This window comes from Sarcophilus harrisii, chromosome 4, assembly GCF_902635505.1.
Source record: "Sarcophilus harrisii chromosome 4, mSarHar1.11, whole genome shotgun sequence".
In the NCBI taxonomy this organism is placed as follows: domain Eukaryota; kingdom Metazoa; phylum Chordata; class Mammalia; order Dasyuromorphia; family Dasyuridae; genus Sarcophilus; species Sarcophilus harrisii.
Window position 1 is genome coordinate 295,524,557 of NC_045429.1, and position 144,179 is coordinate 295,668,735.

At 35.8% G+C, this 144,179-nt stretch overlaps 3 protein-coding genes across 7 annotated transcripts in view; 2 read left to right on the top strand and 1 right to left on the bottom strand.

Moving 5' to 3' along the window:
- Positions 1 to 35,637: 35,637 nt before the first annotated feature.
- LOC100922483 (zinc finger protein 24) lies at positions 35,638 to 75,493 on the top strand. Of its 3 annotated transcripts, none has more exons than XM_031968462.1 (4): positions 35,638 to 35,814; positions 62,465 to 62,972; positions 63,243 to 63,378; positions 68,122 to 68,369. In XM_031968462.1, the coding sequence occupies exons 2-4, from the start codon at positions 62,550 to 62,552 to the stop codon at positions 68,202 to 68,204; spliced, it is 642 nt and encodes a 213-aa protein (XP_031824322.1). In that variant the 5' UTR covers positions 35,638 to 35,814; positions 62,465 to 62,549; the 3' UTR covers positions 68,205 to 68,369. The 3 variants fall into 3 exon arrangements, with proteins under 3 accessions (XP_031824322.1, XP_012405581.1, XP_031824321.1); XM_012550127.3 differs by lacking the exon at positions 68,122 to 68,369 and adding an exon at positions 71,508 to 75,493 and having other exon boundaries at positions 35,723 to 35,814; XM_031968461.1 differs by lacking the exon at positions 68,122 to 68,369 and adding an exon at positions 71,508 to 75,493 and having other exon boundaries at positions 35,731 to 36,194.
- Positions 75,494 to 86,209: 10,716 nt separating this feature from the next.
- LOC100934108 (zinc finger protein 24-like) lies at positions 86,210 to 96,096 on the top strand. Its single transcript, XM_031968456.1, is given in 5 exon segments — positions 86,210 to 86,468; positions 89,575 to 90,074; positions 91,608 to 91,755; positions 93,032 to 93,549; positions 93,551 to 96,096. Coding segments are annotated over 4 exon segments (1,122 nt in total). The 5' UTR covers positions 86,210 to 86,468; positions 89,575 to 89,657; the 3' UTR covers positions 93,590 to 96,096.
- A 26,941-nt stretch (positions 96,097 to 123,037) lies between these two features.
- LOC100933662 (zinc finger protein 271) overlaps positions 123,038 to 144,179 on the bottom strand; it is a 65,227-nt gene continuing 44,085 nt past the window's right edge. The window contains exons 1-3 of one of the 3 annotated variants that reach the window (XM_031968432.1): positions 141,388 to 141,563; positions 140,244 to 140,401; positions 123,038 to 125,828 (exon numbers count right to left, since the gene is read on the bottom strand). In XM_031968432.1, coding sequence (XP_031824292.1) covers positions 124,276 to 125,828; positions 140,244 to 140,343 — 1,653 coding nt within the window. In that variant the 5' untranslated portion in view covers positions 140,344 to 140,401; positions 141,388 to 141,563 and the 3' untranslated portion in view covers positions 123,038 to 124,275. Of the gene's footprint in view, positions 125,829 to 140,243; positions 140,402 to 141,098; positions 141,189 to 141,387; positions 141,564 to 144,179 lie in introns of those variants that run through there. The other 2 variants (XM_031968433.1, XM_031968434.1) reach the window with 2 other exon arrangements.

Here is a 144,179-nt window from a genome sequence, read left to right on the forward strand (position 1 = left end):
TCTTCTCCCCCTTCTGCCCACCAAAAGCTTGTAGGGAAAGAAGGAGTGTGTTTTGATCCCCTCCCCTTGTCCTTTGAAGTATCTTCTAATCCTCAATGCCATTTCTTCCCTTCTCCTTATGATAAGGTACAAATGATAAGGTTAGTGGTAGTTGTGATTAGGTGTGAGAATTAGGGTGGGAAATCCCCTCTGGTCAGCACAGGTCTTATGGGAAAGAATTCACAAACCCAAAATCTGTATGGCAAAAAGGGATTTATTGGCACTGAGAAGCCAGCTTGTTAGGAAGACAGACTTCTTTAGTGGGCAAAAGGTCCTGTTAGGAAGATAGCAAAAGTTAACACTGAGAAGAGAATATGTTCACCAATGGGCATGGTCTTTTAAGACATATGCAAAAGATATCTGGGCATGTAGCCCTAGATATATTGGGGCTTACTTTGATCTTTGGTCCAGAGACAGGGGCCAATTCCTGAGAGGCTGATTTTCAATTCAATTTAAAATTGAATGAGATTATTTAACTGGGAGTTTGAACCACTGGGAGCTGTTTTTGGCAATTCAATGGAGGGTGATTGACCAAGATCTCCAATTAAATGAAACCACTTAACTGGGAGTTTGCAGGTTTTTCCCAGGGTCTGGGAACTCCCCAAAGGGGATCCAGTCTCCCAAAAGATCTCAGTTTATATCACTTACCTCTAATTTCTGTATGACCAACAATGAGGGAGAAGCTGAGAAATACTTTTAGAAATTTGCACCAATCAGAATTGTCCTTCTCTTATTACAAAATTTGTGTATAAAAACATGTGTTTTGAATTTGGTGTTTATTTCTTAGTGTAAAATATAGGAGCATTAAAAATTTGTTCCTATGATGTCTCTGAGTCTGTAAGGAAGGCTAGAGCAAAGATTTTCTTTTAATAATTTGACAAGCTCACCCTGGGGGTGCACACTGGGGAATTCTATTTCTATTCCTGCAGCCTGGAAACTGAGCATTTGTCTCATTGTAGGCAGGAATAGATTCCCAGTGTCCATCAACTATGCCACTGCATAGGAAAATGTTAACTCCCTAAACTAAGGTAGGATAAGGAGAATTAGGTCCCAAATCCAAAGTAAAGCCCATATACAAAAGGCAGGATGAATAAAGTGCTTCCCAGCATGTGTTTGTCCCCTCATTTGCAAGGAAATAGTGGTATTCAAATTCATATATAGATCTGGAAAGGTTACCTTCCTCTTAATTCCTAGGTAGACAAGTTGCTACTTGTTATGGAAAGTTATGGGGACAAAAAAAGAAAAGAAAATTTATCCAGATGAAGGATAGAATGTTGGGCATTATAGTCAGTCAGATGTGCACAAACAAGACTTAAAAGATCTAGGCAAAATAGTTGAAGGGGATTTAAAAAACTGGAACTCCCAATAATGGGATGCAGCTTCTAGAAGAAATCAGTAATCCTGAAGCCCTCAGAACTTAAAAGTGCTATTGTTCTAACAATCTGTCAATGATCCTAAAGCTTCCTGGCCTTAAGAATACTATAGTATGATCCTACAAACATTGTTGACCTAACTTGTTAGTTAGTGATAATAGGATTTTTGAGACAAATGGTGAGGTACTTATCATACTACTCCTTAACTCTATCTCTAAATTATAAAATTCAATATTTTTAAAGGAATATTTTTAATACCTTTTTATTTACAAGTTATATGCACGGGTAATTTTACAGCATTGACGATTGCCAAACCTTTTGTTCCAATTTTTCCCCTCCTTCCCCCCATCCCTTCCCCACCAATGGCAGGTTGACCAATACATGTTAAATATGTTAAAGTATAAATTAAATACAATATAAATATATATGTCCAAACAGTCTGTCAAAAATAATCGGACTTTGAAATAGTGTACTATTAGCCTGTGAAAGAAATCAAAAATGCAGGCAGACAAAAATAGGGGGATTGGGAATTCTATGTAATGATTCATAGTCATCTCCCAGAGTTCTTTCGCTGGGTGTAGCTGGTTCAATTCATTACTGCTCTGTTGGAAATGATTTGGTTCATCTCATTGCTGGAGATGGCCATGTCCATCAGAATTGATCATCATATAGTATTGTTGTTGAAGTATATAATGATCTCCTGGTTCTGCTCATTTCCCTCAGTATAAGTTCATATAAGTCTCTCCAGCCCTTTCTGCAATCATCCTGCTGGTCATTTCTTACCGAACAATAATATTCCATAATATTCATATACCACAAGTTATTCTCCATTTGATGGGCATTCTCCATTTGATGGGCATCCACTCAATTTCCAGTTTCTGGCCACTACAAAGAGACCTGCCACAAACATTCGTGCACATACAGGTCTCTTTCCCTTCTTTAAGATTTCTTTGGGATGTAAGCCCAATAGTAACACTGCTGGATCAAAGGGTATGCAGAGTTTGATAACTTTTTGAGCATAGTTCCAAATTGCTCTCCAGAATGGCTGGATGTATTCACAATTCCACCAACAATGTATCAGTGTCCCTGTTTTCCCACATCCCCTCCAACATTCCACATTATCTTTCCCTGTCATTCTAGCCAATCTGACAGGTGTGTAGTGGTATCTCAGAATTATCTTAATTTGCATTTCTCTGATTAATAATGACTTGGAGCATCTTTTCATATGGCTAGAAATAGTTTCAATTTCTTCGTCTGAGAATTGTCTGTTCATATCCTTTGACCATTTATCAATTGGAGAATGGCTTGATTTCTTATAAACTAGAGTCAATTTTCTATATATTTTGGAAATGAGGCCTTTATCAGAACCTTTGACTGTAAAAATGTTTTCCCAGTTTATTGCTTCCCTTCTAATCTTGTCTGCATTGGTTTTGTTTGTATAAAACCTTTTCAATTTGATATAATCAAAATTTTCTATTTTGTGATCAATAATGATTTCTAGTTCTTTGGTCATAAATTTCTTCCTCTTCCACAGGTCTGAGAGGTAAACTATCCTATCCTCTTCCAATTTATTTATAATCTCATTCATTATGCCTAGGTCATGAACCCATTTTGACCTTATCTTGGTGTATGGTGTTAAGTGTGGGTCAATGCCTAGTTTCTGCCATACTAATTTCCAATTTTCCCAGCAATTTTTGTCAAATAGTGAATTCTTATCCCCAAAACTGGGGTCTTTGGGTTTGTCAAAGACTAGATTATTAAAGTTATTGGTTGTTTTGTCCTTTGAACCTAACCTATTCCATTGATCAACTGGTCTATTTCTTAGCCAATACCAAATGGTTTTGGTAACCGCTGCTTTATAATATAATTTTAGATCTGGTACAGCTAGGCCACCTTCATTTGATTTTTTTTTTCATTAATTCCCTTGAAATTCTTGACCTTTTGTTTTTCCATATGAACTTTGTTGTATTTTTTCTAGATCATTAAAATAGTTTTTTGGGAATCTGATTGGTATAGCGCTAAACAAATAGATTAGTTTAGGTAGTATTGTTATCTTTATTATATTTGCTCACCCTATCCAAGAGCATTTAATATTTTTCCAGTTGCTTAGATCAGACTTAATTTGTGTAGAAAATCTTTTGTAGTTTTTCTCATAAAGTTTCTGATTTTCCCTTGGCAGATAGATTCCTAAATAATTTAAACTATCAGTAGTTACTTTAAATGGAATTTCTCTTTGTAACTTTAACTATTGGATTTTGTTAGTGATATATAAGAATGCTGATGACTTATTTGGGTTTATTTTGTATCCTGCTATAAAATTCAATATTGAAGTGCATACCAGATCACTCCTCAGTTCTATCTCTAAGTCACAAAATTAGCATATCAGTGACATGAAGAATTGGATCTCTCAGTCTTTTCCTATAAATTTATCTTCTTGCTCCTGGTTCTTTGCTAAGTCTAGCAAAAAGACTACAGAAAATCATCTCCAAGATAATACACTATGATCAAGTAGGATTTATACCAGGAATGCAGGGCTGGTTCAATATTAGGAAAACTATCAATATAATTGGCCATGTTAATAACCAAATTAACAAAAACCATATGATCATCTCAATAGATGCAGAAAAAGCATTTGATAAAATCCAACATCCATTCCTATTAAAAACACTTGAGAGTATAGGAATAAATGGACTTTTCCTTAAAATAATCAGCAGCATCTATTTAAAACCATCAGTAAGCATCATATGTAATGGAGACAAACTGCAACCATTCCCAATAAGATCTGGAGTGAAACAAGGTTGCCCACTATCACCGTTACTATTTAATATTGTATTAGAAACGCTAGCTATAGCAATAAGAGCTGAGAAAGAGATTAAAGGAATAAGAATAGGCAATGAGGAAGCCAAATTATCACTCTTTGCCGATGACATGATGGTATACTTAGAGAACCCCAGAGATTCTGCTAAAAAGTTATTAGAAATAATCCACAACTTTAGCAAAGTTGCTGGTTATAAAATAAACCCACATAAGTCATCAGCATTCTTATATATCACTAACAAAATCCAACAGTCAGAGTTACAAAGAGAAATTCCATTTAAAGTAACTACTGATAATATAAAATATTTAGGAATCTATCTGCCAAGGGAAAATCAGAAACTTTATGAGCAAAATTACAGACCACTTTTCACACAAATTAAGTCTGATCTAACCAATTGGAAAAATATTAAATGCTCTTGGATAGGGCGAGCAAATATAATAAAGATGACAATATTACCTAAACTAATCTATTTATTTAGCGCTATACCAATCAGACTCCCAAAAAACTATTTTAATGACCTAGAAAAAATAACAACAAAGTTCATATGGAAAAACAAAAGGTCAAGAATTTCAAGGGAATTAATGAAAAAAAAATCAAATGATGGTGGCTTAGCTGTACCAGATCTAAAATTATATTATAGAGCAGCAGTTACCAAAACTATTTGGTATTGGCTAAGGAATAGATTAGTTGATCAGTGGAATAGATTAGGTTCAAGGGATAAAACAGTCAACAAATATAGCAACCTAGTCTTTGACAAACCCAAAGATCCCAGCTTTTGGGATAAGAACTTACTGTTTGATAAAAATTGCTGGGAAAATTGGAAACTAATATGGCAGAAACTAGGCATTGATCCATACTTAACGCCGTACACCAAGATAAGGTCAAAATGGGTTCATGACCTAGGCATAAAGAATGAAATTATTAATAAATTAGAGGAACATAGGATAGTTTACCTCTCAGACCTGTGGAAGGGGAAGGTCTTTATGACCAAAGCAGAACTAGAGATCATTACTGATCACAAAATAGAAAATTTCGATTATACCAAACTGAAAAGTTTTTGTACAAACAAAACTAATGCAGACAAGATTAGAAGGGAAGCAATAAACTGGGAAAATATTTTTACAGTCAAAGGTTCTGATAAAGGCCTCATTTCCAAAATATATAGAGAATTAACTCTAATTTATAAAAAATCAAGCCATTCTCCAATTGAAAAATGGTCAAAGGATATGAACAGACAATTCTCAGATGAAGAAATTGAAACTATTTCTAGTCATATGAAAAGATGCTCCAAGTCATTATTAATCAGAGAAATGCAAATTAAGACAACTCTAAGATACCACTACACACCTGTCAGATTGGCTAAGATGACAGGAAAAAATAATGATGATTGTTGGAGGGGATGTGGGAAAACTGGGACATTGATGCATTGTTGGTGGAGTTGTGAACGAATCCAACCATTTTGGAGAGTAGTTTGGAACTATGCTCAAAAAGTTATCAAACTGTGCATACCCTTTGATCCAGCAGTGTTACTACTGGGATTATATCCCAAAGAGATTATAAAGAAGGGAAAGGGACCTGTATGTGCACGAATGTTTGTGGCAGCCCTTTTTGTAGTGGCTAGAAACTGGAAACTGAATGGATGTCCATCAGTTGGAGAATGGCTGAATAAATTGTGGTATATGAATATTATGGAATATTACTGTTCTGTAAGAAATGACCAACAGGATGATTTCAGAAAGGCCTGGAGAGACTTACACGAACTGATGCTGAGTGAAATGAGCAGGACCAGGAGATCATTATATACTTCAACAACAATACTATATGATGACCAGTTCTGATGGACCAGGCCATCCTCAGCAACGAGATCAACCAAATCATTTCTAATGGAGCAGTAATGAACTGAACTAGCTATGCCCAGAAAAAGAACTCTGGGAGATGACTAAAAACCATTACATTGAATTCCCAATCCCTATATTTATGCCCACCTGCATTTTTGATTTCCTTCACAAGCTAATTGTACAATATTTCAGAGTCTGATTCTTTTTGTACAGCAAAATAACGTTTTGGTCATGTATACTTATTGTGTATCTAATTTATATTTTAATATATTTAACATCTACTGGTCATCCTGCCATCTAGGGGAGGGGGTGGGGGGGGTAAGAGGTGAAAAATTGGAACAAGAGGTTTGGCAATTGTTAATGCTGTAAAGTTACCCATGCATATATCCTGTAAATAAAAGGCTATTAAATAAAAAATAAATAAATAAATAAAAGGAACTTAGTCTGCTTCAATTGGTGTTACAATTACAATAAATTTTGTCCCTTGATTTGGAAATGGATTTGAAATGGACAAAAGATTGGCCCCCTCATCCCTGGATTAAGGGGCCTCAGCTTTTAGGAAAGTGTTGCTTAAACTAAATTAAGGGAAATGTTATGTTCAGACAGAATGCTTGCCTAACAATATCAGACATCCTATAAGCTCCCCAGCATCCCCCTTCTCCAGGGAGAAGTCGAGTCACTGTTGTAACCACAAGGCAGAACAAGAATTGTTTATAAACCTGTGTCTACTTGGGTTTGGGGCAGATCTCTACTGAGAGTCTGTCTGGCCAGCCGGTAAATAAACAATAAATGATTTCTAAATTACAAACACCTTGGCTCTCCTGAAATTTAGTGCCTGGGCTATTTCAGATTCAAGCCTGAAAATTCTTTTGAAACACCTTGCAATTACTAGTCTACAACCCCAATCTTTTGGGATCTCCTTTTGAACTTCAACACCCTCATTATCATACACCTAGGATTAAGGGGTAAAAGCTAGTTTTTCCAATAATGGGAAGGATCCTTGAAGAGATTTTACAGAAAAAACCAGCAGGATGAGGCCTCTGGGAGAAGGTGAATAGGTGAAGGATAGGTGAAGAAGCAGCTACCCCATGTAAAACCCTGTAAGGGATAGAAAATCCTATTCAAAAATGACTGTTCAGAGACCTCTTGAAGTAAAAAGCAGAAAAGTTGTTTATTTAATAAATTCTCATGAGAATGAGCAATTCCACCATGAGGAGGGAAAGAGAGAAAGCTCATGGTAGAAGGGCTAAAGAAGGGGATAAGGTATACAGTCTTTATAGGTTTTTAGATACAAAGGATCTTTAGATACAAAGGATCATTTAGATACAAAGGAACATCATGTGTTGGGGAACATTAAGAGATAGGTGCCCCCCCCCCTTAATTGGATGTTATTCGTGCCAAAAACAGCAGATTCCTAGTTCTGGGAGGAACTATACATCAGGCAACTAATTGTCTAAACATTAATAATTTGAACAGCAATAAATGCCTTCATTCTAGGTTGGATACATATATCTAAAATTTAAGTACATATTGGCTACTATTCAACATACTTATGTAGGTCATAGAGACCTTGAGAAACTAAAATATAGAAGAGGAATTTAAACGTCCTTGGAAGTTCTTCACTTATCTTTACTGCACACAGCTGCTGGAAGTCCTTCAATTACACACACACACACAATCCCCTTCCCAAAAGTGGATGCAAACATTCAGCTGTTGGTAATATTAAATAGGGATTTATTTTGAATGATTTTTTGGTCAGACTTTCAGTGGGAGACAAGGAAACTTGTGAAGTCCTTTCTTTCTGATTTTACAACTCTGGCCAAGTTGAAGACTACAGAGATAAAGAGAAAAAAGAAAAGAATTTTTTTTTCCCATTCTCTTTTTCTCTTGATTTGTAGAAACCAGTTTGAAATGACTCAGCAGAATCTAATCATTTAGGTAAATTCGTGGGCTTTACCAAATCCACTAGAGGAATAGTAAAAGGAAAGCTAAAGAAAGTTGATTCAATTTCATACTGACTACATGAATGGAGGTTTGAGTGTGAAAGGGTTTGCAGTTTGTAAAGAAGTTAGAAAAGTTCTTAATTCCATTGGAATAAGAAGAATTTGAGAAAACCTTTAAAGAAATACTTGTTAGGGGGCAGCTAGGTAGCATAATAGATAGTGCATCAGTCCTGAAGTCAGGAGGATCCAAGTTCAAATTTGACCTCCGACCCTTAACACTTCCTGATGAGGTGTGAGAATTGAGGATGAGAGATCCCCCAACAGCGATGGGATCCCCTTGGCTGGTTGTGTAATGCCAAAGAAACTGAGCAAGACAGAGATTAGAGACCAATTCAATAGTTTATTAAATGGAGAGAAATACTGGGATCCATGTTGATCCCAGGGCCAGATGAGACTATCATCTCAAAGAGTCTAGCCCTGAGTCTCTGGGCAGGGAGCCTTTTATGGAATAACAACAATGAAGGGACCTAGGTGGGGATAACCTCATAGAAGGAGGTTACTGATATTCTAATGACATTGAGGAATGTCTATAACACCTTTATCTCAACCATTAAGAGGGGATGGTCATAACCTTAAGGCAGAATTACAAAATAGGATAATTAGAGGAACTGGTCACCCCATTAAAAGTGAACTTTGCCATTCCCCCCTTTTTCTCTTGGAACTATTCAAATCTTTGAATTACCTCCCTCTAGAAGGCCTTAGCACTATAATTTGAACAACCCTATGTGAAGTAAGTAAAAATCAAAATAAAGCTATACTAATGCAAGGACTTATGGCAAGGTCAAGTCTCTCCCTGATAACCCCAGAATTAATCAGCAATACACAAAGTTCCTTATTTCAATTATTTCTGACAATCAATTGTCAGACCCTCTGCAGTTGAGGAGCATATGGACAGTTGTGGTCATTTGTGCATGACTCGGCCTCTGCTTACGGAGAGCAGCTGGCTCAAGGCAGTTGTGTTGCCCATCCAGAGGGCCGGCTCCAGGAGAGAAGGGTGAGGCTTGGAGTAGCCCCACCTGTCCCGCCCAGAGGGACAAACAGGGCTGCTACTAGAATGCAGATTATGCACAGTTAGACCAAAGGAGGCAAACCCCAAACTTTAGAGGCATCGATATCAACAAGGTCCATTTAAGTACGCTGAACTACTAATTAAGGATCTGGGGTACCAGGAGTGGAGCAACAGCTCAGAGAGAATGCCAGTTCCAAGACAGGTATCCAATTTCTGGTTGTTTCTAAAAAATAATCCCCGAAACTGAGTCTGCCAGGGCAATTCCAACAGAATAAGGGATTTCCAAGTTAAAGCACAACCAGCAAATCATAGTCTAGTAAATTTAAGCAAGGAGTAAAGGACTTCCAATTAAATCTGAACTAGCAAGATACCAGTTTTCCCAATTTCCAATTAAATCTGAACTAGCAAGATACCAGTTTTCCCAATTTCCTATTTCTTCTCCTCCCCCTTTTTTTTTTTTTTTTTGGAAAGGAATTATCAAATGGCCATCCCACATATAAATCATACACATATGCATATCCATAACAGATCAAACATAACAGCAATAGTTACACAAGTTTAACAATTTCCATCCCAAGTCTTAAACACAGCACAGTAATACAGTGAAAATTCTATCAAGTCAACCACTTTCCCACTTCCCCCCATCAGTCCGAATTACATCAGGAAAAGTGGGCGATGGCTGTCATTTGCTTCTTCAAGCTGAACAGGGCCGATGCTAGGGACGATGCTCAGTCCTCGAGGGGGATGGGTCTGTAGTGTGGCGAGCCGACAAATAAAGGTTTGATCTAGGTCCCAGAAGCAAGTCAATATATCTGCAATTTGACCAAATCTAGAAATAAAAACAAATCTAACAAAGAAAAGTTAGAACAGTCTGAGATAGAAAGACTGGTCCACAAGGACTGCTACAAGATGTGGTCTCTCATTAGTTAAAAACCTTAAAAAAAAACTTGAATATCCAGACACAATATCCGGTAACCAATAGATGACCAGACTAAATACTTATTTGCTCAAGTATTTAGGATATAGTGATTACACATAACCAGATTGTGAAACAGCAAGGTATGACATAATTGAATTAACAATTGCTTATTGACCATTATAGAAATCAGTTACAGGAGGGAAAAAATGTAGTGCATATTAACTATAAACCCAAGATATTTTACCTCTAGTAATAAATCCTAAACAGATATTTACCATAACCTTATCCTTTAAGATCTTACACTTTTTTTTTAATTTATTTATTTTTTTTTTATTTAATAGCCTTTTATTTACAGGATATATACATGGGTAACTTTACAGCATTAACAATTGCCAAACCTCTTGTTCCAATTTTTCACCTCTTACCCCCCCCACCCCCTCCCCTAAATGGCAGGATGACCAGTAGATGTTAAATATATTAAAATATAACTTAGATACACAATAAGTATACATGACCAAAACATTATTTTGCTGTACAAAAAGAATCAGACTCTGAATTATTGTACAATTAGCTTGTGAAGGAAATCAAAAATGCAGGTGTGCATAAATATAGGGATTGGGAATTCAATGTAATGGTTTTTAGTCATCTCCCAGAGTTCTTTTTCTGGGCATAGCTAGTTCAGTTCATTACTGCTCCATTAGAAATGATTTGGTTGATCTCGTTGCTGAGGATGGCCTGATCCATCAGAACTGGTCATCATCTAGTATTGTTGTTGAAGTATATAATGATCTCCTGGTCCTGCTCATTTCACTCAGCATCAGTTCGTGTAAGTCTCTCCAGGCCTTTCTGAAATCATCCTGTTGGTCATTTCTTACAGAACAGTAATATTCCATAATTTTCATATACCACAATTTATTCAGCCATTCTCCAACTGATGGACATCCATTCAGTTTCCAGTTTTTAGCCACTACAAAAAGGGCTGCCACAAACATTCGTGCACATACAGGTCCCTTTCCCTTCTTTATAATCTCTTTGGGATATAATCCCAGTAGTAACACTGCTGGATCAAAGGGTATGCACAGTTTGATAACTTTTTGAGCATAGTTCCAAACTACTCTCCAAAATGGTTGGATTCGTTCACAACTCCACCAACAATGAATCAATGTCCCAGTTTTCCCACATCCCCTCCAACAATCATCATTATTTTTTCCTGTCATAAGATCTTATACTTAAGGATAACCAATTTATTTCCCAAATTTAGAATCATCTTTTAAATTCCTAATCAAATGTTTCCACCAGCTGGAGTTCAGTATTGAAATAACCAATTCCCAAATTTGATCATTGTTCTTAAATTTAACAGAGCTCTTAAGTTACCAAAACAGACAAATTACAATTTCACAAAAATCACATAGAACACAGAGCACAACTAGACTAACAATAACATACAAGACATACAGAACACTGATCACACTTAGACTGCACAATTACAACATTCAGTAGGACACTAATATTAAAGCCAAACCAAATGATGTTTTTAAAACCTCCAGTCTTTGTAGATAGCCCCCTGAGCATGCAAAAGCGGGAGGAGCCGGCATTACTCTAACACAGGATGACCCAAACAGGGAAACTGAGTCCCATTTTCAAATGTATATACTTCCTACTCGATGGAAGAAGTGGGAGGACCTCTCTTAGAAATGCAAAGGATGGGCCTTTGTCTCTGGAAGAGTTGGACAGAAAGAGTTTCCTCAAGCAAAGCATCTGCTCCAGGAAAAGAGTTTTGAGGCGGCGGAGTGTCTGGATTGCAGAGAAGTAAAAACTTAGTTTTCCCAATCTTTGCAGCCTCCCTCGTATCTCTTTTTAGAGATAGAACCACAGCAATTCCTAAAGAATTGTGCCAGAGCTCCCAAGAGCTCCAAACAACCACTGCAGTCTTGATGCCTGCAGTGTGTACCACAAGATAAGGAAAGAAAAGTCTTTTGCCTTGTCCAAAATTCCGTATTTCACACTCCAGAGCGACCCCCCGCGTTCAGTAGGCCACTCATCAACCAAGCAAATGGCACCCCCCAAAAGGGCACCCCAAGTGACAACCGCGTCCAATTATTCACTAATCAACCAAACCAACCGGTACCCCAAGGGCACCCCAAAAGTGATAACCGTACAACCGTGCAACCGGTTATTCACTAATCAACCAAACCAAACAAATAAAACAAGTCTTAAAACATAACCAGATGGTACCCCAAAAGGTACCCAGACAAACTTACCCTCCTGTGTCCGAAATGCGGTTGTCTACTAGCAGGCTATTGTGCCTGTAAACTGCTCTCTTTCCTGGAGGCTCTGGAAAGAAATCCAGGAGGGCCCGACCTCTCCAGGCCAAGAATTCAGATTTGCAGCCACCCGCCCAAGGCAGAGACCCGAAAGTCTCATCTCTAATCCTGCTCATTTTCTAATTATCTCGCTGGGGCCTCCAAATGTAATGCCAAAGAAACTGAGCAAGACAGAGATTAGAGACCAATTCAATAATTTATTAAATGGAAAGAAATACTGGGATCCATGTTGATCCCAGGGCCAGATAAGACTATCATCTCAAAGAGTCTAGCCCAGAGTCTCTGGGCAGGGAGCCTTTTATGGAATAACAATGGAGGGACCTAGGTGGGGATAACCTCATAGAAGGAGGTTACTGATATTCTAATGACATTAAGGAATGTCTATAACACCTTTATCTCAACCATTAAGAGGGGACACTCATAACCTTAAGGCAGAATTATGAAATAGGATAATTGGAGGAACTGGTCACCCCATTAAAAGTGAACTTTGGCATTACAGTTGCAAAGGAATTTGCAAACCCCAATAAATACAAGTTTGTGGCAAAGAAGGGGTTTATTTACACTAAGAAGATAGTATGCTAAAAAGACAGCTTCCTTAGCCGGCAAGGTCCTGTAGGGCTATTGCAAAGATGGGTTTACACTGAGAAGAAAATATCTTCATCAGTGGGCTATGTCCAGAAGGGCAAATAGCAAAGATTGGGGTTTTAGAGTTGCCTTTTATTAGCCTTCTGAGGTCTGGGGCTTCTTGGATCTTTGACCCCCAGCCAGGGCCAAGCTCTGGAGAGACTGATTTCCAATTCAATTCAATTCAAATTCAAAATAAAATGAGATTACTTATCTTGAATGGGTGTGGGACCTCCCAGAGTTTGAGACTCCAAATCACTCTTCCCCCACAAATTAAAGGGGACACAGTTCACATCAGGGCCTTTCCAACTCTTCCCCCCCCAAAAAGATCTCAGCTTATATCATTCCTAGCTGTACCCTGAGCAAGTCACTTAACTCCAACTGCCTCAGAAAAAAAAGCAATACCTTTTAGCAATTTTAGATAGTATCCTACCAAGTTATGTTTACTAAATGAAAGTAATGTGCTCTAAAATTTGAGATGCAGGCAGCTTATAGTCTTTGGAGAAAAAATTGAAGGTTTAGATAATTACCATTTGAGTTATAAATCCAAATTTTATTTTGATGAAATCCTGATTGGCAGAGAAAGAATGAAGCACTGAGCACCAGCCCTGAAGTCAGGATGACCTGAGTTCAAATCTGTTCTCAAACATTTAACACTTCCTAGTTGTGTGACCCTGGGCAAGTCACTTAAACCCAATTGCCTCAGGGAAAAAAAAAAAAAAGAAGCAGCAGCACTGATGGAATGGCTCCCTCAGGAAGGACACTGATAGGAATCAGTTTAGTCTCATGGTCTTACTCTCTGTGAAGGAAAGTAACTTCCTTTTTTAATCTGGGTGCTGTTGGAATATGAACATTTGAAAATGTGATCACAATGTTTGAAAACTGTTATTTAATAGAGTATAATTGTTTATTTGCTTTTTTAAACTGGATAAAGTTTAAGACTTTTAGTTGGCCAGAGTCATAAGGCCTTGCTGTCAGGGCTTTCTAAAGATCTGTAGTTTGAGAAACTAAAACCATTACTAGCCATTCCCTCGCCCTTTCCCCCCCTCCCAAACTGTGGGTGACTCCCATCTTATTGTATCCCGACAAGAAATCCAAGTTATGTCAAATCTCTTAGGCCTACTTTCTATGGAGGTCATGGGCAGCCTCACCTTGCTATATCCTGGCAGAAATTCCAGTTATGTCCCTGAAGTTAAATCTTCCTTATAAATCTCTCCATGGCTCTGTTATGCCAAAGTTCCTTTTTAATGGGGTGACCAGTTCCTCCAATTGTCCTATTTCATAATTCTGCCTTAGGTTATAACCGTCCCCTCTTAATGTTTGAGATAAAGGTTTTATAGACATTCCTTAATGTTTGACAAGATAAAGGTTTATCCATTTCAGATGTCATTAGAATATCAGTAATGTCATTGTTCTTGTTATTCCATAAAAAGCTTGCTGCCCCAATACTCGGGGCTAGACTCTTTGAGATGATAGTCTCGTCTAGCCCTGGGATCAACATGGATCCATTGGTCCCAGTATTTCTCTCCATTTAATAAATTATTGAATTGGTCTCTAATCTCTGTCTTGCTCAGTTTCTTTGGCATTACAACTCATGCCATCTTTGCTCAATTCCTCTTAGATAACAAAGGCTGATGATGGCTTTCCCTTTACTCCTCTCCATGCCACATGGTGTCTCTCCTCTCATCCCCACCAATGCCTTATGGTATCTTTTTCCTTATAGTTAACTAACTCTTTCAGGGTGCTAAATCCCTCTTAGGAGTTACCTGCCATCTAAGGACATGCCCCAATCTTATGGGATATTGCTTTTCTCCTGGTAAATTATAAGTTCCATAAAGTTCCATTTGTCTTTTCCATCATTAATTGTTAAAATCCCATTCCTTTCTAACTATATGCTTTCCCAACTCTATTTAATGTTTGCCATTCCTGGTGTCTATTGTATCTCTTTATTTTGTCTGTAACCTTTTCTCCTAAATTAACCTACCTTTTGCCAAAGAGAATGGCCAATATGAATTCTTCATATGAATGAACCCTATCAGTTAATGCCTACATCAATCTCAGCATTTGGTACTCTTCTAAATTGCATCATTTGGTGTCTGCAACCACAGCATTTGGTGACTTCAACCACATCAGTTAGATTATGGTCTCATTGACAGTGAGATATGTTCTCTTACTAGGATAATTGTGGTAAATTAGAACTTAATGCCAAATACATTTGATATTTGGCAGCAAAGAGACATGCACAAACACTACACAGATCAGAAAACCTTTGTTAAAATCCGTTCTCAGAAATTAGTTGTGCTGATCTTCAGCAAGTCATTTTACCTCTTTGCCTCATATGTATAATTGAATAATGATGGCACCTAACTCCTGGGATTGTTGTGAGGATTAAATGTGTAATAATTGTGAAATGCTTAACACAGTGCCTCGCACAGGGTAAGTACTATATAAATGTTAAATATTATTTTTTACTTGAATGCAATTGCTCCATACTGTAGTACTTCATACTGGGTTTTAGATATGATTACTATAAAATCCAAAATTGATAAATAGTAAAATTATGTTAAAGGGTTTGGAAGTGAATTCATATGGATTGATATTTGACTAGAAAGGGTTTGTGTTATGATTAAAAATTCACAATATTGTTTCATTTACTGCTAGGCTTCTAATTTCTTATGTTGTAAATTTTGCGAAACCACTGTATAAGTAATGTTATCTTGATTGATATCTAGAAGAGTTTCATTTGTACTTTTGAGAAAATAACTTTCCTTTTTAATCTGAATGCTGTTAGATTGTGAATTGAACATTTGGAGATGTGATCACAATGTTTGAGAATTGTTAATTATTTAATGGAATATAATTGTTTGTTTGCTTTTTTTTAACTGGATAAAGTAAGACTTTTAGTTGGCCAGAGACATAAGACCTTATCAGTCTTGCTGTCAGAACTGTAAAGTTCTGTAGTTTGAGAAACTGCAACCATGACTGACCAAAGTGGGGGAACCTACAAGTTTGCTTATAGTAAAGAATAAATTTTATCTGAAATTTAGCTATGCCTTTTTAAAAATTATGAAACTTTATTAATAGGCAGTATATATCAAAGATAGATCTTAGATTCAAAGACTTTATTTTGTCTTAGTGATTAATAAGCAGTACAAAATTAGAGGCTTGATGTTCTCAACATTTTTCTGGGATTTAGAATTAATTATTGTATATTAATAGTATGTGTTTAAGTCCAGAATATAATTATTATTATATTTTATAGGGTAAATAAGATGTTCTTGAGAAAAATGATATCTTAGTCCTAAGCTATGATTAGCATAAATTTGCTACTTGAGGCAAACTCAAAATCAGATATGATTGTTTAAATTGCTATTAAGCCAACAGTCTACTGTTCAAGGGCAATGCTACATGCTGCCTAAAAGGAATGTGGTCTGAGAACTGCTCCAGGTAGATATGTCTGGAAAAGTTTTTAAACTAAGGTATTTGCAAGGTTGTGGCATTGGACAGCTGTAATTAAAAATCAAAATACTAAATTAAATAAAACATAAAAAAACAAAAAAAAAAGAGAAGAGTTGGAAAGCAAGTTGGAAGTGTTGAAAATTTCACTTAGCACTAGTAATTTTAAATTTTTTATTGTGGTTAGACAGAAAGTTAGACAATAAAACTATATATGAGCATTATTATCAAGTTCTTCAGCTGAAGAGTATCTCATTTTCTATTCCTTCTTATTAGATAGAGAAGAAAAAACGAGTTTAGAATTGGGACTAATAAGAACATTTCAGTGAAAAAGTAATATTTAAGATAATTTCTTTTGTTTCAGCCTCAACAGGCATCAATAAATGCTTGATCTCTAAAAGATACATAACATGTATACAAATAAAGTTACACTTCTATTTTGGCTTTTTTGTATTTTGAAAATGTTTTTTCTCTCCCATGTCTATCACTATGCATTCATGTAAATTATATATCCTTACTGTGTTTGCTTTCCTTGTAAATGATATGTATCATTGAGGAATAGAGATATATAGTTCAGTCTTAAAAAAATACTAAATTAAAATATGCTCATCCATCCAACACAACACTATTTTGAATTTAAACCTTGATTTTCTATAAAAAGGAAAATAATATATTGTATTTGCTTCAATATTCATCTTTTATACCAGTTAATTTTTTTCTTAACTTTTTAAAAGAAGTTTTTTATTTGCAATTTTTGCCTATCTCCCTACCAATGAGAAGGGAGGAAAAACAAAATTTATTACATTTACACATAGTTACACAAAACATACCTCTGTATTAGCCATGTTTAAAAAAGCAAAAAAGTTTTAATCTACCTCTGAGTCTATTAGTCTTTATCTGGAGGTAGAAAGTATATTTCATCACAAATCTTTTGGAATTGTGGAGAGTCATTGTGTTGATCACAGTTCCTAAGTCTTTTAAGGTTGTTTCACTTTACAATATTATTGTTACCATGTAAATTTTTCTCCTGGTTCAGCTCACTTCACATCATTTCATATAGATCTTCTCAATTTTTTTTCCCCAAAAACCATTGCCTTCATCATTACTTACAAATAGGTGGCACAATGAACAGAATGCTGGGCCTGGAGTCAGGAATACCTGAGAGTTCAAATACATAATATAGTAAATTTGACTTTAACTAGCTATGTCTCCCCTGGATATCAGTTTCCTCAGCAATAAAATAATAATAGTATCTATTTTCCAGGGTTCTTGTTGTGTGGAAAAGGTGAAGAACTTACAGATCAAGCACATATTGATCAAAGACTGTTAGCTAAAGCCTTAAAGGCCTCAGTTTAGGAAGTATGTGATTTTAGTTAAGTCCTGGACTATATTTCATTAGTCATTAGTCATCAAAGGATGCATGGTAAGAAAGCTATACATCACCTTATCTACTACATTCCACTGACCAAATAGGGGAATAGAGACTTATGTGACCAATGATACCATAAAGAGAGTAGGATTTTGGGGGTTCTTTGTCTGAAATGTATAAAAACTGTGAGCATTTTCAAGGGATTGGCTCTCTCCTGCTGTGAAATTTGGCTCACAGACCAGGATGGGGTCTGCTTCTTGAGATTCTAATAAATAATTCTGCTTTCTATGAGTGATCTCTGAGTAGCCAATTTGGGTAGGTGTCTTTGTCCCAAACATTGTCAAATAAGATTATAATTGCAAAACATTTAGCATAGTGCCTAGAACATAGTATAAATATTCACTATCATTTTTGTTGTTACAACCAATTCTTACTTAACCTGAGTGGACCCTGGACATAGCCCTTCTCTTAAAGGACTCTATAGGTGCTGTAGCCCTAGCAATTTTCCTGGCCTTGGAATCTGGAGTTCCAAGCTGGAGTGGTTTTGGTAGGACCCATGGCACAGTGCTTTACTGTGGCCACTGCCACATTCCAGGAGCAGCAACAAATTTGCATAATGTGATCTTATGTAAAGTGGAACTGTTGGTATTATTACAGGACAATAATATTATATCGTATTCATATACCAAAACTTCAATCATCTGGACATCACCTCAATTTCCAGTTCTTTGGCAACACAAAAATAGCTTCTATAAATGTTTTTTACATAAATAATCCTTTTATTCTTTGTTTTCTTTAGGATATAGCTCTAGTAGAGATATTTCTGGGTCAAAGTTTAAAAATATTTTGGACATAGTTTCAGATTGCTTTCCAGAATAGTGGGTCCAGTTCTCATTAAAGTATTTTCTCACATCCATTCTGACATTTGCCATTTTCTTTTTTTATCATTTTACCCAATTTGAAGGGTATGAGATTGTTTTAATGAGGATTTTTATATAGCTATTAATAACTTTGATTTCTATGAAAATTCCCTATTCATTGTCCTATAACCATTTATCAATCCGACTTGATTTCCTATACATCTTAAATATGAGACTTTTATCAGAGAAACTTGTAAAATCCCACTCACCCAACCTCTTCCCAGTTCCCTATTTTTCTTCTAACTTTGGCCGTATTGATTTTGTCCAAAAAAAATTTAATTTTATATAATAAAAATTACCATTTTATCTCTGTTTCTTATTTGGTCATGAACTCTTCCTTTATTTTACAGATCTAAAAGGTAATTTCTTCCTTACTCCACTAATTTGTTTATATTCTCCTTTATATCTAATCATACACCCATTTGCAGCTTGTCTTTGTATATTCCCTAGTATCTTTCAGACTACTTTCCAGTTTTGTCATTTATTGGCTTAGCCTAATAATGAGCAATTAATATGCTTCCAATTCTTCAAATCTGTATTTCTATGAAGAATTTTGTAATTGTATTCTAAAGTTCATATGCCTTTCTTTGCAGGCAAAACTTCAAGTATTTTATACCATCTGTAATTATGTTAAATGGAAATTGTTTCTTACTGACAAGTTTGGTTGATAATACACATAGAATTGCTGGTGATTTGTTTTTGCACTGAATTGGATACAACTGAAAAATGACTAAACAACAACTGATTTAGATGCCTCTATGATTCAATGTCCATCTTTTTTTTTCATTTATGGTTAGGTTTAGATTTACATTCACTCTGGGATTGCATCCTAAGCTTTACTTCTCTTCAAAAATCGCTGTGTTTCCTTCTGCATTTTCTGATGGGTACAAAAAAGGCTAATGTTATTTGAATTTTCTTTCCCTTGTATTTGAAAGTCTTTCTCCTGATTACTTTTGGAACTTGTTTTTCATGAAATAAATTTTTAGTTAAATTTAACACCGTGTCTTGGAATTTGCAGCCCTATATATATTTTTTTTTCCTAGAACCAATCTACAAATTTTTCCAAATGGTATCTCATTGACTATATTCAGAAATTCTGGCCAATTTCCTTCTATTATTTCTTCTATTATAGTGTTCGGATTTTTATCTTGTTCTTTTTATAATGATCTCTTGGTTCTGCTCATTTCACTCATCATCAGTTTATGCAACTCTTTCCAAGCCTCTCTGTATTCATCCTGCTGGTCATTTCTTACAGAACAATAATATTCCATAACATTCATATACCACAATTTAACCAACCATTCTCCAATTGATGGGCATCCATTCATTTTCCAGTTTCTAGCCACTAGAAACAGGGCTGCCACAAACATTTTGGCATGTACAGATCTCTTGTTTAGTATTTCTTTAGTATATAAGCCCAGTAGTAACACTGCTGGATCAAAAAGTATGCACAGTTTGATAACTTTTTGAGCATAATTCCAAATTGCTCTCCAGAATAGTTGGATCCATTCACAACTCTACCAACAATACATCAGTTTCCCAGTTTTTCTGCATTCCCTCCAACATTCATCATTATTTTTTCCTATCATCTTAGCCAATCTGACAGGTGCATAGTGGTATCCCAGAGATGTTTTGAGAAATTTGCATTTCTCTGATCAAAAGTGATTTGGCACACCCTTTCATATGAGTAGAAATAGTTTCAATTTCATCATCTGAAAATTGTTTGTTCATATCCTTTGACCATTTATCAACTGGAGAATGGCTTGATTTTTTATTCTCTATATATTTTGGAAATGAGGCTTTTATCAGTACCTTTAAGTGTAAAAATGTTTTCCCAGTTTATTTCTTCCCTTCTCATCTTGTTTGCATTAGTTTTGTTTATACAAAGGCTTTTTAATTTGATATAATCAAAATTTTCTATTTTGTCATCAATAATGATCTCTAGTTCTTCTTTGATCACAAATTCCTTCCTCCTCCACAAGTCTGAGAGGTAAACGATAGTTTATGTTCCTCTAATTTATTTATAATCTAATTTATTTATAATCTCGTTCTTTATGCCTAAATCATGGGTCCATTTTGATCTTATCTTGGTGTATGGGGTTAAGTGTGGGTCCATGCCTAATTTCTGCCATACTAATTTCCAGTTTTCCCAGCAGTTTTTGTCAAATAGTGAATTCTTATCCCCAAAGATGGGATCTTTGGGTTTGTCAAACACTAGATTGCTATAGTTATTAATTATTTTGTCCTGTGAACCTAACCTATTCCACTGATCAACTAATCTATTTCTTAGCCAATACCAAAAGGTTTTGGTGACCACTGCTTTATAATATAGTTTTAGAGCAGATAGAGCTAGGCCACCTTCATTTGATATTTTTTTTGTTCATTAATTCCCTTGAAATTCTTGAACTTTTGTTCTTCCATATGAATTTTGTTATTTTTTCTTGGTCATCAAAATAGTTTCTTGGGAGTATGATTGGTATAGCACAAAATATATTAGTTTAGGGCAGGGGTCCTCAAACTACGGCCCGCAGGCCAGATGCGGACCACTGAGGACATTTATGCAGCCCACTGGGTTATGACAAAATCAGACCAGAAGTGACATTGGACCTAAACTCACATTTGCAATCACACTTCCGGCACTGGGCTGAGGCGGCAGAGACAGAGTGTGAGGCGATACCAGGGTGAAGAGAGTTCCCAGGCCAGGCCCGCAGCCTTGTACAGTAACAGCAGCCACCACAATAGACAGGCGCAGGGGATGTACAGTGTATGTTACGCATGTCATGGCCGCTACAGGGGGAATTCACTGCAGCAGTGAAGGTCTGAAGTGGGAGCGTGAAGAGTGGGAGAGAGAGAGTGCAGGAAATGGAGGCATCACAGTGCAGACATAGCTTGGAGGAAGTTGGGCATTGCAGTGTGTATATCTCTGTGTGGGCAAAGTTATTGCTGGTATATATATATATATATATATATATATATATATATATATATATATATAATAACATTTTATTGATAGAACCCATGCCAGGGTAATTTTTTACAACATTATCCCTTGCACTCACTTCTATTCCGATTTTTCCCCTCTCTCCCTCCACCCCCTCCCCTAGATGGCAAGCAGTCCTATTTATGTTAAATATGTCACCGTATATCCTAGATACAATATATGTGTGCAGAACCAAACAGTTCTTTTGTTGCACAGGGAGGAATTGGATTCAGAAGGTAGAAATAACCCAGGAAGAAAAACAAAAATGCAAACAGTTTACATTCATTTCCCAATGTTCTTTCTTTGGGTGTAAGCTGCTTCTGTCCATCACTGATCAATTGAAACTGAGTTAGATCTCTTTGTCAAAGAAATCCACTTCCATCAGAATACATCTTCATACAGTATTGTTGTTGAAGTATATAATGATCTCCTGGTTCTGCTCATTTCACTTAGCATCAGTTCATGTAAATCTCTCCAAGCCTCTCTGTATTCATCCTGCTGGTCATTTCTTACAGAACAATAATATTGGTATATTATTTTTGTAGCACTGTATATATATATATATATATATATATATATATATATATATTGGAATTTTACTAATAGAAATTTGGAATCCTTAGGAAATAATGTCAAGGAAAAGAAAAATTGACTCGGATTGTAGGATATTCAAAGAACAGTGGATTTATGATTTCTTTTTCATGCAGTCCAAGGAAAAAGCTGTATGTCTGATATGCCAGACACTATGTTCTGTATTCAAAGAATATAATTTGTGTCAACACTATGAAACTCAATATAAAGATAAATATGATTGGTTGGTTGGAGAAGTGAGAAAATATAAAATATTAAAATACATGGACAACTCAGCAAAATACATTTGTGAAGCAGAAGCACCTCAATATTTCATCACTATGAGCAAGTTTTCAAGTTGCCAAGCTAATAGCATGCACTGGCAGACCATTTGTAGAGGGAGAATTTGTTAAAGAATACCTTCTTTCTGTTGCCAAAGAGATGTGTTCAGAGAAGGCTGATTTATTTAGTACAGTGAGTCTTTCAGGACCTATAATTACACAGAAGATTGAAGAAATGGGAGACAATCTGCATCAGCATTTGCAAAACTCCATAAAAAAATTTCATATTTTTCCTTGGCATTAGCCAAAAGCAATGATGTTCATGATTCTGCACAACTTCTAATTTTTATTCGTAGGATGAATGATTTTTCTGAAGTCATAGAAGAGCTTGCTGCACTACAGAGCATCAAAGGAACAACTACAGGAGAGGATGAAAAGGTTTGCCAAACTATGAATGGTTTGGAGCTGGACTGGGCTAAACTAGCCAGGTGACAACTGATGGTGCTCCTAGCATGGTGAGGTCTAAGAAAGGAGTAATTGCTCGCATTAACCAAGAGATGGACAAATATAATCATTCTCATCCAATAGTCACATACTGCCTCATCCATCAGCAAGCGCTGTGTAGTATTTTTAGTTGCAAGCCCCAATTCATTGACCTTCTCTTTCTCTATTTTATGCAAGTAGGCCTCTAGAGAAATGAAATTTCCCCTTATTACTGATTTGGCTGCATCCCACACATTTTGGTATGATGTCTCATTATTGTCATTTTCTTGGGTGAAGTTATTAATTATGTCTATGATTTGTTGTTTCACCCAATCATTCTTTAGTATGAGATTATTTAGTTTCCAATTATTTTTTGGTCTACTTTCCCCAGGCTTTTTGTTGAATGGAATTTTCATTGCATTGTAGTCTGAAAAGGATGAATTTACTATTTCTGCCTTACTGCATTTGAGTTTGAGGTTTTTATGTCCTAATATACGATCAATTTTTGTATAGGTTCCAAGAACTGCTGAAAAGAAAGTGTACTCCTTTCTGTCTCCATTTCGTTTTCTCCAGAGATCTATCATATCTAACTTTTCTAGTATTGTATTTATCTCTTTGACTTCTTTCTTATTTATTTTGTGATTTGATTTATCTAATTCTGAGAGTGCATGGTTGAGATCTCCCACTATTATAGTTTTGCTGTCTATTTCTTCTTGCAGCTCTCTTAATTTCTCTTTTAAGAATTTAGATGCTATACCACTTGGTGCATATATGTTTAATACTGATATTGCTTCATTATCTATGCTACCCTTTAGCAAGATATATTGCCCTTCCTTATCTCTTTTAATTAGATCAATTTTTGCTTTTGCTTGATCTGAGATCAGAATGGCTACCCCTGCTTTTTCGACTTCACCTGAAGCATAGCAGATTCTGCTCCAACCTTCGACCTTTATTCTGTATGTATCACCCTGCTTCAAGTGTGTTTCCTGTAAACAACATATTGTAGGATTCTGGCTTTTAATCCAGTTTACTAACTTCTTCCTCTTTATGGGGGAGTTTACCCCATTCACATTTATGGTTAAAATGATCAATTCTGTATTACTTGCTATCTTGTTAACCCCTGCTTATGCTTTTCTCCTTTCTTTCCCAGTATTAAACTTGTGAGCACCACTTGCCTCTCATAGTCCTCCCTTTTTCGTGTCCCGCCCCTACCTTAGACTTCCTCCCCCATCTTATCCATTTTCCTCACAATTTCTGTATTCCCTTCCACTTAGCTTACTCCTTCCCTTTTCACTTTTCTCCTCCTACTTTTCAATGAGGTGGAAGAAGTTTCACCATAAATTGACAATGTCGGACTTCCGGCCAAAATGGCGGCGAGGAGGCACACAGCTGTGTAAGCTCCGCATTTTCTCTCAGAATCCATCTCATTACAAGCCTCTGAATTAATGCCTGACTGAAAAAAAACCCACAAACAGTTACCAAGAGAAGACGCCAGGAAAGGTCTGTTTTTGCTGAAGGGCGGGACGGTTTTAAATCGGGCACAGGCTGAAGGCAGGCAGCAGCAGTGAGAGCTCAGCAGGCAGCTCACAGCCGAGCAGACCGGAGGGGGTTGGGGTGTGATCTCAGCCGTCTCTGCGGGTAAAGCTTCACTATAGGATTGGATACTTTGCCCTGGCAGCAAGTCAGTAGCCCAGCAGAGAAGCTAAAAACACTGGGGGTGAAGAATACAACCCCAAACAGCTGGAGTTCCTTGAGACCGGCCACCCCTCCCCCACAGTGCCTCAGCATACTCTCAGAGTCTCAGAGCACAGGCACAGCACAGTCCTGCTAGTGCCTCGCTGCTGCCCCTGTAGTCTGTAAAGGAAGCTCAGTAACGCCACCCAGCCCCTCCCCCAAAAAAGCAGATTCCATTTGGGGTTTTCTTCCTTTTTTTCTTTGCTAGTTTGTCGCTGATTCTTCTCTGACAATGAGCAAAAAGTTAAAAAGGACTTTAACGATTGACAGCTTTTATATAGACAGAGAACAGACTCCAAACCCTGAGGAGACTAAAAACAGATTATCTTCAAGTGAATCCCCACAGGAGGAGATCATCTGTTCCTCAGCACAGATGAATCTCATAGAAGAAATTAAAAAGGCTCTCACAACAGAGCTAGAAGAAAAATGGGAAAAGGAGAGGGAGGCTGGGCAAGAGAGTCTGGAGAAGTCATTCCACTCATTTAAAGACAGAGTGGATAAAGAAAACAAATCCTTGAAAAATAGGATTAGTGAACTGGAAACAGAAAATGGCTCTCTAAAGAATAAATTTGGTAAAATGGAAAAACATTCCATAGAACAAATTGGACAATTAGAAAAAGATATAAAAAAAGTGAGTGAAGAAAACACTTCATTGAAAATAAGAATAGAACAATGCCCAGAAAAAGAACTCTGGGAGATGACTAAAAACCATTACATTGAATTCCCAATCCCTATATTTATGCACACCTGCATTTTTGATTTCCTTCACAAGCTAATTGTACAATATTTCAGAGTCTGATTCTTTTGTACAGCAAAATAACGTTTTGGTCATGTATACTTATTGTGTATCTAATTTATATTTTAATATATTTTAACATCTACTGGTCATCCTGCCATCTAGGGGAGGGGTGGGGGGTAAGAGGTGAAAATTGGAACAAGAGGTTTGGCAATCGTTAATGCTGTAAAGTTACCCATGTATATATCCTGTAAATAAAAGGCTATTAAATTAAAAAAAAAAAAGAAAATAAGAATAGAACAAATGGAATTGAATGACTCGAGGAGACAAGAAGAATCAGTCAAGCAAGACCAAAAAAACCAAACAATGGAGAAAAATGTGAAATTCCTTCTGGGGAAAACAACAGATCTGGAAAACAGGTCTAGGAGAGACAATCTGAGAATCACTGGACTCCCAGAAAAATACAATGAAAAAAAGAGCCTGGACACTATTTTCCAGGAAATTATCAAAGAGAACTGCCCAGAAGTCATAGAAACAGAGGGTAAAATAGACATTGAAAGGATTCATCGATCACCCACTGAAAGGATCCTAAAATCAAAACACCAAGAAATATAGTGGCCAAATGCCAGAACCCTCAAACAAAGGAAAAAAATACTCCAAGCGGCTAGAAAAACCCAATTCAAATATAGAGGAGCCACAATAAGGATCACCCAAGATCTAGCAGCATCCACATTAAAGATCGAAGGGCCTGAATATGATATTCCAAAGGCTAAGAACTCGTATGCAACCAAAATAACTTACTAGCCAGAATGAGCATCTTTTCCAGGAAGAAATGATCATTCAACGAAATAAGTGAATTTCACCTGTTTTTGGTGAAAAAAACAGAACTTAACAAGAAGTTTGATCTACAAATATAGAAATCAAGAAAAACCTAGAAAGGTAAAAAGTAATCTTGGGAACTGTATTTCTGCTATAAAGATGCATAAAAAAATACATGTATACCTTGTTCTAGAAATTAGAGGTGGAAAGGACATTGTACCAGAAAAAGGGTAAAGTGGGGGTACTATATCTCCAAAGAGGCAAAGGAAACCATTATATCTGAGAGAAAAGAATGGAGGGATGAATATAGTGGTATTTTACTGCTATAAAATTGACCTTTAAGAGAAAAATTTTAGACATATTCAATATGGTGAAACTCTCCCATCTCATTGAAAGTGAGAAGGAAAAGTGAAAAAGGAAGAAAAGCTAAGCAGAAGGAATACAGAAATTGAGAGGAAAAGGAGTAAGATAGGAGGAGGAACTCTAAATGGGGAGGAGGATACTAAAAGGAGGACTGTGAGAAGCAAGTGGTACTCACAAGTTTAATACTGGAAGGTTGGGTAAGGGAAAGAAGGAGAAAACCATAAATAGGGGTTAACAAGATGGCAAGTAATACAGAATGGGTAATTTTAACCATAAATGTGAACAGGTAAACTCCCCATAAAGAGGAAGATTAGCAGAATGGATTAAAAGCAGAATCCCTACAATATATTGTTTACAGGAAACACACCTGAAGCAGAGATACATGCAGAATAAAGGTAAAGGATGGAGCAAAATCTACTATGCTTCAGGTGAATCAAACACAGGGAGCCATCTGATCTCAGATCAAGCAAAACAAAATTGATCTAATTAAAAGAGATAAGGAAGGCACTATATCTTTAAAAGGGTAGCATAAATAATGAAGTAATATCAAATTAAACATATATGCACCAATGGTGTAGCATCTAAATTTTAAAGAGAAATTAAGAGAGCTGCAAGAAGAAATAGACAAAAAACTATAATAGTGGGAGATCTCAACCTTGCACTCTCAGAATTAGATAATCAAAACCACAAAATAAATAGAAAGAAGTCAAAGAGGTAAATAGAATACTAGAAAAGTTAGATATGATAGACCTCTGGAGAAAACGAAATGGAGACAGAAAGAGTACACTTTCTTTTCAGCAGTTCATGAACCATACAAAATAGACCATATATTAGGACATAAAAACCTCAAACTCAAATGCAGTAAGGCAGAAATAGTGAATGCATCCTTTCAGACCACGATGCAATAAATACACTCAACAAAAAGCAGGAAATTAGACCAAAAATAATTGAAACTAAATAATCTCATACTAAAGAATGATTGGTGAAAACAAATCATAGACATAATTAATACCTTTACCCAAAAAGCACAAAAATGAGACATCATATCAAAATGTTGGATGCACAAAGCGTAATAAGGAAATTTCATATCTCTAGAAACTTACTTGCATAAAGAAGAAAAGAAGGTCAATGAATTGCTTGCAACTAAAAATGCTAGAAAGGAACAAATTAAAAGCCCAATCAAACACTAAACTTGAAATTCTAAAAATAAAAGGAGAGATCAATAAAATTGAAAAGTAAAAAACTATTTAATTAATAAAACTAAGAGTTGGTTCTATGAAAACCAACAAAATAGACAAACTCTTAGTAAATCTGATTAAAAAGAAAAGGGAAAAATCAAATTGTTAGTCTTAAAATGAAAAGGAGAACTTGCCACTAATAAGGAAATTAGAGCAATAATTAGGAATTATTTTGCCCAATCTTATGGCAATAAATACAACAAATGAAAGAAAAACCTTCAAAAATATAGCTTGCCCAGAATTAACAGAGGAAGAAGTAAATATCTAAATAGTCCCATCTTAGAAAAGAAATAGAACAAGCTATTAACCAACTCCCTAGAAAAACCCCAGGACCAGATGGATTTACATGAATTCTACCAAACATTTAAAGAACAATTAACCCCAATGCTATATAAACTATTTGAAAAAATAGAGACTGAAGAAGTCTACCAAACTCCTTTTATGCACACACAACCTGTACGATACCTAAACCAGTAGGTGAAAACAAGAAAGAAAATTATAGACCAATCTCCTCTAATGAATATCGATGCTAAAATCTTAAATAAATATTAGCAAAAGATTACAGAAAATCATCCCAGGAATAATACACTATGATCAAGTAGGATTTATACCAGGAATGCAGGGCTGAGTCAATATTAGAAAACATTAGCATAATTGACTATATCAATAAGCAAACTAACAAAACCATATGATCATTTCAATAGATGCAGAAAAGCATTTGAAAAATCCAACATCCATTTCTAATAAAAACCTGAGATAAAGAATAAATGGATTTTTTCTTAAAAAGTCAAGATATATTAAAACCATCAGTAAGCATCATATGCAATGGGAAAACTGAATCTTTCCCATGTAAGATCTGAAAGTGAAACAAGGTTGCCCACTGTCACCATAATGAATAGATTAGAAACACAGCCTGGCAATAAGAGTCGAGAAAGGATTAAAGGAATAGAATAGAGCAGTGAGAAACCAAACTATCACTCTTTGCAATGAATATGTGGCATACTTAGAAACCTAAATCTCGAAAAAGCTATTAGAAATAATCCAAATCCTTAGAAAGTTCAGGTTATAAAATAAATCCCACAACTCAGCATTTTTATACATACCAACAAAACCAAACAGCAAGAGATACAAAAGAAAATTCCATTCAGAATAACTGTTCGACAAGCATAAAAATTTTGGGAATCTATCTACCAAAGGAAAGTCAGGAATTATAGAAAGCTAAATTCAAAAACTTTCTACACATAAAAGTCAACTAAAAATTGGAAAAATATCAAGTCTAAGATAGTTAGCAATATAATAAAAGATGAAATACCCTAAACTAATCTATTTATTTAAAAGCATACAATTAGACTCAAGAAAATATTTTAATGATCTAGAAAAATACAACAACAAAAATTCATATGGAAATAATAAAAGGTCAAGAATCTCAAAAGAAATTAATGAAAAAAAATCAAATGAAGGTGGCTCTAGTTGAAAATTCCGATCTAAAACTATATTATAAAGCAGCAGTCACTAAAACCATTTGGTATTGACAGAAAAGATTAGTTGATCAGTGAGAACAGTTAGGTACACAAGCAGAAATCCAACTATAAGCAATTATTTTTACAAACCCAAAAAGATCCTCAAATTTATGATAAGAACATTATTCGACAAAACTGTTGATAACTGGAAATTAGTATGGCAAAATTAGGCATGGACCACATTTAACATCCTGCATACCAAGATAAGATCAAAATGGTACCATGATTTAAACATAAAGAACGAGATTATAAATAAATTGAGATCATAAGATAGTTTATCTCTCAGCTTCTGAAGAGGAAGAAATTTGGAACTAAAGACAACTAGAGACCATTATTGATCACAAACTAGAAAATTATTACATCAAATTAAAAGCTTCTGTACAAAAACAAACTAATGTAAACAAGATTAGAAGGAAGAACAAACTGAAAACATCTTCACAGAAAGGTTCTGATAAGTCCTCATTTCCAAAATATAAGAAATTGACTCCTAATTTATAAGAAACCAAGCCATTCTCCAATTGATAAATGGTCAAAGGATATAAACAGACCAATTTCAGATGATGAAATTGAAATCATTACCCACTCATAGAAAGAGTGTCCAATCATTATTAATCAGAGTAATGCAAATTAAGACAACCTGAGATACCATACACACCTGCGATTCTAAGATGACGAAAATAATGATGATTGTTGGAGGGATGTGGAAAACTGGGACATGATACAGGTGGAGCTGTGAACGAATCCAACCATTCTGGAGCAATCTGACATATGCCAAAGTTATCAAACGCATACCTCGATCCAGCAGTGTTCACTATTATAACTCAAGGAGATACTAAAAAGGGAAAGGACTCGTATGTACAAATCTTTGTGCAGCCCTGTTTAAATGCCAGCTGAAACTGAGTGGATCCATCAATGAGAATGTTGAAATGTGTATATGAATGTTATGAATAACCAAATTCCTTCATACATGTTTTACTGATACCTAAACCAGGTGGTTGAAAACAGAGAAAGAAATTATAGACCAATCTCCCTAATGAATATTGATGCAAATCTTAAATAAGATATTACAAAGACTACGAAAATTATCCCCAGGATAATACATCATGATTAAATAGATATACCAAGAATGCAGGAAATTTCATATAGAAAACTATCTAGTATAACACCAATCAATACCAAATTAACAAAAACCATATGTCATCTCAATAGATGTAGAAAATAGATGTAAAAAAAGCATTTGATAAAATCCAACATCCATTCCTAATAAAAACACTTATAGGAATAAATGGACTTTTCCTCAAAATAATCAGTAGCATCTATTCAAAACATCAGTAAGCATCATATGTATGGGACAACTGCAACCATTCCCAATAAGATCAGAAGTGAAACAAGGTTGCCACTATCACCGTTACTATTCAATATTGTATTAGAAATGCTAGCTTTGGCGATGAGAAAGAGATTAAAGGAATTAGAGCAGGTAATGAGGAAACCAAATTATCACTCTTTGCTGATAATATGATGGTATACTTAGAGAACCCCAGAGATTCTACTAAAAAGCTATTAGAAATAATCCACATCTTTAGCAAGTTTCAGGATACAAAATAAACCCACATCAGTCATCAGCATTCTTATATATCACTAACAAAATACAACAATTAGAGTTACAAAGAGAAATTCCATTTAAAGTAACTACCAATAGTATAAAATATTTAGGAATCTGCCAAGGGAAAATCAGAAACTATATGAGCAAAACTACAAAACACTTTCCACAGAAATAAAGTCAGATCTAAACAATTGGAAAAATATTAAATGCTCTTGGATAGGGCGAGCAAATATAATAAAGATGACAATACTACCTAAACTAATCTATTTATTTAGTGCTATACCAGACTCCCAAAAAACTATTTTAATGACCTAGAGAGGCCTGGGGAGACTTACATGGACTGATACTGAGTGAAATAAGCAGGACCAGGAGATCATTATATATTTCAACAACAATACTACATGATGATCAATTCTGATGAACCAAATCAGTTCCAATAGAGAAGTAATGAACTGAACCAGCTACACCCAGTGAAAGAACTCTGAGAGATGACTATGAAGCCCTACATAGAATTCCCAATCCCTCTACTTTTGTCCACCTGCATTTTTTATTTCCTTCACAGGTTAATTGTACACTATTTCAAGATCCAATTCTTTCTGTACAGCAAAATGACTGTTTGGACATGTATACATACATTGTATTTAACTTATACTTTAACATATTTAACATGTATTGGTCAACCTGCCATGTCGGGGAAAGAGGGAGGGAAGGAAGGGAAAAGTTGGAAGAAAAGGTAAATAAAAAGCTATAATAAAAATAATAATAATAATAAAATTGAGTTCAGTATCAAGTTCATGTCCAAAGACAGTACTGCTGTTGGATTTCAGTTTTCTCTGGCATGGTTTGAGAAGGTTGCTTCTTGAAGCACTAATGATGTTTTAGCTCCAATACTTAACCTAGGTTTCTATTCCCAAATTCCTATGATTTCCACTCCCAATCCAAGTTTTAAAACTTGACAGTTCTTGATTGGCAGAGCCAAGAAGGCTGAATAGAGGGAGAATTTCAGGCAAATTTCCCCAATATAACTCTCCAAACAACTTTAAAATAATACATTGAATCAAATTCTGGAGTAGTGTACCCCACAAAAGATCAGGGTGAGAGATTTTTTCAGCCTACGACAATTTAGGAAGATGTAAAGGAGAGCTGTGACAGTGGCCAGGAACTCAGCATAGGCAACACAACTTGTGGACCTTGGAGGTAGCAGAAACAGCAGCAGAAATAATCTGAGGGGCTCTCATCAAACTGGAATGGGAAGGGTATTGAACAAGTGGTCAAAAGGAGATTATAGGGAACCAGAGCAGACAATTTTCCTTGCATTTACAAGGGATAAAGGGCTCTATTCTATTTCCAAAGTGTAGAGGATTGCTTATGGTTGCAAGGGATCAGGGTCCCTACTTAGGGACAAGAGTAAAACCAGGAGAGTAGTGACCATACCTCTCCTTGGATCACATCACCTTGGAAGCACCAAAAACTTACAGACCCTGATTAGCAGGGTGGAAAAAGCCTGAAACTTGGGATGGTGATGCCAACCTCCCCAAGGTGAACAGAATCTAATTCTAACATTCAAAATAATGGTTCAAAAAAATTAGCTGAAAAAATAATCAAACAACAAAAAAATATCATGACCATAAAAAGCTATACTAGTGACAGAGAAGCTCAAGACACAAAACAGCAATGTAATGTTCAGGTTGGTTTTCTGAAGGTCTCTGAACCAGACTTTGTTTCAGCAGAGTAATCACCATGAGAATAGGCAGAGATAAAGTCCTAATTCTTTATTATCTCCTTCTCAGTCTGTCTTCTTCAATTGGAACCTGGCTAGCTTTCTGAAGGGCCTTCAGATGGGACTTGGTCTCAATATAGGAAATGCAGGAGGATAGGACAGCCACCATGATGGTGTGAGATGGAATGAATGTCTCTGGCTGAGTTCGTCCCAGCTTATATACTCTATTATAATTACATCATCGTAGATGTGAATCTTGTAGAATAGATGTCAATCTTATAGAACTATATTAAGTACTAAGTACATATACTGAACTAAAGAACTATTAATCAGCATGCTAAACTAGATAACCATTGTCTTATCAATTCCACTGAGTTAACACCTTGTAAGAATCCTTGTTTCAGGTACAGAGTTCTGACTCATTACAAGCAACAAAAAAAACATCTACAAGCAAAACCTCAAAAAAACGCAGATGGGATACAAACTTAAGGTTAGGAATTCTATTTCCTTCACCAAATGCCATGAGGGAAAGAATCACAGAGATCCCCTAGAAGTAACTGAGACAAAGAGACAGATGAAAATGAAAGACCTTTCTGAATGCTTCTGCAGATAATCATATAGTTAGACAACTGGAACCAATCATAGATTGTTTGCATATGGTCCATACTCTGTCTCTTTAAAGCCTTTTCTTTAGACATCATAATTCTTCTAGAAGCAGGTTTCCCAGGTTCTCATGTGGAAAGATGCTACTGTCCCAAATGGTCTGGACATGTAAGGATAATTATTTGTGCTTCATTAACTCTATGTAACATGACTTCTGCCCCAAAACTCTACTGAAACACTCTAAAGTCCTCTTGAATTCTGATAGTACTCCTACACATGACATCAAATATATATACAACCCTCCAATCCCTTCCATGAGCTCTTTTCCAAGTGTCAATTAGACTCTACCTAGATATCCCACTAGCTTATTAAATTCAACACTTACAAACTGTGAAGCCAAGTCAGTAAGTACTTCCTATGTGTCAAGCACTCCATTAAGCAAGCATCAGTGATGCAAAAATAAAACAAAATCAGTACCTTCTCTCAGGAAGCTCAAAGTCTAATGGGAGATACAATTTGTAAATAACAATATACAAAAAAGCCATACCATATGTATAAATTGTAGTTAATCATGCAAGAAAGGCATTAAAGGTGGTTGGGAAAAACTTCTTGAGAAAGGTGAAATTTTAACTAGAACTAAAAAAAGCACAGGGAACCTGGAAGACAAGAGTTGAGGAGGAAGAGAATTCATATATAGAAGTGTCAGTAAAAATGAATTGTACACTAAGGAGGCGAGTGTCACAGGATCAGCAAAGTAGAAGAGATTAAGTTGTTAGAGGAATAAAAGGAGGAGAAAGGGGGAGGAAAAGTTTAATGAACAACCAAATAAGATTTTATATTTGATCCTGGAGGTAATAGTAAACCATGCAGTTAATCCTGAATATGGGGATACTATAGCTAGCCTTCACTTTTAGAAGGAACAATTTGACAATTGACTGGAGGATGGATTGGAATGGGAAGAGACTTGAGGCAGGGAGATCAAGCAGAAATCTATTGCAAGCATGAAGCAGCATTAGAATAGTGACAGTGTCAGAGAAGGGGTCATATATGAAAGATGTTACAAATGTATACATGATAACAGATTAGATATGGGGAGTGAAGGAGAAACATTGAGTATGACCACTATATTTCCAACTTAGATGACTGAGGGGATTGTGGTGGCCTTGATAGTGAAAGTTAGGAATAGGGGAGAGTTTGAAGGCAAAGCAGTTTTGATGAAACATCCAGTTAAAGATAAAAGAGCCAGTTGGGAAAAGGAAACAAGGTCAGAAGAGAAGTTGGGGTTGGATAAGTTGATTAGAGAATTATCAGCATAGAGATGATAATTAAATCCATGAGAACTTACGAGATCATCAAGTGAAAAAGTAGAGAAGAAAAAGAGAAGAGGGCCAGGACAGAACCTTGGGGAGTACAAGTTTAGTGAGTATGATGTGGGTAAAGCTCCAGCAAGGAGACTGAAAAAAACAAAAAATCAGTTAGACAGGCAAGAGAACTAAAAGAGAGCAGTGTCATAAAAACTTAAACGAGAAGAGGAAGACTGACAGCATTAAAAGGTTGCACAATATAATCTCTAAAGGCCCTCCATTTTCAAAAATGAAGGAAGATCCATTAGATTTGGAACCTTTAGAGAGGGTGTTTTCAGTTGAATTATGTATTGTAGAGATGCACTGCAGAGTTGAGAGAGTAAGAGGAACTGGGTACCCCCACAAACGAGCTTCTCTTCTAAACTTCCCAAATTTTCTTCATGGATTCTCTATTTCTCCCTCTTCCCCAAGCCTTCATGTTTATCTCCACAGATACCTTTGCCATTTTACTCCCTCAGCCCTTATATATTTTTGCCAGTTCCCATCAATATTACTTTCACAAACTCCCACATCCATTAAAAAAAAAAAAAATCAGTTTGCATCACCTCTACCGTAATTGACCCTCCCGGTCTCCTCACGTTCACTCTCTTCCCCTTTCCCACTCTCAATCCCCTGTATCCACTCCTCTGTCCAGGCAAGCTGTTGGCCCATACTTATTCAAAACTCGAAGCGCACTTTCACAGGTCTCCCTAAGCTTTTTCTTGGAAGTTTTCCCAGAGCCTACCCCCAACACAAAACGCTCTCTCCCTTTGCAGCTTTTCCTACAACATTTTTGATCGACCTTTTTACACTCCCTTTCCTTGCACTTATTCGCACACATATATCAATTCCAATTTGAACTATAATCTCCTTTAAGTGCAGTGTTTGTGCTCATCTTTTTTTTTTTTTTTTTTTCATTTTTGCATCCCCAGCTGCAGTTTTTCACAGTGGAAGAACTAAAATATTTACATTGAATTCCCCGCCCTCATCTCTACGACAACCATCGGAACCCACCCTAGTCCAAATTGACCTGGAAACGGAAGTAAATAGTCACTGCTACTTCTGGGAGAACGTTTTCTAGAGGTCTTTCTACGTAGAAAAGCCGAGCTGCCTTCTTCATAGGCCAAAGGTAAGAGGGAAGAGTGGGTGTGGATGGTCTGTGGTGGGGCCGAGCCAAGGAAACATGGTTCTTATTTTCGTTAGGTAGAAGGAAAGATTCCTCTTAGCATAATGTCAAAGAATCTCAAAGAAGGCTGAAGAAGGAAGCGAGAAAAGACTAAATCTGTGCCTCTCTATGGCAGTCCAGACACACCTCCCCTCTCTTTTTTCTCTTTAGAAACTATCGGTCTCGTTGAGAACCTGGGCTTGTCGCTGAGGATTCTGGGTGTTGTTCGGGGGAGGGATCGGGATGTAAGTGGGGATCTGCGCGGGGATTTCTGGGACTTGTAGTCCCGGTAGGACGAGTGCATCCTAGGGCTGCCGCTTGAAAGAGTCTTCTTGGCATCAGAGGTGAGTACTGGCCTAGGGACCCCCAAATCATTGGGACTCCCTCACGTGTTATATCCCAGTAGCACTGAAGAGATTAATCCATCTTTTGTTGCATCATTAAGGTTAGAAATCTCTGTTAGTATAAGAAACGTTACTTTGACATCCCAGCTCCTGCCTCCTTTTCACCTTCAGTTTCTTTGGCTCTGTATTATTTACATATTTACAGGGGAGACAAGATTAGGAAGAATCCTAGAATCCAAATTTTAGGGCTCAAATGGATTAAAAGATCATCTAGCCCTGGATACTCATTAACATCTCAGAGGAAAGAAAAGCAAGGAAAAGGGGAAGCATTTCCTGAGAAGAAAAAGGAAAAAACCCTTTAGAACAGGAGCACACCCTCTCTAAAAGCCTTGGAACCTGATAGGTTTAGATCTCATAATTAGGAATGGGGAATATGGTTTCTAAAGCTTCTGCTGGCAAGGGTTCATTCTAGGCTCTTGAGAGTTTGTTCCCATTCCTTATTGGAGCTTGAGGAAGTTTTAGAAATTCATAATAACGAAGGATCATGTCAGCCAATTAGTCAATCAATAAGAATTCATTAATCTATTAATATGTATTTTACTAAGCTCTGTGGATAAAGACACAAAAAATGAAACCGTTCCTGCTCTCAGGTTCTTACACCCTAATGGAGATGGTATCATACAGAATACATACAAATTAATACAAGATAATTTTGTGAGGGAGTGCACTAGCAATTGCGCTTTATGTAAAAAGCTGAATTGAATCTTGAAAGAGGTCAGGGATTCCAGGAGACCAAGAATGCTTTGCAGCCATGGGAGATAGCCAATTTAAAAGAACTGGGGTCTGGAAATGGAATGAAGTGTGATCATCAATAAATTATATCATGGCATATGTGAAAAGGAATAAAATCTAAGAAACTTGGGAAGGTAGGGAAAGTTCTGGTTGTGAAGTGCTTTAACTGCCAAAAAAAAAAATAAAAAGATTTTATAGAGGCAATTTACATTGGAGTAAATTGAAAGAATTGTCAGGTAACATTTGATTTGCACAGTAATTTTGGCAACTGTATGGAGGGTGACTTAGAATAGGAAAATACTTGAGTCAAGGAGACTCAAGTAAATGGTAGGCTATTCAAAAATCATAATGAGAAATGAGGACCTGAATTAGGGAGATGACTGTGTGATTAGAGTGTATTGATGAAAAAAGAAAATAGAGCATCTGATGACCAGTTTCATATAGGGGGTGAGGAAGAGAAAGGATTCAAGAATATTACCAAAGTGGGAAACATGGTTGTTTGGAAGGATAGTAATGCTCTTGACACTAATAGGGAAATTGGAAGAGGAGGAGGGACAGGAGTTAATAGGTTCTATATTAAACAAGTTGAGTTTTAGATGATTTATGAGACATCCAGGTAGAAATGTCCAATAGGCAGCTAGTGATGTGTAATTGGAGCTTAAGTTTGAATATATGAATATGAGAATCATCTGCATAGTCATTAAACCCATGAACACTAATGAGATTAACAAAATCATTTCCCACCCAGTTATTTCCTGGACTCCCATCATCTCTCCAGAAACTCATCATTCTGTAATATAAAGTCAATTTAGAAGCTCATACCTCCTCAGATAATTTCCCACGCCAGTTGCATGACTTAGAATCTTACGTTCTAATATAGTATTACATAAAATATATACAGAAGGTGTACAAAATTATTACAAGATAATTTTGTGAGGGAGTATACTTGTAATTGGGCTTTATGTAAAAGGTTGAGAGAAATCTTGAAGAGGAGCAGAGATTCCAAGAGGCATAGGTGTAGAGTATATTACCTTCATGGAAGACAGTCAATTTAATGGCTCTCTAGAAATAGAGTGAAGTTATGTTTCCTTTTTTTTTTTTTTTAAACTAACTGTTGTGTGTCCAAGAAAGTATAAAGAAAAGAGAGCCTAGCCCTTGGAGTATACCCATAGTCAATGGGCATGACAGAGATGATAAATTAGCAAAAGAGGCTGAAGAGAGATCAGAAAAGTAAAAGGAGAATTAAGAAATGCCATGAGAATAGAGAGTATTTATGAGATATTAGTTGGTGGTATCAAATATTACAGGGATCAAGGAGGGTGAAAATTTAAGAAAAGACCATTAGATTTGACAATTAGAAGACTGTTCATTCTAACTTTGGAGAATTTGAAAGCCTGATTACAAAGGATTAAGAATAAAGGAAGAAGTGGAGACACTAGATGGATAGATGGTCCTGAATAGACCGAAATATACTTTAAATCCTTTTCATGGGATTTCTCAGATTTTATGGTTTAAAATTCAAAGTAGAAAAGTCAACTCTACAGCATACAAAAAGTAACATTTAAGTACAGCAATAATTAAAACACTGGTCATTAAAACACTGGTCTTTTGAATTCAAACATTACTGCCCATTGCACTATGAAATTATTTTCTAATGATAACAATATTAATATGCATATTAATATTATATGAAACATAATGATCTTTACAATATTATCCTCAATGCCTTATAACCAAACCTCAGCCAACACTTACCCTTCTACTTAGGTTTTTGAACCCATACCTTCCCATCTCCTCCATGAACTTATTCCTTCAATCTTCCCTTTTCCCTCCCTAATTTTCAACCTCTTCTTGTTATCCATTCTTTGACTTTAGGATGGAGAATCTTGTTCATTCATCGTTTGTCAAAGAAGACTGATGATATCATGGGTGAGGTCTTGGCTTGCACATGAGTTGGATTTAAATGAGGCAGAGTTGCACAAAGATGTTTCCCTCACTTTCTCTTCTTGAATCATTGAAGTCCAGTGTCAGGACAAAAGTCAATATGACTGGAAATGGCCCAAGATGCAGTGGATAGCTGTGGTGTCTTTGATGTCTGACTGAGCTTTAAATGCTAAAAGGCTCCAATATGCCTGTTTCTCCATTCTTCAGGGCCATTGGAACAAATTGTTCTTATCCTCACATTCTGCTGGGGGGAGTTTTCATATGCTTGAGGTAGAGATTCCCCCTAACAGACTAACAAGTTTGAGGCCTATTGGTTACCCTCAATCTTGGTTAGCCTGTCTGCTAGACAGTTTTCTGGGGTATGACTGCTGCACATGTTATAACTTCTTGGAGCCACAGCTGATGGTTCAGTGCACCAAAAGTGGATGAACAGTTCTGAAAGTTTGATGAGAACCCTTTCCTTACCCACTGCTATGGCCTACAAATATGCACTGGTTTCCTAGTTTTTCTTCATTTCAAAGTTAAACTCATAAAAAAAGCTCCAGGTTTTCATATCGTACTCATTGTGAGAGAAGTGTCAGGTGACATCTGATCTGCACAGTAATTTTAGCAACTGTATGGAGGGTGACTTAGAATAAGAAATTTAATTTTTGTTCCTACAACTCCTCTTAATCTTTTCTACAAGGTCATTAATGATTTTTTTTATTAATTCAGTGACCTTTTCTACAAGTCATCAAACACTTAAATACACCATGTATCCTCTGTGCCAGGCATTTCTCATTCTTTTTGGCCTCTGCAACTTTTGACACTGTTGACCCTCTTCCCTACTCTTTTTTTTTTTTATTTAATTTATTATAACTTTTTATTTACAAAACATATACACGGGTAGTTTTTCAACATTTACCCTTTGCAAAACCTTCTGTTCCAAAATTTCCCCTCCTTCCCCCAACTTCCTCCCCTAGATCTCCCCACTCTTTTTATGGCTTTTTTCTTTCTGAGTTTTTGTGATACTACTCTCTTCTGTTTTTTTCCTCTTTGGTCAAACTTTCTCAGTCTGCAGGAGCACCCTCCATGTCCTGATCCTTATGTGAGTCTTGATTTGTCTGAGGTTCTCTTTCTATTGCTTGATATTCTTATGAATCCATTCTGCCACCTAATTTCCCCATTTCTGGGAAAGCACCATTGGTTTTCTAGCTACCCAGATTTACTACCTTTGAGTCATCTTCAATTCTTCTTTCTCATTCACCAGCCCTCCTCTGTATCAAATTAGTTGTCAGGTCTTATCTGTCTACTTCAATACCTTTCCCATTTATACTTTTCTCTACACTGACATCCCAATTACCCTACTTCAGACATTTATCATCTCTTCTTTAAATCATTGCAATAGTCTCCTAATTTGTTTTCATCCAACCTTTCCCCCTTTCCATACATTTTCCACAGAGTCAATAAATTGATATTCCTAAAGTACAGATCCAATGATGTTACTCATCTATAAGAAGCTTCAGTAAATCCCTATTTGCCTGATAAAGCGCAATTTCTAATGACATTTAAATCTATCCATAGGCAGGCTAGAGCTTAACTCCACCTAATGCTTTCTGTGCTCCAGTCAGTCTGGTCTACTTAATGCCAATCCATACATGAGATTCTATTTTTCACCTCCATGCTTATGCAAAGACTGTCCTGCATGCTGCACCGCCTACCTGCCCCAAAATTCCTTTTGTTTTTTGTTTGTTTTTATTTTGAGTTTCAAATTCTCAGCCTCCCTTCCTCCCCTTCTCTTCTTTGAGAGGACAAGCAATTTTATTTAGATTATACATGTGCAGTCACACAAAACGTTTCATTATTAGCCAAGTTACAAAAGAAAAGCAGTCCCCAAATCCCTGGTAACAATAAAGTTTAAAAAGTAGACTTCAATATGCATTCAGCTTCTATCATTTTGTATAGCATTTTTCATCCTAAATCCTTTGGAATTGTCTTGGATCATTGTATTACTGAAACTAGCTAAGCCATATAATATTGCTGTTACTGTGTCTTCTCCTGGTTCTGCTAATTTCACTTTGCTCACATATTTGGATTCAAAATCCAGAGAGAGAACCATGAGCTGAATATGGATCGAAACAGTATTTTCACCTTTTATTATTTGCTTGCTTGTTTTTTTTTTTCTTGTGGTTTTTTTTTCCCTTTTGGTCTGATTTTTCTTGCACAATATGACAAATATGGAAATATGTTTGTACATGTTTAACCTATATTAGATTGCTTGCTGTCATGGGAAAGGGAGAGGTAAGGAAGGGAGGGACAATTTGGAACACAAAGTCTTAATAAAATGAATAAATACATTTATAATTTGAAAAAATAAAATGCACTTGAGATTTTAAAAAGGAACTTAAGCTATATAATTCCTCCATCTCTCTTTAGGTTATATTTCTCTCCATCTCTTTTAGGGTTCTCTCCCCAAGTTATGATTTCCTCCCCTTTTCTGCTGTTATCACAGTATTATGTTCTTTCAGTTACTTTAATATAGTTTTTCAAGTGGTCTTGTTCCCACAGGCTCTCTTCTTTTTATCCTTGATGTTTCTTTTTATGTGTTTCCTTTTAGGGTTTTGTTCTCTCCTGCTTTTATCTGTTATATATTTCCATCTATTCTTTTTTCCTCTTAGTTAGATTTTCCTTCTCTTCCCCTTTAGCTAATTCTGTTCATTAGGGTTTGTTTGCTTTTTTAGTTTAATTTTTTTGTGTTCCTTTTGCAAAAGAATTTTTCACTCTTCATTATCCATGTTCTCTTTCTGTTTGGGGACTTTTTTTCTGCCAAGGGTCATTTGGGTATTTATAACATCACTCACAGGCCATACAAAATTATCAATTTATAGAACTCAAGCAGTGGGAGGTTGTTGTACCTATACTTAGCTTTCAGCTAAGTTGCCTTAGCAAATGATTTTGTAGGCCTGATTTGACCATTCCCTATCCCAGCTAAAGACTCTAATTCTTTTATTTATGACCCCTATTATCATATGGTCTTTCAGTTTTCTCTGTATTCTTCAATTTTCTAAGGGTTTCTTTCTAAGCTCTGCCCTCTTGGTACTTCCATTCTTTTATGGGGCTTACTCTTTTTCCATTGTGCTTCTCTCAAAACAATGGTAATTAATGCTGGTTATCAGAGAACATTCTGCCCCATGGGATGGTACCTTCCTACCTATCCTGATCTATACCTTATTTTTGTTTTTTTCCTATATTTATGTGGGAATCTCATTCTTGGGTCCATTTGGGCCACTCCTATAGGTGCCGGTTGTTCTCTGAAGTTCCAACTCCCTACTTTCTAAACAAATAAACTTTTCAGGCATCCAAACCCTTAGACCTTATCCAGTGTAAAGTCTTCATTTCCCTTCACCTATATAAGTCAGAATATTCCTTGTTCTCCAGTGCCACTTCCAGACTCACCCTCTCCTATCTCTTGCAAATGTGTATCATTGTTTTTTATGTTTGCAACATCTTTCCTATAGGCCTTTTCTCTCTCTGATGATATTGCCGTCATCCTAGTGCATTCCCTCTTAAACTCATGCTTGAGCTATTGCAATAGCTTTTATTTCACCCTGCCCCACCAATGTCACGTTGATCCTTCTAAAACACAATTCTGACCGTTGTCACTTCCATAATCAATAAACTCCTTTGCCTTCCTATTATAATGCTGGAGAAACTGAGCAAGATAGAGATTTGAGAATAATTTATTTAATGGAGAGATTTACTGGTACCAAATGGATCCATGGTTGGTCCCAGGGCTCAATGAGATTATAGTCTCAAAGAATCCTGCAGTCAATGTCAGATACAAGATTCTTTTATAGGGTAACAAGACATAATGGGGGAGGTACCTGGATGGGGATGACCTAATGGGGGGAGGCACCTAGGATGACATAATGGGAGGTACTGGAGAGGCTCCTGATAATCTAATGATGCCTAAAATGAATAAAGACCTTTATCTCATCAAACATTATGAGGGAATGATTATAGTCTAAGATCTAAGATATAAGACCTTTATCCTAACTTTAAGAGGGAATGGTTATAACCTGAGGCAAAGTAACTGAATAGAACTATTACAGAAACTGGGTCAGGACATTAAAAGACAACTGTGGCACAACACTATAACTTTCAAAATCAAATATAAAAGTGTCTATATGACTTTTAAAGTCTTTCATAACCTAATCCTTCCAATCTTTTCACAATCCATTCTCAACCCAATACATGACTATCACCTAACCCTGGAATTCTTTCCTTCTTTTTCCTAATTTTCCTCAGGACTCAGCTGAAAACATAATTTCTGCAGATTATTTTTCCTGTCCCTTAAATTGTTAGTAACTTCCCTCTGAGATTACCTTCCCTTTATTTTATATATATATTGTATGTACATAATTGTATACATGTTGTCTTTTGCATTATAATGTGAGCTCTACCATTCCCCATTTGGTAAATAGTCAGAAGATATGTATAAACAATTTTCCAAGGAAAAAATCCAAACTATCAGTAGCCACATGAAAAAAATGTACTAAACCACTGGGAATTACAAATGTAAATTAAAATAACTCTGAAGTTACACCTCATATGCATAAGACTGCAAAGATAAAAAAGGAAAATAACAAGATGCTAAAGGAGCATTGGGAACACAGGTACATTAATATATTAATGGAATTGTGAACTTGCCCAGTCTTACTAGAAAACAGTTTGTAACCAAAAGCAATTAAACTATGCAAATCCTTTTATTCAGTAATATCCCAAAGAGATCAGAAAAAAGAGAAGAGGAACCCAAATGTACAAAAAAATATTCATAGCAGTTTTTTTTGTTTATTTGTTTTTTTGTGCTGGTAAAGAATTTGAAACTGAGAAGATGTTTTTTATTCAGGTAATGGCCGAACAAGTTCTGATAAATAAATGTGTTTGAAGTAATAAAATAGGCACCAGCAGTGGTAAATAGAAATAGATTTGGGCGAGCAATAGATTATAAAAGAATATTAGATAAAAATAGTATAATAGAGTTTTGGTTCACGACATGGAATAACCATGACAAGCTATCTATCACAGGTTATAAAGATTTGCTATTTAGTTAACATGAATAGCTTCATGGTCTCGAGCAGATACAAAAGAGAAGACAGTCACACTCAATGAGCAATTCTTTTAAAGATACTAACTAAACTTTCTCAGAGATTGGAAAACCAAATGGGCTGATTTTTAAGAGTTTTGCCTCATGCCACTGAGAAAATAGAGACTGAGTGAGAAGAGTCTTGACCTCTCATTATTTTAAACAGGGCAATCTGGGAATTGTTTTAACAATTCCTGGGAATAAGCTTGTTGAGGATTCACATCATCATGTAATATTATTATGCTATGATTAAAGAGATGATTTCAGAAAAACTTGGGAAGATATATATGAACTGATGCAAAGTGAAATGAGTAGGTCTAATAATAATCTATACAATAAAAACAATTTATGCAGTAACCATGCTATAAAGACAACTTTGAAAGACTTTGAACCGTGATCAATACAGTGACCAATCACAATTTCAGAAGACTCATAATATAGCATGATATTTGTTTTAACATAGTGGGAAGGTAGACTCTGATTAGAAGGAATAGGAGTGGACATATCAATGTAAGTTTGTAGATCACTTTTTTCTTGTTTTCTCATTGAAGGGGTTTGAAAGTGAGAGGTGGGGATAAGATAGGAGGAAGACAATTTGCACCTGAAAATAAAATAAACTTTAATTTTTATAAAAGGAATGTAAACTTCTTTAAAGGAGAAATCATGTTATTTTTCATTTAGTACAATGCCTGGAACATAGTAAGTACTTAATAAACATTTGTTGATTTATCTCAAAAATTTGATGCAAAGATTTTCTTCCATTCAACCATTTTTCTTATCCTATGTGAATTAATTTTGTTTATACAGAAATTTTTCAGTTTCATATAATCACATATTTTATGTGTTGTAATAGCTCTTGCTAGGTTAAGAATATGTTTTCTACTAGTAGCTTTCTTTCTAATTTTAATTAATAGTCTTTAATAGTGAACCTATCCATTCTGAATTTGTTATAGAAAGTAGTGTAAGACAGGGGTATTGAGGAGGCCCTGGATAGCCAAGTGGTTGTTAGCAGATAAATCCTGAATCTGGAACAATCTAGAAGCCTAACTACACCCTGAAGCAAGTTAGGGAGGGGGAACACTGAGAGGATCATTTAGTTCTTATGTGGATCTTTTGTTTTTAAATAGAATTTTTATTCTACTGGACTTTTGATTACAGTCCCAACCCAAGTGGAAGTCTCTGATAAACCTATCTTAAATGCATCAAATAAAAAAACCAGGTTATTTTTTCCCTATAAAAGATCTACTTATAATGTAGGTCCTAGTTAACTCCTTTTGGGGATTAGTCCATTTGCTAAGTGTCACAGTAGCTAACTTCACTATGTATTTAGTTTATCATTCAATGGTTATAGTGAACTAACTCCTTTATAGAGTTTGTCAGCTAACTTCTTTTGGAATTTAGCTCGAACTTAGCAGCATAATAAAATCTTTATCCCTTGATTTGGGAGTTTATGCCGACAAATTCTTTTGAGACATCTCACAACATTGACCCATAACCCCAACATACTTTGGGAGTCCAGTACTCCCAGATCTCAACAGTGTCAAACACTAGAATTAGATTAAAATTTAATTGGCAAGTATATAAAAATATAATTCAAGAGAGATGTTAATTTGTATTTTCTAAACAATGTTACCCTCAGCAAGGATCCTATTTGAGTTTGATCTCCTGGTATAAAATATTGGTCTAAATCTTATTTCTGTCAGACTGTTTTCCTAACTGCTTATCAATAGTTTTTTCCTATGTAATTTATATATTTTTAGTTTATTTCACACTGGATTATTGAGTTATAGTGCTTAAAACATTTTTTTTAAGGATTGCAGATTGCATATTTTTGTAGGTAGGAGGAGGGAGAGAGGAAACAGTGTAAGACTGTAAATTAAAGCATGTGAAAGAGAGAGAGAGAGAGAGAGAGAGAGAGAGAGAGAGAGAGAGAGAGAAAGAGAGAGAGAGAGAGATATGAAAACTAGAGATAATCTGGAGAATATGGGAAGGAATAAGGTCATGGTAGAGGGCTTGGCCTTGGAGGAAGGTAACCTCTTCCTCAGTAACTACAGTGAAGGACAGTGTTTGATATGAAGAGAAAAAGGAATTTGATAACTTCAATTTTTTGATGAAAGACAAGTCAAAAATCCTCAGCTAAGAGGATAATCAGGAGGAAGTATTTTATAGACAAAGAAGAGGTGGTTTGGAATTGCTGAGTCGAGTGCTTTAAAAAATTGAGCAGGAAAGGGTAGAATTGTGGATTTCTATACAAAAGTGAAGAGCCAATTGAAATTAAATAACAGATTTTAATATACCCAGTCAACATTGTTTCATGACCTCCTTTAGTTCCATTAGGTAGCATTTGAATAGATGAAGAAGAATATAGAATTAAGTTTTGGCAAGGCATAAAGCTGCCATTGAACAAGGGGAAAATGGATTCAAAAGTAGAAGATAGAATTTGTTTACCAAGGGATCAAAATTGGGAAAGGAAAAAAGGGTAACCAGAATGTGATTACCCCCCTTCCTAAGAAAGAAGTGATGAAGGATGGAGAGATTAGAGGTCATGGTAAGGAAAACCAATAGAGTTAGAGATAGTAAGGTAAGGGAAAGACAAAACAGTAAAAAGTTATGGGCTGAGAAAAAGAATCCCAGAGTTTTTAAGATAGTAAGGTAAGGGAAAGACAAAACAGTAAAAAGTTATGGGCAGAGAAAAAGAATCCCAGAGTTTTTAAACATGGAAGTAAAACATTTGAGAGTGATAGCAAGTTCAAGGGTATGACCACAACTAAGATGAAATAGTAGTTATGGGATTTGTGTAGTTTGAGAAACTGGGATATTAGGATATTTGAGACAACATCAGCACATACATTGAAGTTCCCTAGTATGATGATAAGAGTTGAGAAACAAAGACTACATAAACCAAGTACTAAACTCATTGAGATCTTTGAGGCAGCTGAGAGAATATCCTGGTAGCTATTAGATATTAGCCATCATGATTTTGATTGGGATAGAATGAACTCAAAAGAAAGAGCTTCTTGATTTATTATAACAGAAATATATTGGTATAGAGGTATTATCTGGAAGTGGCCTTGAAAAAAAAGGAGTATTTTTTTCTGAGAGCATCTTGCTTATCATTTTCCATTGAACAATAATATTCCATCACAAATACATACCACAGTTGAAGGTCATGAACTTGAGTAACTGAGAAAGATGGTAGTGTAGTAAAAGGAAATAGGAAAAGCAGCTAGGTGGCACAGTAGATCAAGCACTAGTCCTGAAGTCAGGAGGACCTGAGTTCAAATCTGGCCTCAAACACTTAACACTTCTTAGACGTGTGACACCCTGGGCAAGTCACTTAACCCCCAAAAGTAAATAATCAGTTTAGAAAAAAAAGAAAGAAAGAAAAGAAATAGGAAAGTTGAGAGAAATGGATAATTTTGAAGTAAAGGATGAATTCTAAGTAAGAATGGCCATCAGGTAGTTTGACTTCCATTCTCATAATTCCAGGAAATCATTGTAGTTAGATTAACTCCAGAGCAAGGGATCTGATCAACCCTTCCTTTGGGGAAGGAGGAAAGCTCCATTTCATCATCTTTCCAGGAAGTACAAAAACATTCAGTCAGTTCATCTACCAGAGAGAGAAGTCATTCTATTGTGCTCCCTCTGCCAGTCTCCTCCACTAGCCTGCTTTCCTGGGAAGGAGAAAAATACCATTCCATCAAAACCTCTCCATAGACAATCTGCATATACCTGTCTTCCAGAGAAGGAAAGAAGTATCATTTCATTGAACTCCCTCTTCAGAATCTGCCACCCAAGTGGCACCCCCCTTTCCAGCTATACTGCAGTGCCTAAAGTCTTGAGAGGACTATACGCAGAGGCCAAACCTCTAGGGATGTTGATAAGTTACTTGAACTCTTTCTTCAATTATGTTAACAAATTCCCACCTACCCTACCTTGCCGGCTCCAGTGATTTTGGATCCCGGAGCTGCCATTCAAGCTCCCTTTCATTCCATCCCATTTCTAGCAGATCATCCCCTTTACAATCTCTACCCTTTATCTTGAGTCTCTCACTGTCTTTTTGCTGTTTCTGCACAGCTTCCAAACTGGGTATATTTTCCTTGTGCTCAGAAGACCTTTACTTGATCTGCCCATCTCTACTAGTTATTAATGTCTCTTCTCCCTTTAGTAACTAAAATCCTTGAGAAAGCCATCTATAATAATGCCTCTATTTCTTGTTTTAGCTATTAAAAACTGTTCTTTCCAGAGTTAACAGTTATTTTGCCAGAAAATGGCCCTTTCTCAGTCCTCATCCTCCTTGACCTCTTTTCAACTTTTGACATTATTGATTACCTTTTTCTCCTTGTTACTCTCTTTTTCTCCAGGTTTTTGTGTCAGTGCTGTCTCAGTTTTTCTCCTAGCTATTTAACTGCTCCTTTTTTTTTTTTTTTTTTTTTTTTTTTTTTTTTTTTTTTTTTTGTCTCCTTTGCTGCATCTTCATACAAATTACTTCTGTATTCCCAGGTCTGTCTCCTTTTCTCATCTCCCTTTATGCAATTTTGCTTGGTGATCTCATCAACTCTCACAGATACTATGATCATGTTTGTACAGATGATTCTCAGTTCTTTTCTTGCCACAGCCTTTCTCCTGACCTCCACACTAGCACATCTAGATGACTGTTTAACTTCTCAAACTGCATATATCCTTAGACAACTCAAACTCAGCATATCTAAAACAACTCTTTATCTTTCCCCCAACTCCCTCCCCCACTTCCTGACTTTTTGTCAGGTGTACCAGTGAAAGAAGGCAGCTAATGTATCATATTGATATTCAATATCAGAAGTAGATCCAGGACAGAAATAAAAGTCAAATCCTCTTTCCAAAATGAAAGTGCCAATGTTCACCCAGTTCTATTCTGGGTAATTTTCTCCTGTATGATTTCTTCTGCTGATCTCATCATGATCTCATGATCTCATCTGATCATCCCCCATGGATCTGAATCATGCAGATGATTCTCACAACTATTTATCCAGCTGAGGCCTCTTTCCTGATTTCCAAAATAATATCTCTAAATGCCTATTGGGCATCTTAAACTTAATTTGGACTTCTTTACATGTCCTGGGTACAATTAAAACTCAACATGTTTAAAACTGAAATCAAATACTTTTCCTTTAAGCCTTTTTCCCTTATTAACTTCTCTGTTACTAGTGAGGGTGCTATCATAATCTAGGTGCCATCCTCAATTCTTCACTCTGATTTTGGTGGGGGGAGGCTTCTGTTTTAACAAGTAAATAAATCCTAAATCTTCTGGCTTTAGAATCTGCCTTAGGAAACTCCCACACCTGTAATGTCCGCGCTAGCATCGGACATCCAGAATCAGCTCGAGTCAGGATAAGCAAAAGTCCTTAATTCTTGGTTTTAGACGCAAGATTGAACAGGATGCAAGCAGATTCTCTGCAACCGCCTTCTCCCTCTCGTCTACCGAGGAGAGTGTGTACCTGGCTAGCTTTACTCCACTCCCTAGTCCCTCCTACAGTCCTCTATACACCAATCATTGAGCCAGTACGGATAGTGGAAAGCATATGCCCATAGAGTATTGTCCAATCAGTAGTTAGCCTCAAGCACTGGGCAGTCCTGACCTCAGTGCATTGAATTCAATAGTTTCAGCCCTCTACACACACCCAATCTAAGAGTCTGGTTCTTAATAGACCACTCCTCAATCAGATAGCTTCTGGCCTCAGGATAGTCTCATGGATCAAACTCTTGGGACAGTAGTGAATAGACCATTCTTTAGTTCATTGCTAACTGTCAGATAACTTTGGTCAGTGAGAACCAAATTCTGGAGACCACTCCTTATAGAATTAGCATATCAATGATAGGATATCAATAATATCCAGATTTTAAAGCTGGATAAAGGTGTCTCTTTGCTTCTGTTTCCTTGCTAATTTCTTTTGGAACTTAGCCCACTTGTAATGGCATTACAATTACAATAAACTTTGCCCCTTGACTTGGAGATGGATTCAAGCCTGCAAATCATCCACATTCAGACCTCCCAACACTGGTCTGTGACTCCAAACTTTCCCTTACCCAACCTCAACAACTCTATTTCTCACTCCCCCCAATCACCCACAAAATCTTTTGACAAGTCCTATCAATTTTACCTTTGTAACATCTCTTACATGTACCCTCTCTTCTCTTACACTAGCACTAGCACTAGCACTCATCACCTTATGTCTAGACTACCATAGTAACCTTCTAGTTGGTCTCCTTGCCTCAAAGTTTCTTCCTTCCCCCAAAGTCCATTTTCCACTCAACCATCAAAGTGATTTTTCCCAAAGTACAGATTTGATTGTTTCTCCTCTATTCAGCAAACTCCAGTGGGACTTCTTAAGTATCTCTAGCATTAAATATGAACTCCTCTATTATTCAAAGTTCTTCTTAAACTGTTTTCTTCCTATCTTTCCAGTCTTATATTTTATTTTCCCCATTTGCCCAGTACTCTGCAGTTCTATGACACTGGTCTTCCTTTTGTTCCTTGAATTCCATCTTCCAACTCCATGTATTTTCACTGACTTTCTCTATGTTTAGAATTTTCTCCGCCTTCATCTTTACTTCCTGGTTTCCCTGCCTTTTTTTTTTCCTGCCTTCTTTGTAAAACTACTTTGTAAGAAAGCTTTTTTTTGTCTCTCTTAATTTTAGTTCTTTCTCTTTCTATTGCTTATTTCTATTCAATCACATAGTTGTTTGAATGTTGCATCTCCTTTTAAACTGTGATTCTTTAAGAACTTTGCTTCTCTTTGTATTCTTATTACTAAGGTAGTACTTGGCACACAGTAAGTGATTATTGACCTTACTTTATTGTAGGGAGTTTAGGAGAATCATCTTCATTGAAATGATAAATGAAGTCATGGGAATTGAAAAGAAAAGTGACCCGAAAGGGAGAAATTTAAAGGACATCGACATGAAGATAAATTCAAGGCCAACATTGAGAATAATTGAGAAACAGTAGTAAGACAGCAATGAGGGGAACTAAGAGACAAAAAATATCACAGAAGCCAAGAGGTAGAAGATATCAAGAAACAAGTGATATTCAATATGTTGAATTGCAGAAAAGAAAAATGGAAACCCATAACAATTTATTCTCTATTTTTTCCTCAGTTTTATTTTTCCAATTGTGTCTAAAGATAGTTTTAAGATTCATTTTTATAAAGCTTTTAATTTTCAAAACATATGCATAGATAATTTTCAACATTCACCCTTGCAAAACCTTGTGTTCCAATATTTTTTTCTCCTCCCCTTCCCCCCACCCTCTCCCCTAGGGTGGCAAGTAATTCAAATATTAACATTCATTTTTGTAAGATTTTGAGTTCCAAATTTTCTCACCCTCCCTTATCTCCTCCTTATAGGCAGCAAACAGTCTGATACAGGTTATGCATATACAACAATTTTAAACATATTTCCATATTTGTCATATTGGGAAAGAGAAATCAGAACAAAAGGAAAAAAGATATGAGAAAGAAAAAGGAAACAACAAAAAAAGTGAAAATATGCCTTAATCCACATTTAGTCATTCCCCAACTGAGAGGCATTTACTCAGTTTCCAGTTCCTTCCCACTACAAAAAGGGCTGCTACAAATATTTTTGCACATGTCGATCCTTTTCTTTCTTTTATGGGATATAGACCTAGTAGAGACACTGCTGGATCAAAGGGTATGCACAGTTTGATATCTCTTTCGGCATAGTGCTAAATTGTTTTCCAGAATGGCTGGATTAGCTCACAACTCCACCAACAATGCATTAATGTCCCAGTTTTCTCACCTGTCTTCCAACATTTATTATTATCTTTTTCTGTCATCTTAGCCAATCTGATAGATGTGAGGTGGTTACTTCAGTTGTCTTAATTTTCATATCTTTAATCAATAATGATATAGAGCATTTTTTCATGTGACTATAGATGGCTTTAATTTCTTCAACTAAAATTGTTCATATCTCTTTTTTCCTTCTTTCTTTCTTTCTTTCTTTCTTTCTTTTTTTTTTTTTTTTTTTTTTGCTGAAACAATTGGGGTTAAGTGACTTGCCCAGGGTCACACAGCTAGGAAGTGTTAAATGTCTGAAGTCAGATTTGAACTCATGTCCTCCTGACTTCAGGGCTGGTGCTCTATCCACTTCATATCTCTTGACCATTATCATTTGGGGAGTGATTCATATTCTAATAAATTTGACTCAGTTCTCTCTATTTTTTTTTCCTCTCTATATTTTAGAAATGAGACCTTTATCAGAAACACTGACTGTACAAATTGTTCCTCAGCTTTCTGCTTCTCTTCTAATTCTGGCTGCATTGGTTTTGTTAATGCAAAAACTTTTTCATATAGTATAATCAAAATTATATATTTGCATTTTATAATGTTCTCTAACTCAAGTTGGTCATAAATTCCTCCCTTCTCCAAAGATCTGACAGGTATACTATCCCTTGCTCTCCTAATTTGCTTATAGTATCATCCATTATATCTAAATCTTGAATGCATTTCAACCTTTTCTTGATATAGAGTGTGAGATTGTTGGTCTACGCCTAATTTCTGCCATGCTATTTTCCAATTTTCCCAACAATTTTTGTCAAATAGTAAATCCTTTTTTTTTTCCCGTGAGGCAATTAGGATTAAGTGACTTGCTCATAGTCACACAGCTAGGAAGTGTTAAGTGTCAGAGATCAGATTTGAACTCAGGCTGACTTCAGGGCTGGTGCTCTACCTACTACACCAACTGGCTGCCAGCCAAATAGTGAATTCTTAACCCCAAAAAGAGTCTTTGGGTTTATCAAACACAAGATTACTATACTCATTGACTATTTTGTCTTGTGTACCTGACCTGCTGATCCACTATTTCTTAGCCAGTGCCAAATGGTTGTGCTGACTACCACTTTACAGTATAGTTTTAGGTTTGATATGGGTAGGTCACCTTCCTTTGCAATTTTTCATGAAATCCATTGATATTCTTGACATTTTGTTCTTCCAGATGAATTTTGTTATTCTTTTTTCTAACTTTATTGTTGGAATCTTTACAAGCTGTTAAGCCATTAGAGTTGATAGAGACAATAATTATCTAATTTAGCATGGTTCATTATGATTGATTTGAGCTTAGAAGGAGATATTTTGGGCCAGAACTTGAAACAAGGCACTAAGTATAAGTGATAGAAACTATGCTTGTGTTCACACCTTTAGAGAGCTCATAGAAGCAAGAAATATTTAAGTACTCATTGGAGTTCACATGTTTGGGAGATTTCAGGGTTTAGAAAGAGATATCGGAATTCATACCTCCCGTAATCCCTGCCTCCAGAAGGCGGAGTCAGCCTTTTACACTCAGCATAAATACAATTCCAGTGAGCCACTCCAGAGAGTTACTTGGGAACATTCCCAGGGGTCGGAGAGGAGCACTCTGGAAGGAAGCCCACAAGCCTTCTCTCGAAGGCAAGAGAGATTCATTGCATCTTCCACCTTGGTGCTGGCTGGAGTCTGAAGGACAAACCTTTGGATTTGGAGACGTTCGGAGGGAGCTCTTAGAACTAAGCAGAGAGATAGGCCTCTGAACTAACCGGGCTATATTGAAGGACACAATAAAAGATCTGAACTTTTATCACCTGGCTGTGATTTTGGGTGATTATTTACTTGTAACTGAAACAAACTAAAGCTCCCTCCAGAAAACCTCCCCAAGAAACCTCTCTCCCAGAAAGAACCTTTATTATTTTAAAGAAGAGAAACTACCAACACTTTATAAAGTAATTTTTGGCAGTTCAGTACGGCACTGAATAAGCTAATTAATTTAGGGAGAATTGTCATTTTTATTACATTAGTTCAGCCTACCCATGAGCAATTGATATTTTATTTGTGTGAAAAGTGTTCTGTGATTTTTTAAATAATAGCTTTTTATTTTCAAAATATATGCAAAGATAGTTTTCTACATTCATCCTTGAAAAACCTTACGTTCCAAATTTTTCACCCTCTTTCTTCCCCACTCCCCTCCCCTAGAGAGTAAGTAATCCACAATAGTTAAACATGTGCAATTCTTCTAAACATGTTTCCACATTTATCATGGTGCACAAGAAAATTCAAATCCAAAAGACTGTACTCTAGTGTTGTTTTTAATAGAAATGGGTGTGGATATTTTATCAAATGCTTTTTCTGTATCTATTGAGATAATGGCTTCTCAATAGATCTATATGTAATAGATCTCAACGTATCTAATGAGATAATGGTTTCTGTTAGTTTTGTTATTGATATAGTCCATTATGCTGATAACTTTCCTTATATGAAGCAACCCTGCATTCCTGGTACAAATCCCACTTGGTCATAGTATTTTATCCTTGTGGTAAATTGCTGTAATTTCTTCTTTAATATTTTACTTAAGATTTTTTCATCAATATTCATTAGGGAAATTGGTCTTTGATTTTCTTTCTGTGTTTTGGCTTTTCCTGATCTGGGTATTAAGCATCATATTTATGTCATTAATGGAATTTGGTATACTTCTTCTTTGCCTTTTTTTTCCAAATAGTTTATAGAATTAGAATTAATTATTCTTTAAATGTTTGCTAGAATTCACTTATAAATTCATCTAGCTCTGAAGATTTTTTTCCTAGTGAGTACATTGATGGTATGTTAAATTTTTTTTTCTCAATTGGAGTTTAAGTATTTTATTTACTCTTCTGTTAATCTTTATTTTGGTAATTTATTGCTTCAGTAAATTTTCATTCATTTCAATTATATTATCAGATTTATTGGCATACATTTGGGTAAAATAGTTCTTAATTTTTCTTTAATTTCTTCCATGTTTGTGGTAAGTTCACCCATTCTATTTTTGATACTGATAAATTTGGCTTTCCTCTTTGTTTTTTCTAATCAAATTAACCAAAAGTTAATCTGTTTTTTTTTTTTTTGAGCTTTTCCCTAAAACCAATTCTTTTTTTTTTTAGTCTAGTAATTTTTTTCCTTTCAATTTTATTAATCCCTCCTTTGATTTTCAGAATTATTAATTTGGTATTTAATTGGCTTTTAAAAATTTGTTAACTTTGTAGTTGTTTTAGTTGCATGCCCAATTCATTGATCCCCTTGTTTTCTATTTTATTCATATAACTATCTAGAGATATAAAATTTCCTCTAAGTACTTTGCCTATATCCCATTGGTTTTAGGATGTCTCATTATTGTCATTCTTTTGAATGACATTAATTGACTTTTTCTATGATTTGTTGTTTGATCTACTCATTCTATATGTATCTGTGCTTCAAATATGTTTCTTGTAAACAACATGCTATATAGGGTTTTGGTTTTTAATGTACTCTGCTGTTCGCTTCTGTTTCATGAGAGAGTTCATCCCATTCAGATTCACATTTGTGATTACTAACTCTGTACTTTCCTCTATCCTATTTTTCCCAGATTATAGTTTTCTCTCTCCTTTCACCTTTTCCCTCCCACCAGTGTTTTGGTACTTCCTCAATCTTCTCTTCCTTCTATCAGCCCCATTCTCCTTTTCTTATTCTTTTTTATATCTATTTGTGCCCTCCCTTCTATCAGTCTTCCCTCTTCCTTTTTTTTCCCCCTTCTCCTTCTATTTCTCTGTATAATAAGATAAATTTCTATATCCAACGAGGTGTGTATGTTATTTCCTCTGAGTCAAATCAGATGAGATTAAGGTTTGAACAATGCTTATTCCCCTGTCTTTTCTTTCCCTCTAAGGTCTTTTGTGTCTCTTCGTGTGACATAATTTACCCTATTTTACCTCTTCTTTCCTTTTCTCCCAATACAATCTCCTTTCCTTAATTGTTTTTTTTATATCTTCTCATCAAAGTCAACTTATACCCACAACTTCTGTGAATGTGTACCCTTTCTAACTGCCTTAACAAAGATACAATTCAAGAACTATAACTATCATTTTCCTATGTTAGGATGTTTAACGTTTTAAGTTTAACTTTCAAACATCATGTTGTTGTTGTTTTTTTCTTTCCTGTTTATCTTTTAATGTTTCTCTTGAATCTTATATTTAAAGATCAAGTTTTCTGTTCAGCTCTGGTCTTTTCATTTGAAATGATTGAAAACTCCCTATTTCATTACATTTCCATCTTTTCCTCTAAAAGATAATGCTCATTTTTGCTGGGTAGTTGATTTTTGGTTGTAGTACAAGCTCCTTTGCAAACTTCTGGAGTAGTTAGTAGTAGTAGTAATGTGAAAGCTGCCAGATCCTGGGTAATACTGACTGTGGCTCCTCAATATTTGAGTTGTTTCTTTCTGGTTGCTTGTAGTATCCTCTTCTTGAAATGATGATGCTAGAAATTAACTACAGTATTCCTTGGAGTTTTCATTTTGGTGTTTTTCATTTTGGTGTCTCCTTCAGGGGATTGGTAGATTCTTTCAATGACTGTCTTACTCTCTGGTTCTTGGATATTAGGGAAATTTTCCTGGACTTCTTGAAAGATATTGTCCAAGCTCTTTTTTTTTTTTTTTTTTGATCATGCTTTCAGGTAGTCCAACAATTTTTAACTTCTCTCTCCTGGATCTATTTTCTATGTTGGTTGTTTTTCCAGTGAGTTAGTTTACATTTTTTCCCCCTATCTTTTGATTAAAAATTTTTTTCTTTGACAGATTCTTGATGTTAAAACATTTAGTCATTCACTTTGTTTTAACTTTTAGTGAATTATTTTCTTCAATTAGCTTTTTTGCCTCCTTTTTCATTTGGCCAACTTTACTTTTAAAGGAGTTGTTTTGTTCACTGGATTTTTTTCTTCCAATTTGCCAATTCCATTTTTTAAGGAGTTGTTTTCTTCAGTACATATACATTTGTATTTTTTCCCCCATTTCACCAAATTTTATAAGAGGTTGTTGAATGAAGAAAGTCAATTTTTGTTTCCTTTTCCAAGCTGTTGACTTTTTTTTCATAATTCTCTTGCATAGCTCTCATTTCTTTTCCCAACTTTTCTTTTACCTCTCTTATTTGATTTTTAAAATCCTTTTTGAATTCTTCCAAGAGAACCTTTTGAGCTTGAGACCAACTCATATTCTCCTTTGAGGCTTCACATGTAGGCATTTTTCCAATGCTATCCTCTTCTAGGTTTGCCTGTTGCCATATCAACTTTCTAAGATCAGGGTTCATTTTGTTTTGTTACTCATTTTTAAGATTGAGTTGTGCTCCTAATGTACTGGGGAGATGGCGCCAAGCTTCTTTTGCTGGGGGACCAAGGCCTTTCACTAGCTTTCTATGATAGGGCCAGATGTGCTTCTGGCTTTCCCACTGCCCTGAGTTGTCCTAATCTAATTGTTCCTTTTGTGCCGGTGTTTAAACTTGCAATTTGCCTTCTACACTTGAATTGGAGGAGCTTCCTTTACTAATCTGTGTTTTGACTGCATTCTCAGCATGGTGCCTACGGAGTTGCCCTATGTCCAAGTGAGGTCCTTCCTTTGAAGTCTTTCCAAGATATCTTAAACTGGAAAAAAGTATTTCACTCCAAATTTTTGTGAGTTCTGTCCCTCTGGAATCCATTTAGAGGTTTGTTTTAGCTTTATTTCTGAGGGAAACAGGAGAGATCTCAGGCAACTTCCTGGTTTCTCTCCACAATCTTGGCTCTTCCCAGATTTGTTTTTTTTAAGATTACAGTTTTAAATCAAATGCTAGGCATGGAAGTCAGATTTCTAGGGTTTAAGGATTGAGTTGGTGAGAAGAAAGTAGAAACAATAAATATAAACTATTCTTTTTGGAAATTAGCAATGAAAAGTTGAGATAGAGGTCAATAACTTAAGATGGCAGATTTAAGGAATTTTTTTAAAGATTAGGGGAGATCTGAACATGTTAGTAGAGCAAGGAAATAAAAGCAAGATAATGACAGAAAGATAATAGCTAATGGAGAGATGAGAGCAGAGATGAGAGAGAGAAATGAGAGCAAATGCATATTTGGAAGGTTTAGCTTGGCTAAGAAGATAATATAGCCATTTATCATCTAAGTAAAGGAAAGGATGGATGAGTATATAAGATTGTTGAGCTATTTTTTTTTTTCCAGTAGAGATGTTGCTTCCAGAAAATAGCATCAGATTTTTTGTAAAAAAAAAAAAAAAAAAAAAAAAAAAGAAGAAGAAGAGGTTTCACTAGTGAGATTCTCTCTTTGAAGGAAGTATTTAACTTTTTTCTTTTTGTGTTTTTATTACGTAGCATAGTGCTTGGAACATAGTAAAGTGCTTAAGTGATGTTTGTTGAGATACCTTCATGGATCTAGAGTACTGGATCTGGAATCAGGAAAACTCAATTTTAAATGGAGTCACAGTTACTAGCTGTGGGAACTTGGACAAGTCATTTAGCCACTGCCTCAATTTCCTCTTCTATAAAATGGGAATATTTGCAAACCTTGAAGTGCCACATATGCCATTCTAGTAGTATAATTATTAGTTGGTTTACTGAAAGAGGAGAAATATGGGCTAATATTGCACATGTGGCAAAGAGAATGCTAGTAGTACCTGATGTGAGAATATAATGGAGCTGGCTGGATATAAGTAAGAGTATTGCCATGAAATGATGAGGATCCATTTGAGGTTGGATAGCATGAATTTATGGTGAACCCAGTCAACATTATTTTGAAATTACCTCTAGCAGTAGTTGGCACCTTGGAAATAGAATAAAGAAAAAAGGCAAATTATCAGGCTAAATAAAGGTTGGAGATTGATGGCAAGAATAAGAGACTCAAAGATGGATAAAATAACTAAGTTAAAATTATAAAGTGAGAAAATTGAAACTAGGAGAGAGGTGATTGAATAGGCAAATAAAATGGAGTTGAGAGCCTGCAGTTTTGGAAAATCAGGCATTGGGAAAGCTAAAAGATAGATGACTATGATCAGAGAGGGGAATTTCAGAATCCACTAATCATGGAAGGGTAATAATTTTGAGTGGTCATAAATATATATATATGTGTGTGTGTATATATATGTATATATATATATATACACTTATGTAGGACAACCAAGCAATACAGTAGATAGAGCATTGGACCTAAAGTCAGGAAGACTTGAGTTCAAATTTGGCATTAGATATTTACTAGTTCTGTGATCCTGGGCAAGTCACTTAATCCTGTTTGCCTCAGTTTCCTCATCTTTTAAATGAGCTAGAGAAGGAAATGGCAAATCAGTCCAGTATTTTTGCCAAGAAAACCCCAAAAGCAGTCATAGTTTCACATGCCTGAAAAGTATTAAAATACATGCATATGACTACATGTATGGAAATTTCACTTTATTCTACTTCAATGATGAAAAGGAAGCTTTTAAGACAGATACAGAAGTAATTGAGGAAGCTAGAAAAGTGCTTTTTTACATCAGTAGGTAATAAGAACTTGATCAAATAGTATAATTGAATGGTGTGAAGTTCAGAGAAAGAGAAGTTATGATTTAGTGAAAGAGTCAGAAAGAGGATCTAGAAATAGCAATGAGAAGCAAAGAATGTGTTGACTACCCCTGACTATGTGAATTAAGGGGGATAAGAAGAGTCGTCAATAAGATTATCACAAAATGTTCTTTCTAACAGGAAAAAAATGAAACAAAACCAGATTTTAATTAGTATTTATCTGTAACTTTATTGAATTGATGTTTATAGATGCTATATATAAATTTTTTTTAAAATTAAATTTGTCTTAAAATAAGCTATGATCAATTTTATAAACATTTTATGTATGCTTGGGGGGAAATATATATATTTCTTAGCTTTTCATTAAGATCTATCCATTTTATTTATGTTCATGTTCTATATATTTTTCTCTTTGATTTATCTTTCTAATAGGAGGCTCTTAAATCTACTATTAATTTTCTATTTCTTCTGGAAGAGCTTTCCTTATCTACAATTTGCTATATTATTTGGTATACCTATATTCTTAATTGGTATTCCTTTATTATGATACCTGTTAATGTTTATCTTTCGGTGGTATATAATTAGAACTTAATTTTGTTAAGTATTATCCTTTCAACGCCAGATTTACTTAAGTTATCCTTAGCAGATCTTCATTTTATTTTTTTGTACACTTTTTCTTAAAGATTAAAATATCTGAGTTGATGTTTTGAAATTTCATTAATCCTTTTCATATTTTTTCTTTTTTATGAGAGAATTCAGATCTCTTTTGGTGAAGTCTCCCTAGATTTCAACCATCTCTAAAAATCGAGTGGACATTGTTGATATTATACTACCATAGTTAAGACATATATTCTTCCTTTTAAAAATTAGTAAGTTTCAAAAGTGGACATAGACATTTACTGTCAATTGAAATTAAACTATTAGGCAGTTTTGCTGTTTTCAGAGATTGAACTTTGATGAAGTGCTTGGGGAGGTATCTGTTGTGTCAAAATATTTTTAAAAATGCATACAATGGCTACTAAATTTCTTGAGAGATGATGATAAGCTGCAACCCAGTGATGCTATAATTTTATAGCTAGGTCTTGAAAGGATCAGTTAAAAATCCTGGGAAATTTTAGCTAAAAGAATTAAAAAAATAGGGGAAACTTAATTTTAAGAGCTTTGTGGTTCCACAAGTTAAAACTAAGCATAGTGAATGGGAGAAAAAATTCAGCTCAGCTATAAGGAAAAGTTTACTGATAATTAAAATTGTGTAGGGTCACAGTTATCCAATCTGCAAGAAAAAACATTTTGACAGAGCTCCAAGCCATTAACCATTTACTAAAGGATATGGACCCCTTCAGTAAATGGAACCTCACATCTTTCTCATGATCTTAGATACTTCCTTTCTCCAGGGCTTTAGTTGTAGAGAGTCTGTTATCCAAACCCTCTGAAGAGGCAAAGTTAAATATAAAACTTCATTGGATGATAGGCCTTTCTTTTGATCCCCCAGAAGAGCCAGAAATGATACATGAGCATGGGTGGTTACAAAATAAGGATTATCTCCATTAAGAAGTTATAAAATGGGACCCTCCTAATGTTGAGCAAAAGAGAGTAGTCTGAAAAATAAATTGGGAAATCCTCTATATCACATCAAGACATCCCACCCATACTGGATTTAGTTATCATACAAAAAAGATAGAGGTTCTCTATTAGAGTCAACTTTCTTGTTTTTAGAAAGGGGAATTAGTGAACAGTGAACTTAGAACTTGTAGTTTAAAGTTTAGGGTCTCTTAAAAGAAAGAATCTTTCTAACTGTTGGATGTTTTTCTTCTTTAAAATAATAATAATAGTTCTCTCTGGGAGACCAGGTTTCTCGGGGAGGTTTTCTTGAGGCAGCCTTAGTCTCAGTTGAAATAAATAATTACTCCAAAATCGCAGCCAGCTGGTAAAAGTTCAGATCTTTTATTGTGTCCTTCAATATAGCCTGATTAGCCCAGAGGCCTGTCTCTCCACTTGGTTCTAAGAGCTCCGCCTGAATGTCTCCAAATCCAAAGGTTTGTCCTTCCGACTCCAGCCAGCACCAAGGTAGAAGATACAGTGAATCTCTCTTGCCTCAAAGATAGGGCTTGTGGGCTTCCTTCCAGAGTGCTCCTCTCCGACCCCTGAGAATGTTTCCCAAATAACTCTCTCTAGTGGCTCACTAGAGCTGTATTTATGGTACTTCTCCGAGAGTGGGATTGTGGGATATCTCCCAGTATGCTCTCTGGCCTTAAGAACTTCAAGGGTAGTGTGAATTCCGATATCTCTTTCTAAACCCTGAAATCTCCCAAACACGTGAACTCCAATGAGTACTTAAATATTTCTTGCTTCTATGAGCTCTCTAAAGGTGTGAACACAAGCATCGTTTCTATCACTTGTATTTAGTACCTTGTTTCAAGTTCTGGCCCAAAATATCTCCTTCTAAGCTCAAATCAATCATATTGAACCATGCTAAATTAGATAATTATTGTCTTTATCAACTCTAATGGCTTAACACTTTGTAAAGATTCCAACATCTAACCTTATCTAATTATTACTGTATCTAAGATATGTATATATGTAATTCCTGTATTCATGTTAGTTGACTAGAATGACTAAATGTTTATTACTGGGTGAGTTTATCACTAATCATTGCTAATAATCACTATCCCTATGAAGTCCCACTAAGGTGATTAATACTGACTAGAGCAAAATAGGATCTAATTAAAATCATCTCTGTCAGCTGTCTGAAAGTGAGCTCCCTTGTGAAGTAGTAAATTTCCATCACTAAAGACTGAATGGCATATGCCTGAATTGCATAGACTGGGTGACAAGTTGTTGGAAATATGTAGATGGGATTCAATTTAGCTAAGATTATAATAATCTCCATGGTTCCTTCTAACTCTTAAAATTCTATGATTCTGTAAGAATTCTTTTTCTCTGAGAAAACCGTAGACTATAGAATTTTAACTCTGTTGAGACTAGAAGCAATATTCATTACATAGTTTGGTGGTTTTTGTTCTGTTTTTAGTTCTCAGAATTTGTTGCATTTTCAATTTTTTACAGTACCTGAGGTCTATCTACAAAGAGAAATTAATTTCTGTGAAGATTAAATCCTAGCAAATTTTGGCATCAGCTCTTCTAAATCAGAATGTCTACAAAAGTAAGGGAGGCTTCAATGCTGGTTTCACAAACACCAGATGAACAAGATAGAATTTTTATAGTGAAGATGGAAGAAGAGGAAATTCACAACTGCGAACAGGAACCCAGCTTCCACTGGAACAACTGCTATAGCCCAGAAACATTTCGGCAGCGTTTCAGGCAGTTTGGCTACCAGGATTCACCTGGGCCCCGTGAGGCCCTGAGTCAGCTTCGGGAATTTTGCCATCTGTGGCTAAGGCCTGAAATGCACACAAAAGAGCAGATCTTGGAGCTGCTGGTTCTAGAGCAGTTCCTGGCAATTCTGCCAAAGGAGCTCCAGACCTTAGTACAAAAGCATCATCCAGAGAATGGAGAGGAGGCAGTAACTGTGCTGGAAGATTTGGAAAGAGAGATTGATGGACCAGGAGAACAGGTTCATATGACAAGGGGTCATCTAGTAATGGGGGGAAATTTTATGAATTTTTATCTCCACTTTACTTGGTTGGAAAGTTCTTTATGTTTTGTCTGTTTTCTCTTCTTGTCTTCCATATTTGCCCTTTGTTCTAGGAAAAGGAATGAAATTCTAATTCCTCCATCCTTTGTCCCCGAGATATTTTTCCATATATTCTTTTCTTTATGTGATTTATGTTCTTATGACTACCATGATTGGTTCACAACCCCAACCAAATGTAAATATTTCCAGGTCTCATTCTGTCAACAAAATCAGGAAGAGATGATACTTCAGGGAGCAGATCAGGAGTCACTAAGTCTTCAAGTCCAGCCTATGGTTAACCAGCTCAAATGGGCATCTTGGGAGCTCCATGCCCTAAGACGAAGTGGTAAGGAAATAATCTTGATGTAGGGTGGAGAATGAAAGTTGGTATCCCTTACACCTCAGATATATATGTGTGTGTGTGTGTGTGTGTGTGTGTGTGTGTGTGTGTGTGTATAGGTGCTTTTATTCCTGAAACATTTCCTTACCTGTCCACTTCTCACTGTTGGAGGCATCACCATTATTTGTTTCCCTAAGCATAAGGCCTTAATATAGAAGAGATATTTTTTCATATCGTAAGTGAAATTAGACTTTATTTATAGACATCATCCATACCAGTCATTTCTTCTGTTATTAATTTTTCATTAGTTATTCTGATAATTCTATTAAAATAATTTTCCTCATTTGTCTCCTTGTCTTTATTTTATTCTTCTTTTCCTACCTTGACTTCTATTAACTTTTATATCTTTTCTGGTTTCTTTCCTCACTGCCAGACCTTTTGCTTCAGATCAACTTACTAACATTGGTAAATCAGTTCCTCTTCTATCCATTGTAGATTGTATGCCTAGCTTTCACATGAGAAAAACGTCTTTCCATAGAGGATATAAAGACAAAAACAGTCTCTGCTCTGAAGGACCTCATATTCTAATCAGAAAGATAACATACAAAAAACTATAAAGATATATACAGAGTAAATTGGAGGTAATCTAAGTGGGAAGGTACTAGCATTTAAGGAAAACGGGAAAGTCTTCTTTATAAATTTTTGTTGGTTTTTTTGCAAGGCTTTTGGGGTTAAGTGTCTTGTCCAGGGTCACACATATAAGAAGTGTTAAATGTCTAAGGTCGGATTTGAACTCAGGTTCTCCTAACTCCAGGGCCGATGCTTTATCCATTGTACCATCTAGCTGTCCCCATGGGCTTCTTTTAGAATATGAAGTTTTTAGCTGAGACTTGATGGAAGTAGGAGGTCAAAATGTAGAGTCAGAAAATGCAATATTGTGTACAAGAAAAGAAAAGGGGGCCAGTATCTCTGATGTAGAGTTTGAGGAAGGAAGTAAAGACTAAAAAGACTGGAAGTTAGGAAGGGCTTTTGAAGCAAAACTGAGACTTTCTTATTTGATGATGGAGATCTAGGAAAGACCCAAAGAAGCTAGGGCTTATAGGTGAAATAACTATGGATAATGATCTCTTTCTTTTTGCAGTTTTCCTTTACAAGGGCCTTCTTTCATTTTTACAGAAATAGAACTTTCATGCTATAAATCCATAAATAGTTATGTTTTTAATGCAGAAAGTTTTCATGATTGTTGTTGTCAAAACAAATTATTTTTCATATGTGCTTAAAATTAAAATTCCCAATACTTGGATAGTCATAAGCCATAAATATTGATTTAAAAACTGGAGTTTATTGAATAAAGGAGGAAAGATTTGTGCTTCAGTAAAATCAGTTTGTTAGCTGAATAGAAAATGAAGGAGAGGAGAAAAAGTCTTGAAGCAAGGAGACCAATTAGAAGATTATTACAGTAGGCCAGACATGGGGTGATGAGTACCTGTAACAGGGTAGTGAGAGTGTTAGAGGAGAGAAGAAGATATGTGCAAGAGATGTTCCAAAGGTAAAACTTAAAGGAGTTGTCATCAGACTTGATGGATGATGGGGGGAGTAAAAAAGAGTGAAAAATTGAGAGTGACTTCTAGATTGTGAGTCTTGGAAACTGGAAAATGGTGGCAGTAATAGAGAAGTTAAGAAAAAAGGAAAGACTTGGAGAAAAAGTAAATGAGTTCAGTTTTAGGTGCATTGAATTTTAGTTGTCTGCAAAACATCCAATTTATGATGTCCATTAGGCAGTTAGAGATATCAGTCTAGAAGTTAGGAGATTAAGGCTGGATAAATAGGTTTGGAAATCATCTGCAGGATGATAATGAATCCATAGGAACTGATAGGATCAGCAGAGGAAATCATATAGAGAGAGAAAAGAAAAAGGAGATAGAACTTTGGTGAACAATGGTACTTCCATTTTGGAGAGAGGACTGGACTTTTGTTCATTCCTGTCCAGGCTTGCCTTCTGACTCTGGAGTTGTGGACATTTTGCCTCAGCTTCCTTCTCACCCTGGATCATCCTCCTCACATTTATGATTTTCTCTCATGGCCTCCATTTTCAGGAAAAGTCGGGTTAATTTTCCTTCCTTCCTCTCCACCTCTGCTTCTCTCATGTCCCAAAGGGATTTCTTTCCTCCCTTCCTCCCCCCCGCCCCCGCCCCACTCTGCTTTTCAGTGCCCTTTCATATTAGACTTATAACCTTCCTAAGGGCAATGTCTCTTTCTTTTTGCTTGTATATATATTCCTAGTGTTTAACATGGTATAGTATCTGGCACTTACTAAATGCGATGACTTGAAATACCCAAAATTATTGAATGTGACCTGGATATTCCAGCAAAAGAAATTGAAAAGTAGCAGTCTCCTCGTAGGAAGAAAATCAGAAAAGTCTAGAGAAGAGAATATTAAGAAGAGGCTGATTGACAGTGTCAGAGACCCACAGAGGTCAAGAAGGATGAAGATTGAGAAAAGGCCATTAAATTTGGCATTTAAGATCACTGCTAACTTTGAACAGAGTAGTTTTAACTGAATTAGCAGAAAGCAGATTGTAGAGATTTTAGAAGAAAGGAGAGAGGAAAAGAAGGACAAGTATAAGAAGTTTAGTCACAAAGACAAGAGAGATATAGGGACATGACTGTTTGTTAGACTGATTTTTTTTTTTAATAGTGTAACATTTTTCCAATATCCTTTTTTTAAATAGCTTTTTATTGACAAAACATATACATGGGCAATTTTTTAACACTGACCCTTGCAATCACTTCTGTTCCAACTTTTCCCTTCCTTCCCTCTACCCCCTCCCCTAGATGGCAGGCAGTCTCATACATGTTAAATATGTTAAAATATATCTTAAATATAATATATATGTACATATTTATACATTACTGATCAATTGTAACTGAATTGGATCCTTTCATTGCTAAAGATTGCCACTTCCATCAGAATTGATCCTCATATAGTATTGTTGTTGAAGTGTATAATGATCTCCTGGTTCTGCTCATTTCACTTAGCATCAGTTCATGTGAGTCTCTCTAAGCCTTGCTGTATTCATCCTGCTGGTCATTTCTTATAGAACAATAGTATTCCATAACATTCATGTACCACAATTTACCCAGCCATTCTCCAATTAATGGGCATTCATTCAATTTCCAGTTTCTAGCCACTACAAAAAGGGCTTCTACAAACATTTTTGCACATACAGGTCCATTTCCCTTCCTTAATATATATCTCTCTTTGGGATATAAGCCCAGTAGCAACACTGCTGGATCAAAGGGTATGCAAAGTTTGATAACTTTTTGAGCATAATTCCAAATTGCTCTCCAGAATGGTTGGATCCCTTCATAGCTCTACCAACAATGCATCAGTGTCCCAGTTTTTCTGCATCCCCTCCAACATTCGTCACTATCTTTTCCTGTCATTTTAGCAATCTGATAGGTAAGTAGTGGTATCTCAGAGTTGTCTTAATTTGCATTTCTCTGATCAATAGTGATTTGGAACAGCCTTTCATATTGACTAGAAATAGTTTCAATTTCAGCATCTGAAAATTGTCTGTTCATATCCTTTGACCATTTATCAACTGGAGAATGGCTTGATTTCTTATAAATTGTTATAAATTGGAGGCAATTCTCTTATATATTTTGGAAATGAGGACTTTATCAGAACCTTTAACTGTAAAAATGTTTTCCCAGTTTATTGCTTCCCTTCTAATCTTGTCTGCATTAGCTTTGTTTGTACAAAAGCTCTTAAACTTAATATAATCAAAATTTTCTATTTTGTGATCAATAATGATCTTTAGTTCTTCTTTGGTCACAAATTCCTCCACAGGTCTGAGAGATAAACTATCCTTTGTTCTTCTAATTTTTTATAATCTCATTCTTTATGCCTAAATCATGAACCCATTTTGATCTTATCTTGGTGTACAGTGTTACGTACGGGTCCATGTCTAGTTTATGCCATACTAATTTCCAATTTTCCCGGAAGTTTTTATCAAATAATGAATTCTTATCCCAAAAGTTGGGGTCTTTGGGTTTGTCAAACACTAGATTGACTATTATATATTATATTATTATTATATATTATAACTAATAGTTATTAACTTTTTTGTCCTGTCTATTTCTTAGCCAATACCAAATGGTTTTAGTGACTGGTGCTTTATAATATAGTTTTAGTGTTAGGTTGATTTTAAAGTGAATTTTTATTTAGATATTATGTTAGTCTACAATGATGTGGTCCCTTTTGTCTTGGAAATTTTTGTGATTCCATGAAGCTCAGAAAAGTTTTCATTGGCCATAGATCATACAGAATTGTGAGTCAAACCCAGATGCTCAGATTTTAAAATTCTCTTTATATTATATCATTTTCACTTTCAGAAACTTTCATTTTCCTATTCATATCAAACAGGTACTATCTCTTCTTTAATCTTCCTCTTACTCCAGAAGAGCAAAACACCTACCCACAAAATCTTTTCTCTACCATTTGGTATTTGTTGAAAACTTTGTTTCAGAAGATAGAACCTTGCCACTCTTTATATTTGTTTTTATTTATCTTTTCTCATGTATATTTCTTGTACTTATGTCAAATGTAGTCTAAGTTGTTATTGTTAAATCAGCTTGTTACTGTCTTTCTTTTTTTCTTCCTTATTAGAATCAATTGTGACCTCACTAGAATCTGTATTTTAAGTGCTTCACATTTCTTACGATGTAATTTCTCTTGTATCTCAGGCTACGGGATCCTGAATCCAAGCCTAGTTTTCCACTACTTACCTGTTACAAAGTCTAAGCTGGCTGTTATCTCTCTAACATAATGACTTCTAAAACTTTTACATTAAAGCTTAATACAGATCTAAATTAATTGTGTTTTGTGGATTTTGTGAATATTTAAATACCTCTTGAGGTAGTTTGTGGGGAATACAAATCAAGGTTCAAGAATCACCACTTTGGATAAGAAGCCAATTACTTTATAAGGACCAAAACTAAACATTTTTTTAAATTTTTATATTTTTTCCAATTATATTTAAAAAACAAATTTTAACATTAATTTTTTTAAAAATATTGAATATGCTTCACAACATAGCATTCTCACTCTTGTTGTTTGCTTGCATTTTATTTTCGTCATCTTTTTTTTATTTGATTTGATTTTTCTTGTACAGCAAGATAATTGTATAACTATGTATGCATATATTGGATTTAGTATATATTTCTACCATGTTTAATATATTGGACTACTTGCCATCTAGGGGAGGAAGGTGGAAGAAGCAGGGAAAACTGGAACATGAGCTTTTGCAAGGGTTAATGTTATAGAATTATCCATGCATATGTTTTAAAAAATAAAAAGCTTTAATTTAAAAAAAAACTCAAAAAATAAATTTTACTGGGAAAAAAATAAAATAAAATATTGAGTTCCAAATCCTCTCATTCCCATTTTCCTGGCTGTCCTCCTTGAGAAAACAAACAATATGATGTAGTTTATACAAGTATAGTCACTGCAAAATATATCAGCTTTGTTAAAAAGAAAACATAGTTAAAAGAAAATGTCAAAAGATTAAGAAAATTTTTTAAAATATGCTTCTATCTTGGTTCTTTCTCTGGAAGTAAATAACATTTTTCATCATAAGTACTTTGGATTTGTCTTGTATCATTGTATTTCTAAGAATAGCAAAGTTATTCACAATTGATCACCATGTAATAGTGCTATTATTGTGTACAGTGATCTCCTAGTTCTGCTCACTTCACTTTGTATCAAATTATATGTGTTTCCAGGTTTTTCTGAAACTTTCCTTCTTGTCATTTCTTATAACACAGTAGTTAGTATTCCATCACAATCATATGCCACAACTTGTTCAGCCCTTCCCCAGTTGATGGACATCCCCTCTTCTATACTTAATTTCTGCCAAACTATTTTACAGTTTTTCCAAATTGTGAGTTCTTATGTCCAAAAGTTGGATCTTTGGATTTAGCAAACACTGGATTATTATGGTCATTTATGGTCATGGACAAATACATTTATTATGTATAATATACCTAATCTGTCTCACTAATGCACTACTTTATTTCTTAGCCAGTACCAGATTGTTTTGATGATAACCACTTGGAAGATGTGGTACTTGTAGGCCACCTTCTTTTTCTCTTTTTTTTTTTTCATTAATTCTCTTGATGCTGTTGACCTTTTGTTCTTCGAGATGAAGTTAATTATTATTTTTCGTCATATTATTATTAATTTGTTGATAGTTTGATTGGCATGGTACTGAATAAGTAAATTAATTTATGTAGAATTGTCATTTTTATTATATTGGCTCAGCTTAGATACTTTCCCACTTGTCTGACATTATTATTTGTGTGAAGTGTTTTGTAATTGTAAGTTCATATGGTTTCTGGATGTGTCATGGCAGGCAGACTCCCAAGTACTTTACATTGCTTCCAGCTATTTTAGATGGAATTTCTCTTTCTATCTCTTGCAGCTGGATCTTAATAATATATAGAAATGCTGGTGATTTATGTGATTTAATTTTATATTCTATAACTTTGCTGAAGTTACTGATTTCAATTAATTTTTAATTGACTCTCTAGGATTCTCTAAGGGTATCACCATATCATCTACAAATATTGTTTCATTCCCTCAATGCCTATTCTAATTCCTTCAATTTCTTTTTCTTCTCTTATTGCTATAGCTAGTTTTTCAAGTACAGTATTTAATAATCTTGATGATGATAATGGGTATCCTTATTTTATCCCTCACCTTATTGAGAAGTCTTCTAGTTTATCTGCATTACAGAAATAATACCATTGGTTTTAAATAATGCTACTAATTATTTTAAGGAAAGCTCCATTTATTTCTGAGTTCTCTAATATTTTTAATAGAAATGAATGGGTTTTATATTTTGTTAAAAGCTTCTTTTGCATCTATTGAGATAATCACATGATTTCTGTTAGTATTGTGATTGACATGGTCAGTTATGCTGATGGTTTTCCTAATAATGAACGCACTCCTATATACATAGTATATAATCTGTGTGATATATTGCTATAATCTCTTTGCTAGTGTTTTATTTAAATTTTTGCATCAATATTCATTAAAGAAATTAGTCTGTAGTATCAGCACGATATTTGAGTCATAAAAGAAATTTGGAAGAACTCCTTCTTTGCCTATTTTTCCAAGTAGTTTACAAAGTACTGAAATTAGTTGTTTTTTAAATATTTGGTAGAATTCATTTATGAATCCATCTGTACCTGGGAATTTTTTCATACATATCTCATTTGCAACTTGTTCAATTTCTTTTTGTAGTATAAGAATTTAAGCATTCTACTTCCCTTTCTTTGAATCTGGATAATTTATATTTTTGTAAATATCTAGCTATGTTGCTTAGATTTGTTAGGTGTTTTTGTTTTTATTTTTTGACATAGCTTAGTAAAATAGCTCCTAAAAATAGGTTTAATTTCATTTCTATTGATGGTGAATTTGACCCTTTTCATTTTTGATACTAATAATTTGGTTTTCTTTCTTTTTTAAAAATCAAATTAACCAATTTGTCTATTTTATTGTTTTTTTTCCTTTTAATAAAATCAGCTTTAGTCTTATTTCAATGGTTACATGGTTTTTAAATTTCTCACCTCTCCCATTCATCTTTTGCTATCCTGTATTCAAGTTGCTAGTCATTTTTTCAGTCATGTCTGACTCCATTTGAGGTTTTCTTGAAAAGATAGTAAAATAGTTTGCCATTTCCTTCTCCAATTCATTTTATAAATAAAGAAACTGATGACAATGGGGCTAAATGACTTGGCCAGGGTTGCATAGCTAGTAAGTGTCTGAGGACATATATGAATACAAGTCTTCCTGATCTCAGACCCTGACACTCTTATCTTGCTATCCTTTTTATCAGCCACTTACTACTCTACTTATTCCCATGTTCATGCCATTGTCTGCTATTTTTCCCTCCCCAAAGTCTGCTGCCTTACTTTCCCTGTCTCTCATACTGTGGCACCATTTTGCAGGTTGTTTTTTTTTTTTTTTTTTACAAGCCATTTATTTCTAGAATATTTGTATTTTATTTAGATTATCTGGCAGCACAGAGAACAGATGATAAAATTGCGGTTTTTTGTTGTTGTTTCAGGTGATGACACCACAGTGGAAAATGTAGAACTGGCTCCAAAACAACTTTCTTCTGATGTAGAGTCACATGGTAGCATTCCTGGAACCCTCAATATGAATGTTCCTCAGATTTTAAAATTTAGAGAAACCTGTGAAAGTGACGGCAGATTCAAAAGAAGGCAGGGAAATCCCTCTCGTAAAAAACAATATAAATGTGATGAATGTGGTAAAAATTTCAGTCAAAGCTCAGCCCTTATTCTTCATCAGAGAATCCATAGTGGAGAGAAACCCTATGAATGTGATGAGTGTGCAAAAGCTTTCAGCAGAAGCTCAATTCTTATTCAGCATCGGAGAATTCACACTGGGGAAAAACCTTATATATGTCATGAATGTGGAAAAGCATTCAGTCAAAGTTCCAATCTTTTTAGACATAAGAGAAGGCACAATAAAGAAAAAATCCTAACAGTGTCATGAGTGTCTAAAAGCAATCAAAACCTTTTCATCAGAAGAGAAGACTCAGTATGCAAAGATCCTTTTGATGAAATCAGTATAGTTTTAGTGGGCATAAATTCTCTATTGAAGATCAGAAAAGCCACTGTGGAGAATGTGAAACATTAATCACCATTTCTTCTATATATGATAGTACAGTGCCATCCCCAACAGACATTTGAGAATCCTAGATTTACTTCAAGCAATCATCCTTTAAATCCCACTTGTTGGGAATAATCTGTTAATTTATTTTATTTGCATTGCCATGTCAACTAGATGACTGTTTGCCCTCTCTTCTAAAATTGTCCTTCTTAGATAATTCCCCCTGTTTAAGAATGAAGGTAAGAGTTCTACAATGTAATTCATTGAAAAGATGGGCTCTTTTCAACAAGTTTGAAGACATATTTTTCAGCTCTTCTATTAGACCTATTGATTTTGTCCAGAATCTATGGTTTCATTGGCATAGAGAACATTTTCCACTGCACATTCACAATTCAAACTATGGTCATGACATTTGCAAATGTGAGAGATAGGACTTGAACTCAGATTCATCAGATTTCAAAGTCAACACTCTTATTTACAATACCAAGCAGACTCTCTTATTATCACACTTTGATATTAAAATTCAGGCTTCTAGGAAGAGTAGTCAGAGAGTACCAAGAATAGATGGTCACCATTATCTAGGATGACAAATAATTGAGTCAAGAAATGGACAAGACTTCCAGGTTAGAAAATAGACATACTATGATTGAAGCTATTAAGAATGTAAATAGTATGTAGTTTAGAGACCGCTCATTGACAAGAATAAGATGCTTTCTGGTGTTAGTAGGAATCCTCTAAGTTTAAAAAAAAAATTATGTGTAAATTAAGCTACCAAATCAGATTATCACATGATATGAAAGTAAATTTTAGCAAACTGATCTTATGCTAAGTGGTCATAGCATCATCATCATCATCATCATCATCTAGGAAAGGGAAGGTTGTAGAGTAAGACTTTTTCACTGTATCTGCAGCATTGTCTTAAGAGAATCCTTTTATTAGCTGACTTTTGTATCTATATTATACTGGCAAGAATATCTTCACAAAGAAGTATGATTGATTGGGCTATTGCATCTTATTGTCATTTAAGTGTCATTTAAAATTATGATAAGGAGAATTTCAGATAATTTTGTCACAGAATTTCAGAAGTCTCAGTACCTGAGAGACCTACCTAGTCTAAACCATAACTGACAATGAATCCATAACTTAATAGTATTCACCATATAGCTCAATATCAGAAAAAGGTAACGAACACAACTATGTAATTGTGCTTAATAGATATTTTTCCCAACATAAATTGAAAATTTAAAACTTAAAAATATTAAAAATAAAAGTGAAATTAAAATTATTTGCTAATACAAATAAATTCTGGGATTTGGGGTAGCATGTCAAACTTGGGTAAGTTTAGCTGCTATTTCCAAATAGAATTGAGATCTGAGTCTGGACTCATGATGATATCATGAAAATTTAGAAATTGGTACTACCTGATTTAAAGAACTTGACAAAATCTTTTGTAAACATTCTTCAAAATTAAAGTTAAAAAGCATCTCTACTATAGTTTATAACTTTTAAAGATTTTATATTTTTCAGCAGCTCATCTATATATATTGGGCAAATATAGTAGCACTGAAATTATAACTACATGTTTAATGGAAACAAGTGTTCTATTTGAAAATAAAATAACTGGTTTATTTATTTAAATGACTTGGACAGAAACTAATAAACTAATTTTCCCTTTTGAGGGATTCATTATGCGTATTATAATAATACAAATTTTGTTAGTGATAATGCTTATGTAACGTACTCCATTAACTGTATTCTCCTTTTATGCTTCAATTACACCACTGGGTAGAAAAGCATCAGATATAAAAATGAGACATGGGAAGGAAGAAGGAAAAGAAGATATCTGTAATTGGTCCTTTGGTCTCTCTATAACTGTTACAAAATATAATCATTTCACACTTCTCCCAAGATTATATATCTAGTGCTTTGGATGATTCCAAAAGTTTGGAATTAGTGTGGGCCAGTTAACAATACATGTGAAAAATACATAGTAAAAAATCATCAAAAAAAAAAAAAAAATACCAGTGTGGAGAAGTAAATGCAAAATGGAGCTTCTGTATAAATATGCTGATAGTGATTATGTCATGTGGATTGTAGAGTTAAGTATGTATGTATGACTATGTATGACTATGTACTGATATAATGTATTATTTTATATTATAGAAAATGTAAGGGGACTCATTCTCCTTGTGGCTGAAGGGAACAAACCAATGACCAATAAAGCAATGAACTCCCCATAAATGGACATTGTTGTGTGTTATTTCCCAGTAAGAGAATGATAATCATTGCATTAAAACTTAGATACTTTCAGATGACTGAACAGTCTGAATCAGATAAACTGAGAAGTACAACTACCCTTTTTTGGTTAAGCACGATAGATTTTTTAAGAACTAAGAGGTTCATTCATTGAGCATTTATTAAGTGCTTAAAACATACCAGGCTCTGGGAATACAAAACAAAGACATCTCAAACCCGTATGTTCTACTGGAGGAAACAATGATTATATTGCAAGTAAATACAAAAAAATACTCATAGTAATTTGGGGCAGGAGAAATGTTCTGAACAATTGGAAGAACCAAGAAGGGTTTTGTGTAGAAGATGACACTTGTTTTAAGCCTGCTTAGAAAATAGAAATTCTAAAAAAGGTGAAGAGGAAGTATATTCTAGGTATAGGAGATGACTTGCAAAAAAGGCTCAAAGATGGAAGATGAAGTGTCATTTACAGCAAGTTCAACTAGTTTGGTTACAGTATGTATAAAGGACACAACATGATAAGCCTCAAGAGATAGGCCATACCCCAATTATGAAGAACTATAAACATCCAATAAAGGAGTTTGTATTCTAGTAATTCAGTATGACATAATCAAAACTTGCTCTAGGGAGCATAAGTAAGAAATTTGGTCACAGTATTCTTCCCTTTTAACAGTTGAATAGTCACTTTTAAGTAAGTTTCAGAAAACATGGAGGTCTCTAAATGGCAAATATAAATAATTTCCAGGCACGGCAAGCTAGATATTTAGGTATTTAGTACTTGCTATTAAGTAAAGGAAATAATCTCCAAACATAAGAGGAGATTTAAGGAGGTTGTGATAGTTATCTTCAAATATTTTAAGTTTCATCATGGAAGATATATTAGACTTGTTCTGCTTAGACCCAGAGGATAGACCTAGGAGCATTGGGATATATTTTGCAGAAAAACAAACTTGTGCTTCAAATGAAAATTTTTTACAACTGTCTAAAAAATTAGAATGGGCTGTTTCAGAGCAATAGACATTAATCAACTATGATGTGAAAGACACTGAACCTGATGAGAGCTGGAACTGCCAAAACCTTAAAAAGTTTCTTCTTTCAAAGAACATATACTCTGTGCCAAAATGTTTGTGACAGCCCTGTTTGTAGTGGCTAGAAGCTGGAAAATGAATGGATGCCCATCAATTGGACAATGGTTGAGTAAATTGTGGTATATGAATGTTATGGAATATTATTGTTCTGTAAGAAACGGCCAGCAGGATGAATACAGAGAGGATTGGCAAGACTTACATGAACTGATGCTGAGTGAAATGAGCAGAACCAGGAGATCATTTTATACCTCAATAACGATACTGTATGAGGATGTATTCTGATGGAAGTGGATTTCTTCGACAAAGAAGATCTAACTCAGTTTCAATTGATCAAGGATGGACAGAAGCAGCTACACCCAAAGAAAGAACACTAGGAAATGAATGTAAACTGCTTGCATTTTTGTTGTTCTTCCCGGGTTATTTATACCTTCTAAATCCAATTCTCCCCAAGCAACAAGAGAACTGTTAGGTTCTGCACACATATATTGTATCCAAGATCTGCTGTAACCTCTTTAACATGTATAGGACTGCTTGCCATCTGGGGGAGGGCGTGGAGGGAGGGAGGGGAAAAATCGGAACAGAAGTGAGTGCAAGGGATAATGTTGTAAAAAATTACCCTGGCATGGGTTCTGTCAATAAAAAGTTATTTTAAAAAAATAAAAATAAAAACTTTCAAAATATATTTAAAAAAAGAACATATACTTTACTGTAGAAAGATAGTGGGTTTCCCCTAACTGGAGGTCATTAAGCAGAAACTGGAGTCATATAAAAGTAAATTCCTCTTCAGGTGGGAATTGAACTAAAAGACCTCAGGTCCAGATCCAGATTCTGTGGGTTTATAAATCTTTTATATTTTAGATAGCAACTAACTAAGGATTCAAATTAGTTGAAGTAGAAAATTTTCTATCAATATGCCTTACTGACTTATGAAAAATTTGCCCAGTGAGTTGTCTTTTCTGACTTGGCTGAAGCTTTTTGTTAGAACTATAATAATGCAGAGATCAAAATTTTAGAACACTCAAAACAGGAACCCAACTCTCCATTTCCCCAATCATTTAATCAAAAGAAATTTGACTCTCTTTTCTTTTCGAGCATCTATGATATTCCACTTCTTCTGACCCTGTTTTCCTTTCTCCTTCCTTCTAAGAAGAAATTATTGTAATCAATATATATATATATATATATATATATAGTTCTGATTTTTATTTCTTTTCCTTGTATATTTCATAATTTACATTATTTATGGCATCATACTATTCCATGATATTGATATGCCATAATTATGCATTCTTCATATAAACAAGTATTTATTAAGTGCCTACCATGTACCAAAGCTTTGTGGTAGGTGATAAAATACTCCCTACCCTTAAAGAACTTAAATTTGGAGGGATGTGGGGGTTTGGGAGAGGGGCTGAAAGACCCTAGGAAAGGCTTTTTATGTAGAAGATGATGTTTGTGTTATATATTAAATTATATGAATGGTTTTCAACTTTTTGTTTTTCCAAATCTCCCTCCTTCCATACCACATAGGTATGTGTATGTATGCACATATGTGTTTATGCTGTGTGTCTGTAGTGTGTATATGTGTGCTATTTGCATTAGTCTGATATTTTAAATGACTATCATTTTAAAATGTTTGCCATCCTAGCAGATACAAGGTAGCATCCTGATATTACCTAACTTTCTAATGAATATATTACTGGAAAGATATCAGATAAATTGTTTCAGACATCTGGTTTAACAATCGTTATTTATGGAAAGGGAGGTTATCTTCAAATTGTAAAGGATTTTAAAAGCTAAAATTGTTTTTAAGTTCTGCAAGTCTTAGTGCAGGTTTAGATTTCACTGTCAAAACTGCACTGACTTTTACAATACCTTGTATTTTATCCAAAGAGTCATTAAGAAGCCAGTGGAGTTTATGGGACAAGGAGATCACATGGTCACTCCTATAATTTAAGAAAATCATCCTCTCAGCTGTATACAGAATTGAAGAAAGGAGGAGACATCTTCTGTGATGACCATTCTAGCACCCAGGTTACCTTAGAATTAGCGGGAGTCAGGATAAGCAAAAGTCCTTAGTCTTTATTCTTGGTCTTTAGGGGTAGAAGTGAATCCAATGATCCCCACAAGTTTTTGAAGTCCCACAACAGTCTTTTTATGTGTTAGGGAATCCAATGATTCCAGCAGATTTTGAAGTCCTGCAACAGTCTTATCATGTCTCAGAGAATCCAGTGATTCCTGAGGGTTTTGAAGTCCTACAACAATCTTATCATGTCTCAGAGAATCCAATGATTCCTGAGGGTTTTGAAGTCCTACAAGAATCTTATCATGTCTCAGAGAATCCAATGATTCCTGAGGGTTTTGAAGTCCTACAATTTTTGATGTCCATGAGTCAAATGCCATAACTGCCATGCTCATTCAGTGGTGGGCACAGTCAGCAATGGAACCACCCGATGTTTCTTGGATCTTCTCCTTCGTTTCAAGGGTCTGCTCCATCTCTCTCCAATCCTCTCCGTAAGGCAAATATGGCTTGTTGGCACCCATCTTATTCCTTCTCCATCTGTGGAGATATAAGCAAACCCTCTCCCCCAAGCAGTTAACCTATCTGGTCCCTTCCATTCACCATTTTCTGGGTCTTGCCATATCACCTGGTGGTTAAAGATAGTGGAGCTGCTCACACTGGACACTTCCCTTCTGGTGGATTATAAAACCTGTCTGCTAGAAACAGTGCATATTTGTCAAAAATCAAGAAATTAATAGTATAAAGAGCTAGATTTAGAAGTTCTCTAGGGTTACCTGTGACTCCCCCTTTCTTTTGTTTTTGGAGGAGCATCTTAATGTCTCTGTTTCTCCTTTCTACTATTGCCTGTCCTTGAGGATTAAAGGGTATGCCAGTGATATGTAAAATCTTATGCTCTGCACAAAAGTGTGCAAAATATTTAGAAGTATATCCAGGTCCATTGTCTGGTTTTATGGCTTGTAGCACACCCATAATTGCAAATGCTTGTATAAGGAATTCAGTGATCACTCAGGCTGTTTCTTTTGCTGCTGGTATTGCAAAAGTGAATCCTGAAAAAGTGTCTACCAAAAACGTGGATAAAAGACAGATGACCAAAAGACTTATAATGTGTCACATCCATTTGCCAAATTTCACTGGGTCTCAAACCACGAGGGTTCTTCCCTGGAGGCAGTGTAGGAGCATGGAAAGAAAGGCAAGCTGTACAGGCTTTTACTATGCTCCTTGCTTCCTGTCTTGTTATTCCAAATTGCAAACGTAAAGCTCGAGCAGCCTGATGATATTTAAAATGAGATTCTTGGGCTTCTTGAAATAAAGAAGTATTGGCCAGCATAATTAGAAGGCTATCTGCCTTTGAATTTCCATCAAAAATAGGACCTAGAAGTCCACTATGAGAGTGGACATGCAAAATATAAATCTTACCTGGATGCTTTCTCACTTGCTCTTGAAGTTCCTTAAAGATCTGTTATTAGAGGCTACACATTTTATTTGGGCTGTGGCAATTCTTTGTACCACACCTACTGAATAGGCCAAATCAGATATTATATCCTGGATAATAAGTAAGAGCTAGAATGATTATATACAATTCATTCTGCTGAGTGGACTGAAAGAGACTGAGAGTTCTTTATAGTTAAGTCACGAGAGTATACAGCACAAATATTATGTTTGGATGCATCTGTAAAGATGGTCCTTTAAGAGGAACTTTAGAAACCTTCTCTTCAAGACTACATTGCCAATTATGTAATAGTTTGGTTATTTTTAATGGAGACCCATGTGTAAAATTTGGAGCCATGGCTAATAAAATTAGCCACTCTGGGATGTTTTTACAGCATCCATTAATTTGTGCATTAGTATAAAAGGTGTATATCTTGTCAGGTCTCATCCCAGATAATTTCACTGCTTGCTTAATGGGCTTTAATAAAATTCTAGCCACAAGCACTGGGTAAGGCTTTGTTCTAGTTGTGCTGGGAGGTTCACTCACTCAATCACACTGTCTTCTTGGTGAAGGACTGCTGTGGGTGTCTCTTGTGTAGCAAAAACTGATATTTCCAAGGATTTTTGAGTGACTCTTTCAACTACATTGGATAAAGCCAGTTCAACCTCTCTCAAAGCCTCTTCAGCTTCTTTTGTAAGGTGGTGTACTGAGTTTAAAGCACTGTCTTCCCTTAAAATGTCATATAATGGTTGTAATTGCTAGGTAGTCAAGCCTAACACTGGACGTATCCATTGGATATCTCCTATCAATTTCTGAAAGTCATTTAAGGTGTTTAGCTTCTCTGTTCTTAAGGAAAGTTTTTGAACTGAGAGCTCCCTAGGATATACTTCATATCCTAAATATTGAAAAGGAGCATGTCTTTGACTTTTTTCTGGAGCTATGTGCAATTTGTAGTACCTTAGTGTTTCCATGGTCTTTTGTAGACATGCTTCTAACATTTGTTCCTCAGGTGCACATCCCAATATATTATCCATGTAATGTAATAACATTACTTTTGGAAATGCTTTTCATACTGGAGTAAGAGCAGCAGCAACATACATTTGACACATAGTAGAGCTGTTTTTCATCCCCTGTGGCAAAACTGTCCATTCATATCTTTTATTAGGCTCAGCTCAGCTAACGCTGGGAACTGAAAAGGCAAATCTTTTCATATCCTCCTTATCTAGAGGGATAAAATACAAACAGTTTTTGTCTATAACCATTCTCTAGGTAACTGAGTAAGAGTTGGAAACCCAGACTTAAGAGTTCCCATAGTTTCCATCTGTTCATTTACCTTTCTTAAATCAGTCAACATCCTCCATTTTCCAGATTTCTTTCTTAAAACAAATACTGGGGAATTCCAAGGACTTAGAGAAGGTTGTAAGTATTCTTGGTCAAGTTGCTCCTGTACTGTATCTAATAATTAGGCCTGAATTTTATTGCTACCCAAGGGCCACTGTTCTATCCACGCTGGTGTGTCAGTTTTCCATTGGATAGGATCAGGTGAAAGTGTAGGCAGGCCTTCAACAGCAGCCCTGCCTAATGTACTTCAGTACATTAAAACTGAAGTACTCATTTTTAATCCTAATTGTTGTAAAATGTGTCTTCCCCACAGATTGATGGGGACTTTTCAACTATAAAAGGAGTAAAATCTCCTGTTTCACCTTCAAAAGTCCATCTCAAAGGGGTAGCACTAACTTCAGATGCTATTTATCCCCCTACGCCAGATATGTAGGTGTCCGCCTTAATCTTTGACCAGTGACTAGGCCAGCTGGCACCTCTACTGACTGTACGATCTGCACCTGTGTCTACCAATCCTTCTAATGGTATGCCATTTATATAAGTAGTGATTATAGGTCGGTCAGCTGTCACAGCTGCTGTCCAGTATATTCCTGGATTTTGTTGCTTGGAGTCAGAATCTGGGCGACTATCACCAAATTGCTTACTAGGAGTCTGTATCAGTAAACTTGATGCTACTACTTCTGGGTGATAAGTCACACATTGTCTACCTGTATTAGTGACTAGGATATTATCTACACACTCCCCACTTTCCCACATTAGTGTATGGATGGACACTGTTTTGTAAGTACACTCAGGAGGTAAAATGGTCAAGTTTCCTGTGCCTGGAGGCAAGGGATCCATAGGCTGGAGAGGAACAGATTTTACCTCTCCAGAGGGTATCTCAATTGTCCCAGCTCCATACAACTCTATTCTCCCCAATTGTAATCCCTTTCTCCCATCAGGTTGCTTCCTGACTGGTTGATTGTGTAATCCCCTTCTCCCATCATATGGCTTCCTGGCTGATTGGTCATGTCTGGGTACTGGACTTCTAGGCACTCTCTGGGCGTAGCATCGGCTGCCATCATGCCCCAAGTATTTTTTGTCTTGGGCCCTGGGGCTGGACCCCTCATCCCGTTTCCCTGAATCAGTCTACATTTTGATGCCCAATGGAGGCCTCTGTTGCATTTTGGATATGAGGTTTTGGGTCTTGTTCTCCCACCCTGTTTTCTCACTTTGTCTCTATGCCAACATTGAACTTTCACATGCCCTACTTTACCACAATGAACACATCGACGAGTCTCTCTGGAAGTCCCTTCCCAAAAGGGACCCTATCTTCCCATGTTTGGATCTTGGGACGTCTGCATCATAGCCTGGCTATAAAAGGCATTCATGACCAGTGAGGCACAGCATCTTATGATCTCCGCTAAAGGAGCATCCTTGCACAGTCCTATTATAATTCTTCTACAAACCTCATTAGCATTTTCTTTAGCAAGTTGTCTTATCATAATGTCTGTTACTGCATTTTCGCCATTAGTTCGTACAATGGTTATCTGCAGATGTCCCACAAAATCAGTAAATGGTTCATTTGGCCCTTGTGTTATTTTTGTGAAGGCTTCACCCTTATCGTTTTTAGTGGGGAGAGAAATCCATGCTTTGATAGCAGTAGCAGCAATTTGCTCATATGCTGCTAAGGGGTAATTAATCTTTACTGAAATTTCTGCATAAAAACCTACACCTGTTGGTTGGTCACAGGTGATTGGAGGATTAACTCCACTATGACTATTTTGTTGAGCTTGTATCCTACAGAGCTCACTATATTCAGAAAGCCAGAACAAGTTTTTTCTAGGTTATAATCATGTCCTTGCTATATAGATTTCCAGTCCCTAGGGATTAAGACTTCATAAGCCAAATCTGTAATAACATTTTAACATAAGCTGATGTAGCCCCATAAAGAATGCAAGCCTTTTTCAGGTCTTGAAGGATTTCTATATCAAAAGGAGTATATCTTCTACTTTCTTGACCTGAAGAGTTAAACTGTTGAATAACAGGATACATTTCCAGTTGCAAATCATCTAATTTTGACCTGTCTTTGGTAGCTTTAAAAACTGCCTTTTGCAATCTAGTCATAGGAGGGGCTGATTGGGGGGGGGGGGGGTGCTGGTGGTGTCACTGCCCCTCCCACTACTCCTGCCCCCTCCATCCCAGAAGGTGAAATTGATGGGGGCATGTCAAGAACCAGTTCAGGTTTAGGGGGTTGAAGTTGCTTTGTGAGAGTGAGAATCACCACGCCCTTCATCCTCACTTAACTTTCCATGCCTTCCAGTGATATCGCTTTTAATCCCCGCTTTGTCTTCCTCATTTTCCTCATACTTCCTCATCTGGCCATTCTGAAAACTTTTCTTTTTTCTATAACTTGCAGAATTTTTTAAGGCCAATTGTATTATGTTGTATATATGTAATATATATATATATACATATATATATGTAATATATATATATATATATATATATATATATATATATAGTGTTTCTTTGGAAATTGATTCAGAACCATTATCATTATAATATTCACATAGTTGATCTACAAATTTCCAATTATTTAGGCTTATCTCTTCTTCTCCTAAGAACCAAGGGGATGTGCATTCTAATGTATCCAGGAATCCATCAATCTGCTCCCAAGTCATAAATAAGCCCTGTCTATCAGTCTGAGTATGCTTCCTGCAGATCTCCTTTGGGATGGTGTTGGGGCTGGGGCTGGGGCTGGGGGAGAATCTTTTCCCAATATCTGCCCCATTGCAGCTAGAAAAAGTTACTAGTTTAGCCCTTAACAAAGTAAGTTCCCTGTTTGTTTATTAAAATACTCACCCTATTTTCTGATCACCAGAGACTTCTTCAAGTGAAGTTAGGGTCCTCGGGCCCCATGCTTGGGTGCCAAATGTGATGACTGTGCTAGCACTAAGGATACCTTAGAATCAGTGGGAGTCAGGATAAGCAAAAGTCCTTAGTCTTTATTTTTGGTCTTTAGGAGTAGAAGTGAAGGGGATGGAAGCAGGATCTCTGTAACCTCCTTCTTCCTAGTCTACTGCCAAAATGATCCTGGCTAGTCTTACTCTACTCCTAGTCCCTCCTACCATTCTCTGTATACACCAATCATCAAGCCAGCACAGGATAGTGGGAAGGGCCATTTTGCAAGCATATGCTCATAGAGTATTGTCCAGTCAGTAGTTAGCCTCAAGCGCTTGGCTGTCCTGACCTCAGTGTATCGCCTCAAGAGTTTCAGCCTTCTACAATCTACATTTTTTTTTCTGGTTATACATATATATTAATTTTTTAAAATACACATCTCTTTATGAATCATGTTGGGAGAGAAAAATCAAAAGGGAAAAACTAAGAGAAAAACAAAAAACAAAAAAATGCACATAGCATATGTTGATTTACATTCAATCTCCATAGTTCTCTCTCTGGATGCAGATAGTGTTTTCTATCCAAAGTTTACTGGAATTTCCTTGGATCACTGACCTGCTGAGAAGAACCAAGTCTTTCATAGTCGATCACTGCACAATCTTGCTTTTACTGTGTTCAATATGTTTCTGATTCTGCTTGTTTCACTCAGCATTTCATGTAAATCTTTCCAGGTCTTTCGAAAATTGGCTTGTTCATCATTTTTTGTAGAACAATAATATTCCATTACTTTGATATATAATATCAAATAATAACTTTTGAGTTATTCAGTGATTCCCCAATTAATGGATATCTCATTTTCCAATTCTTTGCTATCACAAAAAGAGCTGCTACAACCATTTTTGCACATGTGGGTCCTTTCCCCTCCTTTATGATTTCCTTGGGATACAGACCCAGTGACATCACTCCTGGATCAAAGGGTTTGTACAATTTGATAGCCCCTTAGGCATAGTTTCAAATTGCTTTCCAGAATGGTAGTATCATTTCACAACTCCACCAATAATGCATTAGTGTTCCAGTTTTTCCACATCCTTTCCAACATTTATCATCTTTTCCTGTCATTTTAGCCAATCTGATAGGTGTGAGGTGGTACCTCGGAATTGTTTTAATTTGCATTTCTCTAATCAATAGTGATTTAGAGCATTTTCAAATGACTATAAATGGCTAATTTCATCATCTGAAAACTATATCCCTTGATTATTTATCAGTTGGGGAATGACTTGTATTCTTATAAATTTGACATACGTATATTTTAGAATGAGACCTTTATCAGAAACACTGGGTGTAAAAGTTTTTTTCCCCTCAGCTCCATACTTCCCTTTTTAATTTTGTTTATGTTGATTTTGTTTGTTTAAAACCTTTTTAATTTAATGTAATCAAAGTTGTCTATTTTGCATTTCATAATGTTCTCTAATTCTTGTTTGATCAAATTCCAATCTTCTCCAAAGATCTATTAGGTAAATTATCCTTTGCTCTCCTAATTTGTTTATGGTATTGCCCTTTACACCCAAATAATGTACCCATTTTGACCTTATTTTGATATGTGGTGTGAGATGTAGGTCTATGTCAAATTTCTGACATTATTTTCCAGTTTTCCCAGCAATTTTTATGAAAAAATGAATTCTTATTCCTAGAAGCTGGAGTTTGAGGGTTTATCAAATATTAGGTTACTATAGTCATTGATCATTGTATCATGTATAGCTAACCTATTCCACTGATCCACTACTCCATTTCTTAGCCAGTACCAAATGGTTTTGATGACTGCTGCTTTGTAATAGAATTTTAGTTCTGATACTGCTAGGCTACCATCTTTTATAATTTTTTTTCCATTAATTCCCTTGATATTCTTGCCCTTTTTTTCTTCCAGATGAATTTTGTTAATTTTTTTTTACCTCTATAAAATAATTTTTTGGCAGTTTGATAATGGCACTGAACAAATAGACCAGTCAGGTAGAATTGTCATTATATTATAATTAGCTTAGCCTACCCATGAGCAATTTATATTTTTCCAGTTGTTTAGATATGACTTTATTTGTGTGAAAAGTATATTGTAATTGTGTTCATATAGTTCCTAGATTTGTCTTGGAAGGCAGACACCCTTTTGTCTACAGTTATTTTAAATGGAATTTATTTTTCTATTTCTTGCTACTGGGCTTTGTCAATAATATCTAGAAATGCTGATGATTTGTGTGGATTTATTTTATATCCTATAACTTTGCTAAAGCTGTGAATTGTTTCCAGTAGGTTTGTGGAGGATTTTCTAGGATTCTCTAAGTATGTCATCATATCATCTGCAAAGAGTGATAGTTTTATCTCTTCAATGCCTATTCTAATGCCTTTTATTCTTTTTTTTTTTTAATTTTCTTATTGCTAACGCCAACATTTCTAGTATAATATTGAATAATAGTGGCGATAATGGACATCTATCTTTGTTTCACCTCTGATCTTACTGGGCATGCATCCAGCTTCTCTCCATTACAAATAATACTTGCTGAGATAGATACTGCTTACTATTTTAAGGAAAACTCCCTTTATTGAGAAAGGAAAAGACTTGGGACAGGGAGACTATGGGAAAAGTTCAGGCAAGAGTTAATGAGGAATTGGACTAGAGTGGTGACCTTAGAGGCTTTCTGCGTAGTGAAAAGGTGTCAGATGCTAGAGAGGCTGTGAAGGTAGAAAAGCAGCATTTGACAACTGATTGCAGAAGGATGGTGAGACACTGCCTATTGCCCTTTTCAATTCTAAATCTATGGCCACATACTTCTAAGATTCCCCACTCCCTCATCTCTATGGCAACTGCTTGAGTCATTCATTTCCCTCCTAGTCCGAGCAGGATCCGAGAACCGGAAGCAGCTCCGACAGGAGGCTTCTGGGAGAACGTTTTTCTAACATCCTTTTACGACATCCACGAAGAGGCGAGCAACCGCCTTCCAAGACTGGAGGTGAGAACAAGGAGTTTTGTGGGGAAGCTGGGAGTCAAGCAACTCAAAGTAGAGTTACGGAGACGAGGGGCCGGGAAGCTTCCGCCCTGTGTCCAGAGGGTGGCCGGGGGAGAAACTGCTGCACCCACAGCCAGAGATTTGCGAGAAAGGGCCGGGGAGGGGAGAGAGGAGTGAGCAAGAACTTGTCTTTCTCCATGGCAACTCTATGCTGACGTTTTACTCCCGTCTTCTCTCCCGGCCGTGGAGCCATTGAGAGTTGAGTGTTCTGAGGGAGGTTCCTGTCTGTAGAAAGTAGGGGACTTGTGCGGGGGCTTCTGGGAAGAGTAGTCCGGGCTGGGTGTGTGCGGAAGTCTGTGAAGGGTCTTCTTGGAAGTAGGTGAGTGCTGGGTTGCGGGAGTGAAAAAGCTCCAGAGTCCCCCGCCCGTCGCTCGGCGGCTCTGTTGCACGGGCCTGGGGTTGCTCTGAGGCTCTGGACCCCGCAGCCCAAACAGAAAAGTTGTGGCTAGAGCATAGGCCTGCTCAGTCCGTGTCCTGTACTTCTCACTGTCCTCACTCCCTACTTAGGGAAGCGGAGGCGGAAAATTTCTCAGCAGATGAGCAAAAAAGAAGGGGGGGGAGGGAGGAAAGAGAAGGGGGGGGAGGGAGAGACAGAGACTGAGACAGAGAGGAGAGAGAGACAGAGAGAGAGAGGAAGTTAATTAAGGATATACAAAATTAAGAGAAGGTAATTTTGAAGAGAGTGCTAGCATCTCAGGAGAAGTTCTGTGCAGAAAGTGTTACTTGAGTTGCTTTCAAGGAAACGAGGAGATTTAGAGACAGATGAAGAGGGAGTGCATTCCAGGCATAGGATGCAGCCAGTGCAAAGTCAAGAAGAAGATGGGGAGTTGGAGTGGCCTATGTGAAGACCAGCAAGGCCAGTCTGGCTGGATTGCAAGAATGTGAGGGAAAATGAATTTGGAAAGGCTAAACCCTTTTGTAGATGATATTTGTTTGAATTTAATCCTAACTTTTTAAAGAACCAGTAGTTTGTTGAGTAAGAGAGTTAGTTAGTCACACTTGTGCTTTAAAAAAACAAAAACAAAAAATAGCTTTGGGGTGAATCGATTAGAGTGGAGAGGATTAAGACCAGCAGAGAAAGTGAGAGATTATTTCAATAGTTAATGCTGTAGGTGATGTGGTCATGTGTGAGTACAAGATGGGGGTGACAGGTTGAGATGTTAGGTAGAAAAATAAATACTTGGCAACTGAATAAATATGTGGAGTAAGGAAGAGAAGTTTCTAAAACCAAAAACCTTGGGCCCACTCAAGATCAGGAATGAAAGACTACTAGATTTTTTTTGCTAATAAGGGCTTATCTCTGACTACTATGGTTGATTGGAGTTTCTTTCTCCTGTTTAGTGCATTATGAGCTTTTTGAAAAGGAATAATGAAATCTTGATGATAGTTAATGAGTAGACTTGAGTCATGTTCAGTTTATTTATAAATGCAGAAGGTATAAGCTAAAGATAGAAAGAAAATAAAGTTAGTAAAATTTTTCCGTCACTGGAGGAAAAAAAATTACTGTGCTGACTACCCACAACCAAAAAACCTAATAAAGATCCATATAAGTTTTAAGCAGATGCTGCCACAGCATTACAGATTTTATTCTACCATCTATTTCATCATGCTTAATGATTTTAGACTATATATATATATTGAAAATTATTTGAAGACAGAATTAGGGGAACTGCTTTAGATTCTTAAAAACTGCTTTCTGGAGATCAATGAATACATTATCCACAATTTAGATCATATATAGCTATTTCCCATATCTGATCCATACACTGGAGATTTCCTTCATATTTTTGTTTCATACTTTTTCATATTAGCTGATATTTTACTTGCTGTTTTTACAGTCATTTCCATGACTATGAATTTGTGGTAATTTCTCATATTGCGTTGTTGCTCTTTATAAGTTACAGAGACTCTTTATAATTTTAGAGGCAGTGGCACAGTGGATAGAGCACTGGGCCTGGAATTAGTAAGACCTGAGTTCAAATGCAGCCTCAGACACTTATTAACTTTGTGACCCTGGACAACTCTTTTCTTTTTTTTTAATAGCTTTTTATTTACAAGATATATGCATGGGTAATTTTTCAGCATTGACAATTGCAAAACCTTTTGTTCCAATTTTTCCCCTCTTTCCTCCCACTCCCTTCCCCAGATGGCAGGTAGACTAATAACATGTTAAATATGTTAAAGTATATATGTTAAATGCAATATATGTATACATATCCATACAGTTATTTTGCTGCACAAGAAGAATCGGACTTTGAGATAATGTACAATTAACCTGTGAAAGAAATCGAAAATGTAAGCAGACAAAAACACGGATTGGAAATGCTATGTAGTGGTTCACACTCATTTCCCAGGGCTGGGTGTAGCTGGTTCTATTCAGTATTGAAAAAATGGAACTGATTTGGTTCATCTCATTGTTGAAGAGAACCACATCCATCAGAATAGATCATCATATAGTATTGTTGTTGAAATATATAATGATCTCCTGGTCCTGCTTATTTCATTCAGCATCAGTTCATGTAAGTCTCTCCAGGCCTTTCTGAAATCTTCTTGTTGGTCATTTCTTACAAAATAATAATATTCCATAACATACATATACCACAATTTATTCAGCCATTCTCCAATTGATGGGAATCCACTCATTTTCCAGTTTCTGGCCACTACAAAGAGGGCTGCCACATACAGGTCCCTTTGCCTTCTTTAAGATCTCTTTGGGATATAAGCCCAGTAGTAACACTGTTGGATCAAAGGGTATGCACAGTTTGATAACTTTTTGAGGATAGTTCCAAATCGCTCTCCAGAATGGCTGGATGTGTTCACAATTCCATCAACAATGTACCAGTGTCCCAGTTTTCCCACATCCCCTCCAACATTCAGCATTATCTTTTCCTGTCATCCTAGCCAATCTGAGAAGTGTGTAGTGGTGTCTCAAAAGTTGCCTGGACAACTCTTTTAAACTCTCTCATTCTAAGTTTCTTCAACTGTAAAAATAAAAATAACCAAATAAATCAGTTAAAATTGTAAGAAACCACGCATTGTGCCAGGTACATAGTTACCATAGGAATGCTCATTCCATTTTAATTTGTCACAACACATCTGTGAGGAAATAAGTACAAATACCTTTTCCCTTTTCTGTTACAGATGAAGAAACTGAAGCAATTTAATGGCTTAAAGTTACTAAGCCCCTATATACTTAAAAAAAAAAAAAATCAAAACCAAAAACTTATTTTAGAATGTTTTGGTGGTTTTTATAAAGAATAAATACCAATATTACTTTGTTCAATCTTATTTTTCCATCTCATAGAAAAGCAGATATCCTTGCTGAATGACTAAGTTCTGACTAGCCTTTATCATATGCATGTCTAAGCTTTTAGGGTTAGTCATTTGTTATTGTTGATTTTTTTTTTTTTGGTCCAATACTCCAGGAGTGGCTTTGAAGAAAAGCTAAAGGTAACTAAGATTGGACTCATAGCTGAAGTAAATTTCCTTCAAGATATTCTAATTCAGAATGTCTGCAGAATTGAGTGAAGATTCCATATTGATTTCTCCCACTCTAACTGAAAAAGAGAGTATTTTGAGAGTGAAGATAGAAGAGGACCGCATCTATGGACAAGGATCAGGTGTCCACTGGAACAGCTGCCATGGTCTAGAAATCTTTCGCCAGCAATTCAGGCAATTTGGGTACCAGGATTCACCAGGGCCCCGTGAAGCCCTGAGCCAGCTCCGTCAGCTTTGTCGTCTCTGGCTTAGACCAGAGAGGCACACAAAGGAGCAGATCCTGGAGCTACTGGTCCTGGAGCAGTTCTTGACCATCTTGCCCAAGGAACTCCAGACCTGGGTTCGAGAGCATCATCCAGAAAATGGAGAAGAGGCAGTGACCATTCTAGAAGATTTGGAGAGAGAGCTTGATGAGCCAGGACATCAGGTAGGAAGGGGAGAGGTTAATACTCTTTTCTTTCTGAGTTTTCAGAACACCATTCTTTCCTGGTTTTCCGTTTACCCAACTATTCTTTCTTTTCCCTTGTTTGCCAGATCTTCTTCCAGATCACACCCTCCAACCATAGTTGTCCCTCAGAGTTCTATCCTTGGCCCTCTTCTCTTCTATATTGCTTTACTTGGTAATCTCATCAATTTTCACGGGTTCAATTATCTCTGTTGATGGTTTTAAAATCTACTTATCCTAACCTAATTTCTCTGCATTTCCAGCTGCCCTAAAGACATCTTTAATTGCATGTACGGTAGAAATCTCAAACTTAATATATCCAAAATAGAAGTCATAGTAGTCATCACCCTGGCCCCTGGCCTCTTGCCCCCCCCACCTTCTTCATTACTGTGCAGGACAACATCATCTTCCTGTCCCTAAGGCTCACAGCCTGGGAGTCATCTTGGATTCTTCCCTATCTCTTACCATGTCCAATTTGTTGCCGAGGCCTGTTGATTTCACCTTTGCAACATTTCTTCTATATGCCCCCTTTTCTCCTCTTACATTGTCATCATCCCAGTGCAAGCTTTCATTGTCTCATGCCTAGATTATTTTTACATATTGCTTCAAGTATCTATCTCCCCACTCCAATACATTCTCCTTTTAATCCCTAAAGTGATTTTTTTGAAATACTTGAAGTGCTGTCATGTCATACCCCAAAACACCCCCCTACTCAGTAAATTGCAGGGGCTTTCTTTCTATTGATTTCAGGAGCAAATGCAAAAATACTATTTGGTATTCAGACCTTTATAATCTAGTACTGGCTCACCTCCCCCCAATATTTCCATTTTTCTTTTATCTTACTCCCCTACATATAGTTTTCAGTCCAAGTAACACTGGCCTCCTGGCTATTCCACACAAGACAGTATGTCTGGGCATTTTCTCTGATTGTCCCCCATTCCTGGAATGCTATCTGTTCACCTCTATGGCTACAGACCTCCCTGGACTTTTTAACATCTTAATTAAAATCCTACCTTCTAACTTCCCTAACCCTTCTTAATGCCTCCCCCCTGTTAATTATTTCCTGTTTATTCTATATAAATAGAAATATTTGTTCACATGCTGTCTTTCCCATTAAATTGTAAGGTCCTTGAGGACAGGAATGGTCTTTTAGCTCTTTTTGTCTCCCCAGTATTTAGCACAGTCCCTGGAATATAATAAGCTACTATTAGCTTATTAAATGTTTATTGATTGAGAGTATGGGTGTAAATCTTTGGACTTGTTTGGGGGCATATATGAAATTGTTATATAAGATAACTGAGTTTCAGTCTCCATTTAACCAGTTTGTAATTAGAGGTCCCAATGTGTATCAGTTTTTTCCCTATTATCTGAACCATTTCTAGGTGATAGAATAAGACTCTTTGCCCTGTTGATTTTTCCTGGTATGTATGTTCTTTTTTTTCTGCTTTATTTCCAATTCCACCTGTGATTCTCTTTCACCTCACTTTCTTCCCCCAAAAACTACATTGATTCTAGGTCTCATTCAGTGGCCGAGCACAGGAAGACCTTATAGAGGAGATGGAACCTCACGAAACGGCTGAGGAATCATCAAATGTACAGCCCCTGCCTGTGGAGAATGAACTTAAGTGGGAAGCCTGGGAATTCCACTCTCTAAGACACAGTGGTAAGGAATTGGCTTCTACCTGGTTTAGAATATATAGCACAAAATATTGGTATCTTTGTCACTAGTGTCCTAAAAACTTTTCTTGCTTGTTTACCTTTCATTAGAAAATGCCTCTTTTTAGGCAAGAAAACTGTCTCCAGGGATATATGGTGTGCCTCCTGGTATAAACTTTTAGGATAACTTCTTGTTATCAGATTATGATGAGCTTCTAGGAATTTTTATTCCTCCATGTAAAGTGCATTGATTATTTTTTCCCTTGTAATCTCTTCCTTGATAATTTGTTTATCCAGGAAGAGCAATTTTTCAAATTACCAAGATCTATTCCAAGTGTTGAAGTAATTAATTTGATTTATTTTTAACGTATATCACAAGTTTGTCTCTTTATGGTTGTCATTATTATGCTATTTTCCTGTGTACTGCCCTTCACTCTAATATTCAGTCACATTCTGTATTTTATTTTAAATCTTAGTGATAGTTTTGTTTACATGCGATTACTATGTCCCTCTTCCCTTTACCTGCCTCCCTGCCTTGTAACTCCTTAGCCTATACATTTCAGAAATAAGCTCTAATTGATCACCATTCATCTCATGCTTGAATTCTTACTCCCTTAAAATGAAGGAATATTATAACAACTCAGAATTATCAAAACAGTATAAGAAAAGGCCTCCGAAGACACATTTCATCCAAATAACCTAAAACATGATTTCATGTTTAAACACGTCAAGTAACATTGAACTCTCACTATATTTTTACTTTCTTAAATAGGCTAGTTACATTTTTATTTTCCTCTCCAGCAGTTACTTTCAATTTCTGACAACTAGTGTAGATCAGAATTCAAATAAAAAATGAAAATTTCATTATTCCTGGATTGTTACTTCTTTAACCATATTCTTTTATCCATATTTCCCAAAGTCTTTCATCCCCCTTGATCTTCTCACCCTCTCTTTACTGATTGTTTTTTCCTAACTTGATCTCTTCATTTAATAAGGCCCTTGACTGCTTTTCTAGTCACTATGACAAACTTTTTTTTTTTTTTTACTGCCCATCAAGTTGCTTTTTTGATTACCTCATTATTCTCTTAATATTTTCTCACTTCTGATTAATGGCAATTTTGTTTTACCTCTTCTTTCACACTCTTATCATTATAACATTTTACAGGACTATATGAATCTTAACATTAACATGTTTTTATTTTATTTTATACTCTTCTGTTTCCAATAGGTTCCTTTCTTGAAACACAGGGAATAAGTAACATTTGTATTTTTTGTTGTTTCAGATGGTGATACTCAGACTGAGAATGGGGAGTCCCTTCCAGATCAGGAGATTTCTTCAGGTATAGAACCACAGGATGATATTTCTGGCACACTTAATATAGACGTTGCTCAGATTTTCAAATATGGAGAAATCTGTCAGCGTGAAGGCAGATTTGAAAGAAAGCAGGGAAATCCCTCTCGTAAAAAACAGCATAAATGTGATGAATGTGGTAAACTCTTTAGCCAGAGCTCAGCACTTATTCTACACCAGAGAATCCACAGTGGGGAGAAACCCTATGAATGTGATGAGTGTGGGAAAGCCTTCAGCCGGAGTTCAATCCTTATTCAACATCAGAGAATCCACACTGGAGAAAAACCATATAAATGTCATGAATGTGGGAAAGCTTTCAGTCAGAATTCTGGGCTTATTAATCATCAGAGAATCCATACTGGGGAAAAACCTTATGAATGTAGTGAGTGTGGGAAAGCTTATAGTCAAAGCTCAAATCTTTTTAGGCATCAGCGAAGACATAGTGAAGAAAAAATCCTATCAATGTCATGAATGTAAAAGTTTTCTTTGAGAGCTTGGATCTTTTTCATCAGAAAAGATAGTGTAATGGGGGGAGGGAGGAAATCAGTTTAGTTTTAGTAGACTAAATAGTTCCCTTTTAACATCAGAATAGCCCCTGTGGAAAAAGAGGGAGATCTTTAGTCACTGTTTGTACTTTACCTATCTCTATGTTGTCACACCTTTCTATAGACTTTCAGAATCTTAACCTTATTTTTGATATTTATTCCTCAATTTCCTGTTTGTAAACATATCTCCATTGCCTGTCCCATTTCAAAGCTTCCATGTTAGACAAGTAAATTGCTTATGTATTGAGAATATGGATACCTTCAAAGACAGATTTTGTGTCCTAGCAAAAATGCAACACCAAAACTGTAAAGACCAAATCCCAAACGTACCATTTCTGACTCTTAAATTATGTCTTCTTTTATTAAAATCTCATTTGCAATCAGACTCTAGGAATTTGATGGGTAGCTTAAAAGAAAGAGAAAGACCTTAAAATCTGGAACAAAAAAAGTTAATATGAAGTGCTATGTACTAGGCACTTTGCTAAAGACTGGGTATAGAAAAAGAATCAAAAGACTATATCTGCTGTCAAGGAGTTCATAATCTAATGAGGGAGACAACAAGCAAACAGTTATGTATATAACTTAAATAGATAAGTTATATACAGGGTAAAAGAAATAATTAAAAGGTGGGAGGCACTTGTATTTGGAAGGATTGAGAAAGGTTTCCTGGACAAAATGGACTTTTAGTGGTACTTAAAGGAAGCCAGTAAAAAAAGATGAGGGAGAAAGCATTCCAGGCATGGGGGACAAGTCCAGTGTCACAGGATTGACAAGGCTCTAGCAGTGAATAAGGTGTAGGAAGAATGAAAATGTGAGGGAAATGAGGGTGGGTTGCCCTTTGATGTGCCAAACATAGGATTATATATTTGATCCTGGAGGTAATAAAGAGCCACTAGAATTTACTGAGTAGGAACATGATGTGGATCAGAGTCAAACATTGAAAAGCAGATATGGCACTTAAGTCAAGAAAGGAATAAACTCTTGTACTGAATAAGGATTGAATGATGGTAAATAAAACTCCATGTATCCATGGATACAATTATCTAACTTAAAAAAAAAAATCCAAAGCTGTCTAATTTATAGACAGTTTACAGATGTCTGGAAATAGTCAAAATATATGTGTAAAATGGGAAATTTTAGAATATTATGACAATATGTTATAAGAGCACATGCAAACAGGATGATGGTATCACCCATGTCATCTTGGAATCTAGAAAAAAGATAGTTGGAGAAGTAGACTTATTGGCATGTCTCTAGCACTGTCTAGTTGATAATTATTAACTACCTACTATGTGCCTAGCCTTGTGCTAATCACTGGGTATACAGATAACTAATTCCTACTTTCAAGAAGTTTATGTTCTAATGTGGAAGCCAAGAAGTTCACTGAACAGTTCCAGCTGTCAATATATCCAATATATCACAATGGATGAGAACCACTGAAACTAAAAAAGAAGTAGTGAATAATAATTATGTATAAAGCACTGTGCAAATTCCTCTTTGTTATCATATCTTGGTACCAACACTATGAATTATAAAGGTTTTTTTGTTTTGTTTTGTTTTGTTTTTACTGTAAATCAGTGTCTTGAGAAAGTAGGGGAGTTATTCACTATTTTTTCCCCAGAATGTAATTATTACTGAGTAAGCTGATCCCTTAGAGCTAATGTCACCACCAAAAGTCTAGGGATTTTGGTTAAAGAGCTTGACAGCATTCCTTATTATAGCATTCTTCCTTTCCAAGTTGAAGGTGCTCTCCATTGCAAGTTTTAACATTTTCCAAAGATATTGTTTTAATACCTACTGTTCAAATAACAGGTACACTTAAAAGTTACACCTTTATGTTTAATTGATCACATGTTCTGTTTTGAAATAAAATGCCTCATTTGTTCATGTCCAAAATATTTGTGAAATTTTACAAAACTAATTTTCAGTGTTTTCAGGTTTCTTAACATGTCTATAGGGTCATTGTAATATATACATGTTGTTAATCAGTGGACTGTACTTCATGGCTCTGTATCCCAGATTCATTGCTTGGTGTAAAACCTCATAGCAAAATAAGGCTGTGAGAAAAAGAAGAGGAAAAAGACATGTTTATAGTGACCCTTTAATATTGACCTTATGATTTTTAATCATTTAGTCTAAAAATAATTTCTATATATAATGTTTGGAGTGCCTTCAAAGAAAAATGGGATTGTCATAGGCCAGTTTAAAACAATGGTAAATAAAGGCCAGCAGGTGAAGAAGTGGATGCAAAAAAGGAGCTTGTTAATGATAGATATACTGGTAGTGATTAATTCTAAGAAATGTACTTTATAGATTTAACTGTACAAATATGTATTGATACTATGTATTTGAAGCTATAAAGGGGTCTTTTGCTTGGGACTCATTCTTATAGTTGCTGAAAGAGACCAAGTGATGTCTAATAAAGCAATGAACTCTCCCTGAAATAAATAAATCTTGCATTTTTCCTTACTATTGGCATGAAAGAACAGGGTTGGAACTAGTAGGTAAGATTGCAGATTTAAGAAAGATTGTAAAGGAAATGAACTGTCACCCACACCTTAAATTGCAACGTGTATAAGGACTTGCAGAGATTTTCTATTTAAGAAAATAGTCCCATTTAGGGACCATGCTTTCAGAGAAACCCAGGCAAGCAATTAAATCTAAGTATCTAAGCACAAATCAGTCCTGAATGTCTGAAAGGAATTAATTAATCCTCCCTTAACTTAGAATACAAAGACTCCTTCCTGGATTCATAATCCTTTGGTATTGCTCTTGCAATCTATAAGAAACTGCATAACAGCATGAGCACCATCACTTAGAATTGTACCAACTCCAAAACTGTTTGACCACAACTTCCAATGAGAGGATCATAGATTTAGAAATAGGAAAGGTCCAGTGTTCTCATTTTACAAATGAAAAAACAGACCTAGAGATTTAAGTGATTTGCCCAAGGTCAGATAAGTAAGTAGTAGGTTCTATATATGTAAGACTCTTTTATTTCAGATCTACCATTTTTTTTAAACGTTCCTATGATAAACTTTTGTTTTTACACCTTTTTTTCTGATACACAGCAAATACACGAAAATATACTCATAATTTATACATATTAATAATGTACATATTGATAATTTATAAAGCCCAATTTGAACCCTTTGAGAAATGAGAAACTGCCACCATATGCAATATTCTCTAAATCTCCCCCACTCTATTGAGAGTAGGAGATGTATTTGATAACTGTAAACTTGGATAGGGATTGGTCTTTTCATTTAACCAGACTCCAATTGCTTTTTAGTGGTATTTTTTCTTTTTATTATTGTAATCATTGTATATTATTTTCTTAGTTCTGTTTATTATTCATGAGTTCATGCAAGTTTCCACATGTGAATAGTTTCTTAAATGCAATATTATATTAATATACCACAGAGACAGAGAAGGGTAAAGGTCTTGATACTACTTTAGTTCTTCAATCTTAATACTCAAGGGATCTATTTTGTTTTCATTCTTTTAAATAGTTTCTATTATTGCCTTGTCTTACTATTAGGAAAAATACCATCTCCTGTAGAAGATAAAGACAGTATTGTCCCGTGGTACTGATGTAGACTGACTTTTTTCCCTTGTCAGGAACATTCATCAATAGTACTCCTCACCACTGAGACAAGGTTTTTACCTTCTTTTTTTCCCCCATCCTTCTCTTTGACCCTTCATCCATCTTGTAGTCTCTCTTCTTCCTGAGATACTACAAGAGTTATTTTCTCTTCAGTGTTAACCTTTGACTTAATCGATTAAGTTATACCACATATTCTCTATCACCCTCTTCTCATCCCCCTCTTTATGTACCCTTCCATTTTGTAATTTAGTGTAGAGGACCAAAGATATTGGGGAATTCTGAGAAAAGTATACTTGAAACAAAGATACAACAAGGTGTTAATTCAGTGTGATTAATGATCTTATTATACTTAGTACTTAATATGGTGATGTAATGGTTCTTTAGTTCACACATACTTAGTGTGCTGTAATAATGTAATCATACTGAGGTATTTAAAGCCTGAGAGGACTGGAAATAGAAACATTCCATCTTTGACCATCCTCCTGGTGCCTCTCCTGCCTCCTGCACTCTTCCACTAAGATCAAGGTTGGTTCCAAGATTCTCCAGAACGCTAACCCAGACATTACATTTTGGCGCCCAGTGTGAGGCACTGAAAGAAGCACACTCCATTTTGAGGCTCTGGACCTACACTCTGCAGTTCGACTGATGGCATCGTAAGTTCAGTGGAGAAGTCCTTGTGACCCGGAAATAGGGTGAGTAAACTAGTCACTTTGATTTTTTCAGCTGAAATGGGGCACATGCTAAGAAAAGAACCTTCCCCACCCAAGGGAAGTGTGTAGCAATCATAGTTAGGTTAATAAAGAAGCAAGGTTTGTTGGTAACTTGGGAGCAGATTATTGGACTCTTAGAAATATTAGAGTGCACATCTCCTTGGTTCTCTAAGGAAGAAAAATTAGAGCTAGGTAAGTGGAAATTAGTGGGAAAGCAACTATTTGAATATTACGAAGATAATGGAACTGATTCAATTCCTGAGGAAACATTCTATATGTACAACATAATACACTTAGCTTTAAGGAATCCCACAAGTTTTAAAATAAGGAAAAAGGAGAAAGAGCAGGAAGGGGATGGTATTGACAAAGCAGCTTAAAAACATGAAGAATTGGACAAGAAAGGAGTTAAGTACAGTGCTGATGAAATTAAGGAGTGTGGTGCTTCTCACCAGGAGCCCTTACAGCATTCCCCATCTCATGACCTTCCCCCCTCAATTTTGCCTTCGTGGGTAGAGGGCAGAGAAGGAGTGAGAGGGGTGATGACATCATTGACACCACCCATGCAGCAGCTTTGTCCACCCCCTATGACATGATTACAAAAGACAATAATTAAAGCTAAAGAATAAGGACAGGATATATCAGATTTGAGAATAGAAGCATACCCTATGATTGAAGAGTTTGACTCTTCAGGTCAAGAAAAAAAGAAAGATACATTCCTTTTAATCTGAAAATTATCAAAGATCTGAAAAAGGCTTATGGGTAGGAGAACAAGACCCAAAACCCTATGTCCAAAATGCAACAAAGGCTTCCATTGGGCATAAGAATGTAGATTAATTTTGGGAAATGGGAAGCGGGGCTCAATCCCAGGGCCCTAGGCAAAAAACACCTGGGCCACGATGGCAGTCGATATTACAACCAGGGAGTCTTTAGAAGTTTAATACTCTGACATGATCAATCAGCTGAGAAGTAACCTGATGGGGGAAAGAAATTATAATTGGGGAGAATAGAGTTATATGCAGCTGGGACTACTGAAATATCCCCTGGAGAGGTGAAATCTGTTCCTCTCCAGTCTATGGGTCCCTTGCCTCCAGGCACAGTAGGCTTGATCATTTTACCTCCTGAGAATACTTATAAAGCTGTGTTCATCCATATACTGATGTGGGAAACTGGGGAATGTGTGGCTAATATCCCAGTCACTAATACAGGTAGACAATGTGTGACTTATCAGCCAGGAGAAGTAGTAGCATCAAATTTACTGATACAGACTCCTAATAGGCAATTTGGTGATATTTGCCCAGATTTTCACTTCCAACAACAGAATCCAAGAATATTCTGAACTGCAGCTGTTACAACTGACCTTCCTATGCTCACTATCTGTGTAAATGGCATACCATTTGAAAGGGTTGGTAGACAGGTGCAGATCGTACAGTCATTAGAGGTGCAAATTGGCTCAGTCATTGGCCAAAGATTAAGGCAGACACCTACGTGTCTGGCTTAGGAGGATTAATAGCAGCTGAAATTAGTGCTACCCCTTTGAGATGGATTATTTGAAGGTGAAACAGACATTTTTACTCCTTTTGTAGTAGAAAAAAATCGCCACCAATCTATGAGGAAGAGATATCTTAAAACAGTTAGGATTATAATTGAGTAATTCGGCTTTTTAGCCAAGGCTGCTGTTGAAGGCCTGCCTCCACTCTCACTTGTTCCCATTCAATGGAAAACTGATACACCCATGTGGATAGAACAGTGGTCTTTAACAAGTGAAAAAATTCAGGCCTTATTAGATATAGTACAAGAGCAACTTGATCAAGGACACTTACAACTTTGGAATTCCCCTGTATTTGTTGTAAAAAAGAAATCTGGAAAATGGAGGATGTTGACTGATTTAAGAAAAGTAAATGAACAAATGGACTTCCATCTTCTATTCAATTGTCTAGAGCACAGCCTTTTGGGGCTATAGACATTAAGGATTGTTTCTATTCTATCCCTCTGGATAAGGAGGTTATGAAAAGATTTTTTCAGTACCCAGCGTTAATTTAGCTGAGCCTTATAAAAGATATGAATGGACAGTTTTGCCACAGGGAATGAAAAATAGCCCTACTATGTGTCAAATGTATGTTGCTGCTCTTCAGTAAGAAAAGCATTTCCAAAAGTTACATTATTATATTACGTGGATGATATCTTGTGCTGTTCACCTGAGGAGCAAATAAATGTTAGAAGCATGTCTACAAAATTCCATAGAAAAACTAAGGAACTACAAATTGCATATAGCTCCAGAAAAAATTCAAAAGCATGCTCCTTTTCAATATTTAGGATATGAAGTATATCCTAAGTTGCTTACAGTACAGAAACTTTCTTTAAGAACAGAGAATTTGAATACCTTAAATGACTCAGAAATTGATAGGAGATGATGTGTCCAGTGTTAGGCTTAAATCAATTACAACTATTATATGACATTTTAAGGGTAGACACTGTTTTAAACTCACCATGCCAGCTTACAAAAGAAGCTGAAGAGGCTTTGAGAGAGGTTGAACTGGCTTTATTCAATGTGTTGAAAGAATTACTCAAAAGCCCTCAGTTTTTGCTACAAAAGAGGCACCCACAGCAGTCCTTCATCGAGGAGACAGTGTGATAGAGTGGGTGAACCTCTCAGCACAACCAGAACAAAGCCTTACTCCTTACCCAGTGCTTGTGGCTAGAATTTTATTAAAGTCCATTAAGCAAGTAGTACAATTATCTGGGATAAGACCTGACAAGATATACACTTTTTATACCAATGCAGAAATTAATGTATTCTGTGAAATCATCCCAGAGTGGCAAATTTTATTGGCTGCAGCTCCAAATTTTACACATGGGTCTCCATTAAAGATATCCCGGCTATTACATAATTGGTAATGGATTTTTGAAGAAAAGGTTTCTAAGGTTCCTCTTTAAAGACCAACTATCTTTACAGATGCATCCATACTCTGTTTGTGTTGTATACTCTCGTGACTTAACTATAAAGAGAGTAGTCAGAACTCCTTTTCAGTCCACTCAGCAGAATGAATTATATGCAGTCATTCTAGCTCTTACTTATTATCCAGGAGATATAATATAATACCTGATTTGGCCTATTTATTAGGTATGGTACAAAGAATTGCCACAGCCCAAATAAAATTTATAGCTTCTAATATATATCAGCTCTTTAAGGAACTTCAAGAGCAAATGAGAAAGCATCCAGGTAAGATTTATATCTTGCATATCCACTTACATAGTGGATTTCCAGGTCCTATTTTTTATGGAAATTCAAAGGCAGATTGGCAGGAGCCAATACTCCTTTATTTCAGGTAGCCCAAGAATCTCATTTTAAATATCATCAGGCTGCTCAAGCTTTATGTTTGCAATTTGGAATAACAAAAGAGGAAGCTAGAAGCATAGTGAAAGGCTGTACAGCTTGCCTTCCTTTCCATGCTCTTACGCTCCCTCTAGGGAAGAATCCTTGTGGTTTGAGACCCAGTGAAATTTAGCAAATGGATGTGACCCAATCTTTTGGTTGTCTTTCTTTTATTCATGTTGTAGTAGACACTTTTTCAGGATTTACTTTTGCAATACCAGCAGCAAAAAAGGCAGCCTGAGTGGTCACTGAATTCCATATACAAGCTTTTACAATTATGGTTGTGCCATAAGCAATAAAAACAGATAAGGGACCTGCATATACTTCTAAACATTTTGCACACTTTTGTGCACAGTATCAGATTTTACACATCACTGGCATACCTTTTAATCCTCAAGGACAGGCAATAGTAGAGAAGAGAAACAGAGACATCAAGATGCTCCTCCCAAAACAAAAGAAAAGGGGAGCCACGGATAACTCTAGAGAACTTTTAAATTTAGATCTTTACACAATTAATTTTTTAATTTTTAATAAAGATGCACTGGCTCCAGCAGACAGGTTTTATAACCCACCAGAAGGGCAATGTCCAGTGCGAGCAGCTCCACTATCATTAGAAAATTGCCAGGTGATGTGGAGAGATCTAGAACGTGATTAATGGAAGGGACCAGATAGGTTAACTGCTTGAGGGAGAGGGTTTGCTTGTATCTCTACAGATGGAGAAGGAATCAGATAAGTGCCAATGAGCCATATTTACCTTGTCTTATCAGAGAGAGACAACAAAAGAGAAGTCCCTTGAAACAAAGGAGAAGACCCAAGAAATATCGGGTGGTTCCATCGCTGACTGTGCCCACCACTGAAAGAGCATGGCAGTTATGGCAATTGACTCATGGACATCAAAAATTGTTGATAAGACTGCTGCAGAACTTTAAAACCAGCAGGAATCATTGGATTCCCTAATACATAACAAGACTGTTGCAGGACTTCAAAACTTTCAGGAATCATTGGATTCCCTGACACATGAAGTAAAGGACAATTGGTTTTGGACTATCTCTTGGCTGCTGAAAGAAGTGTATATGTGATTGTTATTTATATACCCTCCTTCTTGGACTTAAAGACATATATAATTCCTCATGTTGATTCATGTTGTTTGTTATATCACTACTGGCCTGAGTTATATAACTATGTGCTTGTGTAATATCTTCCATGCTGATGGATTTATATATACCTGTTTCAAATAAGACCCTTCAGTCCAGAGGAAACCTGCTAACAATATCTGGTTTGGTGTTCTCACCTCCCTGAGAAGTCAGGGAGGACATGATCACCTCTTTTTTGGTGTTTTTACCTCTCTTTCTGAGAAGTCAGGGAGGGTGTGACCATCTGTGTTCTAAAACAAAAGAAAGAGGAAGATGTAGAGGATCAGAACTCTGGAGAAGTATACTTGAAACAAGGATACTACAACAAGGTGTTAATTCAGTGTGTCTGATGATATGATGGTTCTCTAGTTTACATATATTTAGTACTTAGTATGGTGATGTAATGGTTCTCTAGTTCACACATACTCAGTATGCTGTAATGATGTAATTGTAATAGGGTATTTAAGGGCTGAGAGAACTGGGGACACAGTGAGTCAGTCAGAGCGAACAGACTGTGAAGGAGATTATAAAGACTTTAGACTCTATTCCTGACTATCCTCATGGTGACTATCCTGCTGAGACCAAAGCCCGTCTAGAGGACCTCCAGAAACCTAGCCTAGACATTACAATTTAGACCCCAAAAAACTGATTCACCTATAGGTGGTTGTGAGTTTTATTCCATTGTGTTTCAAACCTTCACCATCACTTTTGCTTTCATTCTTATTTCCTATACATTTAGAAAGAAGTCTCGGAATGATTTCCCTTGTTTATTTGTTGTCCTTTATTGTTTTATTTGTTTATCCTTATGTTTCTGTTGTTTGAGATGAAAGTAATTTCTCAAGTAATTTTCTTTCTAATGTTTCAAAATCCTTTTTACTATTAAACATCCATCTTTTGTCATTTATGGTTAGGTTCAGATTTTAAGGGTAGGTCATTTTAGTCTACATGTTTAGTTCTTCTTTATGAAATACATTACACCAATCTTTCTGCATTTTCTGGTGAATGCAAAATAGTCTTATTCCTCTACTTTTGAAAATCTTCTAGTCTCTTGCAGAATTTGTTGCTCTTAATGCAATTATTCAATTTAACTACCATATTCTGTGGAGTTTGAGGTTTTCTGGGACTTTTTGTTTTATTTTTTCCTGGAAGCAATCTATGAATTCTTTTGATGGGCACTTTGTTTTTTGGTTTCAAAAGTTCTAGACAGTTTTCTTGTATTATTTCTTGCATTATAGAGTTATAGGGTTTTTTTTTTGGGGGGGGGTTGATTCTTAAAAGCTATCTGTTAAATATGTTTTGCTCACATAAAGTGTGTTTTCTTTTAATGTCATTATTTCTTCTCCCAGTTTGTCTTTAATTTCCATGTATTTATTTCTTCATCTTTGTATTCATCTCTTTTACTTCTTTGGTAATATGCCTCCATTAATTTAAGTTTTTCTATTTATTTATTTTATTTATTTCTGCTACGCAGGCCATAAATTCTGCTCTTTTTCTGTTTGCTCTTTAAATTATTCAGGAACAGAGTGCTGGCATTCCATGCTCTGCTTAGAATTTACAGGGTCCTCTGCCAAATCAGTTTTGAATCATTTTCCTTTTTTAGCCCCATTTCTACATAGGTAGCTATAGTAATCTTTGTATTCATCTGTTACTACATCTGAAAGCCATGTTCCTTTTTTCAATTAATGTTTTTTCAATTGGCTTATCTACTTATGTTAAAAATATTTGAATTTTCTTCTTTCTCCAATAATTTCATTTTTTCTCTCCTTATTTCTCCTGTTGACTACTTTCTCATTCCCTCCCCTCTGGTGATGGTATCTTCAATATCTGGATCTGCTTCCTCCTATGCTGAGCAATTCACACCAGCCTAGTCTCTACCCCATGTGACTTCTGACCCCAGCTGGATGTTGAGCTTTTCCCCCAGAGTGCCACAAAATACTTCCACTCTCACCCTCACAAGTGCTATCCCTATTTCTCTCAGTTCCTCAATTTTCTGGCCCTGAAGTACAGAGCATTGTTGCATTGCTGCTATCAAAACTTGAGCCAATTTCTGCCATTTGGAGTCTAGATGTCCATAGTGCTGTGGGGAAGAGGGCAGGGAGGTGGGGAAACATGGGGAAGTTATGTCAAGGTGACTTGTAATGAGCCTTATTGCAAGTTCAGATATGTGACCTTTATCTGCTCTGTTGCAGAGCTCCATTCTGAAACAAAATGCTACTGTGCCATTCCTGCAGCCTGAGTAAATTTTTGCCATTTTCAATTCCTCTCTGTGGCACTGGTAGAAGGGTATAAAAGGATTAGGGTGAAGAGATGAATAATACTGCAAGCCCATGGATTGGCTTTTGCAGCCTTGCTGCCAGGAGCTGGTTGACAATGGAAGAAGAGGAAACATACTGAATGAATGCTCATCAGGGATTAAGAAGTATTGACCAACTCTGCTAGTTATGAAGTTTTTACTTTTGGGAAGATTCTTGGTGTCCTAGACAGTGGAGAGAGCTGAAATTGCTTTATCTCTGATGCAGAAAAGGGAGAAAGGAAGGAAAGAAGGAAGAAAAAAGAAAGAGGGGATAAAAAAAGATATATAGATTAGATAATTAGAAGAATTTAAGTGATTACTATGTGCCAGGCACTGCATAAAGTGCTGGAGATAAAATACAAGTAACCAAGACAATTCCTGGCCTTAAGATAATTCTATTCTATTTCAAAACGATGACCATATATAAGAGGATTAGAAAGGGGGCGGGGGGGGGGGGGGGGAAGAAGGTAAGGCAAGATATGACATGTATGAAAATAGGAAGGGAAGTGGTGTAGTGGTCCTGTTTGCAGCAAGATGAGAGTTCATTTCTTTAGGGAGTAGGGAGAGATGAAACCAGGGATAGAGTCCATGGTTGGTAGGGAAATGGAGATGGTGATCAGAATGGTTAGGTGATATGAAACCCCAGTTCTGTGTAGGATGCCATTTTCCTCATGCAATAATTTATTCCGATAATTCCTACTTTGTTCCCCATCTGTTGCTACCATGGGAAGTGTTGTTATGAATATTATTTTGACCTCCTTGGGAATACATGACCTAATGGCATCATTAAGTCAGAGAATACAAACAGTTTAGTAATTTTTCATGTATAATTCCAAATGTTTTGGAATCAATATTGTCTTCCCAAAGATCTTGCCCTCTGTCTTGTTGTTCATGCCATGCCAAACCCCAATCTAAGATTGCTGCCACTGTCCCACTCTTATGCTTATGAATCACTACAAAGGAAAATTAACTGTACTGAACAAGCACAATGCAAATCAATCATTGTTGATTATCATCACATTTCCTGAAGAGGATGTTCCAAATCTTTGATTCTTTCCCTCATTCCACTTCAGTCTCAACATTTACTAAGAAGTCATTTGGCATGAGAACAAATCTCTACACTTTAATCTACATTCCCTAAAACCCCTTGACATCAGCTCTGATATTTTTTTTTAGTCTCTAAAGGGGTAATCCTCAACCAGGTGCACCAGGTTGCTTCCAGAGGCAACAAAACTGCTACAGTGCTACAAACAAGATAAGAATATACACTTATTTTTATATCTAGGCTGTACAAGTATTCAGGAAATATTAGTACTTCTGGTATGAAGGCTGTCAAACTGTTTTCAAGGCTTTTCCCACCTTTGGTGCCCATCTGATACCCAACTGTGGTTCCAAAAATCTGTAGCATGTGCAGCAGCCACATCCTGGTGAACCATTTTGGCAGACATTGTGGTGTTCTTTTTCTTTAAAATATAATAATGGTTCTCTCTGGGAGGAGGTTTTCTCGGGGAGGTTTTCTGGAGACGGCCTTAGTTTCAGTCAAAAGTAATAATCACCCAAATTGCAGCCAGGTGCTAAAAGTTCAGATCTTTTATTGTGTCCTTCAATATAGCCTGGTTAGCTTTCTTAGAGACTTATCTCTCTGCTTGGTTCCAAGAGCTCTTGCAGATTGTCCCTTGCTTCTGCCTCTGCTTTCTTCAGCCTCCAGCCAGCACCTCCTTGCTTGGGGCTGGGCAGCTTTCTGGAGAACCTCTCAGACTAGCCTTGGTCTCAGTGGGGGAAGTGCAAGAACCCAGCCACCACAGCTGTGTGAGATGAAGTGAATCTGGTTGTGTCTCTGAGAGTAGGCTTCTCCTGAACTGACTTGACGCTCCCTTCTTCAATCTAATTCAGCTCAACTCTCCAAGAGAGCCTCTGTTTCTTATATATGATCTCGTCTGAGAGAATGGGATTATGGGTTTCTCCCAGAGGGCTCTCTGGCCCTGAGAGCTTCAAGGGAGGTGTGAATTCAGATATCTCATACTAAACCCTGAAATCTCCCAAACATGTGAACTCCAATGAGTACTTAAATACTTCTTGCTTGTATGAGCTCTCTAAAAGTGTGAACACAAGCATTGTTTCTATCAGTTGTACTTAGTACCTTGTTTCAAGTTCTGTTAACACTAGGATTCCAACGAGACATGATAAAGCAGGTTTGAGGATAACCAAAGGACATCAAACCCACTGATGATTTAGTAGACATGTGAAGACTTCCCTGGAGGAATATGTTGATGTGAACAGTTTGTTCCAATAGCTAGAATGGTGGCAGAAGCAGGTACTGTGGAGTACTTAGAGCTTGGGTAGACAATAAAAAATGCCAAAACCATCCAGTGCATATAAGTCATCACTACATTTCTCACCTCCTGGTATGAGGAAGGGGCTAAAATTGTGTGCTTCACCTTACCTAACCCTGATCTATTTATTGCAGCAGGTGGGGATCCCATCCTATCTTATGTTTGTAATATACACAGAAACACCCCCACACACAAATGCCCAAAAACTTTTGTGAAGAGGATTCTATTCACCCTTGATACATAGAATGTGTGCATGCTTATGGACAATAAAAAATCCAATAGACCTGAAAGATAAACAGCTTTTGTTGTAAGAGATCTCAGCAGGTATTGCATCCAAAATAGAATCTCTGAGTGAAACAAGATTGACAAATGAAAATCAGCTTATTGATGTTGGAGCTGAATTTACATTTTTAGAGTGGTTGTAATGATAGGGAGTGCTATGAAACTGGTATAGGTTTCACAGTCAAAATTAATCTAGTCAATAATATGCCTCTCAAAAGGAGTGAATGACAGGTTTGGACAATGCAATGGCCACTCACAGAACAGCTTCAAGCCATCATCATCAGTGTACATGCTCTCACCATGACAAATCCTGCTGAGGTCAAAGAAAAATTTTATAAAGACTTGGAAATCCTCATCATCAATATGCAAGGAAAAATTGAAATTTAATAGACTATGTCATATTAAGGAAAAGACAAGGTGTGAGAATAATAATATGTGTGGTGCAGAGTGTTGGACTGATCATAGACTTATTTTCTCCAAGTTAAACATTCACATTCAATAACATGGTGATTCCAAGGCAAGATGACTACCAGAAATGTGAGAGAGTTTCCCTGATTGTAAACAGTCTGATGTTAACTTGGAAGGAAAGCTGAGCCAACAACAGTTGGCAACAGCAGAGCAGAAAGTGAGTGGGCAGCTTTCAGAGATTTGGTGTGAAGTGCCACATTACTCATCACCACATACTCAAACATCAAGACTGGTTTGGCAAAAATAATGGAGAAATTCAGAAACTCTAAACAAAAAGTGAGAATTCCACAGGGTGTAGTAGCAGGTTAGTTCATTTATCTTTAAAATTGCATCATTTAATAACATAAAAAATGAAACTTGGTGAGATGCAGGATTTGGAACTCATTAAGAAGGCTGATGATAAATCAGTTTTAAGCTGAAAGTAACATTCCAAAGTGTTTTAGCCATGAAGGCTATTTATGGGCCAAAATAAATATGGTGCATGTCAGCTACTTAGCACTGATAGAGCTTACATTAGTGATAAGGACATGATCCTGAAGTAATGGACTGAATGCTTCCATACTGTGCTCAGCAAACCATCATCAAGTAATACTGAAGTAGGCATTGGCCTCAGTTGAAGTCAGTCCCTCTCTAACTGAACTTCCAATTGAAAAAGAGGTTTTGAAAGCCATTAGTCTCCTCTAATATGGCAAATTTCCAGATGCTGATTCCATCCAAACAGATCTGTAAAGCAAGGGGGTACACTAATCATACAAAAGCTGACTAAATTTTCTGAGTTATATGGCAAGAGGAGGTTATCCCCAAGGAGTTCAAGGATGCCAACACTGTTTATCTTTATTGCTGGCAAGATTCTTGCCAGAGTTCTCCTTAATAAGCTGATCCTTCACCTTCAAGATGGTTATCTACCTGAGGGCCAGTGTGGTTTCAGATGGTCAGTATGGTATTTGATGCCCAACAACTCCAGGAGAAATGCCAGTAACAAGAGATTTGTACATGATGTTTGTCAATTTAACCAAGGCCTTATGATCCTTTTCATAAGGTTTTGTGAAAGATGATGGCAAAGTTTGGTTGCTTGGAGAAGTTCATCAGTATTATATATATGTCAGTTTCATGACAATATGGATAAGAAATGAAATTCCCAGCTTTCTTAGTCACCAGGGAAGCAAAACAGGACTCGGTGCTTGCTCCCATGCTTTTTATTTTATTTTTTCCTTTTTTAACACATTTTATTTGTTTTATTTTTAATTTATGCAAACAAGAAACATTTCCATAACTAGTAGAATTTTTTAAAAAAGATGATTGTAAATGAAACAATCTCTTCCTTTTTTTAAACATTTTTAATAAAGTTTTTTTATTTTTAAAACATGCATAATTTTCAATATTCATCCTTGCAAAATCTTGTGTTCCAAATTCTTTTTCTCTCCCTTTCTCCCTCTCCTCTCCTAGACAGCAAATAATCCAAAATATGTTAAACATGTGCAACTCTTCTATACATACTTCCACAATTAACATGCTGCACAAGAATAATCAGATCAAAAAGGAAAAAAAGAGGAAGAAAAAACTGTAAGCAGACAACAACAAAAGTGAAAATATCATGTTGTGATCCACACTCAGTCCCCACAGTCCTCTCTCTGGGCACAAATGGCTCTCTTTATCACAAGACCATTGGAACTGGCCTGAATCATCTCACTGTTGAAAAGAGCCATATCTATTGGAACTGATCATTATATAATTTTGCTGTTGCTATGTACAATGTTCTCCTGGTTCATCTTGCTTCCCTTAGATCAGTTCATGTAAGTCTCTCCAAGCCTCTCTGAAATTATCCTGCTCATCATTTCTTATAGAACAATAATATTCCACAACTTACTATAACATAACGTACATCACATAACATAACTTATTTAGCCATTCTCAAACTGAAGGACATCCACTCATTGTCCAGTTTCTTGCCACTAGAAAAAGAGCTGCTACAAATATTTTTGCACATCTGGTTCCTTTTCCCCTTTTTATGATTTCTTTGAAATACAGGCCCAGTAGAATCATTGATGGCTCAAAGGATATGCACAGTTTGATAACTCTTTGAACATAGTTCTATTATTGGTCTCCAGAATGGTTGAATCAGTTCACAATTCCACCAACAATGTATTAGTGTCCCAATTTTCCCACATCTCTCCCAACATTTATCTTTTCCTGTCACTTTGCCAATCTGAGAGGTATGAAGTGTACCTAAGAGTTGTCTTAGTTTGTATTTATCTGATCAATAGTGATTTAGAACATTTTTTCATATGACTCAAAAGGTAACATGTTTTTTAGCTGGATATCTTCAGTAGTGGTATTGGATACCTTCAACAAAGATGAAACAACATCAAGGTCAGCTACCGCAATAAAAGTAAATTATTTAACATGAAAAGGCTACAAATCAAGACTATAGTGGTACATCTCTCTCTGGCTGTATCAAAAAGTAAAATTTCTAACTCCTTGTTAAGATCTTTATATATTAGAAATTTATTTCCCCATTCTTATAGAAGCCGATTTTGGACTTTACTGAAAGCTGGTGGGATGGGGTATTACTTTGTTTTAATTAGGTTATGTGTGCCTACATGAGTCTGTCCAAATGTTACTTTGGCAAGGAAGGCAAGAACAGATAGTTCTATAATCGACTCCCACCCTTCTCCCAGAGTGGCTTCTCCCACCCCAAGGAAGGGAAGCAGAAAGATGTAGCCAGATGCTTGGTTAATCTGACATAGGGAGCCCTGGGCTAGAATTGTATTTAAATTGCCTAGGGGAAGCAATATTTAGCTTCAAGCTACACTCTTGATCACTATCCCCAAGCTATATGTCTATGGTTTGATTCTTTCCCTGTCTCATAACATTTTCACTGGTCTGGGAGTGTGTAATTTTAAGGTTCAAGCAAAGCTCCTGATAACTGTTCCTTAATGAGGATAGGAAGATCTAAAGTTCTATATCTAAGACTTGACTTCCTTCCAATCAAATACTGGTTCCACAATGAAAACACATAGCATATAGCAAATGAACCTTTTTATTCAAGTCAATAGCAAAACAAATCAAAGAAAGCATAATATCCAAATATACATATACTAGACAATATAGTGGATGAGCTCTCCCTTTAGAAGAAGGATAACTCAGCCAAGAGAGTTATCTCACACAATTATTTGTGTGATCTCACACAAGAGAAAATTACTCAAAATCTCCAGTATAACAAGCTAAGAATAGGGACATGATTGAAGTTCCAATTCCTTTCCATATTGGTTTCCTTTAAAGTTGAGAACCTGTAATGACATATCATTTCTGTCAGATCTTTCTTCTCTCCAGCTTTCCTTCCTTTCTTCCTTCCCTCCTTCTCTCCTTCCTTCCTTCCCTCCTTCCCTCCTTCCTTCCTTCTCTCCTTCCCTCCTTCCTTCTCTCCTTCCCTCCTTCCTTCTCTCCTTCCCTCCTTCCTTCCCTCCTTACCTTCTTCCTTCTTTCCCTCCTTCCCTCCTTCCTTCTTTCCCTCCTTTCCTCCTTCCTTCCTTCCCTCCTTCTTTCCTTCCCTCCTTCCTTCCTTCCCTCCTTCCTTCCTTCCCTCCTTTCTTCCCTCCTTCCTTCCTTCCCTCCTTCCTTCCTTCCTTCCTTCCTTCCTTCCTTCCTTCCTTCCTTCCTTCCTTCCTTCCTTCCTTCCTTCCTTCCTTCCTTCCTTCCTTCCTTCTTTCCTTTATTATTAAAGCTTTTTATTTACAAAATAAATGCATGGGTCATTTTTCAACATTGACCCTTGCAAAACCTTCTGTTCAATTTTCCCCCTCTTTCTTCCCACCCTTTCTCCTAGATGGCAGGTAATCCAATACATTAAATATGTTAAACATTTATGTTAAATCCAATTATCTTGCTGTACAAGAAAAATCAGATCAAGAAGGAAGAAAAAGAAAAACTGAGAAAGAAAACAAAATGCAAGCAAATAACAACAGAGTGAGAATATTATGTTGTTATCCACACTCAATTCCCATGGTCTTCTCTCTAGGTGTAGATGGCTCTCTTCATCATTGAACAAGTGAAGCTGGTTTGAATCATCTCATTATTGAAGAGAGCCACGTCATTGTATAGCCCTATTGTTGCTATTTCTCCTCATTTCATTTAGCATCAGTTCATATAAGTCTCTCTAGGCCTCTCAGAAATCATCCTACTGGTCATTTCTTACAGAACAATAATATTCCATAACATTCATATACCATAATTTATTCAGCCGTTCTCCAGTTGATGGGCATCCACTCAGTTTCCAGTTTCTAGCCACTACAAAAAGGGCTGCCACAAACATTTTTGCACATGTAGGTCCCTTTCCGTCCTTTAAGACCTCTTTGGGATATAAGCCCAGTAGAAAAACTGCTGGATCAAAGGGTATGCACAGTTTGATAACTTTTTGAGCATAATCCCAAATTGCTCTCCAGAATGGTTGTATCTTGTTGGAATCTTTACAAAGTGTTAAGCTATTGGAGTTGATTTAATCTTAGAAAGAGTTATTTTGGGCCAGAACTTGAACTAGGTACTAAGTACAACTGATGGAAACAATGCTTCTGTTCACACCTTTAGAGAGCTCATAAGTATCTAAGTACTCAATGGAGTTCACATGTGTAGGGCTTAGTCCGAATTCACACCTCCCTTAAAGTTCTTAGGGTCAGAGAGCACTCTGGGAGATAACCCAGAATCCCTCTCCCTCCAGAAGGTGGAGTTAACCTTTGGAAGATCACATAAATATAGGGAGCTTTTGAAGCTTGAAGTTACTTTTTCAGGTGGAACTGACTGGAGGCACAGAGAGATTCATTGCATCTTCCAATTTGGTGCTGGCTGGAGGCTGAAGAAAGCAGAGGCAGAAGCCAAGAACAAATCTGCAAGATGTCTTGGAGCCAGGCAGAGAGATAGACCTCAACTCACCGGGCTAATTTGGAAGGAGAAATAAACGTCTTGCATTTTTACCAGCTGACTGCGATTTTGGAGTAATTTATTTCAACTGAGACTAAGGCTGCCTCCAGGAAAACCTTCACATTTAAGGGAGGTGTGAATTCGGACTAAGCTCTACACGTGTAAACTCCATTGAGTGCTTAGATACTTATGAGCTCTCTAAAGGTGTGAACACAAGCATTATTTCCATCAGTTGTACTTAGTACCTAGTTCAAGTTCTGGGCCAAAATAACTCTTTCTAAGATTAAATCAACTCCAATGGCTTAACACTTTGTAAAGATTCCAACAGTATCCGTTCACAATTCCACCATCAATGCATCAGTGTCCCAGTTTTCCCACATCCCCTTCAATATTTGTCACTATCTTTTCCTATAATCTCAGCCAATCTAAGAGGTGTGTAGTTGTATCTCAGAGTTGTCTTAATTTGCATTTCTCTAATCAATAATGATTTGGAACACTCTTTCATATGACTACAAATAGTGAAACCATCTCTTTTGTCATTTCTTTTAGCACAATAATACTCCATCAAAATCAAATGTCACAACTTATTCTGCCATTTCCCAGTTCATAAGTATTCCCTCAATTTCTAATCCTTTGCTTCCACAAAAGAGCTACTATAAATATTTTTGTACATATGGATCCTTTTCACTTTTCTTAGCTCTTTTTGGGCTACAGATGTACTAGTGCTATTGCTGGATCAAAGGGTATGCACAGTTTGATAGCCCTTTAGATGTAGTTCCAGATTGTTCTTCAGAATAGTTGAATCAGTTCACTACTCCATTTACAATACATTAAAGTATTTATTCTCCCTCATCTCCCCCAGCATTTTTCATGTCTGATAGGTGGGAAGTGGTACTTCAGAGTTGTTTTAATTTGTTTTTCTTTAATCAATCATGATTTAGAGCATTTTTATATGATTATAGATAACTTTGACTTCAGAAAACTACCTGTTCATATCCTTTGACTATTTATCAAATGAGGAATGTCTCTTCTATAAATTTGACTGTTTTCTATATAGTTGAGAAATGAGGCCTTTATTAGAGAAAATTGCTATAAAGTTTTAACATATTACTTCATTGTCTATAGAACTTTTTAGCAAAATATAGTTTCCTGATTATTTCTTTCAATAGTCTAATTTTATTATTGTTTTGTCTGAGATCATGATTGCCATCCCTACCTTTTTCACTTCAATTAAAGTATAAAAGACTCCACTCTAGCATTTCATTTCAAACCTGGATGTATCTATGTCCCAAATGTGAAACAATTTTTGTTGGATTTTAGTTTCCAGTCCATTTTACTATATACTTCCATTCTTTGAGTTAGTCCATCCCATTCACATTTATGGTCACAAACTGTGCATTTCTTTCCATTCCATTTTCCTCTGTTTATCTTTCTCTCTTTTTACTCTGTCCCTCCTTAAGGGTTTGTTTTGCTTTGACCCCTACTTCCTTCAATCCTCTTTCTCCTTTGCCATCTTCCCTATATCTCTTATCCCTTCTTCCCCTATTTCCCTATTGTGTAAGATAGATTTTTATACCCACTGAGTGCATATGTATATATATTATTCCCTCTTTAAATCAATTCCATTGTGAGATTCAAGCATTGCCTGCCACTATCATTTCCTTTTCCCCCTCCACTATAAAAGCTCTTCCTTGTGCATCAAAGTCCTTTGTGTGAGAAACTGACTCATTTTACCAGTCTCTTCCCCTTTCTCCCAGTGTATTCCTTTTCCTCAATTTCACATTTTTTCTTCAGAGATCATCCAATCTAATTAACTCACACATGCCCTCTATGTATGCAGACTCCTTCAAACTGCCCTAAGAATGATAAAGTTGTTAGGACTTATACTAATCTTATTCCCATATAGGAATATAAGCAGTTTAAATCTATTGAGTCCCTTAAGATTACTCTTTTATATTTACCTTTTTATGTTTTTCTTGAGTTTTCTGTGTAAATGTCAAGTTTTCTATTCATCTCTGGTCTTTTCATCAGGAATGCTTGACAATCCTCTATTAAATTGAACATCCATTTTCCACTGAAGGATTATTCTAATTTTTTGCTGAGTAGGCTATTCCTAGTTGTACTGCTACCTCCTTGGCCTTTTGGAATATCACATTCTAATCCCTCTGTTCCTATAGTGTACAACTTGTTATGTATTATATGACTGTGGCTTCATATTATTTGAATTGTTTCTTCTGGCTTCCTGTAATGTTTTCTCCTTGACTTGGGAGCTCTCAAAAACTTGGAAGTTTTTATTTTATTTTCTGGATTTAAGATATCAGGACAGTTTCCCTGATGATTTCTTGACATATGATGGCTAGACTTTTTTTGAATCATGGCTTTTAGGTAATTCAATAATTCTTAAATTTTCTCTCTTGAATCTATTTTCCAGGAAAAAATGAGACATTTCACATTTCTTATATTTTTTCATTTTTTACTTTAATATTTCTTGAAGTCTCATGGAGTTGTTAGCTTTCACTTAACCAATTTTCATTTTTAATGCATTATTTTCTTCAATGAACTTTTTTTACTTGACCTATTTTGTTTTTAAAGGAGTTCTTTTCTTCAGTGAATTGCTGAATCTCTTTCACCATTATTTCATCTTATTGCATAAAGATGCTTCTAGTACTAATCATTCTTTAAAAATCTGAAAGAATTTTCCTATGAATCCATTAGGGCCAGGATTTATTGCCCCCTCCCTTGCTTAGGCATTTCCTTTTCACCTAGTTCTATTTCTTTTTCTCACAGTGATTTATTTAAGATTTCTCTTTGATATCCTTTTAGTTTTTTTTTTGAAGGTATTACTCTATTTTTTTTAATCTCAGTTTTGTTGGCATATAATTGTGTATAGTAACTATAATAATTCTTTTTATTTTATCTGGTTTTGTTATGATTTCACATTGTTCATTTGACATTTTGTTTATTTGGTTTTCTCCTCTTTTAAAAAAATAAGTGTGTCTTAAGGCTTATCAATTTTATTAGTCTTTTCAAATTGAAAAATTTGCTTTCATTGACAATTTTTACAGATTTTTTTCTAATTTATTTCATTTTAAATTTTCAATATTTCTTCTTTTGTGCTTTTAACATTACTTATTTGTTGGGCTTTTAATTTTTTAAATGTATACTCATTTCACCAAGTTTCTCTTTTCCTATTTTGTTAATATATGTTGTGTGGATGATTTTTCCTGAGGACTATTTTAGCTTTAATCCAGAAATTTAATTTCATCATTGTCAAATTCTCACATAATTATTAATAGTTTCTGAAATTTATTCTTTTATATATTATTTAAAATTTCATTTCCATATCCTTATTTAGGTGTGTCACTTAACTCCAATTGTCTTAGGGGAAAAAATTATTTGAATACCAACTTATTTTGAGAATATGTTTAGTATTAATATTGGTTTATTTCTATAGTTTCTTTTGGAATAATATAATTTTTTTAATCTCTACATGGCATTTTTTTTGCTTTGTCTGATTGTAATGTCCAGGCTAGCTCTCTGGTGGGCCTTGGGATCAGCCCAAGGCTTTGGTCTCAGTGGAGAAGTGAGAGCTTCTCAGAGCAGGAGAGCTGCCACATGGCTGGTCAAAGATGGAGTCTGGAATCTGGAATCTGGACTCTGGAACCTGGAACCTGAATTTTTCTCTGAGAGCTAGGGCTGAGAGCTTCAGCTGAGAGAGTATTCTGAGTCTGAGACTCCCTTTAAATACTCCAGTATGATTACATCACTACCTCACACTGAGCATGTGCTACCACACTGAGCATGCACATTTGTAGAACATCATATCACCATATTATCCTAAGTATATACCAATTAGATTGATTACATCATTACATTACATTAAGTATGTTCTTAGAGAACTATTATCTCACATTGAGTAGATACTTAACTATAAATATCCTGCAGTCCTAGATTTAAGTACACCTTTTCAGAGTTCCTGTCCTCTACATCTCAGGATGAATATATATCAGCGAAAAACAAATAAGACTGGGCAGAACACTTTCAGGCTAGCTGCAAAAACAGCAAGCAGGGAGCCTTGGGACTATCTGGGTTCCTAGGTAACCTCAGCCTAAACCATAGAAATGTTTACCTCTAGGACAATGTGGATAGTTGGAGGTCTCAGTCTAAAATCTTCAGATTCTACCATCCTGGAAACGTCAGAGTCCTAATGTCTGCTATTTTTCTAAAGTCCCTAGTTCTGTGTCCCTGTACATCAACTCATAACTTCTCTCTAAAGGGGAACTTCTTGTGTTCTTGACCTTCAGGGTCCTAAAATCCTCCCCAAAGGACTTCATGTATGTAGAAAGGGAGTGTGTGTGTGCCTTGGAAAGATCTAGGTGACTTACTAAGCAGCAGCTGCCATTTTAAGAACATTTATTCTTTCTCCCTTCCCTTCATCCCTAACTATAGAAAGGATGAATGAATGAGTGGAATATAGAGTGGGAAAGCAAGTTCAATAGGTAAAGAATTACCTGGACATCTTACTGGTTTCTCAAAGGAAAAGGCTTTATTGTCCTATAAAGCAGGGTGGAACCAACCAGCATCAGGGCCTGGTTGGTTTAAGGGGATACTTCAGGATGAGTATTTTATAGAGAAAGGTAAAGGTAGAGGGAAGAGATGTTTGCTCTTTGCCTATTGACTAGACCCTCTTAAGGGAGTAAACATTTCATAACCACTGACCAAATTTTGAGAAAAACAAGGCTACTCTTGTGGTGATTGCTCTGCTGAAAGGAAGACTGCCCCAGAGATTCCCAGGAAAACCAAACCAAAAAACATTACAATTATCAGCACTGTATTTCCTTCCATCTTATTTTCTTCTCTGTATATACTTTTGTTCTCTCTTTCTACCTTTTCCCTCCTTAGTAGTGTTTTGTTTTTAACTTATTTTATCTTTCTCTGAGTTGGTGTTTTGGTTTTCCCTCTCATCTTAGTAGCCTTCTTTGACTAAAGTTACTTTCTGTTTCTTGCTCATTTTTTTCCTTCTCTTTTTTTATTTCCTTCTTCATGCTTTTTATGGCCAGTTTCTGCTCTGCAGATATAGGGAGCGCTGTCTCAAGTTTACCATGCAGCTCTGAGCCTTGACTCAGGGGTCCTCACCTAGTTTTGCCTATTATTGCCTGGTTTCCTAGGCTGGCTTCTCTGTTGGGGCTGGAGGCTGCCCCACTGGTCTGCTTTGCTACCAAGCCAGAACCAAGGATCTTTGGTTGATGATATTTTTGTGATTAAGACTTTATCCCTGGCTTTCCCCTAAACTGTGTGAGCTGGGTTGATTATCCTTTTTACCCAATGAGACTGACTTTTCTTGAAGTTCTTCCAATTTGTCTTGATCTGGAGAATAGTTTCATTCCACCTCCTTGAAGCTCTGTCATTCCAGATTCTGCTCAAAAGCTTAGTTTCATACAGTTTTTGAGGGAAACTGGAAAAGCTCAAGAAGTTTCCTTGTTCCACTCCACTATCTTGACTCTGTCCCCAGAAGTCCCCTAGACAGGTCTTTCTATCTCAAACCCCTTCTTCTTGACAAGTCATTGTCAAATCAATCTCCATAACCACTGAATAAAATAAGATCTATTAAGGAAAGGTTTTGTGAAAACTTCTGTTAATCTGGTGGGATCCCCCTTTCTGAAAATTGTTTTTGGATTAAATATAACTTCAGTCCCCAAGGCAATTTCCATCATGGGAATCTTGGATACTTTTTTTGCTTGTCACCCTACTTCTTTTCATCGCAGCCTTAAATGGATCTTTTGTTATTAATTAGACTTTTGGAGGAAGTATCCAAAAGTATTGGAAGTCTCCAGTAATCTGGAGACTGCACCTCTCCTTTTAATTGTTACTTCTGAGTTTTTATCACTTGAGTGCAAGGTCTCTCCTTGCAGAAAACATAGTTTCTTTTAAAAGAGATGCTCAGGTGGAGAACCTTGATCATATTCCTTTAACTACACCTCCCAAGAATGAGGGCTCTGCCTCTAAGTGTGAGTTCTCTCTCTAGCTCTCTGTGCCCAACTATAGGATGTAAAATGAACCTTTTCTAAACATTTCTGAAGGTCCTAACGAGAATGTCTCCAATTGGAGACCTCCTCAACCAGTCATTTTCTGTCCCTAACTTCTGCTTGTTAGGTTTGTTTTCTTCTAAGTTTTGGTCAATTCACCTTCAAATGATCAGTACAAGACAACAGTATTAACTATCTTCAAGAATCTGACTCAGAATTCACTATATGCTGCTGCAATCAGCTCTTGACACACCCCTCAGGGGCAGCACTCCTCCAAATTGGGACCCTGCAGTTGACTCAGCTCTATACCTGTTCCCAACAGGATTATCACTCTGTATTCCAAAGGACTTTAGGCCACATTTGTATGGGAGGACTTTTTGGTGGAATGAATAGTCTCCAATAAAATACTGCCCTGAGTTGAGCAGACCCTATTGGAGCAAACTGACCCTATGCTAATCTTTGCTATTGGGTCCTGGTAACCAATTTTATACCCTTGTGGTATCATCAAATGTTGGCTTCAATTCATTTCTGTAACACTTCCTCCCCTCCTCTCCTCCCCCAGATCACTATATTTCACTCCTAGCTTCTGGACACTACTTAACAAGTGTCTCTAGATTTGTTCTCTAAAATTTCAACATTGGTCTCTTAGATTCCCTCTCATCCCTCCCAAACCATTTTCAAAATATTTCTTTAACAAATTAAAAGAGTCAGGAAATAATGTGATCCTGGGTCACTGGTGTCGCAGAGAAAGCTTGAAGTATTGATAAAATCCTCCCTGAGGCAATTATGGAAGGACACCAATAAGGATCAGCTTAGCCTTAAGTCTTGTGTAACCTCACCTTACTCTATCTACTCGAAAAGCCAAGTTATGTCAAACCCCTGAAATTAAATTTCCCCTATAAATCTATCCATAGCCCATGCCATCTTTGCTGAATCTTTTTGAGTTACCCGTCCATGGTGTTCTGTCTCATGATACCTATCTCCTCCCCGCCCTCCTTCCCATCCCATGCCTCATGGTGTCTTTCTCCTAACTAACCAACTCTTTTAGGGCTCTAAATTCCTCTACCAGGCAATGGAGTACTCCCACCTCAAGATGTATTTCCTTTCTCCTGGTTAATTGTGAGTTCCACTAGGGAATTTTTTTTTATTAATTGTTAAAACATTTTCCTATTTAGCTATATGCTTTCCCAAATCTATTTCATATTTACCATTCCTGGTGCCTATTTTATCTCTTCATTTTGTTTGTACCCTCTTCTCACAAATAAATCTACCTTTTGCCAAAGAGAATGGCCTTTGTAAATTCATCAATGGTGGAACCCCACCATTTGATGCCTAAACATCAATATTATTTGATGCTGAACCTCAGACACATCAACTTCTTATCTTAGCTCTACCTGGGTTTGGTACTGAACAAAATTTTTTTTCCCTCGGGACATTGGTGTTGAGCTGGCTGAAAAACCTAATAAGTATCTGAGCCCCAGATTTCCAAGTGGCTCCTGGACTCCTGGAGCTTTCAGAGGTTTGCTCACCTGTTTAAATTCATAAGATTATAACATCCAGAATAATTTCATCTACCTAAAATGAAAGCACAAATGCTGAGGCAATCAAACAACCAACGCCCTTTATAAGAAAGTCTAAAGCCTCTCCCCACATAGCATCTTTTGTCACTACTGATGCAAATAAATGAAAGACAGAAATACATCTAAGAGAGATCTGAGTGGAGACTAAGGCCCTTTTGAATGTCTCCATAGCTAATTAATGAGCCTTCTATTCACCATATGGTTATTAGCTGACCAGAACCAGTTTTATAATATTTATGTATGTACAAAATCTCTCCAAAGTACTTCCATTTCATTTCATTTTCTACATAGGGAGTTGTATTAGTGGCACTCTGTACATGTGCCAGTCTCTGTTAAAAATTCCCAATAATAGATAGTAAGCAAATATCTGTTCAATGTTTATACTTCTGGAAATAAACAAATTAATAGTAGAAGGTAAACATAGAACTGGACAATTTGTATAATCTTAATGATCATTGTATAACCTTAATAAAGTATGGTGGCTGTCTTGTTTATTAATTTCTAACTTAAAGAATTGTTAAAACACAAGTTGAATAAAATACAATTTTTTTTCCTCTATAAACTTTTGTTTTATTACTTAGTGTTAACTGTTCACCAGAGCATAAAATGCTTTATGGATTCCAAAAACAAGGTAAATTAATATGGTGGAAAAAAACCTTAAATATTTATTTTAAACAGAGCATTTGATATAAACAGAAAAGTAAAACTTTAATTATTTTTATAAGACCCATGGATAAGATTATGCTTCAGTGATCTGTGATTCAATTAACGTGTTCCTGTCATCCCTTTGTTAATTCTGTTTGCAATTTCTCTTTGTCTTAATAGATGGCCTTAATGAATGGTAGAAGTTTATTATCCTGTAGCTAACCTGGTAGCCAGTATCTCTGAACTTAAATATATCAATTCTTAGAATATAGACCTAGAGTTATTTAGTGAACCTTATTTGTTAAAAACCTTAAAAATTCTCCAAAATGCAATGGACAAGATCTCACCCTCTAAAATGGAACTTTTATTCATTCCTTAGGGAGATTTTGATTTGCAATCAATAATATGGTAAACACTGAAAAATAGTAGGATTAAAAAAAGTGGTTTTACGCTTTAGTATTTAGAATACCTGGGCTATTCATTGGGAGGAACAAAAGGTAAAGACTCTCAAAAGAAATAATGAAAAATATAGGGCTCTAACAGGATCAGAGCTTGAACTATACTATAAAATAACTGAAACTAACTGGTACTAGTTTAAAAAAAATAGGTTGATCAGAGGAACATATTAGGTACACAAAATACAAAAGTAAATAAATCTAGAAGCTTAGTGCTCAAAAACCCCAAATACCCAGCTACTGTAATTGAGTGCACACTGTTTGATAAAACCTATTAGGAAAACAGAAAAGTAGAGATTAGATTTAGAAGAAAACCTTCCACCATAATATTGAAATAAGCTCCAAAAGTATAAATGACTTAGATATAACAGGTCACTAGTTTTTAAAAAAAATAGAGAAGTAAAAATAATTTCCTTTTGGATTTATGGATGAGAAGAACAGTTTCAATTATGTGAAATTAAAAATGTTTTAATACAAAGATAATATAGCTAAAATTAAGACAGGGACAATTAACTAAGGAAAAATATTTGAAATAAGTTTCTCTGATAAAGGTTTCATTTAAAAAATATATAAAGACTGAATTTAGATTTATGAGTCATTCCCCAATTGACAAATAGTTAAAGAACATAAATAAGTTTTCCAGGAAAGAAATCCAAGCAATCAAATCATATGAAAAAATGTTTCAAATTACTAATAATTAGAGAAATACAAATTAAAACAACTTTGACATTTTATACTTACTTATCAGATTGACAAATATTAACAGTAAAAGAAAATGACCAATGTTGGAGGGACTGAAAACAGAAACGCCAATACACTTTTGGTGAATACACTGGTCCAGTTATTTCAGAAAGCAATTTGGAACTATGCCACAAAAGTTAGTAAACTACTCTTTGACCCAGGGATACCAATACTAGGCTCCAAAGAGATGAAAGAATAAAGAAAAGGACTCATGTGCAAAAACTATTTGTAGCAGTTCTTTTTGTAGTGATAAAGAATTGAAAACTAAAAGGGATGCCCATCATGAGAATGATTGAACAAATTATGGTACATAAATGTAATAGAATTCTATTATGCTACATAAAAATAAGTCTAAGAAGGCTGGAAGTTATATAAAATTAAATGATAAATTAAATTAAATGTTCAAAATCAGAACAACTCTGAAAAGAATAATACTTCTGAAAAAATCTAAGAAGTCTAAACAATACCGTAATCAATCATGATTCCAAATTATTGAGGATGAAACATGCTACTCACCTCCTGTCATAAAAAATGATGAACACAAGACTCAGAATGAGATAGATTTCTAGTTATGGTCAATGTGAGAATTGATTCTATGTGATTATGCACATCTATTAAATTTGGGTTTTTTCCAATGGTGAAAGAGAAGAGATGGAGAGAAAAATAAACTTTATTTAAAAAAATAAAGTGCCTGTGCTACACTGCAGATGATTTTAAAATATCTATCTTTAATAATAATAGCTAGCATTATATAATGCCTACAACGTGCCAGGCACTGTGCTAAGAATTTTACAAATATTATTTTATTTATTCCTCACAACAATCCTGTGAGGTAGGTGCTAATATTACCCTCATTTCACAGACGAGGAAAATGAAGCAAAATATAGGTTAATTGAGTTGCTCAAAGTTATACAATTTGTCTGCGGCTGTATTTGAACTCATCTTCCTGACCACTAAATAGTGGCTCCAATTTTTTGCTCTCATATAGGGATTCATATGCTCATATATCACTATCATGGGTATATATATGTGAAGATGGTTAAAGAGGAACTTCTGAGAGAAAACTGAATCCCATAGCTCTCACAATAATGAAAACTAAGTATAGTATGTCCACATGTAAGAGAATATAGGAATGGCTTCCCCATATATGGCTAGGACTCTCAAAATTTCTTGGAGCAAGAAAAGCACTATACTAAAAGTCAAGCACAATACAATATTGATTAAAGTTTTTTCCAAGATCCCGGTATGGCTTCTCAATATTAAATGGAATGTATGTGTTCACTAAATCCTATTTAATCAATTAAATTATTAGGATTTTTCTTTTTTGAGCCTTCTCAGATGAGAGGTATATATGAATGTTTACCAAGATTTTTTTTTATTGTAATTTGTGGGATATTTTTTAAATAGCAAAATATCATTAAAGAGCTTTTCTACATTCCTTACACGGGTTCTTTTATTTTGTGGATATCACAGTATTCAATTGTATGATTAAAACTCTTATTATAATGACATCATACTTGGGAGTTTCTCCCCATTTCAAATTTTGTAACATTAAATAGGTTTTAGGTTAAGGGCCTTCCTTTTCATCACTTTCTGTTATGTGGTTTTTGATGTTTATAAGACATCTGAGCCCTGACTAAAATTTTTGTATATTTGTTACATGAATAAAATTGCTCCCTACTGTAAATTCACTGATAGAGAATGGGAGCTGAATTCAGGTTAAAGAGTATCCCACTCATGCCATTAGTAAGAGTTCTTCAGTGTGAATTCTCTGGTGTTGAAAAACATGTGCATATACATTGAAGGCTTGTATACTGGCTACATTAAGAGGATTTCTTTCCATTGTGGCTTTTTTTATGATTAGTAAAATCAGAGCATTTATTAAAACGTTTACTACTCTTATTACATTCATGGGATTTTACTCCAATGTGCATTTTCTGATGGTCAGTAAGTTTTACACATACACTAAAGGTTTTTCCTCATTTCTCACATTTAAATGGTTCTCCCCCTGGATTTTCTGGTGATGAATAAGACTGGAGTACAGACTAAAACTTTCACTACATTGAGGTGATCATTGAATAAAGGTTTTCCCACATTCAATGCATCTGGAGGAATTCTTTCCAGGGTGTATTCTTTGATGTTTAATAAAATCTGAGTTCTGAGTAAAACTTTTGTTGCACTGATTGCCTTGATAATGTTTCTCTTCACTGTGGATCTTCTGATGAAGAATGAGGTTTGAGTTCTGACTTAAGACTTTATATTCTTTACATTTATAAGATATTTTTCCAGTATGGATTTGCTGATGTTTTGTGAGATCTGAGCTCTGACTAAAACTTTTATCACAGTGATTACACACATAAGGTTTTTCCCCAGTGTGAATTCTCTGATGTTTAATAAGGTCTGAGTGACGACTAAATTTTTTACTACACTGATTACACAAATAGGGTTTTTCTCCAGTATGGATTCTCTGATGCAGAATAAGATTAGAACTTTGACTGAAAGTTTTCCCACATTCATCACATTCATAAGGTTTCTCCCCAGTGTGGGTTCTATAATGTTTAATAAGGTCTGACTGCCTACTAAAATTTTTATTACACTGATTACATGGATAAGGTCTTTCCCCAGTATGAATTCGTTGATGATTCATAAGGTCTGAGAGTCGACGAAAGGTTTTGCTACACTGACTACATGGATAAGGTTTCTCCCCAGTGTGAATTCTTTGATGTAAAATAAGAACAGAGCTCTGATTAAAGGCTTTCCCACATTCATTGCATTTATAAGGTTTTTCTCCAGTGTGAATCCTTATATGTTTAATAAGATCTGAATTCTGACTAAAACTTTTATTACACTGCTTACATCGATACGGTTTTTCCCCAGTGTGAGTTCTCTGATGTAGAATAAGATCTGAACTCTGACTAAAGGCTTTTACACACACATCACATTTATATGGTTTTTCCCCAGTGTGAATCCTTTGATGTTTTATAACATCTGAACTCTGGCTAAAACCTTTGCCACACTGGTTACATGGATAGGGTTTCTCCCCAGTGTGAATTCTCTGATGCTTAACAAGATCTGAACGCCGACTAAAACTTTTACTGCACTGGTCACAATGATAAGGTTTTTCTCCAGTGTGAATTCTCTGGTGAAGAATAAGATCTGAGCTCTGGCGAAAGGCTTTCCCACACTCTTCACATCTATAAGGTTTCTCCCCAGTATGAATTCTTTGATGTTTAATAAGGTCAGAGCTCCGACTAAAACTTTTACTACAACAATTACATGGATAGAATTTATCCCCAGTATGAATTCTCTGATGTAGAAAAAGGGCTGAACACACACTGAAGGTTTTTCCACACTCATCACATTCATAAGGTTTTTCCAAACTGTGAATTCTTTGATGCCTAATAAGAACTGAATTCCAAGCAAAACTCAGCCCACAGTGATTACAATTATGTAGTCTTTTTCTTAAGGAGTTCTTTTTCTCCTCAAATTCACAGGCTCCTCCACAATCAGAACCCTGAAAAATGTCCCTATTTGGTGTGCCACACACCTTTGTCAATGTTTCTGTTTCTTCAGAAATATATTTCTTTGTAATCACCTTCCCATTTTCAATCTTGGAATCACCATCTGAAACAAAACATAAAAAAAATATAAATGGCAGTTACTCTCAAAATTGAAAAAAAGGGTGACTTCTGGAGAGGAAAGCTGTTTGTTCAAACTTAGAAAATCATTAACTACTTACAAAACAGCATAAGAATGTAGAGATAAGCAATGGTGTTTTGTAGTTCAAAGACAAGTCAGGGATTAATAGGAAGGAAGGGAATTCAATAGGAGCTGGTATAAGAGCAAATCAGGTTGAGAACAGACAGTATAGAATAAGTGAGGCTTCAGAAGATTAAAAGAAGTATCATTACTATTATGCCCAAAGGGCTATCAAACTGCAGACTCTGATCTACCAGTGTCTCTTCTGGGTCTGTATCCAAAGAAATCATAAAAAAGAGGAAAAGGAGCCATATGTGCAAAAATGTTTGCAACAATTTTTTTTTATAGTGTCAAGGAACTAGAAACTGGGTCAGTGCTCATCAGGTAGGGAATGGCTGAATAAGTTATGGTATATGAACATAATGGAATATTATTGTTGTATAAGAAATGATGAGCTGGATGATTTCAGAGAGGCCTTGGAGAGACTTATAAACTGATACTGAGTGAAGTGAGCAGAACCCAGAGAACATTATACACAACAACAACAAGATTATACAATAATCAATTCTGATGGACGTGGCTCTGTTCAACAAGGAGATGATTCAGGCCAGTTCCAATGATCTTGTGATGAAGAAAATCATCTACACTTAAAGAGAAGACTATGAAACTGAGTATGGGCCGCAACATAGCATTTTCACTTTTTTATTGCTGTTTGCTTACTTGCTTTTTGTATTCTTTCTCATTTTTTTTTCCTTTTTGATCTGATCTTTCTTGTGCAGAATGATATATGTGGAAATATGTTCAGAAGAATTGCACATGTTTAACTTATATTGGATTACTTGCACTTAGGGAAGGGAGGGAGAAAAATATGGAACACAAGGTTTTGTAAGAGTGAATGCTGAAATTTGAAACTATGCTCAAAAAGTTATCAAACTGTCCATACCGTGTCCAGCCCTTTTACTATTGGGCTTATATCCCAAAGACATCTCAAAGAAGGGAAAGGGGGACCCACATGTGCAAAAATGTTCGTGGCAGCCCTTTTTTAAAAGAATTATAAAAACTTTTTATTGACAGAACCCATGCCAGGGTAACTTTTTACAACATTATCCCTTGTACTCACTTCTGTTCCAATTTTTCCCCTCTCTCCCTCCACCCCCTCCCCTAGATGGCAAGCAGTCCTATATATGTTGAATATGTCGCAGTATATCCTAGATACAATATATGTGTGCAGAACTGAACAGTTTTCTTGTTGCACAGGGTGAATTGGATTCAGAAGGTTTTTACCTGGGAAGAAAAAAAATGCAAACAGTTTACATTCATTTCCCAGTGTGGGTAGCTGCTTCTGTCCATCATTGATCAATTGAAACTGAGTTAGGTCTCTTTGTCAAAGAAATCCACTTCCATCAGAATACATCTTCATATGGTATCGTTGTTGAAGTATATAATGATCTCCTGGTTCTGCTCATTTCACTTAGCATCAGTTCATGTAAATCTCTCCAATCCTCTCTGTATTCATCCTGCTGGTCATTTCTTACAGAACAATAATATTCCATAACATTCATATATCACAATTTACCCAACCATTCTCCAATTGATGGGCATCCATTCATTTTCCAGTTTCTAGCCACAACAAACAAGGCATGGCAGCCCTTTTTACAAAAAGTGGCTAGAAACTGGAAACTGGATGGATATCCATCAATTGGAAAATGATGTTGTAATGAAGTAATGAAGAGAATCAGCTATGCCCAGAGAGAGAACTATGGGAAATGAGTGTGGACCACAGCATAGCATTTCCACTCTTTTTGTTGTTGTTTGCTTGCATTTTTGTTTTCCCTCTCAGGTTTTTTTTTTACTTTTTTTCTAGATCCAATTTTTTCTTGTGCAGCAAGATAACTATAAATATGTATACATATATTGTATTGAACATATATGTTAACATATTTAACATGTATTAAACTATCTGCCATCTAAGGGATGAGGTGGAGGGAAGGAGGAGAAAAGTTGGAACAAAAGGTTTTGCAAGGGTCAATGTTGAAAAATTACCCAAGCATATGTTTTGTAAATAAAAAGTTATAATAAAAAAAACAGTTTTACTAAAAGTGAATGCTGAAAACTATCTTTGCATCTATTTTGAAAAATAAAAAAGCTATTATTAAAAAATAAGATAAAAAATATCATCACGGCAGCCAATAATAACAATGATCATTTATAGTTATACAATTTTATAGCTATTAGAGCTTTATGGTTTGTAAAGCATTTTTCAATCATTACAGTGATGAGAGTAAAACTACCTGAGACAGCCCTGTAAATTTATGTAAAATTACCAACAAAAAGCTATACAAACTCAAATGGTCTCACATCCTCTGGAGACAGAAAGATGAGTCTTCAGAAAATGTCTCCTTTCATATACTCTGTGGACTTTCCCAGAGACACAGAGCTAGTAATCGAGGGAGCAGATTTAAACTCAGTTCTTCCTAACTTCAAGTCCAGTGCTCTACTCACTGTACAATTTAGACATTAATAAAAATGATGAATAATTAAGAATTAGGAGAGGGAAGGAAGAGAGGTATAAGTAAAAATAATTAAGAATTTGGAGATTTGTATAAGGGGAATGAGATTTAGAAAGGAAGAAAAGTTGGACAGATAACCAGGAAGCAAGTATACTTTAATAATAGGGGGATATGGATAGATAATTCATTTATGAAGTGCTTTAAAGTCTACAAAATTCTTTCTTTCCCATAAGCCCATGAGGTAGATTTTGCAAATATTATTATCTTTGTTTTACAAATGAATAGGTTGAGACTCACAAAGTTAAGTGATTTACCCAAAGTCAGTAAGGATTTGAATTCAGGTCCTCTAACTCCAACTCCAGTACTCTTTTTCAAAAGTAAATGGCCAATTATATCCCAAAGAAATCTTAAAGAAGAGAAAGGGACCTGTATGTGCAAGAATGTTTGTGGCAGGTTTCTTTGTAGTGGCCAGAAACTGGAAACTGAGTGGATGCCCATCAATTGGAAAATGGCTGAATAAACTGTGGTATATGAATATTATGGAATATTATTGTTCGATAAGAAATGACCAGCAGGATGATTTCAGAAAGGCCTGGAGAGACTTACATGAACTGATGCTGAGTGAAATGAGCAGGACCAGGAGATCATTATATACTTCAACAACATTACTATATGATGATCAATTCTGATGGCCATCTCCAGCAATGAGATGAACTAAATCAGCTCCAGTAGAGCAGTAATGAATTGAACCAGCTACACCCAGTGAAAGAACTCTGGGAGATGACTATGTACCATTACATTGAATTCCCAATCCCTCTATTTTTATCCACCTGCATTTTTTATTTCCTTCACAGGCTAATAGTACACTATTTCAAAGTCTGATTCTTTTTGTACAGTAAAATAACTGTTTGGACATACTATATTTAATTTATACTTTAACATATTTGGCATGTATTGGTCAACCTGCCATCTGGGAGAGGGGATGGGGGAAGGAGGGGAAAAATTGGAACAAAAAGTTTGGCAATTGTCAATGCTGTAAAATCACCCATGCATATAACTTGTAAATAAAAAGCTATAATCATTAAAAAATAAATAAATGGCCAAGAGATAAAAATTTCTAGAAAAACTGTTAAAGAATCAGTGTCTGTGCAATTATCATTTTAAATAACAAACAATTGAAGAGATATGACAATTAATTCAAACAATACATATTTTAAAATACCTAAATCACTATGCATAGGACTAAGGGCACAAAGATAAAAGTGAAACAATACTTGTGTTCAAAGAGTTTATAGGTTTTATTTTTAATTACATTTTTTTTTTACTTTAATCAACTATTTTTCTTCTTCCAACCTCCTCTACTCCTCCTCCCCCATGGAAGAGATAAATGAAAAATAAAACCCATATAACAAATAAGTATAGTCAAACAAAACAAATTCCTATATTGGCAATATCCAAAAATATGTGCCTCACTTCTCTGTCAAGTGGTGGACAATATCTTTCATTATCAGTTCTTTGAAATAATAATTGAATAATTCATTGACCAAAGTTTTAAAATCTTTTTGAAATTGTTAGGTTTTACAATGTTGATATTATAGCATAAATTGTTCTCTTGGTTCTTTGCTCCCTTCAGTCTACTTCAGTACATAAAAGTCTTAACAGATTTCTCTGAAACTATCTCTTTCATCATTTCTTATAGCAAAATAGTATTGCTTTACATTCATAAACCATAATTTGTTCAGTCATTTTTCAATTGCTGGGCATCCCCTTGGTTTTTCTAACTCTTTCACAGCACAAAAAGATCTACTATACATATTTAGTATATTAAGAACTTACATTCTAATGGAAGGGACATCATATACATTTATAAGTATATACAGATCTACAAAAAGAATACAAGATAGTTTGATAAGGGAACGTACCAAACATGTGGAAGAAGAAGAAAGGCTTCCATAGAAGATTGAACTGAATCTTAAAGGAAATCAAAGTTTCCAAAAGAAAGTAAGAGAGAAAGAAAAACATTTAAAAGAATCATATTTAATCATAAGGATAACAGGGAACCACTGGAGGTCCTTATATTGAAGGGGAGTTACACAGCCAAATAAATATATGCTATAGGAAAATCAGTTCGGTAGGAAAAGAAAAAAAAAAAAATATATATATATATATATAATATATATATATATATATATATATATATATATATATATATATATATCAATGAGACCAAAAAAAAGGTTATTGTGATACACCAGGTAAAAGAAGATGAAAACTCACCCTAAGATAATAACTATTGATTTTTAGAAAGGTCTACAAAGATTTGCATGAACTGATGTTTAGCGAAATAAGTAGAACTAGGAATACAGTATACATAGTAACAGCAAGACTGTGTGATGATCAACCATGAAAGACTCGGTTCTTTTCAGCAGTTCAGTGATCCAAGGCAATTCCAATAAACTTTGGATAGAGATCGCCATCCGAGAAAGAATTATGGGGAATGAATGTAAATCAACACGTGTCATATTCACTTTTCCCCCTTTTTCTATTTATTTTTCTCTTATGGTTTTTCCCTTTTGTTTTGATTTTTTCTCCCAACATAATTCATAAAGAAATGTGTATATGAAAATTAATATATATGTATAATCAGAAAAAGAAAAAATGTTCAGTGGGTAGGTGAGTAGTGGGAAAATGAAATAAAAATAATGAAAAGTAAAAAAAAAAACAAAGAGTATAAGTGGAGAAAAAGGGACACATGCTAAAGAGGTTATAGAATCAGAAAATGAAGTAACTGACTATATATGTGGAATGAGATAGAAGGAAGATTAAAGGATAATATGATGGTTACTAGAAGAATGATGTCTTAACTGTAATAGAGGACAAGTAGGTGGCATAGCACATAGAGTAGCAGACCTGAAGTCAGGGAGACATATTCCTGAGTTCAAATGTGATCTCAGACAGCAGTATTACCATGAGCAAGTCATTTCACTGTGTCTGGCTCAGTTCCTCATATGTTAAATGAACTGGAGAAGGAAATGTTAAACCACTACAATATTTTTTCCAAGAAAACTCTAAATGGGATCATGAAGAGTCAGACATGATTAAAACAACTAAACAACAACAGCAAAAAATAACCATAAAAGGTTACTATAACCTGAGAATCATATGCAAACAAATACTAATTGAACCTATGGGAATTAAGGAAGTTACCGACTGAGAAAATAAATACAGAAAAAAGAAGGCCCACAACCGAGCTGTGGGATACATCTAAACTAAGTGGGCATTATAAAGATAATGCTTCAACAAAGGGGATTTAAAAAAAAGTTACCAAATAGATAGGAGGGTAATCAGGAAAAAGTAGTGTCATGAAAACCCTGAGAAGAAGATGGTCAATAGTATCAAATGTTACTCAGAGGTCAAGAAGCATGAGTTTTAATAAAGAGGCCATTAGATAACGCAATTGAAAGATCATTAGTAACTTTGAAGAGCAGTGAGGAAGTGGAGGAACTACATATAGACAATGTTTTCAAGGGTTTCGAGAAAGTAGAGACACAGAGGACTATATCTGGCAGTAATAGCAGGATCTAGAAAAGTTTTTTTTTTTTTTTTTCAGGACTGGGAGATTTGAGCAGTAGATGGAACAGTGAATAGAATGAGCTGGGTCTGAAATTAGGAAGACCTGGTTCAAATCCAGCCTCAGACACTTCTTAGATGTGGCAAGTCATTTAATTGCTCTCTACCTCAATTTCCTCAATTGTAAAATGGGAAAATAATGGCACTTATCTCACAAGGTTGTTGTGAGAATCAAAATGAGATAATATTTGAAAAGTGCTTTTCATGGTCTGGCACATAGTAGGTGTTTGATAAATGCTTCTTTCTTTCTTTCTTTCTTTTTTACATCTATTTGCACATATTGTCATTCATGACAAGTGAAGGTACAAGTACACTGGGAATGGTTGAAGATTAGAGAGATAAAGAACAGTGGCAGTCTACTGGAGAAAATGTGAGGGGAGAAAATCAAAATGCCTGTAGAGGGGTAAGCCTAGAAAAGAACTGATATCAGAAACCAGTGCAAAAAAAATGGGGGGAGATTATGTGAAGAGATTATGAGATGAGGAGGAAAGGAGAAGTGAGAACTAGTGAATGGCATGGATTGTCTTAGTAAAGTACAGGACACCTCAAAAGTCTTAGTGCTGCTATAATTTTTAAAATGTCACTAAGACTTTTGGAACCCTTTTTATGAGATAGTCCTCAGAAGAGAAAGTGGGAACGGGAGTGATATGGGATAATGAAGGAGACAAGAGTTTTGAAACAGCCATTGTGATAAGTGGGATAACAAATCAGTTAAGAGTAGAATAAAACAGACTGATTTACATCAATAACGTAAATTTATATTGGGTCCATTTAGCAAAGTTACATGCTTTCTTCTAGCTCATTTAAGTAGTTTGAATGGGAAGGAGTGAAGGAATTGGATTGTGGGACTAAGCCACATTGATAATGAGTGAATGATGACAGAACAAGATATTCAAAGGCAAAAGATAGCACAGAACTGAATTGGACTTATCTACAGGAGCTGAGATTGGGAAGAGAGGAATGTGTAGCTAGAACAGGCTATGATTTATCTATGATTTATCTATGATTTATTCTGGTCATCTTTCTAGAAAGATAGAAAGTACCAGTGAGTAGAGGTCACAGTGAAAACAAAGAATAAATTTAGGAAAAGACAGGCATAAGGAGAGATAAAATGATAGGAGAATATTGTCAAACAAAGGAATACTTGATTTCTTGATCATGGAAATGGAATACTTAAGAGTGATGTCAAGATAAAGTATATGACTACATTGAATAGACTGAGAAACTGGAAAGTTCATGATACATGATCACTATCTTCCCAGAACTTGTATTTCAAAGTAGATATAGGACTTAAGAATTCTAACTAAGGAAATGATGAACCATTATTCCAAAAAACCATTGATGAAGGACTTTTGGACATGGCTAATGCGGGGATTTGTTTTGCTTGACTGTGTGCATTTGTTGTAAAGCTTATACATAAATACATATATATATATATATATATACATATATATATATGTATATATATATATATATTTCATTTGAGGAGGGAGGAAAAGGAAAGTTAGGAATTGAGTTTCTCTTCTTTCTTTACAAAATGAAAACAGAAAAATGGCCAGAATATATCATAGATAAAAATGATAGTTATGAAAGTGACATAATGAACTATATATATTTATAAAAGCCACCTCTATATAATGGAGACTAGAAATTTCAGGTATAATCTTCTCCATGGGTTCCATAATAACTCATTTATTTCATGCTTGTTAAATTCAGGATAAAAAAATAACATTTTAATTAAAAAATAAAGCAGAGGTGTAAACCTTTCTTAGCATCTTTTCATCCTTATGTAGGGTAAATATTAAGAACCTATTCCTTTGTAAAATGAGATGACTATTTTATTTTTGTAACAGAAAGTAAAAGGCTTTCCTTCTGTCAAAAATAAAGCTTTCACATTTTAGTTAAAAATTAAAATACCAAAGAAAAAATTTCTGTAAGATTTTCTTAATGTTAAGGAATGTTTCCATACTCCCTAAAAAGAAGTAATATTAAAACATTAGTAATTACTAACATTAAAATGTGAGATTATAATATACAATTAAAATGTTTCTGCATTTGTTAATGCAATTAAAAGTAGAAGAAAAATAGTTAATTTGGTTGGAATAAAAATCTATGGAACAAGTTTCTCTGAAAAAAATCTTATTTTCAAGAATATATTCTCCTGGTAATAAAAGGATATGAACAGATAATTTTTTAAGGAAGAAATCCAAGTTATCAATTGTTTTATGAAAAAAAAGTTCCAAATAACTAATAATTAGAGAAATATAATTGAAATTCTATCTCACACTTAACAAATTGACAAAGGTAACAAAAAAAAAAAGAAAAAAAGAAATACCAGTGTGGAAGGGCTAAAGGAAAACAGGAAGACTATTTTTGATGGAACTAATTGTAATGGGCTCAAGTTGATGCACTGAGGTCCCAAGCACATGAGGCTAAATAGTAATTGGACCATACTCTATTAATATATGCTTGGAGAAAGAATGGCCCCATCCACTCTTTGTGCAAGTTCTGATGTATTGTATAGGAAATGATACAGAGATGACTTTGGTGGGTAGAGAGAGAAGGGCGGGGAGAGAGAGTCAGAGAGACTGCTGGCCAGGTTCACGTTGCAGCCACACACAATCCTATCGTCATCCCCCTTTACCTCCACAAAGAATAAAGATCAGAGATTTTCCCTTAACCCAAATTCCTGACTCCAGCTGATTTTAAAATACACGGTCATCACAACTAATAGGTCTAAGTATTCTGGAAAGCAATTGGGAATTATGCTCTAAAAGTTAGTATACTCTCAGAATCAATGATACTAGTGAAACCATATACCAACGAGATCAAAGAATAAGAAAAAGGACTCATGTACAAAACCTATTAATACAAGTGGCAAAAAACTTAAAACTAAGGTGAGGGTACCCATCATTTGAATAATAATTGAACAAATTATAGCATACGAATATAATGGAATACTATAATCATATAATGGTAATCATGAAAGAGACAGTTTTGGAGAAAACTCGGAAGGCTTCTATGAAGTGATACAAAGTAAAGTAAGCAGAACTAAGAGAACAATTTATATAATAACGATGTAAAAAAAATTAATCAAATTAATGAGAGGTAGTTGTAATATTTGATGTAATCAAGGTCAAAAAGACCTGGAATAAAATTCAGCCCCTGATAATTACTAGTTAAATAGCCATAGTAAAATATTTAATTTATTAGCCTCAATCTTCTAATCAGTAAAATGGGGATAATAATACCTAATGTTATTAATATAGGACTGCTATGAGCTTCAAATAAAATAATGAATTTAAAACACTTAGTATACTTTAATGAGCAATATATGAATTGTTACTATGATTATCATAAATGGAGTTTTCCTTAAAATGATATGTAATGGGCCAGAACTCTGGAAAAATATACTTGAGGCAAGGATTCTTACAACAAGATGTTAACTCAGTGGAATTGATAAGACAATGATTATCTAGTTTAGCATGGTGATTAATAGTTCTCTAGTTCAGTATGATTGATTTAATCTTACAACAAATAATGGTTCCCTAGTGAGATAATGATTGATTTATACTCAGCATGATGAATTGATTTAATTGTAATAAAAGATATAAATTGGGGACAAACTCAGCTATGGAAGGGAAGACTTGACCAACCTCATGGTGGCTCTCCTGCCTTCATCACTTCTCCACTAAGACCAAGGACTGGGACTGTCCTGAGATCTTCTAGAAAGCTAGTCTGGACACTATTATTTTAATCCATCCCCATGTGGGGGCTCTAGAAAGCAATGGTACATTTTGTCACCCCAACTAAGGGGCTCTAGAAAGCAGGACATTACATTAGGATGTGCAGACTGCTGACTGGCTGGCTGACTGAGATTGCTGACACAGACTGGAAGACTGAAGGAGACAATAAAGACTTTGGACTTTATCCCTCTTGTGGTGATTATTCTGCTGAAAACCAAGACTGTTCCTGAGACCTCCAGAAAGCTAGCCCAGATTTTACAACAATAAGTGCTTTTCATAGTGTCAAGGAACTGGAAACTGAGTGGATGCTCATTAGTTGGGGAATGGCTGAATAACTTATGTTATATGAATATAATGGAATATTATTGTTCCATAAGAACCGATCAGCAGGATGATTTCAGAAAAATCTGGAGAGACTTATATGAACTGATACTAAGTGAATTGAGTAGAAACAAGAAACACTGTACATAGTAACAACAAGATTATGTGATGATCAACTGTGATGGACTTGGCTTTTTTCACCAATGAGGTGATTCGAGGCAATTCTAATAGACATGTGATGGAAAGAACCATCCTTGGCCAGAGAGAAGATTATGGGAACTGAATGTGTATCACAGGATAGCATTTTCACCTTTGTTGTTATGTGCTCCCTTGATTTTTTTCCCTTTTGATCTGGTTATTTTTACACAGCATGACAAATGTAAAAATATATTTGGAGGAATTGCACATGTTTAACCTATATTAAATTACTTGCTATCTTGGGGAGGGAGAAAAAGTGAAGAGAGGGAGAAAAATTTGGAACAAGAAGTTTTATAAAGGTGAATATTGAAAACTATCTTTGCATGTATTTTGAAAAAAATTTAAAGCTATTAATATTTTAAAATGATAAGTAGCATTTATCTAAAATCATTAGCAAGAATTATATGTAAAGGGGATAAGCTAGAAGCATTCCCAGTAAGATCAGGAATGAAACAAGGATGCCCATTATCACCACTATTATCCAATATTGTTTTAGAAATATTAACTTTATCAATAAGAAAAAAAAAGAAATTGAAGGATATAGATTAAGCAATGAGGAAACAAAACTATCACTCTTTGCAGATAATATGATGATATATTCAAAGAATCCTAAAGAATCAATTAAAAAACTACTTGAAACAATAAACAACTTTAGCAAAATTGCAGAATATAAAATAAACCCATATAAATAATCAGCACTTCTATATGTTAACAACAAAGCCCAGAAGCAAGAGGTAGAAAGAGAAAATACATTTAAAATAACTGTAGACAATATAAAATATTTGGAAATCTATCTGCAAAGACAAACCCAGGAACTATATGAAGAACATTATAAAACATTTTTTTTCACTCAAATAAGATCTAAATTGGAAAAATATCAATTACTCAAGAGTAGACCGAGCTAATATAATAAAAATGACAATTTTACCTAAATTTATCTATTTATTCAGTATCATACTAATCAAACTGCTAAAAATTACTTCATAGAGCTAGAAAAATAATTAATAAAATTCATCTGGAAGAACAAAAGGTCAAAAAGAACCAAGGGAATTAATGAAAAAAATTGCAAAGAAAGATAGCCTAATCATACCAGACCTAAAACTATATTATAAAGTGGCAATCATCAAAAGCATTTGATACTGGTAAAGAAAAAGAGTGATGAATCAGTGGAATAGATTAGGGACATAAGACATAATAATCACTGACTATAATAATAGTAAAGTAAAGGCCCCCAGCTTTTGGGATAAGAACTTACTATTTCACAAAAATTACTGGGAAAATTGGAAAATAGTATGGCAGAAACTAGATATAGACTAACATCTCACACCCTATACCAAGATAAAGTCAAAATAGGTTCATGGTTTAAACATAAAGGGTGATACTATAAACAAATCAGGAAAGTAAGGGATAATCTACCTGTCAGATCTTTGGAGAAGGGAAAAATTTATTGCCTCAGAAGAACTAAAAACATAAAATGCAAAATGGATAATTTTGATTATATTAAATTTAAAAGTTTTTGCACAAATAAAACCAACACAGCCAAGATTAGAAGGGAAACAAAGCTTGGAAACAATTTTTGCATCCAGTGTTTAATGATAACAGTCTCATTTCTAAATACAAAGAACTGAGTCAAATTTATAAGAATACAAATCATTCCCCAATTGATAAATGGTCAAAGGATATGAACAGTCAATTTTCAAATGAAGATATTAAAGCTATCTAAAATCATATGAAAAATGCTCTAAATAATTATTGATAAGAGAAATACAAATTAAGACAAATCCGTGGTATCTTCTCACACCTCTCAGATTGGCTAAGATGACAAGAAAAGATAATGATAAATGTTGGAGAGGATGTGGGAACATTGGGACACTAATTCATTTGTTGACAGTGTGGTTTAATGACCCAATTATTCAGGAGAGTAATTTGGAACTATAGCTATAAGACTATCAATCTGTGCATTTCCTTTGATCCAGCAGTCTCACTACTGGGTTTGTATCCCAAATAGATTATAAAAGAAGGGAAAAGACACACATGTAGAAAAACATTTGTAGCAGCTCTTTTTGTGATGATAGGGAATTGGAAATTGAGTAGATGTCCATCAATTCACTAATTGGCTGAACTGCTGAATGGCTGAATAAGTTATGGTATATGAATATAATAGAATATTGTTGTTCTATAAGAAACGATGAGTAGGCTGATTTCAGAAAAGTCTGGAAAGACTTATGTAAAGTGATGCTAAGTAAAGGGAGCAGAACCAGCAGAACCTTGTAGAGAGTAATAGAAAGATTATGTGATGATCAATTTTGACAGACAGTTCTTCCCAGCAATATGTTGATCCAAGATGCAATGGAAATATCTTCATCACTTAGGTTAAAAAAAGGAGACTATAAAATACTGCGAAGCAATGGAAGGAGAATAAGCGAAAGAAATGCTAATAGTTTTTCCCCTAATTTTGTTTGTGAAAGTAAGGAAGGACTAAGTGAGAGGTTTTGTTTTAAGGATAGGAGAGTCTTGGAAATGTTTCCTGGCTGCTGGAAAGGAACAAGTAGATATGGTGATTAAGGAGAGAGAATATTTTTATAGAGTCAATCTGTAAGTACAGATAAGAGGGGAAAGAAGTAAGGCTACATGAAAAAAGGTTGGCTTTGGCAAGGAGAAGGACCACTTCACCAAAGGCTGGAGTAAAGGAAGAAAGAAAAGAGAAGGATGTCAAAGGGGAGGTAAAGAAAGGGAGAAGAAGTATCTCATGGAGAATTGGAGGTCCAACTTTGGGTAGTGAGAAGATCTGGCTGGTGATACTTGAAAGTAGGTAAAGTTTGAAACACCAGTAAAGAAAAGTGAGACAGAGAACCAATTATGGAGTAATAAAAAGACTGCCTTGCTGCCATGAAGACCTAGTTGAAATTAGATAACATAAATTTATAGTGGATCTAATCAGCATGGCTGCATAACTTTATCCAGCTCTGTTCAGTAGCATGTGAGTAGAATGGAAGAAGTAGGTTATTCAAGAAACAGAGTATTCAAGAATTAGTATTTTTAAAGTCTAAACAGATATAGTGATATGGGATTTGTGGACAGTGCAATATTAAATTGGCTAAATATAGAGACAAAATTAACAAAAAAGGAAAGTAAAAGTAAATAGATACCCATTGATAACCTGGAAGAGTACTAAGGAATGATGAGAGAGATGGAACCAAAATCAAAAAGGATTAAGATCTGATGTGAGAGGTGACAATCACCTTTGGGTTGTCTAAAGAAAGCAAGGAACATAAATGAGAAAGAATTCTAACTTTAATATTTAAGAGAGATTTTGGTTCTACTTTAATGCCCCAACACATCAAAAAGGTGGAGCTGTATTTCTGAATATTATGCATATAACAGCACAAGATTTGGTAGGTAGGTCCTATCAAATTCAATTCAATTTTCCAATTCAAAAGGCTCCAATACAGGTCCTGCAACAACAGGCTTATTATGGCGGTCATCTACAAGCCAAATTAACCAAAGTGTCTAATTACTAGGAGACCTCCTGGGCTTATTAATTTTTTTGGCTACAGTAACTCATATACTTCACAATCCAAGAAATTAAAGAGTTGCACCAAAATTGGTAGGAGTAACTCAAATCAAGGAAATTATAAATCTCTCTAGTACTCAAGATAGATTTCAAAGAAGAAAGATTAATGAGGAGTTACAATGGAGAAACTGGCTGATGAGATGACTGATGAGAATAAAAAAGTCACAGGATTTCATGTGAATTTTAATGTAAGAAGTTAATAAAGGCACAATAAGTTCTAAGGACTATATCCAAGGATCAGGCTCCTTTCTTAGTGACAGAAAACAAATATTATATAAACATTACTAATAAAAATAATATAGCCATTGTCCATGGTCCTGCCTATTAGAGCTTTCATGCAGACTGTATAGAGGTTTCTTACCTTGTTGGGGGTAGAATTTCTGAGAGTCATACTTTGGCTGGATCTTGATGGGTTTAAACTGGACACCTGACACATCATGGAGCAGTTCAGGAGTCACCATCTCTGAAATCACATCCTATTCATATGGAGGGTGTAAGGCCTGGAGATTTTAGGTACCACTGAGGGAATTATAAAAAAGGAATTACAAAAAGAATGTATCTAAAAGTTCTGAGATGCTTTATCACCAGGTAAATAAAAATATCTTCAAGCTTGCCAAAGGATATCTGAGAACAGTCAATTCTATTTAGTTCAACAGACAGCTTTTAAACCTCTCCTGAAAATCCTTTTCTTTTGTCTAGAGAATCAAGAATTCCCACAAAATTTCCCTTTTTGCCTACTTTTTTCAATCAATTCCACACTGCAGCCATTCTATTCTCTCCAAGATCTCTCCTCACTGAAAAAGAAATTGTGGTGTCATGATGAAATGACAAATGCAATCCTGATCTTATATTCTTGTAAGGCCAGCGGACAGGGCAACATACACACAGAGCTTTAGAGATATAAAGACCTTTAGAGATCCTCATCTAATTATTTGAGGTTCAGAATTGCCTAAAATAAGAAAGCAAGTTAGTGTCAAAAATTTGCATTTTATTAGGATAATAAGTTTTATTTAAAGTGGATATGGGGTTAGGCTAGAACCAGAAGATCAAGACTCTTTCTGAGTTGGGGGACCCCCCCTCCCCCAGTATTTCTTACTAGCTTCGAAAGCACAATTACGCCTAAATTAACCTTCTGTCTTCCTTTTCCAGAGGAGGATGATACTATCCGGCCCGGCACCCTATGAGCTTTTCTCCAGCATATCCATGGCTGATTTACCCGATTAATTGCACCCCCCAGGACTGGAACACAGTGAAAAATACTCGCGCCTGTGCTGGACTCCGGAGGACGCCTGGGGGCTCTGCAAGGTCTGCGGCAGCGCGCGTCACAGTGTCACCGGAGAACTCGGAAAGCTGCGCCACAGCCTCTTCCATCTCCAGTCTGGCCAGAGCCCAGGCAATCTCCAAACCCCTATCCTGAGGCTGGGAGGGGCCGGGTTTCACACCCCACCCCTAGCAGGCCTGCAACCCTGCCTCGCAACAGACACCCCAGAACCACCGTCACTCACCGCGGCGAGCTGGAAGCGCGGTGGGAACTGGCTGGAATGACACAAGCCCTAGGGCATCCACGACACTCAAGTTCCTGAGAAAACTATCCTAGTAGGAAAATGTTTTACTGTTTTGACTTCTCCAGTGAGATGTCAAGGGAAAACCCGTCACTTCCCCTTCCTCTCTAAGACTCTCAGTGGATCTGCCAGCTTGGGGGTGAGGGGTGGGGGAGCTGGTAGTAGGAGAAGCTGGGAAGGGAAAGAGGTTTCAAGGTAAGCGTCACTTCTGAGATCCTCTTTGATTGGCACGCAAATTAAACTGGGAGCAAGGTGGGGGCGGGCGCGGGGGTGGGGAGGAATCAGAAGAGGAAAATTAGAATTTTAGCCTTCACAGCTTGTTCACATTTCTCCCCTGAGGCTACTTCAAATCTTTGTGTGATTATACCCCAAAACATATCCTCTATCGTGGGATCTTGGTACTAAATGATGGACAGGGTTCGAATAGTACCCATTATCATTACATACAAACTGTTTTCTTTTAAAAGGGGCCTTGAGGCATCCTTGGAATTGAGGATAAGGGGAAAGGGGTTGAATTTTCATATTGTTTCTTTGAACCCTGAAGCATAAAAGGAATTCTGGCGCAGAATTCCCATTGCTTTGTGGGAATGACTTCATACCTGAGTGTTGCCATTTTTTTGTGGTGAATTGAGGAGGAGAGGAGTATCACATTTTATTTTTAACTTAGGAATTGTATTGTTTTCATTTATTTATTTTGGATGCAGGAAAAATTTACATTCTTGCAAGAATGGGTTGCCTATGTAAGTAGACACACCTTTGAAACTCCCTTTCTCCCTCTGGTTGGTTTCAACCGCCCTCAGATCATCTCTTAATCCCAGAGGCAAGTCAGTGGAAACTGAACTCTGGTCTGCACCAGGCCACGCACCTGGGGAGAAATGCTCTCCAATCTTTAGTAACACACATTTTCACTGGCCACAAGCTGGGAGACACAATCAGGGAGGTCTGCCAGGCCTGTGCCCAGGGGAATCCTGAGGGAGCTGTTAAGCCCCCAGCTCTCCTGAAGCCAGTTCAGAGGAGAGGCACTTAATTGACAACTAGACTTCACGCATATGCCCCCCTATAGGGGTTTCAAGTTGCTTCTGGTGTTTGTTGACACATTCACAAACTGGGTAGAAGCTTTTCCTTCCAGAACTGAAAAGACCCATGAGATATCTAAATACTTGCGGAAGGAGATCATACACAAGTCCCTCCTCTGATTCCCCATTAATTGGATGTTACAGAAGTTATAAGACATTGCATTCTTTTTAAACTTTTAAAATCTTTTTAAACTCATGGGAAAAAAGTTTTTTTATTGCATGTTATGATCTAAGAATGCCTCATTGTATTCTAAAAGCCAGTAACCAATCTTCTCTGACACTTTAGTATATGCCTGAACTATTAAAGTAGCCTTCTGATTAGTCTCCTTGCCTCAAGTCTCTCCCAACACCAATCTGTCCTCCATTAACCTGGCAAAGTGATTTGCTTTCCCTCAGATTGCTCTCTTCACTCCCCCCTTCCTTGTAGGCCCCATTACTGCTGTGATCACTATTTGGGCTAGTTGTTTGGTTTGACTAGATCCCCATTAGCAATAGCTTAAGTAATTGGGATCTTAGGCAGGATCAGTGGAAAAAAGGTTGCCTGGTATTCTAGCCAGACTATCAGGACATGACGATCCAAGGGTTGGTTACCCTCTGATTGGTGGAGATTGAAGAGTAGATTATCCTTTTTGCTCTTTGATGTAGCTTGGATAGAAAAAAAAAAGGTGAAGAGGTGAATCTGGATTTGTAGCCACTGTATTATGCACCACCAATTGTAATCTAGTGTAATCTTTCCTTCCACCTCTAATAGTGGATCAGCTAACAATGAAGATCATGGAAACTTGCCCATGAGGCAGCTAGATGTGTTCACAGAGAAAACTTCCTGAATCCAGCAGTCTTTCCAACCAGAAAAAGCTTGTTTTCATTGGAATGTAAAGTTTTTTAATACAACCATTTCCTTGTTTCACAATGCCTGCTGCTGTTTGAGGATGGTATAGAGCATGGAAAATTCATCTTATGTCCTGATCTCAGGCCCATCATAGTAAATAGAATTCCTCTGTCACTAAAAAAAATCAATCAGTGTAGCCAGTGTAAAGGCAAATGGTCTTTTCTTTTCTTTTCTTTTTATTTATCCTTAACATTTATTTTCTAAAATTTTGAATTCCAAATCATCTCCTCCCCCACTACATGTCCCCCACTGTTGGAATCTTCCTCAAAAGAGGAAGCTGCCACAAGTAACCCTAGAGAACTTCTAAATTTAGTTCTCTATACCATTAATTTTTAAATTTTTGATAAAGATGCACTGGCTCCAGCAAATAGGTTTTATAACCCACCAGAAGAGCAGTGTCCAGTGAGAGCAGCTCCACTATCTTTAGAAAATCGGCAGGTGATGTGGAGAGACACTGAAAGTGGTGAATGGAAGGGACCAGTTAGGTTAATTGCTTGGGGAAAAGGGTTTGCTTGTATCTCCACAGGAGGAGAAGGAATCAGATGGGTGCCAACGAGTTGTATTCGCCCTGTCCATCAGAGAGAGACAGAAAAAAAGAAAAACTTCAAAACAAAGGAGAAGATTTAAGAAACATCTGACACTGAAGGAGAATGGCTGACAATGAGACCGTTAAAATAACTTTAAAATCTTCAGGAATCATTGGATTTCTAACACAAGATGAGACTGTTTCAAGTTCTTGAAAAACCAGCAAGAATCATTGGATTTCCTTG

What these genes read in the sequence shown, in the direction of transcription:
- LOC100922483 (XM_012550127.3), top strand. Translation starts at nt 62,550, where the DNA reads ATGTCTACAAAAGTAAGGGAGGCTTCAATGCTGGTTTCACAAACACCA. An exon ending in TTGATGGACCAGGAGAACAG is followed by an intron (nt 62,973 to 63,242) that starts GTTCATATGACA and finishes AAATATTTCCAG; the next exon opens with GTCTCATTCTGTCAACAAAA. An exon ending in CCATGCCCTAAGACGAAGTG is followed by an intron (nt 63,379 to 71,507) that starts GTAAGGAAATAA and finishes TTGTTGTTTCAG; the next exon opens with GTGATGACACCACAGTGGAA.